At 41.9% G+C, this 135495-nt stretch overlaps 2 protein-coding genes across 2 annotated transcripts; both read left to right on the forward strand.

Moving 5' to 3' along the window:
• The first annotated feature begins 5540 nt into the window (after positions 1–5540).
• On the forward strand, positions 5541–37776 carry LOC142088940 (protocadherin alpha-C1-like). The gene is made up of 3 exons (XM_075164815.1): positions 5541–8686; positions 37325–37453; positions 37555–37776. Exons 1-3 carry the CDS (start codon positions 6272–6274, stop codon positions 37774–37776), a joined length of 2766 nt encoding a protein of 921 aa, XP_075020916.1. The 5' UTR covers positions 5541–6271.
• Positions 37777–37866: 90 nt separating this feature from the next.
• Positions 37867–87737, forward strand: PCDHAC2 (protocadherin alpha subfamily C, 2). Its single transcript, XM_075163856.1, has 4 exons — positions 37867–40383; positions 48798–48867; positions 51126–51220; positions 85812–87737. The coding sequence occupies exons 1-4, from the start codon at positions 37867–37869 to the stop codon at positions 86112–86114; spliced, it is 2985 nt and encodes a 994-aa protein (XP_075019957.1). The 3' UTR covers positions 86115–87737.
• Positions 87738–135495: the final 47758 nt, after the last annotated feature.

Below are 135495 nucleotides of genomic sequence, written 5' to 3' on the forward strand. Positions count from 1 at the left end.
TTTAGATAACTACCATGGTTTTGTGGCAAAGTGATATCTGTAACGCGGTATATTTCTTTTAAGAACGTACATTTTGTTGTGTTTTGTACTAAGAGAAGTGTTTTACACGAAGGACGGGGCCTAAAAAAATAAGACCCGGATCGTTGGTTCCAAATTGACAAGAATGGTGCTTATAGGGGTACCGGAATCCAGTAAAGAACGTTGAAAACTTCATGTCGGTCTTGAAAAAAATCGTAGGAGTGGGTTATCTCCCGCCGATCCGTAGAGAATGTCCCACGAATTTATCTTTCCTTCCTGCATCTATTTTAGATCCATTAGTAAGGGTTTTACGTTTGAGTTCTTCGTGTAATTGCTGGGGATTGTGTTTCTAGTCTCCTTTGATCATGTCCGAGAGCTGATGTGCTTAAGGGGAGTGGGTCATCACCTCTTAAGTGTGCGTGAACTACCGTCGTTTGTGAGTGGCAAGGCTTAACCCAGAGCTGTCGAGCTATCACTTTCTTTCTTTAATTCACATGGGTGTGACAGAAGGCAGGAACAGCAAACCGCGATCTCCTGAAGGAGAATCTTCTGGTTAAGATTATAAGAAGGTTTAACGAATGCCGTAGAAGAGGAGGGGAAAACGCAGCACTTGCGTACAGGTGTGGGAAGCAACTCGTTTCCTTGGGCTATGATTAAGGGCGATGTGGAGTCTCTTAATCCGATCGTTCGGGACAGGGGAGGCTTTGGCTTCCGTAGGGTTTCTCTTGGTTTCTCTGACTGCAGTAATGAATTGAAGATGTGAACGTATTGAATTGCAGTAATGAATTGAAGATGTGAACGTACACTGTCAGGAAATATTTCAGTATTTCTTTTAGAAACATAAAGCAGTCTTAACTTCAGAAACAGAGCTCGTGGATGCTTTCACTTCGTACCACAGTCCGGGCAGGTGTCGGTAACAGAAGGCGCTAGAATATCCAGAATAAAAGACAACGATTTCGTGCAGGGCTGTCAGTCGCTGCAATCGCAGGCTCTCATTCCCGCCTCATATTGTTTCGGGGAATGTTGCTGATTAACAGCGATGTTATCAGGCACAATGCAATCGTGGCAGCTGAGGCAAGGCTCGCAGCCGGGTGCGCTGTCGAGCGCTTCCGCGGGCGGCTCTGGGAGCGGGAGGGGCGGCGGAGCCGCGGCTGCAGCGCCGTGGCGGCCGGAGGCTGTTTTGCAGCCTCAGAACTGGAGATTTTGCAGGCCGGGAAATACCCGGCACGGCTGCCGGAGGAGTTGCGAGAGACGCCGGGTGCTCGGCTCGGAGCCGCTCTGCCGCACGAGCGGCACCGGTCCCCGGTACCCGCTGTCGCTGTTGTCCCCCCGGCATCTTCCGACAAGCCCGGTGGTCTCTAACTGGGGGAAAATAGATCAGTTTCCGCCCTCGCGTTCAAGAGGCGAGTTCTTGCCGACGATATAGCAAATAGCACGTTGCGAGCTCGTATTTCTGTGGCTTAATGTGGGTAATGAGGATTTTCGTAAGGTTCGCCGAAATCCAGAGATCCTCTGCTTACGAGATTGTTCTCCCGGGCTCCTTTTAGTCATCTCCGCTCCCGCTGTCCCCACGTAGCAGCTGCGAGCTCCCGTGGCTTGTTGAAGGGCAATCCTGACACCGCTGCCCGCTCTGCCAGCAGGCACAGCCTGCCTCCGCGGAGAGGAGATCGGAGCTGTGGGAACAACCGCGGATCAGCCCGGCGCTGCGGCCAACAGCAGAGCTGCTCTGCCCGCTCCTTTCGCCGGGGGAGGAGTGGGCTGAGAGTGAGCCCGCGGCGAGGGGGGCGGCTCCCGCGGGGAACAGCTCCCACGGAGGACAGCGCGGGCTGCCTGCCACGCTGGGTCCCGAGCGGGAGGAGCCCGGTGTTTCGGGTTGCTGGGGGTATCGCCGTCCTTGCGCTCATCTCTGCCCGGAGGAGCCCACAGGCTCTAGCGAGGTCCCTGCGCCTCCGTCGGCGGCTCCGGGCTGGCGATTTGGGCTCGGTCCGAGGAGGAGCTCCTGCTTCTGGCTCCGGTCTTCCTCCGTGCGCAGGCAGACCCTATTTACTGTCGGGCTCCCGTCAGTGTACGAGCTTTTCACACGCTCCTTTCCGGGTGGAGATGAGGGCCGGGGCTGGCGGTCGGTCCGGGGACAGCTTCCGGCGCAGAGAGCTCATCGGTTCCCCTCGGAGGAGCAGCCGCGGGGCTGTGGCTCCTTCTGCTCCCCCGAACGGATTCAGCCCTTCTGCTGTCTCCCGCTGAAGCGCCGTGTCCTAATTTAGCACCAGTGGGGCCCCTCGTTTCTGGTGGGCACCCCTGGGATTTTCCCCAGCCTCAATACCGAGCGGGACGTGTCCTGCAAACCGCCGAAGGCACCGCTCCGCGTCTGCACTGCCTCTGATGCGTTGCCCGCGGAAACGGCGCCTTAAAATCATCTCTGACGTAGATGATGATGTTCAAACACGAGTGGCCCTTCGTGTGGTGCAGCCGTGAGCTCCGCAGCCCCGAGGTAACCCAGTTTTACTCTTCACCTTTATTTTTTTGCCTTTGCTTGCTTCACAGTTTCTTCTGGCCGCTACCATTGTTCCGATCACAACGTGCAGGCTGGACTAATGACGTCTTATTGCCGGAAAAGGGGATGATTGGTTGAAAATATAAGACGGGGCGGGAGAAAGAGTACGTAAGGGATGCTCGGGGCTCTGAGGCGGTGTAAATGCAGCACTGCGGGGGAGGGACGTGGAGGAAGTGCTCTGTGAGCACGTCGGGGAGCGGGACATGATGAGAGGGGTTGTGTAGCTGTGAGACCGCAGAGGTCCCGGACCATGTCCTCGGGATCGCAAAAAGTTGCATTTCTCGGCGACTCGGGTCAAACCGACTGTAAGAATGGGTCAAGCCGAGGGAAGGGAATAGGGAACGGTTCGGAGACGGCAAACCGAAGGCAAACGTGAGATCAAAGACGAGGGGTTTTAAACAGTGGTTACATTATCCTCTGTGATACCAAGGCAAGTGTCTACATTAAAAGTGTTTAATACAACTGATGTTGTAATAACGTAATTAGGGTAAGCGACTTGACATGGAGAGGAGACCTTTGAGATTGGAGACCCTGAAAAGAGGGGTTAGGTGGAAGAGCGGCCAAATAAGAGTGAGAGTGGAGAAACTGAGTGTAAAGGCACCCTTGAGACCCCCGGGGCAGGTGGATGTGGGACCTAGAGCACGAACAGGTAGGGAGGAACGGGCCTGGGACTCTGCCGAGCAGAGCAGTGGCTTCGCACAAAGGGCAAGGCTGGATTCTGCCCCGATGGCACAACGGTGTTACTCCCTTCACGGCAGGAGTGGCTGTGGTGTAGCTGGCCCTGGATATTTAATATTACTAAGCACTGGATTTTGGCCGTGACCCAGAGCTGTCTGCCTGAGCAGTGTGTGGATCAGGCGCTCATCCAGGCTGGGCTGGGAAGGCAGAGCGGTAGGAGCTGGGTGTTGAGATGGTGCCGGCTACACGCGTGTTCGGGTGAGTGAAGCTGCCTGACTGCTGGGGACGTCACTGTCCACAGCAGAGTGTGGAAAGGGACGATAGGATAAGGTATGCCAAAGTACTGAAGCAGGGTTGTAAGATTTAAAAATATTGTTGAAAGAAAGAGAATGGAAGGCAGGTTCGCTTAGAGCCCTGTAAACAAGCATTAGGCAACGCTACAAAATTAAAGAGATGTAGCAGAAAGCTGAAGAAATTATTTCGATGGTAAATGAGTAGTAAATGTGTGAATTAAAGTCAAAATCGGTGTAGGCTGCCAGATACTTCTCAAAAGGTGAGTACATCTTGGAAAGAGGCAAATGTACAATTACTTTGACTGATTTTTGGCGATTATTCGTTAATCAGTTTCTGCTAGCACTGCTGATATTTCAGGCGCTGGTGTGCATAACCACAGCTTGTTATTCCAATATTAACATTTAAAGGAAATCTGCCTTTGAGTGGGTTTATCTGTACAACAGAAGGATCTTGGGCCCAAAATTCTTGGGCTTCTTCGTTGCAAACCCAGTCACAGAAGGGTAAGTAGAGTCTGTGTGTTTTACGTGTGAATGCACCTGGGACACCAACACCCATCTGCCCTAGCCTTCCCAGACGGATGGATTTATTTTTGCCGCAGACCAATGTTAAGGGAAATTTATCAGTCTCTCCTGTGACTTTTAATAGGTGTTATTGCATTAGTTCAGGGTGTTTATAATGACTGTGCATCACTACAGAGCAGTAAAACTAGCAACTTTTTAATGTATTGTAGATGACTTCATATCTTAGCAGAAGACGAGTCTAGGGCAAATTTGGGGCGGGGGGAATCTGGATAACAATTTTATGGTGACTAGGTGCGAATTGGGGATTTTGGCAGTTAGCAATCAAAAAAAAAAAACAAAACCAAAAAACCAAGGTAAACAGCGTACTGTAAATACTTACATTGTATATTGTGTGCAATGGTCCGTTGAACGGATTTACGTAGAGTGTGACTTAAGGTGGCTGCACACCAGCTCCGCAGCTCCTGCACTCAGCCCCCGCCCCCCGCAGCTTCTAACGGGTGCTGTAGCGTCAACGCAGTAGAAGTAAAATGCAACCTTGAGGTACTGCCAGGCGCGCCTGGAGTTAAAAAATCATAATACCGGCAGATACTTGTGCTGGGGCTGACCAAGGTTTGCTCCGGTGCAGGCGGGGTAGGGACCTCACTGGGAGGTTTTGCTGAGTTGTGAGGATGCAAAGAGATATATCGATTTTTTTATTTAATGTACAACTTTTGGCTGTGCTCCCGATTTTCTCCTATTTTGAAAGGCCCTGATACTATGTATAATTGAAATGTTCTTCTGCAGTTGCCCGGAAATTCTCAGCTGCATAAAGAAACACAATGAACGCAAGAAGGGTTAAGATCTGTCCTTGTCGCACATTTATAACCTCTTGCTTTTGATCGATCAGGATCTCATGATAATAAGCTCTCACAGAAGGATGCTGGAAACGGAGGAGACCGCAGGGGTTGTCAGGGCTTGAGACCCGTCTGTGTAAATTGCTGCCGAAGGTCATTCCAGGAAGGTTTGCCAGAAGGGTGTTTTGAAACGCTTTCTGCCCTCTCCCACCTGCTTAGGAGGTAGCTGCTAACTGTGCTCTCGGTGCAGAAAGTCGGGGGAGCAGAGAGCTTTGATTTTTTTTTTTTTCCACTCGTGATCTGCTATCTCTGTGTGGTATCAGCTCGTTTCTCCCCACAGTTCCTGGGCATGCCCTAAATGCAAGACCTCTCTGGCGCCGATATTTACTTCTCTACAAGTAATTCGAGTGCTGCAGCCTCCCACTTTCCCCTGCCCACCCGAGCCATCCCCATCCTGCTTTGGCGGGCTGGATGGGAGCTCGTCTGTGGCTGCGGGTGATCCGACTGGGGACTGTCAGAGGAGAGATCCTTCTCTCCAATAATCAGTGTTAATTTACCTTGTCCAGAAGGCGAAGCAGGAAAGAGGCTTTATCTTTTTCTTTTTTCCGACTCCCCTTCCTTTTTTTTTTTTTTTTTTTTAAGTTTAACAGGCTTAGAGTCGGCTGCTTTCTTTAATTGTGCTCTTAAAACGCCTCTGGGAAATGTTGTGCTCTGCCTGAACTGTGCTGACCCAGGTTTGGCTGATGCCTGTCACTTCTCATACGCGTTTCTCTTCCACCGCGGTACTCTGACAGCGTGCGACAGCGCATCCTCTCGCTGCCTCTCCTGCAAGGAGCGGAGGGAGGGAGGGAGGGGGGGTCTGCTCTGCATCTCTCCTTCAGGGAAACGCATCAATGCCGCGGACTCGGGGGCCCGGAGCCCGCCCGGATCTCCGTCGGGCGTTAAAAAAAAAAAAAAAAAAGACGAGGAGGGGGGTTGTTGGTGGAAGAAGCCGCCGGCCGGCGAGGTGGCAGCGGCGGGGGCAGCGCAGCCCCCTCCCCCGCCCGCGCAGGTGTCACCGCGGCCTCTGGGTGGCGCTGCCGCCGCCGCGCGCGGGTAAGAGACGCGCGGGGTCCCGCCGCGCCGGTCACAGCGAGCGGCGGCGGGCGCAGCGCAGCGCAGCGGAGCTGCCGCCTCTCCCCGCACGGCAGCCGGCGGCCCGGGGCGGGGGGGAGAGCCGCCGCGGAGCCGGGGCGCCTCCCGCGCACTTCTCGCCTTGCCGCCGGTGCGCCCTGGCGCCCGTTCACTTCGCGCTGGGAACTTCAGGGGGTTTGCTGAAATTCTGGATTATGTTCCTGCTGAGCCGGTCTGCGGGGAGCTGACCCAGGGGAAGAAGAATGCGGGTCTATTTGATGGTCTTCTGCCTTATTTGCTGCACCGCGAACGGGCAAGTAGTGTACTCCATTGCCGAGGAAACGGAGCGTGGAGCATCTGTTGGGAACATAGCGAAGGATTTAGGAATAGATGCAGCTACACTTTCAGCTCGGAAATTTCGCATGATCACCGGTTCAAGTAAGCAATATTTTAATATAAATGCAAGCACGGGGGCTTTGTCTGTTAACGAGCCCATAGACAGAGAGCAGCTCTGTGAATTAAAGTCTGCCTGTCTTCTGAATTATGAACTCGTGTTAGAAAACCCTCTAGAGCTTTATAGGATGGAATTTAAAGTCTTGGACATAAATGACAATTCCCCCAGCTTTCCCTTAAGTGAATATCACATAAACGTGCCTGAGTTCCTGTCACCTGGGGCACGGTTTACACTCCCCAATGCCCAAGATCTTGATGAAGGTACCAACAGTGTCCAGAATTATACTCTGAACTCTGATGAACATTTCCATTTGGAAATGCAGACACGTGGGGATGGGAGTAAATATCCTGAATTGGTGCTGAAGAAAGCCTTAGACAGGGAGCAGCAAGCCACTCACAGACTTGTCCTTACAGCCAAAGATGGTGGGGATCCTCCAAAGTCCGGTGATGTCCCGGTCATTGTGACTGTGCTGGATACCAATGACAATGCACCACAATTTGAGCACTCAGTCTACAGGGCGAGTATCTTGGAAAATTCCCCCAGTGGCACTTTGGTGGTGCAAGTACATGCCACGGACTTGGATGAAGGTCCAAATGGAGAGGTCAGGTATTCATTTAGCAATACTACTTCTGCTGATCTACAGCGAATGTTCTTAATTCATCCGCACACTGGGGAGGTGACAGTCAATGGCGTTTTAGCTGTTCAGAGACCTCTCCTCGAGATGCTTATTGAGGCAAGGGATAACGGGGCATTTGGCCTGTCCAGCACAGCTAAGCTGCTGGTGGAAATCACTGATGTGAACAATCATGGCCCAGAGATAACAATTACATCCCTTTCCAGTCCCATTCCTGAGGATGCTGCTCCTGGCACAGTGATAGCTCTGCTGAGTATTATGGATAAGGACCCTGGGGAGAACGGGAAAGTAACCTGTCAGATCCCTGACAATCTTCCTTTCCAGTTAAAGCCTTCCCTTGAAAGCTACTATAGCCTGGTCACCAATGGGCTTCTGGACCGAGAGCTGATCAGTGGGTACAACATCACCGTTACTGCCACAGACTTGGGCTCTCCACCTATCACCACTCAGAAGACCCTCTGGGTGCAGATTTCTGATGTGAATGATAACCCCCCTGTCTTCAGTGCTGACACATTTGATGTGTTTGTGGAGGAGAACAATCCACTTGGTGCTTTTCTCTACCAGGTCTCAGCATCTGACCCTGATATGGGGGAGAACGGACGGGTCTCTTATGTGCTCAGGAATGCCACAGTTGCAGGCAGTGCCCTGGCCAGTCTTTTGTCTGTGAGCTTGGCCAACGGGAGCATCTATGCAAAACGTGCCTTTGACTTTGAGCAGCTTAGGAGCTTCTATTTCCAAGTGGAAGCCAAGGACAATGGGTCACCAGCCTTGAGTGCTGCCATAACTGTGAATGTTTACATCTCAGACCAGAATGACAATGCCCCAGCCATCCTGTACCCCACCAGCCAGAATGGCTCAGTAGCTGTGGAAGTTGTGCCCCGCCTGGCTGATGAGGACTACCTGGTGACCAAAGTAGTGGCGGATGATGAGGACAATGCGCAGAATGCCTGGCTCTCCTATCACCTTGCCCATTCCTCTGACTCCACCCTGTTCCACTTGGCACCGCACTCCGGCGAGCTGCGCACCACGCGCTCCATGCGCTCCACTGACTTCCTCAAGCACAAGGTGGTTGTGGTGGTGCGGGACCACGGGGATCCGCCGCTCTCCTCTACTGTGACAGTGGGCATCCTGCTGGCTGACACCCTGCCTCAGGCACTGCCAGACTTTGATGACAGTGGGGAGCCACCACCCCTGCTCAACGCTACAAACATCTACTTGATCATTTCCCTTGCCTGTGTCTCCTGCATCTTTGCGGCATTCCTCCTCTTTCTTGCCATTGTGCGGCTGTGCCGCTGCCGGACTTGTTGCTGCAGCAGCTGCTGCTGCCCAGCTGATGAATATGAAAAGTATTGCTATAGCGTGCACATGCTTCCCAGCTCCCACCTCCCACCGGACATGCTGGAGGTCACTGGTGTGGGTAAACTGACTCATACCTACTTGTATAGGGCATCTGTAGGTCTTGGGCATAGTAACAGCAGCATCCCGAACAGCGATCCTGGGAACATTCCCAGCGGCTCAAGGTTAAAAGTGCCAGGACCCTGCATCCAAGTGCAGCAGGTCCAAAGTGATCGGTTGAGTGCTGTCCTCGTGGTAAGTACTACTTCCTTTCACTTTTTTTCTCCCAGGCACATGGCTTTGCGTCTACACTGGGTTGCTGTCAGTGCAAAAGAAGGTACTGAGGGTGTTTGCAGGAGAGCAGGCATTTTTCATGGCTCCTGGAGGAAACTTCAGTTCCTTTTATATCTTTCCTAAACCCAAGATCTCTTTTGGTGAAATATGGTCATGGGATGATAGAAGAGATTTTTTTCCCACAAACATTTAGGACCTTCAGATGTAACTGAAGGTAAAGAAGATGTGAGAACTAAATACCTTGCCAGCTGAGCCATTGTCTTCAGATAACTAAGTAGGGGCATGATAAGAGTCCATGCAAGTTTCTAATCCATGGGTAATTCTTATCTATATTGTATGGAGCCTGTGATTTTTTTTTTTAATTATTTTTTATTTCCCCCTCCCCCAGTTCCTGAGATTTTTTCATTGAGGGGTGAGAAGTTTGCTGAGCCAAGATGCTGGTTCGCCCAGGGTAAGCCTATGGTGGAGTAGCAGGAATTCAATATCCAGCTCCTCTTTAGGAAATGTAATTTGTAGTGCGCATCTCTCTTTCCAAGCAATCCAGAGGTTTTGTGAATCTAAAATAATTCTCTTCTGAGCCTCTGACCAAGCTGGTTTCTTCTCAGTAGTGTGATGGGTGACTTTGCAGGAGAAAATATCTTACTTTGATCACAGTTTAGGGCTACAAGGTAGGATATGTCTGCAGATCCGATCTGCTGGGTGTTGCTGTGTCACTTGTCCAAGATTCAGTTTTCTTATATGCAAAATAACACTGGTTGTATTTTTAATAGGTGCTGTGAGTCATCTTCACATTTTTGTGAAGTTTTGAGATGTTTTGCCTGCAGACTGTCAAATTTCCTTAGTGTGCGTAAAGGTAACTAACCACTGTTGGCTCTGTCCAGGCCAGTACTCTGTGGTAAGAGCTATTCCAGATGTTTCTAAGGCAAATGTAAGAACCCGTGTTAGACAGACATGGTATAATCTGCTTCCTGCAATTGTCTTTATCCTAATTTACAGTTATTAGAGGTTGTCCTAAGTCTGTAACCGTTATGTTTATTTACATTTTTGAAATCATTATTGTACCTTTAAATACATGTAAATGGCCAGCCCCTTTTTGAACCTTGATGTAAGGGTAGCTTCGGCAACTTCTTTGGATAATCAAATACATATTCAGCTATATAGCACTTCCTTTTATAACTCTTGAATTTTCAAGTAGTGATTTTTAGTAAGTTTTCCCTTGTTCTAGAAAAGATTCCTGATTTGCTCTTAACTATGCAATTAGTTTATCATGCCTTCTCTTATCTATCTGTTGGCAAGGTGAAGTTGGTTTGTGGGTTGTGGGTTTTTTTCCCCTCTCACTCTTTTCTGAACGTCTTTTCCACATAAATCTTACTGGCAAGGAAAGATCTTATCTCAAATATTTGTTATTTATTTGATTTACTCATGATGGTTTACCTAGTATTTAATCAAAGTCATAATCACTTTTAAGTTCTGTTCTCTGTAGTGGCAGAGGGTTGCACATGTCATGGGTCTGTCACTATGCAAAGGGGGGGTTGGAATAAATCTTGCAAAAGCAGAAGTGTCAGTGTCTTTCAGTAAGAAACTGTAGTGTCCAGGAAAATAGCAGTGGCAGTATGTAAAGAAGAATTTGTACCTAATGCACTGGTGTACTTTGGGAATATCATTGATTATTTTGAGGATCTGGAAAAAAAGGCTGAGTTAGAATCTTTGTAATAGGGAGTTAAAAACCTTTTTGGCAAGCTCTTAACTTGGAAAGTGTCTGCAAGAACCATGATAGTGTCTTGGGGGCGTATCCTTGGCTGGAGAGTAGTTCATAATTGCAAAACTTCTGTAACAAAGGTGATATAAAAAAACCCGGCACAACTAATTTCTGTGTTCCTATTGAGCAAGATCTTGAAACTCAGGTTATCAATGCATTAACGGACTGAATAATAGTCAAAATGCAAAAGTATCCCTGATCTCTCTAATGAGAAGAAACAAAATGTGTCTCATTACATCTCACTGTATTTCAGTCATTTACATGAATTTTAAAATTTGAAATATGAGACACCTTTTTAGCAGCTTTTGATAGTGGGCAAAATAAATCCGAGATGTCACCTTTGGTGATTTTATTTTCTTAGCTCCTAATACGCAGAAATGGGTAACCGTAGATTTGACCTATGTGGAAAATCCAAAGACTATGCATTAATTGAGCTGAGTAGGGGAGCAGAGGCAGAGATTGTGAAAACTTATCAACCTTAGAAACAAAGGGATGTCAGTTGTTAATGAATTAGTGCTGATGATTCCAGTGGCTAGTATACTGGAGAATCAACTACATATATATACACACATATATATGTAGATGTACAATTTATATATTTCTTGCAAAATTTGCAAGTTATTTAAATGGCATTCATATTCAAATAATCAGGAGTGGGCAGAAGTTGCAGTTTCTGTACTTTTCTTTTCTGTACATGCTTTAGATTCACTGAGATTTAAGATGAAGTATAATTATGTCAAAGAGATGGTTGGAAAATAGTTTCCAGTCATCTGAGGTGGGAAAGAGAACTGCCAGTCATTCTTGAAAACTATTCCTTAGTCCAAATCCCTGTGGACTTGAATATAATTTCTATGCAGAAAGATCACAGTCACCTTACTAGTGAGGAATATTTTTACTTCTTTTATATTAAAATGAGAGGATTGTAATCTTTCAGTGTTTACCAATAGAAATTTCAGTAAAAAATAAAATTTAAGTTTGGAGTTGTCTTTAAGTGCTTTCAGACTGACCCATTTGGAGTTAAAAATATAAACATATATGACCCTTTGAACTTCTGAGGAGGGATCATTGTATTGCTCCCTAAGAATATGAATGTGACAGAAAGAAAACTTCAGATATTTAAAAGGTACTGGGAGCATACTTATAATTCAATGCACTGGAAACGACTCCAAAATTGTAGTTTTAGCAGAACTTAAATGTCCTTGATTTTTTTTTTTTTAATTGGGTGTGTGTGTGTGTACCGTTTTTAGTATGTGGAAGATAGAAAAAAAGGCTACATATATGAAAATTTAATTGAAATTCCAGAAGTTAAATGTATTTGCAAAATTTAGGTTAACTTCTTTATTCTTAGTCTTGATATGCTTGATAGGCTTGAATAATTTTTACATATGCAGACGCACAAGACCCTTTTGTGCTTTTACATCTTCTGTTTAGGTTAGAGCTAAAAATGGAACTATGTATGGCCACAGTAGCAGCATAGCAAACTGTAATTGTTGTATTTTGCTGTGTCTTTCTGCAATGTTGCATAAGTGACAGCTAAGTGAAAAGAATGTTACACTGCTGTGCTACTGTGCTGTGTTAGAGACAAAGGCACTAGTGGGATTACTAAAGCAAGCAGTAGTTCACTGAGTATTTCGGGGATCATGATGTGACCGTGGATTGTTACAGTTCTTTGCTTGTGTTGTCCATTCTGCTACACAAAAGGCCTGCAAGATATTTCTACATTCTGAATGCAGTGACCTCTCTGTGATTTGACATTCAATATTTAGGTTACATCCAAAAATAGACACAAACCTAACAATGGAGACTATTTCTTGCTAAACTGTCATAGGAGTGGAATCATTTTACGCAACATGGCATGCATTTCCAGTGACAAAAATGGGTGCACTTATATTGAGACAGTGGCATGCAATCTAGGCTGAACTGCTGCAGGCTAAGCATCAGCGGCTTACGCGCACAAGTAAAGACGAGCCATGTGAGCAAGCCCTTCCTGCATCTTGTTCTGATGGGAGCATCCCCCGTAACATAGCCAAACGTAACTGTGAAGCACCTTTCCAATTTTTTCTGTCTGTGCTAACAACCTGCCCAGAACCAGCAGCCTTATGCCCTAATCATAAGAATTCAGTTATGTAGGCAGATTTCTTGGCTACAGAAATTACTCTTGGGGTCAGGCCAAGAAAATCCTAGAAAGAGTAATGATCAAAGAAAATTCAGTGAGGAAAACTGATGCAGATTTCCCTCTTTCTGACCACTCCAACTACCTTTTGCAAAGAAGGATGTAGCTCCAATGTTCAACAAAAGAACACTGTGTCCAGGAAAGGCTACAAAAGCCTAGGCTGAAACTTTGCTTGTCTGATGTCTGCCTTGGAGTATTATTTTTAAAGGTAGTGAAAGGGAGAGTGACAGAAGGAGTAGCTTGAGACAAAGGGCTTGAGGGGATGGGGAGAGTAATGTGACTGTATTTGGAGATGCATAAGGCAAGGATGGGCGGGGAAGGATGAGACTGAATGGTGACCTGGAGGGAGGGTAGATGTGAGTAGTAATTCTTGTATGAAAGCATAGAACAAGAAAACACAATTTGGATCAAGGCCAGTCCTTTCCTGTATCAGCCACCATTTAATCTTAAATCTTCAAATCCAAAGATCTAAATTTTAATTGTAAAAATACTAATTTTAATTGCAAAATTCACTATGTTGTGCCCATTATTCCTATTGGAAAGTTATTCCTCTAAGGCTTTAAAACCCTTTTTTGATATCCTGTCAACAGTTACTTGCTGTGAATTTGTAGACATTTGTTCTTGTGCCAGCAATGTCCTTTTAGTATAAGTAGTTCTTTTCCCTCTTGCTTTCTTCATAGTTTAGAGAGCAACCACATCTTTTCTTAGGCTTTGTTTGACTAAGCTAAACAAATCAACCTCTTTCAGTCTTTTTTCTGAGGTCACCTCTGCACTTGTCTGATCATGCTAATATCCATTCTCTCCATCTCTTCTTCCTTTGTGGATATATATTTATTGCAAATATGTGACCAGAATTATATATAATATTTCAGACAAAGGGCTTCCTACACAGTGATAGGAATACTTCCCTGTCCAGGGAATAGGGAATACATCACCTGATACATCTTGGGATGTCAGTTACCTTCTCCATAGTTGTAATATGTTGATTGATCAGTCATGTAAGTATTATCGCAGAACTTCTTTGGGGTAGAGGTGAATGGGGGAAGGTTGGTTCCCAAGATGGTGGTTCTTCTGCCTAACTTCATCTATCTAAATGCTTGATGTTTGAACCTTAGATGTTAAAAAGTCATAGCCACCTGCTGAGAGCAACTCATCCTGTTTCTTAAAAATAAGTTTAGACATAGTCTAGACATAGTGCTGAGACTAGATGCACAACTTTTAAATGATTGAAACTAGTTGATATAAGTAGTACCTTATGGGAGTCTGCACTTTGGGTTATTAGATGTCATCCCTTTCTGTGACAGGTGTCAAGTTGTTCCTGCAGTGAATGATGCCATATCGTTGTCTTCCTCAATTGTTGTTAGAATAGCCCAGCTTCTTGTGCCATTGTTAAACTTTTCAGTGAAGCGCTGTATTGAATGTTTTACTGAAATCAGAATAGATGAGATGAATTTAATTTTCTGTTTTCATTCAAGAGAATTGAAGACCAGTCTAGCAAATAGTTGTGTTTGATAAATCTATGAGAATTTTCCTTCCTTTTCAGTGTACCTTCATTTGTCGTTCATTCCTTCCTCCCAGATTTTATCCAAACAGGCAGTCCAGTGGGGTTGTGGTCACACAAATTACTGGCACTGCAGTTGCTTTTCTCCAATCTGATCATTCTACTACAGACTTGACAGGTTTCTCTTCCAAAAACCCCAAACCAAAACAAACCCTTCTCAATCCTACACTTTTATTTGTCAGTTCTTTTAGAAATCTGTGATGGAAATCAGATAGTGGGGATTTGAGGATGCTGAAGGATGCTGCATTTTAATTCTGCCTTGGTGATAGCAATTTCCATTCCTTCAGAGTAATTTGTCACATAGTCAACATCACACTCAAGCTATTAAAAATAGAGGAAAATATAGATTTAATATCATAAGATGGGATGGTGTCTTAAGTGGATGATTGGTCCACACATGGCATGGTTTTGTTCTATTGGCCTGCGCATCGTCTGTATCCTGTTGGAGAGAGGCTGCTGGGCTTTTAGTGTGGCCCAATATAACAGTACTCGTGCTATGTATTTTTGGGATTACAGTTAGCTTGTTTCAATGTAACGGAAGGAATTCTGCTAAGAGTATGACTTGTGGAGGACTGTTTGAAGTCATAATTAATCAAAAGAATAGCAACAAAATCCAACACCAGAACTGAAACGGGAGGCAAGCAGGCACATGGGAGTTAAGATATTTAGTTGAGATTTATAAGGCAAAGAAAAGGGCAGGGCAATAGCTCAAAGATTTGATGCTATCAGAGGCGTTTGGAGAGTAAAAGGAAATTTGACAAATATGGCAAGTGGAAATTAAATATCGGAGAAAGAAGGTACATTAAGAAATAAAGAAAAGGTTTCTACTTTCTAGTTTTTGAGCCTCTCTAAGGAAAACGAACACATTTTTGTTCTTTGGATTCTTTCTTCTCCAAAGGAATGATTTTATATTTTGATCTGTTATTTCTTCCATCTCCCCCTAGGCTTGTCACAGCCTGATGGGTCTTTCCTCCTTGACCCCACATTTAGTGGCTTTTAATTTCTTTCTTGTTCTGCAAAAGCTGCCTTCTCAAAGTCAAACAACTTTGCACAATTGGTCTGCAAAATCAAAGCTTATGATGTTCATTCATGAAATCTGAGGCTGTTGGTTCCAAAAAGTTCTGTGCTGTTCCTCATCCTTTTCCAATTCCTTTGTAGGGTGCAGAAGCCGAGCAAGGAAGTTTTACAGCTGAATGGGCTCTTCATCTTTTGAACTACATAGCTGTTTCCTACGTGTCTTGGGAATGTATTTTAGATAGCTATTAGGCTCTGGTTTCTAGCCAATAGTTATATGGAGATTGGCGCAATATCTTTATGGTTAAAGCAGTTTTCATTGCATGGTATTAAATTCACAGGGTTGTGATCAGACCTATAGTATTAAGACATGAAGACATTTTGATATAAGCCTGATTTCAGTCTTCTAACTTTGTAAGACTCCACAAGTGTCTCCAGTGCAAGAGAGATATGGAGCTACTGGAGAGAGTCCAGTGAAAGATAACTAAGGGACTGGAGCACCTCTCATATGAGGAAAGGCTGAGAGAGTTGGGACTCTTTAGCCCAGAGAAGAAGCGGCTTCGGGGGGGGGATCTCATTAATGTATGTAAATATCTGAAGGGAGAGTGTAAAGAAGACAGAGCCAGGCTCCTTTCAGTGTGCCTAGTGAGAGGAAAAGAGGCAAGGGGCGCAGAGTAACACAGGAGGTTCTGTCTAAGCATAAGGATATATTTTTTAATATTTTTTTTTTTTTTTTACCATGAGGATGCTGAGCACTGGCACAGATTGCCCTGTTGTGACAGGGAGGTTGTGGAGTCTCCGTCCTTGGAGATATTCAAAAGCCATCTGGACATGGTCCCAGACAACCTGCTTTATTTGGCCCTGCTTGAGCAGTGGGATTGGATAAGATGACCTCCAGATGTCCCTTCCAACCTCAAACAGTCTGTGATTCTGTGTTGTCCTTAATGGAGGAGTGTGCTGGGTGTTCCCCACCTTACAGAGCTGTGTGATGACGATGGAGAAAAGGTGCGACTTCTGGGATGCGAAGTATATCCTCTAGTAGGTTTCCATCGGATAAAATACTTTTGGGCAGCTCCTGGGGGAGAGGGTGGTGCTGAGCTACAAATGTGAGATAGATGTTGCTAAAGTGTGAGTAAATGCTTGAGGATTGCACAGAGAAATTGCACAGATTTTTTTTTTTTTAGACTTAACCAGTTTAAGCCTTTGGTTTATCATAATTGAGTTACGGGATTTAGCAAAACTGTTGGGTTTCATGTTTGTGCCTACAATATGGACCAAGTGTGCTGGTCTATAAAAGGCAGTGTTCCTGGACATTTATTGCTCAGTCAAAAGGAGTGCAGTGGAGATTGGGGGAGGGAAGGGGAATGGGTTAATGTAGCAGAAGTTTTTAGCAACTGGGTACTCTTACAGAGTATCCATAGGATCTCTGGTGCCAACGAATTTCTGTCTGAAACATCACACTCCCTAGACTTTGGTAAGAGTCAATTTTTGTTTGTATGTACTTTGGGGAATCTTTTTTGGACAGAAAAGCAAAAAAACCTGCAAATCCTTAATTACGTGTTTGCTCAGGGATACCTTTTCTGTGTTTTTCATTTTCACTTGTCTTAAGATACCAAAGATACCAAGAACTAAAAACATCTGGCACTTGGTTAGGCCCAAAAGAACTGCAGAATTTGAGGAGTTTTGTTTAGTAGAAAATGGGAAATTTACGAATACTGATAAACGCCAATAAAAGCACTACTCAGGGTAACTGATGAGTTGAATGTTCAGTGACCAAATGTTGTGGAAGACCATGGATCTTCCAAAGAGCACAAGAATGCTAAACGTGCTGAAACAGGACTGACTTAATATTTTATATTGTAAACCCAATGACCCCTGCAACAGTGCAGGCTGAGGTGTTTTGGTGTTTTTTTTTTTTCTTTTAAGGTTTTCAGATTTGTAGCCAGAATCCCATTTGCTTGCATTACCCATTCTTCCCGTACACCCTCAGCCCCCCGAAAAGGAAAAAGAAAGTCTAGGCAAATTTATTCAAATAATCCTAATTCCGCTCTATATGTCAGCCTGCTGTTTATCTCCAATAGGTTTACATCGTAAGAAAATTTGTAATATTTCAGGAATCATTAAAATGTGATGTTGTAAACATATTTCCTTCTGTTGACTCAGTTTTCTTTGTAGAATCCTAGTCTCATGGAGCATGGCCTATATCAATTCTGTTGTCTGTATATATTCTTTGAAGTGAATCCTTCACTTGTTTGGCTTTTTTGTTGTTGTTGTGGGTTTTTTTTGTTGGGGTTTTTTTTTTTTTGGTTGGGCAATCATGAATACCCTAAAGATAATAGAACTCTAAAGCTATTTGTTTTCAATACAGTATTGGCAAGAGGGAAATCTGTTGGAAAAAGTGATCTCTTCCTTCCAGTCAGAGGAAATACAACGGCCACCTTCTCTCACCTTTTTTGGGCTGGTGAAGTAAAATCACTCTAGTAAATGACTTGTCTAATCTGAGTTGCCAGCTGGAATACCTTCAAAGGATTTTGGGTTGTTGGTTTAGGACTGCTATTTGCACTTTCATCTTTGTTTTAATTTTATTATATATTTGTCTAGGGATTAGAATTAGCGAGTTCCTGTCTTCTCTTTTACAACATCACGTTTCTCTACAAGGCATTCAATCTCTTTAATGCATCTCACCTTATTTGAAAAACTACAAGAAAAATTAACCTGAACTAATGCAGAACATGGAAAGATGCCAGTTTGATCACGGTCAGAACATAGCTGTAGAATACAAATCCGCACTGAAGAATATTATGGAGCTCTTAATCTGGTGAGGCCCTTTACTGTTACAATGTTATGTCTCATGAAAAAACTTTTCTTCACTCAAGCTGCTTAAAGGGGACCCAGATGTTTTTGGATAAAATCTGAATTGAACTATTGAGCCCTGGAACTGTAAGTCCCCATTGTATGAATTAATAGTTCATCACCAAGTGGTTCTCTTTTGTATTATTTGTATTATCATCTAGGATATGGGGCCAGTGTTCTTTAATGGAGGTAATTTAGGTTGTTGGAAAACTTGGAAAACAGCCAATATTGGAGTTAAACTTGATTGGGGAGAAAAAAAACCCAACAAACAAAAAGTAACACACACACCCACTGCCACAAAAAACACACACACACACACACAAACCAACAAAAAAACCCCACCAAAAACATAAGGCGGGAATTGACAGTAGTTTTCCACTACCTAATGGGCATTGCAGTGATGGAAAGGGAGGAAATGGTTACAGATTGCAGCAAGGGAAAATCTTGCTGGACATGAGGGAGGAAGAAATTCGTCCTTGTGAGAGTGTTGCAACCCAGGGATAGGACCCAGAGAGGTGTTGGAATCTCCATCCTTGGAAATACTCAAAGCTTGACTGGACAAAGGTCCCGAGCAACCTAATCTACCTGTCAGGTTAGACCTCCTCCCTTTGAGTAGCAGGTTGAAGTAGAGACCTCCTGAGGTCCTTTCCAACCTAAATTTTTTCTGTGATTCTTTGAAATGTGGCAAAATGTAAACATTTAAAAGTTGTTATTGCCTTTCAAAAAATGATGCTTTATTCCATTTTCAAAAGCTGTGCTGGGGTGTTTACAGGGGGTCTGAAATTACTGTACATTTCCCAATAGATGCTCTCAAATCCCACTATGAAAGATACGAAAATCGTGCCAAAACATCTGAATTCCTTCCCTGTCAGATGCACAGCTGGTGGCATCCCCTGTCGTGGATCCTAACGCTGGGTTATACCCGGCTGTCTCCAGCTGCACCTACAGTGATGATTGTACTCAAGTAACACAAGTTTAGGACTCTCTGCTTTGCCACAGAAGCATGACATCAAAACCACACATACCAAGCTTTGGGGAAAGTTTTGGTATCTAAACCAGTCAAAATTACTTTTGACTGCAATCTTGAGTTCTCTTCTGAAAGAATCTTCTTCTGCAATAGAATAACTATTTTCCTTTTCTAGAAAGCATTTATGCTAATAATTCAGCTCCCACAGGAAGCTTAGATCTTACCTTTATCCTCAGCTTTATATAACTGAGATATAATTGAGAAGATTTTAATTTTCTTCTTTCTCTCTCCCCTTATAAAATAAGAGTTCCTTAGGTAAAAGAACACTATATAAATGATGAGCCTGGTGACAGAGTTGAAACTGCTGTTGGTCATGTGCACACAGGTTCTAGGGTAACTGTAAACAGGGGAGAGGAGGGATGCTCCATGGTATAGTATCCTGAGTCAGTGGGAGGCTGTGGAAATGGCTTTACTGCAGCTATTAGTTTGTGGTGTACTATATAAGACTCTGTAGCTCAAATCCAACTCTACCTTTCAAATTTCTGCTCTTTCTGATGCGAAATTCACAGGTTCCGTTACTCTGTCTTGAACCTATCGGTAACTCCAGCACCCAACTAAAGTTGATAGAAGGCGATTATACACCATCATTGTTGTCTGGTTCACTGTTTAATGAAAGCAATGATGAATGTCATCACGAAGTTGATTAAAGGAAATGTCATTTTTCGTACATGATACACACTGAATAATTTAATCTACATGTGGCCTGATTTGAAAGGATACGGTGTGTTAATGTTTTTTGCTTCTCTTGGATGACATTTGTGAACTGTTGAAAGCAGTGCTAAAGAGGCAGACAAATTAATGGGGTGGAGATACCTGCCAGATTAGAAATACCAGTAAGATAAAAGAACAAAAGAGAAGCGGGTTTTTTTTCCTAGTGCACTTAGATTAAGTATCATTCTGATTTCATGTCAAATTCAGTTTATTGGCAATCATTGTTAATATTTCAACATGAACCTGTACTTACCTAGACCTATGCCTGCATGGTATCAGTGTGAGAGCTAACTATCTGTGGTGGTGGCAACTGCACCAATCCTTCCAAACTGAAGTCCTATAAGGAGTTTTTAATTCCTTTTCCCTTCTGCCAGATAGCAAGGGGGTTTTTGGAATAATTCATAAATCTGTCTTTTAAAATACGAAATTATAATGCCATCCATAAATTTCCTTTGTAATGCCCTTTTGAATGCTTACTTACCTACTTGCAATCAAGATTCTAATTAATTTTATCAGAATTTATTCATTTATTGTACTACTGACCACAAGATTGTTAAAAGCACGAAGTATACATGGGGGAAAGAAAGAAACATTTGAGCACCTGCAAGCATATTTCACCTCACTTCACAGCCTTATTATCCCCCCCTCACAGAGGATTCTTATCTGAGATTACACTATTGTAAGACTCATGGAGAAGTTTAACTTTTGCACTGGATCTAGTATTCAAGATTAGACAGCTTGCAGATTTTTCAGGACTACCCTTGATGCTATTCTGCCATTGGAGAAGGGAGGTGGTCATTTGTTTAATGAGACAGCACTTACTTCTGGACTTGGAGGACTTTGGGGAGTCTTGGATTCCATCTCATAGCAGTCCAAAATATTGAAAAAGCCAAAGATACGTTTAAATGTCCCTATTCCCTCCTAACTGATCTGTAGAATAGTAGTCATGTTAGAACAGAAGTAGCAGAAGAATGGAGTTACAATAGCTATGGTTTTGTTGTGGTTTTTTTTTCCCTGAAAACATTGCCATATTTTTTCTCATTTGTAAAAAAAATACATTGGCTCTAAATAAATCATAGTCTTGGCATAAGCGTTTTTCATGTGCGTTCTGGAAAACCGCCATAACTTGTGGCCATTTAAAACACATTAAAAATCCCAAACAAATGTATATTACATTATCTCATAATATATTTCATCTCTCTATACCAAGGGCTTCCAGCCACCTCCACAGAGGTAGCAGAATTATCCTTTTTATCAGCCACGATGCTGTACAATTTGACTGTTCCAAGTATGTGTTTGGCGGCTGCTAATGCTCAAGCCTGGTTTGCTTCCAATAAAACTGGGAGAATTTTATATATAAAAGTGTTCTGCCTGAATGACACTTTTTAGTTACTATTATAAACAGTGTTGAGTCACTTAATATAGTGCATTTTTAATGTAATATTAATTCTTCCAGAATAAATGTTTTTCAAAATACTTTCACACAGAGAAACTGGACAGTAGTAATTACTGTATATAGCAGCATCTTGTGTTCAAACTGAATTTGCTTCTAGTAGCAAACCTATACTGTTTATATGGGGGATATTTTGCTTAAACCAAAGGCTAGGTTAATGTGCCATCTGAAGAGAACTCTGTCACCTCAGTAACAGATGGAAGGAAATTCAGCAGTGTGAGCAACTTTCAAATTACTCTTTTTTGTTTAATGAAAGCAATTGCAATTGGTTATCTTGGAGCTATGGACTTCTATATTTCCAGTTCTGTCCACTATTGAATGAAGACCTTTCAGTGTTTCAGGCTGTGTTCATAGCACTGCTTACTATAAAACTGGTCTGATGCTATTCATTATAAAACCCTCTAGTCTTTCAGTGTGGTGATATGTGTGAACTGGGGATTCCCTGTTAGACAAGTTCGACTGAACGATTTGGTCATTCCTCAGGCTGAGGGTAGGGAAAAATATTCTTTTTGCCTATAATAAAAATGCATCTGATCTTTCCTTTAAAAGTCTTGCTGAAGTATATTTTTGGAAAAAGGACTTGATATTTGTTATGAAGTGGTCTTTGTGTCATGTTTGATAGCCATTAAGATCTGCTAAGGTTGGCTGAGTTACAAGCTTTTGAGAAATTCTTGTTCACTGTACTTGGTAGATATTTGCAAGAGCTGGAAAGCTCAGCTCCCTCTGAGTCCTGCCAGCATAGAGCCCTGCTTCAGCCAAGAGCTAGCAGGACCTTCCTATAATTGCAGTTGTGTGATTGTGGCCCAGACCAAAGTTGGGGCTGGGGCTGGATCTGAGAACAGGAAGACTGGGAGCAAAAAAACCAACAATGCCCAGTCCAGGACCAGGGTGCAGGGAAGGTTAGGGTCCCTCATTTCAGTGCAGAAGTTGTAGAAATGCATTGCACAGGAGGAGACCAAGTGATCCCATGAGCAGAGCCCTGAACTGGGTTGTGGGAGACAGATGGGATCTGTTCTTGGTTCTCCTGCATGGTCTTGACATGTCCTTCTACCATTGTTAATCATTTTCCCATTGTAAATTTATGTCAGTCATGCGGACTGCTCCTTTGTGAAGTACTTTGAGATGTTCCAAAGTGAAGTACCAAATATAAGCTAAGTGTTGGTGAATATTATGCGTTTCAGGGAAGTTGGATGAGAACTGACAGGAGAAAGAGAGAAAGCTGGGAGGTGACTTGGAGATGGTAACAAAGAAACTGCTGAAGGGGGGAAAGAAAGATGTGGAACAGGTGACCAAAAAAAAAAATTTACACATGTGAATCCAAATCCAATAGCAAGTTATGCTAAGAGTTTCATCAAATCAAGAGTAGTATGTGCATTTGGAGAGCTGTTATATATATTGTCTTCTTATGGAGTGGAAGAAAGGAGACTTTATGAAGATTTCATTGTCTGACTGCAGTGGTGTGAGTGGTGTGTAAAACTTTAGAAGAAGGGCCATTTATTTGGACATCAGTGAAGAACATAACGTGTCAAGTGTCACATGGGAAACTATTAGAGAAGCTAGAGATGATGACAATGAACAGAGAAATAAGGAACTGACTTTAAGTTCCAGAGACTTGTACTGGAGTGGAAACTATCCAGAAGGATTTTTCTAAAGTAGATCCTTATGAAAGTTCACAACAGAAAAAGTAAAAGTATGGTTTGTTCAATATAAAAGAAATATAAAAGACGCAGTTGCTATAGAGGAAGGCTGGCATGTCATACGGGAAGGAGTACACAGTCTGGAAGATTCAAGTGAAATGTGGAAGGGTATATGGAAGGAGAGTGTCTGCTTCTTTAAAGGTATCTGGTCAAAGGAACCATGAACAAGAACATACAGAGACAAACCTGATGGACAAATGATAAGGGAGATAGTGATAAGAACAAATCTGGTCAGTCACTCTAATTGGTAAGGATATGTGGAGTGCTTGAATTTTAGATCAATTGCTAACCAAAAATCCAATCCTTAGGAATATACAAAGGGAGGACGGTGGTGTAATGAATACTTAATTAGATTAACTGAATATTTACTACACCATTGTCCTCTATTTGTGTCTACTAATGATTGGACATGTGTTTTGGCTGGACAAGGACAGTTGTTTTTTTTTAATCTATCTTAGGAAGAAATTTGGCTCAAAGCTTTAGAGGCTTGTAAGTCTTGAGGGTCAGTTACCACATAGTGGAAATTCATCAGTAGAAAATGTGACATTACTTCTTGAACAAATAGGCTGTATGAAGCTTCATGTGGGGGACTAGTTTCACAGTATCACTAAAAACATATTAAAGGAGTGTAAGAAACTAAGAATAGAGAAGTGAACAAAGCAGAAGTATCAAAGATGAGAATAAATAAACAGAGCTTAGCTAAGTCATTGCATGATGCAACAGTATAGTAATTAAACAGAAGTATCACAATGGAAGATAATAGATAAAATGTTTGCTAGCTCAGAAATCTAATAGCTTCTTTCTTTTCATACTTTTACGTGGAGTGAGGATGCTTTGTTTTAGAGAGATTCTAGCAAGACTGAAAAGTGTAAAGGCTGTTGTGTTGCAGCAGTATAAAAACCAGAAAATAACTCAGCAATATTAACATCTGGCAGAGTTCCCATTGTGGGTGGTTTTATGTGCCAGAATTCTTGAACAAAGGACTAAAAAAGAACTGAAATTCTTTAGTGAAAACAGAATGTCAAGGTTGCTTCAGTGTATATGCAACAAGAAGATAACTACGGTGTTCATGGTTGCAGGACTAAATACCCAAAGGATAGGAATACTGATTGGGTTGTGCCTCCCTGTCTTTCCAAACCTCTTTTTGGCTCTTTCTGCTTTCATTTTGTCCTCCCCAGTGCTTGTCCCTCTTTCCTCACCTTCTCCTGAGATCCGACGCCCAGAAATGTTTTCAGATTGTACTCTGATTTAAAATATATAAAACCTGGAGAGAGGGACCAGACCCAGTCTCCTGTTCCAGGACGCAGAACCAGGCTGACTTTTTTGATCTCACAAACCTTGATTTTGTTGGCTGGAGACTGGCTCTGTTTCCACAGAAATGCCATTACTGTGGTAATGGTTTAGGGACATACGGCCGCCTTCTCAGTGGACTGGACTTGAAGGCCTCTAAACTTTGTGCCTTCAACCACTGTTCAGGTGATAAAGAAACCCAGGAGGAACACCTGTGCTGCTGCTGGATATTATTTTAGTTTTTTCCTAACCATGTGGCCAGTAATAGTTTGCATTCCAAATGCTCAATCTTGAAATCTGTCTCCAAACATGGCAGTTTAAAAAGAATATTAAATGAGAAGAATCACACTGAGACATTGCAGGTCTACCTGGTTGTGGAGGACAATGTTTTGATTAGTACAAGGAGGGGGGATTGATTTCAGTGGGTACATTTGATATCATCATCACTGCTTATCAGTCAGAGTCTCACATGTCCTGCTGTGGTTTCTCTGTTCAAGGATGGAAGAAATACACTGAGCTCAGCAGAGTCGTTAAAAGCTAGAACTCTAGTGTCATTTGAAGTATACCAGGTTGGCAGATATGACCTGTGGGAGATCGGTGCCCTTCTGGAAGAGCAGCTGAGGACCAGGCAGGATACCCTACCGTCTGCATCACAGAACCATTACCTGCCATTGCAGGAACCAGTACTACAATGTGGGTTTCCCTCAGTACCAAAGAATGAGTTTGCCATGTGTATGATCCATGCAAAATGCATAAGGTAAAGCTGCATTAATACTATAGTACTAACTAGCACTAAACACTGGAAATAATCTAGCTTTTAAAAGAATATTGTGTTAGGTCAACCACTCTGACCTATTCAGTAAGAACTCTTGTGCTCAAGGAAAGAAATATTGAACTCTTACTAAATTCGAAACATAAATATTTCGTGTCACTGAGGTTTTAAGAATTCTGAAGAGAAGTTTCAAAACAGAGTTGCTTAATGTATACTTAAAAAAAGCAAAACAGTTCTCTCCCTTCAGCGCCCATTACAAATAATAAATTATACATATGTGTATGTACCTTCTTCCTTGAGAATATATAAGTATCCTTTATAGTAAGTAGTGCTTTAAACCTTGCGGTGGCCATTTGAGCCCAGATATTGCTGACGTCTTAGGAACCAATTAAGATACTTGACAAAAATCGTGAAGCCCTTGATGTAACAGTGAACAGAACCCAGTTCTCCTGACTTCCTGCTTTTATGGCATGATCAACTGCTTCTGTCACCATCTCGCTTTTGTCTTGTCCTATTTTCAAAAGCCCTAACTTAGCTCCAGGGTACTTTTTTCTCCTTCTTGTTACTGCATGAGAGCCGTTGCTTCTCAGTCTGGACTTCTGGTCATAATCTGCCCCACCACATACATTATATCTCCCCTTTTCTTTGCTTCCCCTTCCAAGTACTCTCAGATGCTTTTATGGGCTGTAAATCAGAGGTAAACTTGAAGGATGCAGGAGCTGGTGCTGATGTCTGTATGTAGGTGGGGAAGCGGACCTGGAGCAGAGTGTTAATACGGCTGTGCCCTCAACCCTTTCTTAAAGTCTCTCTAGGTTGCAAAAGTTATTGTTGCTTGTTCTTCTCTGGGCCCTACACATAGTGTTGCCTGGTTTTGTTTTTTCTTGGTTCCTCACAGCATCTTCTGGCTATTCTATGTCTCATCCTTTCTGACTGAACCCTTACCCTCTCAGGATCTGACCTTGTGTACAAATACTGTCTCACACAGAAGAATCTGGAATTGGTATGTAGGAAATTAGTATAACAGAACCGAATGCAAGACCTTGTGGAAGGGAAAAGTTATTTTCTTCTGCAAAATCTCTAAAGATTCCCACTCTCACTCATTCTCTTATAGATTTTTCTCACCCATACCCACATACTCACAAGCATCAGCTCATGTGCCTGATGGTCACTGGTGACCATCACTTGTGTGCAATGCAGAAGACAAGGGACACTGGTTATCATGGCTTATAGGTTCTCATTCATCGGTGACAATAGACTGATCTGGGACTTGCCATTGATTCCCTTTAGGAATGGGTGCTGTTTGGGATCTTTCACGTCATTATTTTGTCTCACCCCTTTATAAGTCTCAGGTAAAATTCTTTAATTTCACAGTTCTCTTGTATTCCTCAGCTGTGCATTTTAAGGCTCCAGTTCTCCATCTTCTTGACACTTTATTTTAGGTCATTTTGTTCCTCTTCATTCATTTGGATTAACTCCTCATATAGGGTGCTCTGTAGCCATTAATGCATACTTTTCCTGTTAATCATTACTTTGTATTTTCTTTGTGTGCTTTCACATGTGCACACACTTATATCCATAATTCTTTCATACTAATCTAAGTATTTTTTTTTTGCAGATCTCTACATGTAGAAGGAAAGATAATAAATGGGAACAAGTAAAACACCATAGATTACAGAAAGGAAAAACTCGGATTAGTTATGGGTAATGAATCAAGCTATTGATAAAGTATTCACAAGAAGTAAGAAAGCAAAATTGTTGCTTTTTTTTTTGCATAGAGTTATTGGCAGACAATCTTTTGGCACATTATCAGGCACTACTTGTAAGTGCACGGTTAGAATCCAATTCTCTTTGCTGTTCTGATAACCTTATTAAAGGGAAAATACGACTGAGATTGTAGAAGTACAGTAAAGGGCATAAAATGGCTGGAACATAGATTACAAGTCAAGAGAGAAAAAAGAACAAGCTTTTGCACCTCTATGTAGGAGAGAGTTGGGGGGCACAAGGAGGGGGGCAAGGAGGGAGTGGGATCCCACTGTGTACCAGGACCCTGAAGAGAAACAACTGTTCCCCTGAAGAGAAACAAAACAAAATCATTGGCAGAGCATGTAAGTCAGGGTCAAATGCTGTTCCTGGTTCTGCTGGGTAAGAAAATCAATGGGACTTCTTCTGAGGTCAGATAATATCAGCAGAATCTGCAGTATTAACATTTTGCCCATCATATATGTGGTTATAGGTTAAAAATAGTCCAAGCACAGCACAGTTTGGCTAGATGGATTTTTTTTTTAATAGGATTTGAGGTAAAAAATCTTCTAAGCTCAGAAATGCCTGCTGAGAATTAGCAGACAAACAAAATATTTTCCTGCCCTACTTTCCCTGCTCAGCCATTCCTGTGCAGACACATGAAATATAGAAAGCTATGGAGCAGCATACTGGTCTCATAAAAAAAACCACAAACTTAGTATGTTTTATGGGGCTTGTGCTCTAATCCACTCCTGCCTCTTTATGGCTCTCAGCTGCTCTTTAAAATAGTTGAAGGGTTTTCATTTTCTGTCTGTGTACTTGAGGTCATGGTACGTGTATCAGAACTGTAGGCAAAGACCTGCAGCTGAAAGCGCAACCGCAAGGGTGGTAAGAGCAGAGGGTTGTTAGGTATTTGGCCATGCTGCTGAGCAAAGTCTTTCCCATTTGTGCTAAAAGGTGGGTAGTTTCTGTGATGGAGATTTTCCTCAATCATTTGTTCTTGGGGTGAGGTTTCTTCCTTCCCACCATATAAAGAATCGCAAGTCTAAACAATGACTAACCCTGAGAACGCTGTGAAAGGCTGGAACCAGATGTGCAGAGGTTCACTCCACACCATATCTGGCTCTTCTGTCATGGCAGGTGTGCTGAATACAACCTGTACCCAACCTGTGTTTGTTGTGGTGAACTCTGGAAGCCCAGAGCAACACCTTCGTTGTTCCTTTGGTTGCTCATCCATTCTGCAGCAAGGAACTTCCATGATATCTGGACAGTTCTGCCTACTCTGGCTTGGAGACAGTACCATAGCGGTGGCTGAGCCTCTGGCTGCAGAAAGCATGGGAATTGTGTCTGAGTGCGACAGACGGAGGTAGAGGTGATGATTTGCCTCACTTCTATGTTTTAAAAAGCATAGTTCTAATTATTTAATTTCCTGGCAAATTCGACATTGACTTTTTCCAACATAGAAAAAAGCAATTAAGCAGTTAATCCCAAAATATAACCTTGAAAAGGAAAGTAATCTCTACACTTTTAACTCTGATTAAGTATAATTTGTTCTATTAATTCAAGAAATTGCTGAAATTTAGGGCAGCTCTGTACAACTCCATACAGTGGCATTTTGGGTCTGATTTTAGATTGAGAAAATGTGTCCATCATTTCTGTGCTGCTTTACATATTTAACTTCAGGAGCAAGTTGTAGCTTGCTGCTGTGTAAGAATATCATGGTGGTTTGGAACAGACACTTGTATCTCAGTGCTAACCTCCCATATAGCTTCGGAGTGGAGATGTGCCAGGGAGGAAGAAAGGACAGAACTGTGACTCTCAGCTGCTGCAAGAAATTTAGAGCAACCCAAAGACTGCTTAGTTGTAACCATTGGATGATCCATCCATCTTCACATTGTGCATCTTAGACTTCTACTTGTGCCTTGGGCTGTCTGGAGTGGCTGCAGGCAGTATGTTGAATGTATATTGGAATGCATTCCTGTATAGGGAATAAACACAAAACACTTCAGTCACATTTAAGATGTCACATGGGACTGAAGGTGCACGTAGGTCTGCCTTGCTGAGAAAATGCACTTGGTATTAGCAGCCTAGTGTGATAGATTAATGCACGCTTCAGCTGATAGTGTAAGTTTTTTGAAAATAGCAGGAAGCAGAGTGGCAGCAGGTGTGAGACAGGTGAGTCTGGTTTTTCTTTTTTTTTTTTTTAATTTTTAATTTTTATTTAGTCAGCGGAAGGTCTGTAACATTTTAGGTAACTTGAAGATGTGTTAAGAATGGATTAGGCAGGCTTGTAAAAGAAAGTTGCAGTGAAAGAATCTTTGAATAACAAAAGCATGAGTTAACCATTCAGTAATCCTGTTAGTACATTAGCAGGGCGGCTCTGCTGAGGAAAAGAGATCTTCACAGTGTCTTTTTGTGCAGTTTTGTGGCTCTGAATTGGCTATGATTGCCCAGATACGGGGCTCAATAAATTAAGCATTCAAATGAAAGCTTAAGATATGCTTTTATGTCTTGAATTTATTATTTTCTAACTTGATGTACTTTCACGGATTAAGAGAATTCATGGAGACAACTATGCAACAAACCTGGAAAAGTCATTAGGTGAGCAGTAGAGCAAGAAAGAAAAGTGCAAATGGAGGAGGAGAAAGCACTGACCTTCCAAAAAGCAAAATCTGATCTAGCACAAGATGTACAGGTCATAGTTAGGGCATTGACAGTCAATACTTCTAACATGCTGAAAGGCAAACTTAGGTCATCATTAAACCAGCGTGATAACAAACCTGCGTGATTGCCGGGTCCTTTTCAGATCCAAACTAGGCAGTTTCAGATTTAGGTGGTTAACTTCTAAAAGGCACTTAGGAGTAAGCAGGAAGCAGAAATAAAGTTAACAGATGTAACCCAGTGTATGTTTTCAAGAGAGTGAATACACAGTACTTGGGTCTTTGTGTAGTCTTTTATAATGCAAACCTGACCTCTTTTGCCTGTTAAAGAGAGGCTCTGACAGGCTCTAAAGAAAATGCTCTCAGTCTTTCTCAGCAGTGAAGAAGGTGACTGTTCCTCATATTACTCCTTGCCTGTACTTTTGATTCTCGCTGTCTATTTTTATACCTAGGACTCTGTTTCCATTGGTTCTGTGCCACTGTATGGTGCTTAGCTTCCTACTTTACCTGAGTTGTGTAGACAAAAATGAAGGGAAAGGGAAACATCAGCATCCCTTATCAGCATCATTTTGGAACACAGTAAATTTCTTGTATACCCAGAAGGACAAACACAAGAGCTCTAGGACATTGAGGGGAAATAAATATAGGAAATCAACATAAAGAGAGGAAGTGAGTGGATGACCCACAAAAAAGGAAGGAGGTAGGAGGACTGATGGAAAATGGAGTAGAAAATAAATGAATAAACTAGAGGTAGAAGATGGAAAGGAAAGAGGAGACTATTCAATGGAAAGAGACAAGATGGAGAAAGGAATAGAAACCAAAATGAAAAAAGGGGAGGGTAGTATAAATAAAAGATGGAAAGTTGAAGTTAAGCTGTGGCTAGTAATAGGAAAAGAAAAAAGAACCACACATGGAACAAATATTTAAGAGGAAGAATAGATAGACAAGAAAAGAAAAAAAAGGATGGGTTTAAGAGCCAGACTGTGAACAGGAAGACAACATTGGCAGATTTAGAGCTGTCAGTCCAACTTGGATGTCCAGTTAGGAGAGCTCAGGAGTCATCAGCAGAGACTTGGACTGATAGGACCATCCAAGTCTAGTAGAAAATCTTGTTTAATAGGATAAAGCAATGTTTGAAGTCACTTTGTGCCAGAACGTATCTGTTCCTCAGAATTACGGCTTACTGGCAGGTATATGCATGATGTTGGACAAGTCAGAAAATCTTCCGGGAGAACTGGCTTTCAAGAGAAAAAGATGGAAAATAGACCCTTCAGATTTGAGATCTTCTCATGGGAGGTGTAAAGTTAACAAAATAGTAATATGCCTGAACATGAGAATAATAAGTATGAAGTGCTTCATGTACAGGTATAAATGGGGCTCCCCAAAAGATAGGTCAAGGACTATATGACTAATAATTAAATTATGTGGATAGGGTAGGAAAAAGGCGACATAAGTAAAATGAAACTAAAACCATAGAGCTCAACATTTATGTATTAATAAAAAGATAAAGAACATAGCTATTGCAGATGTAATGATGCTAGTTATGCATTGTCTATGACACTGTGTCATCAGGATCTGGTACTACGAGCATGAAATGGGAGTACTCATGCTGTGAAAGTAGTTTATTGTCACTAACAAACACAGATGCGTGTGTAAGAAGTAACACAAAAGTTATAAAACATTACAACTAGTTCTACTGTGAATTATATCCCAAGGTGGGTTAGTACAAAGTTAATAAAACTTCTTGGAGCAAAAACGGGTTTCTACCATCATCTCCTCCTTTCCAAGTGAGTACCTCAGGTATCCTAATACAGGGTGATTCTTCTTATATTGCTGTTTTCTTTGACCTAGAATGGCATAAGTTTTTGCCTTGTTTCAGTAAGGAGGTAGAGGACATCCTGTGGCTTATGATGAAGGCACTTTCTAGGGAGATGAGGATAGAAGACTGAACTCCTTAAAGCAGAAAATGAAATTGAGTCTTCAGTTTCTGGGCAACTGCTCTGACACATTCATACACAGTTTCAAGAGGGGGACAGCTACCTTGTAACTTTATTCCAGTTCTCAAACTCTAAAGAGGGGCATGCAACACAGGTGAAGAGAAGCATGGGGTGAGGCAGTAGCCAGAGCTAGGGAAACAAATGAAGTTATAATCATCTGGAAGAGATTTGTTTGACTAGAGTGTGTCTCGCAACCAGTTCACTGAGCTGAAATTTAGTAGTGATGGCTTGAGCTGAAGAATTACAGCCTGCATAGAAGAGTGACAAAGACTGTGGCTCTGAAGAGAGACAATGGTGATAAAGGGAAACACACTAACCAAAACCTTTAAGAAAACATTTGGCAGTAGAAGTAGCACTTACAGGCTTTGTGGTGACTTTAGAAAGGTGAAAGTTATTTTGTCAATGTCCAAGTTATTAATGTCCTTCCATTTAGAATGGCACAGTATGTGACATCATGGTCAATAAATTACTGAAAGGATTTTGAAGTCATCAGAAAAATATAGCAGAAGACAAACAGAATGAGTCAGAGACATATCCATCCTTAAATTTTAGACTAGAAGGGAGAAATAATTGAATGTACACTGGCGACCAGGAGAAGCAAAGAAAATTATTTTCTATGTATCTTTCCTACATGTGGTTTGTCTGAATTCAGGTTTACAACACAGATCCCTCTCCATACCCCGACCCACCACCTCTCTTTCTTTACATGCTATTTTCTAGAATAACAGCAAGTACACTACTGCAAAGAAATTGTGACCTAAATACAAACAGGATTTTTTCTGGCTGTTTAGCAGCCTTGGTTCCCATAACAGCAATGTTTTAAATAGTCTGGCTTCAGATGTTTATGATAAAAAATAAAATTCTCACCAATTAGATTGATACCAATGTGAAAAATGGTTTTAGAGAAAGATAGAAAAGAACAGAGCCAACCCAACTGAGCAATTTGGCACCATACCTATCTATTTCAAACAAGGGAGAGGCAAGTTGCATGTGAAAAGATGACTTGTCAACAAGTAATTCAAGTGTGGAAGATGACTTGAACATAGGAGCAAAGAATTTGGGTGTAGAAACAAGAACTTTACATTACCTCAGGGAGGCATTTTGCAGTATTTTTAAGAAGAGGGAGAATCCCATGTCCCCAGAAAATCCCATACTGAAAATGCAGACCATACACTGAAAGAGATCTGGTTCAGCTGCAGGGCTCTGTTTAAGGGGTTGCTCAGTGGCTCTGTTCTGACTGCAAAACCTACTCTCATATTTTGGGACCTCTGAGCTCAGATTGTTAAATTGAGACTGACGGAGGCTTGTCAGGCAGGGAGCCACTGTGGGGTATGAATCCCTTTCACTCCTGCCTTTAGGTTGCCTTATCATCTCTAGGTAGTAACTTCCTGATCAGATAGTACTTGAGAGAAACGGGAAGTCACGAGAAACAATCCTGTACATAAGCTCCTTCAGAGAAGAGGGGGGAGGCAGGGCATGACTGAAGTAAGTAGGGTGCAGAAGAATGCAGGAATCCCAAGAGAGCGAAGCTGAAAGATGGGCTTGGACTGAAGAAGTAGTGTGAGCATCCCCTGAAATTATCAAGATGTTTTTTCCATAGATGTCATGAGTACCCATGGGCTAGAAGACGGTGCTACAGTCCACCCTCTCACTGGAAAAAACCTGTATATAGGAAACTCCACAAATTTGAGTCATTCCCTTACAGTTTACGGGTATTATTTTCCACTGTGGTTGATGTAATCTGGCCTATGACTGACGGATATTTCTTTCCTCTGGACTTGATTTAATTCTAAGTAAGGCAGACAAATAGTAGGCACAACATGCAAGCAGACACTTAGAGAAAATCTAGTTTTTTCTAGAGAATGACACAGCTTACCTGCTTGTTAATGACTAAACTATATGGATTCTCTAGACTTGTCTCCGTATTTTTTTGCACACCGTTTTATCAGTAGGCAGAAATTGTGTGTGCATCTATATGGTATGCAAGTCATCTCATTGTTGCTAAAAAAGCTACATGCTGACAAGACTACATGCAAAAATCTAGAACCCGATCCTCGGAGCTGGTGACTTCGCAGCAGTTGAGACAGGAGCTTCATCATGATATTGAGTCGTTGTATATCATGTTTAAGGGATGTGATTTACTGAAGGTGAAATGATTTACACAGAAGCAAAACGTCTTTTCAGATGTCAAAATACCTTGGAGTTCTTCAGTTAACATGTTGTACTTTCACACCTTCCTGTTTTCTGATACGTCTTTCTCTCTCCTTTTGCTGTGTGAGACTCAGAAATAGCCAGAGGAAGGGCTCTGCATGGTGTTCTGCAATGAAGCAAACTGAACAGAGATTTATTGCTGCTCAAGCAAATTTAGGTGATTCTAGTTACAATGTTATATAAAAACATTCTTTGTACAGATGTGACTTGAAATGGATGAACTGTCAAGGCCCTAAATACCTACAGAACTATATCTGTGTATAGTTGTATCACTCCCAAGAGGAATATCTGCACAAAAATATTTCTGTGGCACTGCATTACATTGCTACTAATTCAGGCATATCTATATGTAGAACTGTTTCAAGGAAGGCTTGCATAGGAATGTGATGACTTTTCATACTAAAGTAGTTATATTACAACAACCTCTAGCATAGATATGTGTCAATGTATTCCTATCCTGATATATACTTAATTTTCTTCTGCAGGACTTGATAAAATCAGTGTATTCTTTGCTACACCCGTATGTTTGTACTCACATTAAAGGACTCGTACCATTTAATTTAACCCAGTTGATTAAAGTGGTCTAATTTTTGTATGTCAGCAAAGCCCAATAGGCCTGTGTATATAGATACTACATACAGGCAGTATCCAATCACTTCGGGGGTTATCAGGTTTATCAGCAAATGGATATTTGGGCCTGGTATATTTTAGCAGCTGTTTTTGCTGCAGGGATGGATTCTGATGCTCTTGCTCATATGGATTGATCTGAACCCACTGGGTACATTTTTATTTAGTGAGCTTTGAAGGTTTTCAAAATTTGATGCTTAGATGAAATTTCAAGAAATTACTGGAAAACAAAACTCTGGGAAAAAGAAAACTAGAAAGCCCCTAAGCCTCAATTCAATTGAAACTGAAATTATGTTTTTGTGTGTTTCAATTTTTGCCTTTCACTAGAAAAATCAGTATTACTACAGACCAGATCCTGAAGTGTTTTCTCAATGGAAGTTTTTCTTGAATTAAAGATTGAGGCCTGCAGGATTCGCTCAGTGTTACCACTGAAGCTAAGGGAAATAACTAAAATTATTGTGGCCATCAATGAATTTTATACAGATTTAAAGGGACTAGGGGAACATTTAATCAGAAGAGAGCAAGTTTCAGAATATCATAAACTGTGTAGTCAGCATAGACTGTATAAAGCTAACATTTTGAGAAAGACTGTTACATTTGTACAGTGCTGCTGTACATAAGCCAAGCTACAGTATTAATTTGTAAAATGAAAATCAGAGTACCTATTTTATTGGTGCTGTAAAACTTACAAAAAAAGCAAGGAGCCAGACAATCCTAGGACTTACAATTCTGAGATTAGGAGATTTCTAAGAACCTGAGGTTTAGAAACATGTTTGATGGGAATGAAAATATTATGGAATATGTTCTAGAATGGCTCAGTTAAGTGTGTGTGCGTGTTGTCTCTGTTCAGTTTTACATTCTGTGGTGTTTTGCAAAACTTTGGACATGCGCAGTCTTAGCTGTCCACACAGAGACAGGGCACGAGGGAAGATGAACCTAGGTAGCATGTAAATAGTGAGGTGGGCCAGGATTTGAACATTCGTCAGCCCTTCCTTGCTGGGAGACCCAGCTGGAATGCACTAGAGCAGAGCCTGAATGTGTATCACAAGTAACTCATCGGGGTCTAGGAACAGTGTGAAAGATTCCTCGCTGGTATTAAAAACCCCTGGATGTGTGATTGGTGTGTTTCATTCACACACTGTAAGTACAATCAACTTGTGGCTAGAAAGGCATGGCCTACAGAGATGAGTTTTGTTTTCGCACCACCTCTTACCATGGGCATTGTCCGTTTCCAGGAGAGTCTGTGCCAATATGTTCCTTAAGGTAGGGCCTTAGATGATGCCAACTTTGCTGTGGCTCTTGGCCTTTTATTGGTGTGCTGTATTGTTAGAGGATGTTGTGGCTGTACACATGGGAGGTGTGGGGCAGAGATGACCTGTGGACTGTCTGGATGAAACCACTCTTTGATTGTCTGGAAAACTGAGGGTGTGTCCCTTCAGGCTTCTGTTTTATATCATGACTGCAAGTTATTTTGATACATGGCTGCATCATCTGTGCATATTAGTGCTGCTATAGCTTTTTTAATAGCTTTTAGCAGGGTCTTGTTTTTTGGGTTTGGGATTTTTTTTTGCAAGGCTGTCAGGGCATTTTGTTCTGAATCTGTGAATATTGTGATCTTGAAGGTAGGTAGCTAGCCAAAAATTTGAAGCTGATTTTTTTCTAAGTGTTTGGCTCCTGTTTAGACAACTGGATGAAATGGGCACATTTCCACATGTTCTAGGCACTTGGCATCTCTATCTGCCCTTCTTGGTCTGCACAGACCTACATTTATCGTACTTAAAAAGATAAGCAGGGTTGGGTGGTTCCACAGCAGGATTTGCAGACAGTGGGGTACTGGGCACATTAGAATAAATATGAGGGCAATTATTTGGGCCACAAAAATGGACTAAGAATTAAATGAACCCATCAGCCAAAAGATAAATGGGGTAATCCTGCTCTTAATGTTGTCTCTTCTGGTAATGGTGGCCACTGACAAAAGCCAATAGACCGGTAATCGGTCTTAGCAGTGCTGAGTCAGAATTAGGACAATTGTTCTCCAGGGTTTGTGCATCAGGTACATTATAGTAAAAACTTTTGGGATTTATAGTGTAAGGTTATGCTCTCAAAAGTCATCCCACATGGTGAAGGGTGCCCAGACCCAGAAAGGGCAATGAGAGAGGTTTTAGCTGAATGTTGGGGTCACGCCCTCCTCTTGATAGACCAGCCCAATCCAGAGAGGATTCATTGGATATTCCAAAAGACTTTGTGGGGTAAGCAAGAAAAAAAACAACAGCGAGAGAAATAGTAGCAGAGAAGCAGTTTCTGCGCTGGGTAGTAGGTACAACATAGTTGCACTCCTGGAGGACTGTGTCCTGTGGTTTGTCTCATTGAATATGTCAGCTTAGTGACTTAGGTGTTGTATGAATGAATGCTTAAGTTTACTGTCTTTGCTGGGATTTGTGGCATTGGGGTAAAACTCATTGCAGCTGCAGCACCCTCACGCGCGCTGCTGAGGTTGTTCCATTTCATGGCCCTCTTTTTTGTCAGTCCTCCATCACAAGGGTAGAGGAGGAAAAAAATGTAACTGGAAAATAGATTGCGTTGCATTTCTCTCCAGCTGCACTTGATCACTTTGAGCCTGTCTCTGGCATCGGATGAGAAAATGAAGCCCACCTTAAATGCTCATAACTCATGGATGTGACTTGCAGAATTCTACCAGCCGAGCTGCTGTCGGGGCACGGCGGCTGCAGCAAGGGCGAGAGGGAGCTGAGCGGGAGGAGGGTGGAAGCGGGCCAGGGGGGCCCTCAGGGCTTGGGCAGAGGGACGGTGCTGCAGCAAGGATGAATCTCCGAGGGAGCAGAGGGGCAGGTCTCCAAGAAAGAGGTCGTCAAACATACTGCAGCAACACACAGACGGCACCAGACCTGGCTGGAGGCCCATTTTTTTTCGGAGCCCTGCGCTGATTTAACCCTCCCAAGCGGATGTACTTTAGCACTGCAGCAGCAGGTCCAGAAGTGCAGGCGGTTTGCGGCCCTTCCCCGCCTCCCCCCCCTCCTCCTCCCCGCGCCCCCGAAGCTTCAGCAGCGAAGCCGGGGCGGAGACGAGGGGAGGCGGCGGCGCGGGAGCCGCACCCCTCCCGGCTCGGCGGCGAGAGTCCGCGGCCAGCGGGAGCGAGGGCCCCGGCTCACCGAGGGGCCGCAACACGTGGGTGAGGACGGCGCGGCGGGGCCGGCAGCGCGGGGTCCCGCCGGCAGCGGGGCGCGGGGGCGGCTCCCGCCGGCTCCGTGTCGCTGTTCCCTGCCCAGGTGCTGAACCGGAGCCAGCCGCGGCTTAAAGCGTCCTCCCCCGCCTCCTCCTGCGCAGCAGCTGGAGCAGGAGAAAGCGGATCCGGCCAGTCCCGGTCCCTCCTCCTTCCTCCTCCTCCTCCTCCTCCTCCCCGGAGCCGCCGTCTCGGGCAGCCGGCGAGCATGGACCGGGCGGCGGCGGGGCCGGAGGCGGCCAGCGGCTGCTGCTCGCCGCTTGCATGAGGCGACCGGGCGGCGGCGGCGGGGAGTGAGGCCGGGCCAGGGCCGGGCGAGACGGCTCCGGGCCCCGGCAGCTCCCCACCCCCGCCGGCCATGGCGGCGGCTGCTCGGCGGAGCCGCGGCGGGGCGGTGGTGCTGGGCCTGCTGCTGCTGCTGGGGCTGTGCGCCGGGCGGGCGGCGGGCGGGCCGCTCCGCTACTCGGTGCTGGAGGAGCTGCCGCACGGCGCCTTCGTGGGCAGCGTGGCGAGCGACCTGGGCGTGGATCCGCGGCGACTGGCGGCGAGGGGAGCGCGGCTTACCTCGGGCAGCGGCCGGCAGTACCTGGAGCTGGAGCTGGGCCGCGGGGCGCTGCTGGTGCGGGAGCGCATGGACCGCGAGGCCCTCTGCGAGCTGAGCCCCGCCTGCTTCCTCAGCCTGGAGTTGGTCATCGAGCAGCCCATCGAGGTGCACAACGTGGAGGTGGAGGTGCTGGACATCAACGACAATGCACCGCGCTTCCCCCGCCAGGATTACCGACTGGAGATCAGTGAGTCTGCCGTGCCCGGGGCCCGCTTCCACATCGAGAGTGCCCAGGACCCTGATGTGGGCACCAACTCTGTGCAGAGCTACCAGCTCAGCCCCAACCGCCACTTTGCCCTGGACCTTAAAGGCTTTCAAAGCGGCAGCAAGCTCCTGGAGCTGGTGCTGCAGCAGCCGTTGGACCGGGAGCAGAGTGCCCTGCAGCAGCTGGTGCTCACTGCTGTGGATGGTGGGGACCCCCCCAAGTCTGGTACAGCCCAGATCTCTGTGCGAGTTGTGGATACCAATGACAACCCACCTGCCTTTGACCGCTCCACCTACACCGTGAGCCTTCTGGAGAATGCGCCACCTGGCACGCTAGTGGTCAAACTCAATGCCTCAGACCCCGATGAGGGCTCCAATGGGGATGTGATCTACTCCTTTGGCAGCTACACCCCACAGAAGGTGAGGCAGCTCTTTAGTGTGGACCCGCACTCGGGGGAGGTGCGGGTTAATGGTACCTTGGACTATGAGGAGGCATCCTCCTATGAGATCTATGTGCAGGCCACTGATCAGGGCCCTGTCTCCATGGCTGGGCACTGCAAGGTGCTGGTCAACATTGTGGATGCCAATGATAACGTTCCTGAGGTGGTCCTGACCTCCTTGTACAGCCCAGTGCCAGAGGATGCAAAGGCAGGAACTGTGGTGGCCCTGATGAGTGTCACTGACCAGGACTCAGGGCTGAACAAGCAGGTGAGTCTGCGTATTCCCCCCGGCCTCCCCTTCACACTCAACTCTTTCAAGAACTCCTACACCTTGATCACCCAGGGCAAACTGGACCATGAGAAAGCAGCAGCCTACAACATCACAGTTACAGCTACTGACTCTGGCAGCCCCCCTCTCTCATCCCAGAAGGTGATCTATGTGGAGATCTCCGACATCAATGACAATCCTCCACACTTCGAGGAACCTGTGTACTCAGTTTACATCCCTGAGAACAACCCTCTTGGAGCCTTGCTGTGCACTATCAAAGCCACTGACCCAGATGTCGCTGAAAATGCCTATGTATCCTATTCTCTACTAGATGGGGAGATTGAAGGGCTACCTGTCGCCTCCTATGTCTCCATTAAATCCGATAGTGGCAACATGTATGCCGTCAGGTCCTTTGACTATGAGACACTAAGAGAGTTCCAGGTGGTTGTCCAGGCTCAGGATGCCGGGATCCCACCACTGAGCAGCACTGTCACTGTCCACATCTATGTGGTGGACGAGAATGACCATGCTCCACAGATTCTGTATCCTACCTCAACCAACACTTCAGCAGCCCTGGAGATGATCCCACGCTCGGCATACGCTGGGTATTTGGTAACCAAAATTATAGCCATTGATGGGGACTCAGGACAAAATGCCTGGTTGTTCTTCCACCTGGTGCAAACCTCAGATCCAGGTTTGTTCAGGGTGGAGCTCCATACTGGGGAGATTAGGACTACTCGCAAACTGGGGGAGGACAGCACACCTACTTTCAACCTGACGGTGGAGGTGAGAGACAATGGAGAGCCACCGATGTCCTCATCAGTAGCCATCACTGTTGCTGTGGTGGACAGAGTTTCCAAAATCATCCCTGATAGAAGACGGCACATTAAAAGTCCAAGCAATTACTCAGAGATCACTCTTTATCTCATTATCGCTTTGAGCGCTATCTCCTTCGTTTTCCTTTTCACAATCATTGGGCTTACTGTTATCAAGTGCTACAGATACAGCCTGTATGGGGACTCCTGCTGTGCAGGGTTCTGTGGGGTCAGAGAACAGTGCCCTGCTGAATTGTACAAGCAGGCCAACAACAACATCGATGCTAGGTTGCCCCACGGTTTAAAAGTACAACCCCATTTCATTGAAGTGAGGGGCAACGGGTCTCTCACTAAGACCTACTGCTATAAGGCATGCCTAACTGCAGGATCAGGAAGTGACACTTTTATGTTTTACAATACCTGTGGCCCAACAGGAACTGCTGGTCCCTCTGCAGTGATGACTGAGAGGCATCTGACAGGACAGAGTGGGCAGAGTGCTCAAAACCTGATCATACTTAAAAATGACTCCATTACTCCTAATGAGGTGAGACTACGTTGATAAATGGTCAGCACAGTGCTCTGAGCAAATCTATACTTAAGCAGAGGTTCAAACTGGAAAACATGCCCTTTTGGGCTCACGGACACACAGCTATGAAACACGGTTCTAATGAATTCTAATCTGTGCAATGCATTTTGTTTCTAGGTAAATACTGGGACTTTCAGGGTCCATTTGGTAAGTTCAGTATATGCATCTGTTTGAGATTCACTTCATTTTTGCAGCGTATGCTGTATAGAGTATTGCCTCCTTCCTTTTTCTCTTACAGATCTAAAATTGCCTGCTGCCACAGGGTGCTAGGGAATGACACACATGGTCTTAAATTTTTAATGCTAAAACTAATATTGCAGGAAAAAATAATAAAAAAAAAGTTATTAGCTTGGAAATCAATAGATTACTTTATGGCGGTTATAGATGTTTGCTACTTCATTGATTTCATACCTAGGCAAAGCTGTTGAATTTAGATCATTGCAATAATACGCTTTGCTTACTAATGTGGGCGTGTTTTAGTTGTCTGAAAACTGCAATCCCTCCTTTGATAATGTTTCTTCTACCCAATGCTGCATGTCATGCTTCCTGGACAGTGACAATCCAGTGACAGCTTTGTAGAGAATTACAGCAAGTTACCGTCGTTATGTTACAGTGTGACAACTTCTAACCTGCTGGGTTGCTATTGAAAATTGTTTAATACCTATGGTTTGACCAGCAGTGTATTAACCTTTTCAATATTTTTCTACAGTGAAGAATTAATGGTTGCTTTGTGCTAGCATACAGGCAGTCTGCAGTTAGCGTGTGGTTTGCATGCTCTGTACAGTTTCCTTTCTACACATCTTGGGACTAAGCCAAGAAAAACTCACAAAATTCTGGTTCACTAAAGGAAAATTTTGCAATTACTGTGTGTTGATTGTACCTTACAATTGTGGCAGACATAAGATCAGTTCGTGCATTAATGTGTGCTATGCTTCCAGACGTGGGAAAGCTAGGGGAGTAACTGTGGTGGGATAGGAGCCTGACTTGTGTATTCTTGCCACAGAAATATAACTTATTTCTTTATACTTCTTCACATATGAAGGTGTTAGCATCTTTTGCAACTGTTGTTTAGTTACACAAAGATGCACAAATCTTAAGGACTAGCAAGTCTTCCATAAAAATGCTTTTAGACAGTAAAGATCATCCATTCAAAACTAATCCATTTAAAATTAATGCAGTGTTTTTCTATAAATCACAGTGGCAGGGTATGGGGGAGGTATTTTTTCTTTTTCTGTACAGTTTTTGTACCTTAAAATCTTTGAGTATAATAAAATGCCTGGAATCTGTTTGATATAGGAGGTAATATGAGACATACTCTATAAGCATGTATGCTGACGAATCAGAGAGTGAAATACACACCTTAAATCTGATTTTCTGGGGAAAAAAAGAGGAGCAATAATTGAAAATGCTTCACTTTGGATGCAAGACCAGTAGGAAATCAGTTTAACAGAGAGATTCCAATCACATTTTCGGGATCATTCCATTGAATGCAATGAATTAGCAAATTTTGAACACCAGTGCAGATCAGGCAGTGGCAGCAAAGCCAGCCCAAACTTGGAGTACAAAAGTAGAGAGATGTATAGAATAAACTAATAAATGCCAGCCTGTGTGGAGTTATGAACCAAAAGAGGAATCAATTATTCAAATAGTTCTGTATGATATAAACAGAGGTGAAATTCTGACAAGTTCTACTAATCACAAATTCTTTTCTTAGGTCTCTGCTTCTTAAACTGTCCTGTGGTAGTACATACTATGAAGATGTATGAATGCCAAGTGTACATGGGAAAACAGGTGAATGTAATGGCATTCACTAATTACTGGTTCCTAGCTAATTACATACTATAAAATCCTGTCTTTCCCTTGTTTCAAGCTCAGCATATGCACTAAAGATGCCATCCATTGCTTAGCAACACCGAATTCTACTTTTTAAGGATAATGATCTTTGTATTACTAGATCTTCAGAGAACTGTGTTTCTCTTTTTAGTTAAAGTGAACTTTTAATCAGTCTTTAAAAGCCCATGCCTTCACGTGGGAAGCATAGCAACAGGTATTGTTGCCCTTGCGTTGATTTAGAAAGTTTATCTCTGACATGTATGTTACTTTTGGATTATGTGAACAGGTCTTCTTTTTTTTTTTACAGTTTTTGGAAATTGATCTTCTATTAATTGTTCAGTGATGGGGATGGGACCGGGTGAATGGGCTTTCTATGCATGCGTATCGTACATAGGGTTTCATGGAGGCTAATATTTTGCAAATGTTTATACGGTGAGAGGAAAAATATGTCAAAGTTATTTGGATTAATCTCAGTAACACTGGATGCAATAAGGTCTTAGTCCTTCTCATATTTATTAGTAAGGTCAAAGATGCTAATAATTACTTTACACTAAGTTGTGACTGACTTCATTGGGTCATTGGAAGGATGCAGTGGAAGGGAAAACCCAGTGCATTAAGGCTAGGCAGGGAATTCTTTGTGTCTGTTAAAACACTGATTCCTGTGTGACTATTCTGACTTGTACTGCTAGTGTTGTGGTGGTGGAATGGGAGCTTGTTTCTGCAGGACAGCCTGTGCTTTTGCATTCACCCTGCTTGCCTGAATGGTCCTTTAGAGGTTTATAAGAACACCTCAAACCAAGTGTGTTTTGTAAAAGGAGAAACGTACTAACACAGCTGTACTGAAAACCTTAGAAACAGTTATTGCTGGCAGGAGTCAGGTGATAAGGTTCAGAATGCGGGGTTAATGGGTATCGCTCTCTCATCAGCTAAATAACTACTGCAGAGTGACCAGGCAGGCAGTGTAGGCAAAATATAGAGACAGCAAAATACTGTGGCTTCATTGCTGGCACTGTGCGAGGTTATGCGCAGCCTGGAGTCCTGCCTTTCGAAAGGGAAGTGCACGCAGATGTGAAGGGGGTGCGTGAAGATGTGATTTTTTTACTGGGCACTGCTGCAGTGATGATCCATCATTTTCAGGAAAGGTTTCAGTGCTTTAATCTGGAGTCCCTTTCCTCACACGCCTGTGAAGGTGTCAAGTGATGTCCGAGTGGTGCCTGGTCCTTGGTTTGTCTTTTCATCTCTCCCGTCTTGTTCTTACCGTTCTGTGCAGTTAAGTTCGTTCATTATGTCTTGCGTCTTATGACAACCTTTTCCCTTCAATGCAGGGAATAACTAACACACGTTTTAACTGGAGTTTTTTGCCCCAGAAGGCAGCCTGGCACATTCCTAATGATGAGTGGGCAGTCTGGATACTTGATAGAACTAGATATCATCTCTTCTGATTATACATTTCTTTTTTGTGTGGTGACACATGTGGCTGACAAAATATGATGTTTCATGCGATGTTCAGAAATAAATTTGCATGGTGCTCTATGTACACTTTCCAGAAAGAACAAAAGCTGCACATTAATGATGGTAAGACCCAGGGATTCATTGGAGTTTTACGGCTGTTTGCTGTGCTTCTGGCTCTTCCTCTGTATTTTGCACTTCAAAAACAGCTTGCTAAACACACGGAAAAAAAACAAACAACACTTGAGTTGCACACATCTTGATACTGCTTTAAAACACAAGCACGTTTTGAAGTGTCTAAATCTAGTAAACCCACAGCATTGTCTGGAGCAGTCTCTCCAAGAGATTTCTCACAGAGGCTTTAAAGGTATTAATGGTGGAATATCTTACAATCTCAGTTCAAGAACTTAAGCCTTTAAGAAATTCTCCAGCCCCACTGACATTGTAAAGGTTAACTATAAAAGTTTGTTCTTTTGTTTAGTGGCAGTATCTGAACCTCTTCTGCTAAGCAGGGACAGTGCTCTGTGCTTTAGGGCAGTCAGACTCTTGGTTTGATGCTTACTGCTGTGCCAGCAGAAATTTGCATCCAATATTAAGCAGAGGAGTTTTCCTTCTCTTGAACTCATTAAATACACTTTACAGATGCATTTGCTTGTTCCCTTCACCTTAGTTTTCTCAGAGTTAGGAATGCAAATGAACACTGCCAGGAAGAAAATCTTGGAGCTCCTGAATTACACCCTTTTCCAGTTTCCATTCTGATTTCTTGTATGATAAACATATGTTCAGTCTATAAATAGTTTGTTTTCCACATCAAATCAATTCTAAACATTTACAGAATGAAATCAGGAATAGAAGCCTCTGTTTCCCCACATCTGTCAGCATCGTCTCACTGGAAAATAAGCAGAGCTGTATGCGGTCAGGGGTTCTAAAAGGCCTTTTATTATCACTTCAAAGAGGATATATTTATTAAATATGTCATTCTGTCATGCGTTCTGTGGAAATAGGAATGGAGTGGGATGCTTTTAGCAGTCTCTTCATCTGGTAACTGTTTGTAAATGTTTGAGTCACACTTTTCCACCTCAGGCAGGCCCTGTTCTAACACCCACTGAAGTCAGTGGGAGGCTTTGCCTTGATTTTCATGAATACGGGATCAGGATGTTAAAAAATTTTGGAAATCCCTTCTATCCCAGGGACAAATCCTTACTGTGTTAAAGTATTAGCTGAAAAATAGGACTGAGCAAAATGTTTGTAACAATGTATTTTCAATTAAATTTATTCTCCAGGAACCAATGAAATTATTCTTAAATTAACCCATGCTATGCAATTTGAAAACAACTGTGTGAAATTTTGCATGAGCATTTGCACTACTAAGGTGGCTCCATTTTCTATTATACATGCGCTTTGTTTGTCAGACTTTCAGTAGGGTTGGTTGTCTGTGACTAGTGACATTAATGCTTGTGGGTATGTGGCTGGCAGAATGTAACCCTGGTGCCTGGAAGATCCAGCAGGAACAAACTGTTGGCGTGAGGTGTTCACCTAGAGCAGTGACAACCACTTCTATAGGCACCCGGACAGATTGTGACTCATCTCACAACTATGATGACGTGTGCTGTTACTAAATCAGAAAAAGCAGGTGATGGGAGAAACGGGGAATGGTTGATTACTTCTGTGCTGGATCGTGTGAATCCCTCACCTCCACTGATGAGGGGTAAGGACAGGACCATTGGACTTGATACATGGACTCCAAAAATCTGAGGGAAGTGGCAAGCTAAGATTACCTTAAAGTTAGTAGAATGGGCTGGCATGTGATGAACAGGGTCTTGTAATGAGTTGGGAGCTGGGGAGGTAAAAGGAACAATAATATCTTCATCAGCATTGTGTGACAGCGAGAGTATGGGGATATACAACTGGGAAGCATCTGGACCACTTCAGAGTCTGTATTCCTCTTCGTGCTTCCTCTCTGTACTCACGCTTCCTGGCCAGCTGTACCTTGTCCTGGTGGGGTTGATTGATGACACAGCTACACTTCTCACAACAAACTCTGTGACAGGGCTTTGCAGAGGCGCCCATTGACAGCTGCTGTGCAGACTCCTGTCCCGTGGGACTGTGCTAAAGACACTGCTCTACTTTGAGATGGGCCATATCATGTCATGACACAGGGACTGTGTGCTGCGTGACAGCACGTGTCAGTGTGGCAGGTTTCAGTGGGTGGTCTCGTAAAGGTGGGCTGTTCGTAACTAGAGATATAAGCCAGTCCAAGCATGCAGACTGTGAATGCCTGATGGATGTATAAGAAGCAACACTGCTGCATCTGAACCGGGGAAAGATATTACTGAACAGGTTTGCTTCTTCTACTATCCTGTCACTTCTATTGTTGTCATGCTTTTTTGCTTTTTTTGCTCCTAATTGCCCAATCTCATTTAAAGGTGTATTGGAACAACTTTTGTCTTATGACCAGAGGATCTTAAAGAATTACAGTCTGTAGCAGAACAAAAAGAGAAGCCAGTTACACTGACAAAATTGGAATTTCACCAGTTTTGCCAGTTGCAGGACATAGGCCTGTGATAACACAAGTGTGGGACAAACTTGGTCTCTTGCTGAGGTCTGAAAGTTCCCCGTCAAGCAGTGCACACACGGTAAAACTGGATGAGAATAGGTTTAGACAAAGGCAGACTGCTGCCCAACTGCCGCCTCCTCCTGTTCTTCCTGTGAAGACTTCAAAAAGTGGAGAAGTCCCAGACATGGATTTTTTCACAGCTAAAAAAAAAAAAAAACCAGCCCCTGAAAGTGTCTAAAAGTCAACTATGGCAATAGATCTTTCCACCTCCAGAGTATATTTTTCCAATCCTGTCCCCTCCTTCCTTCCTTCTTCTGCTCCTGTGGGAGCAGCACTACAGCCCTGCCTAAAGAGTAATAGCAAACAGAGAATAGTTTGGGAGTAGCCACAAGATGCCACAGCCTCCGGATAGTAACCTTTGAAAATACCATGATTACCTAATTGCTGCTGTTTCTGTAATATTGACGTGGTGATTGTTGGTCCATGCATGTGGAGTGAATGAATGATGAATTTCTAACTGATGAGTTTCTCCTGCCATCATCATCCATTTATGATCTGGTTTCTGAAAGTTCCCACTGCAACAAAACATAGGTTTTTGTCTTCTAGCCAAGAGCTGGAAAGCTCTCAGCTGAAAAACAAAAATCTATACACTGTGAGTGAGTGGCCGTTTTCTTTTTTTCTCACTCCTACCCAACTCATGTCAGATTTTTCCAGTTCTTTGCTGTAATCTCACTTCGTCTCTGTTTTGCCTGGGACTGTGGTAAGATTCCTCCTCCTCACACTGCCTATAATCCTGTGCAAATTAGTAACCTGCACCTCTCCCATTGCGATAAAGAGCAAAGGGGCTTTCCCCTCACCCCCAGCCCGGCAGTTCCCCTGCTGTAAGAAAATCCCCAGCAGAGGAAAAGCCAAATCTTCTGGTGTCAGCACTCTTCATACATCAAGAAAGGCAAAGTCAGGAGAGGGTCTGATCAGGGTGTGTTATTTTCTATCCTCTTTCATTGACTATTACTACATGGTTGACTTTGCTTTGACATCCCTGGGACCGTGGCCAAAATGGAATGAATCAGAAGATACTGGAACCATGCATAATGGGCTCCTCGTCAAGCTACTTTCTGCTAAACTCAGCAGAACCTGAGCATGTTAGAGAACTGGGGACTAAATGGGAAGGAAATTGCTAGCACAGATGTTTAATGTGTGGTTGCAAATAGCAGCCTCCTCCCTTTTGTGTAACTCAGACCATAAAGAACACTAGGATGCGCATCATCCAAGAGCATCTCACTCTTGAGTGATGCTGGACCCAGGAAATATGGTGATAGAGCTATAGCGTAAGTTGTAATTGCTCCATTTTTATTTGAATAAAACCTATTGATCCAGGGAAAAGCATACACCAAACCTCAAGAGGAAAGACAGAGTTGGCTTTAAATAATTCAGAGCATCCAACACTTTCTTTTTCTCTTTCAAGTAATGGGACAAAATTCATTTCTGATCTGTCTCCAATAGCTTGAAGAGAATTAAACCATTACTGTCATATATTATTTGTGTGTTTGGCACTGTACAGGACACACCAGGAATGAGTGTAGTCCATTATGTTTCTGGATATAAGTTCTCTCTTTGAATTCAAGTGCCTGAAGTTAAGCACTGGCTGCGATATCACCTACAGAATAACGTCTTGAGAATCCTGAGAAATAACCTTGTTATGTGCTTAGGTCTTCATTTTAAAGGACCTGAGCTTGCATTCATTGGCTGTGATGAAAATTATTGTGATGGTCCCCTGACAATGCAAAAGAGATTTTCTGGAGCAATTTTTAATCAACAGAGGATTTCTTAATTATCTCCTTATTTAGCAAGCCATTCTGCAGCAGATCAGCATATGCTGAGGTTTGTTGGTCAAAGGGTGTTGCTGGCTGTTTTCCCCTTCTATCTCTTATACCCTCTCATGAATATGGAGAATGTAGTGGTTCTTGATATTATGAAAGAACACGTCTGCCTTTGATAAAAGACTTGCTGCAGTCTGCAAATCTGATACAATCTCGTGCAGTCCTCTGCAGTACACTAAATGTCAGCAGAAACCTCACAGCAGACAGACTGCCCCGCGTGTCCCCTTCACCGGGGCTGTATTTCACACATCGCCAGGCAGATGCTATTCAGTGCAGGAGCTCAAGTTTCCTCGGCTTAGCAGGTAAACAAACAACGTGTATTATGGATTTATGATATTTTTTTGCCTCTGTCCAGAATGTTGATGAATGTACGAAATAACTGTCCACCAATTTCCAGCATTAAATGTCGTTCCACAGAGATCATCTTTAGCCAAAGGCCTTGGCGTGCAAACAAGTTTGTTTGTAACAGAGACAATCTCTGTGCCTCCATTTGAAAGTTTCTTTAGATTTGTAGAAGGATTTGGCAGTTCTGAATGTTCACAAAAATTGAGTAGCTCCATATAGACTCTTCTGACAAAATTAGCCAGATGCATATGATTTTCAGCACGTTTAACATACATTAACAACGTTATTCTGGGCTTTTGTTTCTACAGCCAAAACACCCCAATCCTGACTGGCGCTACTCTGCATCCCTAAGGGCAGGAATGCAAAGGTATGTATGGTGTTTCCCCATAAGAAGGGGAATTCTGTCTTTGTCCTCTGTGAAAAGGGCAAAGCTGTCTGGCTCCTCTGATGCCCGAGACTGACGATATTTGTACTCTGAGATGGAAAAGCCCCCGAGTTCGGCTGCTGTCACTTCCAATCTCCAAGTGTTACAGATTCGGTCTGACTGCATCTTACGCTATTATTATACTACCATAGATCTGTGCTTTTTTTATGTTTACCTCCTGCCTTTTTATACATTGACTGTCAAGGCATAATTGCTCCAATTATTGAATTATTTAACTGTGATTATACACTTTTTGTTTACTTTAAAGCTCCCTGTAATCATCTATGCTGATATGTTTCAATACACTGCAGCATCGATGCGTTTTCCATCTTGTTGTCTCTCGTTACCATAAAAGTATGCTGCTCCTGCAGTCGGTTTATTAACCACGTGGTGCAGTCAAGATGATTGACACAGTTTAAAGGACATTTTGAAGATATGAGATGGATTTTCAAAGAAGGAAGAGTGAGGCTGTGTCCAAATCTCATTAGACGTCTTTGAAAGTCCTCTGCCTAACATCGCAAGCAGTCTTTGCTATAATTTGCTACTCAGTACACCCGGAAAAAAAGAATTATAATACAGTTGGTTTTGTAGAGCCTAAAAAAATAATATCTTTGCTCTCCCTTCCTGAGCAAATTAGAAAGCTGGTTATATATTCAGGTGTAATCTGTCATGATTAATAAGACTACCTTACAGGTTTAGATGTAATTATAAGGCTGCGGTAGTTCCTGGTGGCACTACAAAGTGCGGGATGGTATGCTTTCCCAAAATTGTTGGTGCAATGGGACTGTAGTCGTCACCTTTCATCCATTATCCACAGGGCTGAAGAGCCTTCATAAGGTTGAAGTCCAAAACTCAGATTCAGACTGTCCATCCCTGAGACTGTGCTTCATGTGGGGGAGGGCACAGCGTACCTCCCCAGCTGACTTTGGGCTGCTGTCTAAAAAGGAACCTAAACCTCAGGGACCAGAAGGAAAGGAAGAAAGAGCAAGCTTGATTCTGTGGCCTGTTGGGCAAACTGGTTTCTTTCTCTTGTGTTCCTGCTGTTATTTTTGGTTTTTTAATCCCTGACTGCTTACTGCAAAATGAATAAATCTGGGGAGCAGGATCCTGGAGCAGGAATTCTCCTGCCTACCTAAGCATCTTATCTACCGGTCCTCAGAGTCAGGCGTGCTCTTGTGTATTCCCAATGTGATCCTGTGGATCCACATTCGTTTCTATACAGAGTTCAAGATCTGGCCTGAGGTTACTTCAACAATTAATGAAAAGTCAGAGCTCATTTAAAGCAATTCATCCCACAAGCAGGAGAGCTAATGAAGCCTTTCTGGGAAATTGTATGTGTTCCTCTGTTCCCACACATCGGCAGCCCCCGGCCTTACCTGAAATCTCAGGTTCTGAGCCTGCGTGATCTGCCCAGCTGATGATTTTCATAAAATGCTAATTTTTAATAAAACTTGTAGAAATTTGGTATCCATAGGACCTTTGACATCTGTCACATTTGGTTGAAACTGCCCATTAAGTTCAACTGGGAGCGTGGAAGGGAGCTGAAAGCAGATGAACAGAGAGCAGGGACACAATCACAGAATCCTGTTTCTCTAAGGAACTGCACACAAATACGTGCCTAGTTTTGCATTAAAAGTAGCAGGTTTTTTCTTTTCCTTCCATTTGAGGTGCTGGATAATAGCAAAATTGGTGCTTTCAGGATCAAGTGCTCACAATGTGACACTGTAAAATTCACTGTATTAGTTTCTCCGTTGGAGAAAATGTATTTCTCTTTCTGAATTGCTCACGAGAAGCATGCAGTAACCCAGGAAAGTGGGATCTGTTAAAGTAGCAGAATGACAGAAGCTCAAAACTAACTCTGCCAACTTTTTACCATTTGCTTTAATGCTAATACATCATAACAGCAAAGGAGGTGTGTAACTTCCTTGTTAGCGACTTCCAGTCAATGAAAGGAAAGTGTCCTGCAGGTATGTTTGTTTTATAAATTATGCTACAACTGTGTTTTAGTAAATAATCAAAGATAACTTCTGCAAGTCAAAGTAACTAGTTCTCCAATGCTCCAGCAGAATTTGTTAGCATCATGCAATACTATAGTAGTAGTTGCACACCGACAAACAGTTATGACCTTTGAAGAGTAGCAAGAAAGGGAAATGTTATAAAGCCCAGGGCAGAGGCGAACTGTATAATCTAACTATGGTATATGCTTATTCAGTGCTGTGCATATGGAGGAGGCAGGAGTCCTACGTGGAGGACCAGGAGGGCCTGATCAGCAGTGGCCAACAGTCTCCAGTGCTACTGCAGGTAAGGGTGTGAAAATCCAGAATATATGTGAGGAACTAATGTTAACTGAAGCAGACTTCCTAATGCTTCCGTCTTAGTTTTTCTTCTGTTTTGTGTCCCTGAGTGAAGTTCTTGTAAATTAATCTGTGGAATCTAAATCAAGTGGAATAATAAAGCATAAAATACATCTTTTTCTTTACTCAGTCTCAGATGAGCACTGCAGATAAGAGTCCTTGATCCCTGCCTTTAGATGTTTTTGGTTTGTGTAATGGAAGAGCTTCAGTTCTCATGTGCGTATTCAGATTCAAAATGCTTGGGTCTAGAGCTGATTTGCCCTCCATTTCAAAAGAACAGTTAAACTGGGGTCCGAGCTTATCCATTCTCCCTTTTGTTATTTTTACAAAACCAGTATGTCTCTTTGAATGTCTCTTCTCATTTTCTGTGGTGAAATCAGACCTGGTTTTTTTGCTAGCTATTTTCATTCACTAGTACACGATGATGGAAACTAAACTATTCTTTGCTTGTCAAAATAAATGACCAAAAATACATTTTAGAATGTAGCTTCATTTACTCAGTCACTGTCTGATGACTTCACAGCAGTCGATAAGAATTGGCAAAAGGTCCTCACTGAGTTAAGAAAAGAAAAACACCTTTTGCAGTGCAGGCAATAAAATATTCTCACTTTCTATGTTGGAGCAGGAATAATATAGAGAGGTGGTGGAACAGCCAGTTACTGGTGTGATCAGCAGTTTCAGTCATGTCCAAACTAAGCTGCCAACTTAGTGGATGCCCTGTGTGGGGTTGTGAGCCCTGTATGACAGCTCTGCAGGCTGTGAGTCCTCCAGAAATTCAGATGAGGAGTGACGCTCGTATCACAGAGGCAGGTCAAAGGCTGAGAAATGGGGTCTCCAGCAGAAAAGATGTGAGAGCTGCTTTATTTAATACTTTTTGGTGCAAAACTTTACCTTGACTTAAAGGGGAATTTTACCTGGATAAAGGGCTGAGGAGCAACTTCAGGATTTGCGATCACAGTTACAACATATCCATGAATTAATGGTGCCCAGCAAAACCTGCACTAGTGTTGCAGAAGAGTTGTCTGCAGAAACAAATTTGGAAATTAATATAATATATAATGGGCCCCTACGCTATAATTACCTTGTTTTTGTGTGCTCTTCCTTCTGTTGCAGGCTTTGCAAGAAGACACAGCTTGTGCATGTTATGAAGGGCATGTAACTGTTGAGCTTGCATTTGAAAATGTCACCACAAGTACACTCTAACCTTTACAAGGGGTTCCCTCAGGCTTTTCAGCTGCGCTAATCATCCTCGACTGAGCGCTTAGTGTATTACCTTATACCAAGTTCAGTATGGATGAAAATATTCATCCAGATGTTGCTTGCTGGTCATGCAGATCTCTAAGTACCTGAATGTAAATGCAAAGGTAGGATGGTCCTGTCTTCTGAGGAGGTCCATTGGTATTTGGGTCCCAGAGCCCTGTTCTACTACCTGGACTGCTCCCTGCTATACTTTTTTGGGTCTTATCATTTTAGACTCACTTTGGGAACCTGAACATCTCTTTGTTTGAGGAGCAGCAGTAACCCTTGGCTCTCATTGCTTTTTCCCTCCGTGACCATGCAATGAGGCACTTGTGCAATGAATGCATCCCTGTCACGCACACCGCTCTCTGTGTTGGTGGCTATGTACGGTGGAGAAAACCGTAAGGCATAGTGAGAGAACCTGGCAGGAGGCCCCAGCTGCGCAGCTGGAGAGGTGACAGTCCACGTGTCAAGGCTGTTACCCTGGCCCTTGGACTGAGCATTGTAGATCATTGTTTCTCTGTGGTTTTTACTTCTAGGTAATGTATTCAACCAGGTTTCAAGAAATATTTTCAGCAACAGGAATTTTTTCTGCCATACAGGAAAATGTGACGAATTAAAATTGCGTTATGGAATATCCACACTAGTTACAGCTGCCTTTAAATCCAATTTTTGTGAATCAGGTTCCTCGTAAATGAACATTTTTTCCTGCACAATGAAGACTCATTTGTTTTGTCTTTGCCTACTCCCAAGGGATTAGTAACCCTGACATAGCATTAATTAGCCCCTTTTTTTAGTGGGTTTCAGGTAATATTCTTCTCTTGTAAGCAAAAGCTACAGACATCCCTGGTCCTTAATAGCAAAAGGCGATTCATAGGGAAATCTCAGGATTAATGATTGTGTTAATTCTCATAGCTTAAGTACATCATCATGCATCACATTTTCAGCAAGATACTATGACTGTTTTAGACTTCTACCTGCAGTTTCCCACAAATACCTCTTTCAATACTTCTTTCTTTTTCTGGCTTAGGTTCAAGACCTGTAATATTTTTCATCAGGTTAACATACACAACTGACGCTTTTCAGAAGAGATTCAACTCATTATGGTCAATTGCAGTCAATTGAGTCAACAAATGCATTTGCTCCTGACATATCATTTGCATATGAATGGATTGCACCTGTGACCAGATAAACTCCTAGATAAGCTATTTGTTATCTCTGTTATCATCAGCATACTGTGGCAGCTGCAGGTCTCGACTTCTGATTGCTAGAAACCACTTCCAAGCCTGTTCTGTGCACACATTCTCCATGCAGTCGTTTTAGTCAATTGATAAATCCCAATTCAGTTTGTCACTAAACCATTCATTTAATTTAAAAATCCACAAAAGCCACGGATAAGATGCCTCACAGAGAGAGATTCAGAGAGTTAATCAATGAGAGCATTCACAGATGATGTCATAGGAACACTTTAAGAAGGATGAACAAGTCAAGTGTTAAATCAGTAAATCCTTAATTCCTAATGCATAGCTGTACTCAAACATCACATGATGGTTCAGCAAACAGGTGTTGCCCAAGCAAAACCTGGTCCTCATTTGACTGACGACAGTCCTATTGACTTTATTGCATATTTCACCCATGCAGGGGAAATCTCAATCTGGCATTTTTTGATTGTCTTTGCATTTTCTTATGGACCAGTCCAACAGTTTGTAGGTTTGTAGTCAGGATACTTCCAAGGGAAGTGGGACAAGAAGGCTCAAACTCCCTCTGGGTAGAGGATAGCATCGGGTTTAGCTCTCTGGGGCATCTTATTTGTCCCTCCCATGCTACATAGCGAGTCCAGGAAATGCGGACAGATTTCTGGTTTCTGCTCTATGTCCTTCGACAGATTTGGCAATTATATCAGACTTTCTATAGGTGACCCCTCATCTGAATGAACTTTATTTTTTGGATGCCTAACTCGGAGTAGCTGGAGCTTGATTTGCAGAGATGGTGGGAGCTCATAATAGAAACTAAGATGAACAGAAACTTTGCTCTAAACATACAGCACTGAAGATTTCTGAATAAATCAGACCTATGCATAATTCAGAGCTTAGAATTAGTGGTCATTAGACAAATCTGTGTGTACTTCTCTGTGCTCCAGGTTCCAATCTACAAAACAAAACTGGTAATGCAAGTGCTTCACAAAACACTCTAAAGACGCATTCATAGCACATATAAGACTCAGGAGAACGATAAGGTTTTGTGATGAAAAACAGCCATGAGGAATTTTAAATCCTCTATTCAATGTAGGTTTTACATGCGTGCAGTAAATAAGGCACTGGGCCACACACCACGTATATAGAGGAAAAAAAAATACTTCCATTCAGACAAATCTGTAAACAAAAGAGGAAAGGACCTCATGAAAAAATCTGCATCTGAAATTTGGAAACATGTCAGTGAAGACCATGGGTGAAATACTGGCATCTCTGAAGTTCATGGCAAATAGCCCACTGACTTCAAGGAAGCTAGGATTTCGGTGTCTAGCCTTACAAATATGCAAAGGGACGGAATTAAGATTACATAGGCAAATGCAATCCTAGAATATGCTAATTTTGTGCTTTTGATTTTGCAGTGCTAACATTCTTCTAAGTATATCTGTTATTTTTGTTTCCTTTTCCCAGGTAATTAGCTGGGGAAGAGAGGTGGTAGCCTTGTTTTTTAAAGCACTCTGATGAAGAAAGCAATTCTATTGTGTGAGATTCTACTGACCTCAACATGGGCAGTCCTCCATGCTTGACATTCATGGTGCATATGTTTATCCCTTGAACTGGCCAAGTAAACAGCAGTAGTAATATTGGCTGCTATTCCTTAAGAGAAATAAGCAGGAGAGAGGTTAGCTGTGGGTTTCATAGCTACTTGAAAAGGCAGGAGAATATTATAACCAAAATTATAACCAAGAAACCCAGCAATCAACTCTAGGTCTGTAGAGGACATATGTGCTATATATGCATGTACATATATATAAAATATATATATATGTTTGCATATATATAAAATCTTTATAGAAAGATGTATATAGCTCCTTGTTTCCTATCACCCCAAGCCTGACTCTTTCAATGTTTGCCCTCTGGAGTTTGTGTCTATCACAGCTTTCCTCTCTTATTCAGTTTTTTCTTCTGTTCCTTACCTCCTGCCTAACTGTGACCTTTTTACACATGCCATGCTAGCTAGGGATATTCCATGTCCATATACTCTCAGACTGTCCTGAAAGATTATAGAGACTCTTAGGTTTTATGCTGGGAACTACAGTTGCTCTGGAATAGATTTATGTTGCTCTAGGAGGATGGTTCCTGCTCCAATCAGCTGGAATGCAGAAGAGGTCCATCCGTGGGGCATGGGCTGTAGAATAAGTGATGAATACTGCAAATTAAATGAGAAGCAACTATAAATATGGCAAATAAGCAAAATGATCTGAAAGTCAGTCTTCCTAGTAAGTTTTGTAGTGCTGGTTTGGGGTAGAATGTTGCGAACGGAATGACTGTGGGAAAGCTGTGAAGAAAGGGAAAGGGGATGCTTGCATGGATTTTAATAAAAACGTCCAAGAATGCCTTGATAGGAGAAGAAATTATTATAATTCTTTAGTGTAAGTTGCGGTATACACAATTCTGTGTTTCACAGACTAATTTGTATGTCAAGCCAGTAAATCCTACTTGAATGAGAACGTTCCGTCAGAAAGAGACACTTTCTTCCAACGGAGCAGTGTGAGAAGGGCCCAGATGAGAGGCGGGGCATTAGTGTAAGCAGGAGAGATCTGAGCAGAGAAATCTAAGGACATGAGGGGGGACACCAGTAAAAATCTTGGAATAGGAAGGTGAGCACAGAGGATCTGGTAGAGGGAAACAATTGGAAGAGGATGCTAGAAGGTCTACAGGAGGCAGATAGCATTGGGAATGGCACAGTGCAGAGAGCACAGAGTCTTAAGTGACTACTGAGCATAGGTCACTGAAAGAAGATTGGCACACTGAGATTGGGTAATAGATTGTGATGAGTGGGATAGAAAGCCACACAGAAGTTAGTTGTTCTTTTCATGGAATAATCATTTGATCTCTCTGTGTCTTTGAGTCCATTTAACATCAGCACACAGAGGGGAATGAATGATTTTTTTTTTAAAGTTTGACTCTCTCACTGTTGCAACAGACACTGTTCTTGAAATTCAGCAGGCATAACACTCCAGTAAAAACTCACAGGGGAGCACAATACTGTAACAAGACTCTTGGCTTCTGAAGTATTTTTCTAAAAATTCAGTTTAAACAGAAAGAGCCTAAGAAAATAACTGAGTGCTATAAGACCTCGGGTACAACGTATTTCATATGATATAGCTTTACATTGTGGTTGTAAATGGAGAACAATTTCTTCTTAAATGTCAGTCAGTTTCTATTCACCTTCTTCAAATGACCTTCCTTATCTACAGAAAAAGGGGCTAATTAAGACTCAAGCAGTCACTGCGAAGAACGTGGCAGGGGCCAAAAGAGCTGCTGCTTTGAGACTGTAAAAGGTTAATTGACAAATAATGGCACAGAACACTGATCTGGCTTGGCTTTAGCAGTTCATTGATTAAAGCTGTAAAAGATAATAACTAATTAGCAACCCAGAATACAAAGCTGGCATCTTGGTTTGTTGTAGAACGTTGCAGCTGTTTAAAATGGAAGGAGCTGGAAAATGCAGCTGTGCACATCGGTATCCTCTATACTTATTTTAATTAATAACCAATTTTCTATGAAATTTCGCAATTCCAACTTTCAAAACCAGAAATACCTACATATCAAAATACCAGCTCTAAGAACCATACTAAGTGGTCTAAGAACCACTGTGATCATATGTGTAATATTTTTAAAGGAAAAAATAGGGGAAATACAGAACAGCCAAGTTATTCATGTTTGTCATGAAAATTAGTCTTCAAATCAGTGATATAATAAATCTCCAAAATGAAGGTCATAAGCAGTTTGACTAGTTCCTAAGCCTACATAGTAAAGTATCACAGAGATTTGGTTCACAGCCTCTTGTAATCATAGAAAAAATCATCTCCATAAAGCATACTAAAATCATTATTTAAAGCTGCAGTATCTCTACCAGCTCAGTAGCGTCTGGGGAAGGAAATCATGCCAGCGTTCTCCGGTAGATGCAGAGTGATGACTCTATACTGAAATAGAAATAATCTGCTAGGACCATATAAGGCTAAATCCCTTTCTTTTATCTCATGTTTTGACCTTTGTCATTGAAATCTCAAGTTAATTCCACCTAGTTGCTGAGACCTTCAACGTGATGCACAGTCCTCAGTTTTGCCCCTACTCCCAGTACTCTTTATTCCCAGGATATTCCCTGCATACTTCCTGCTCTTTGGCTTTTCACTTCCGTTTTCTCCATTTTCACCTCTTTCCTTTACCTACCTGTTTTGCCAAGTATGCACCTCTCCCCCATTTCTCTTCAAAACTTGTTTATTCCTTTCATCTAACTACTCTGGTCTCTTCCTGCTCATCTGTCCACGGTGTCTCTCCTCTGTGTTGTTATTCCAGGAATGCTGAAATGTAGATCACTGGCTTGGCCACACATCACCTTTTCAGTATTGCACACGGAACTAAGACTTTTCTGTGATAAATGCTTCTCATTTCTGACAGCCTGATGGAAGCTGGAGAGGGCTGAGAATTTCAGATGCTGCTTGGGCTGAAGAAAAGCATTTTGAAATCAGAATGATTTTTCAAAAGAACATGTCAAAAAATATAAATATTTTTATGACAGATGCAGCTTGACATACTGATAATTTTTTTTTAAAAGCTGATGACTGTTCTGACCAGGAACTCGTCTGACTTCACCACATGCAAACTATAGTTGAACCAGCAGTTTGGGCTTTCAGTATTTGCAGCCAGGACTAGGTAAATGAATAGGTTAGTTTAGATTTCTGTTCATCTGAGTGCGCAAAGAAAGGAGGGGAAGATAGATTATATTATACAGAAACTGCAGTCATGATTTGGCTACTGTTAAATTTGCTTTCTGTTATTTTGTTATTTTCCTCTTAGCTCCAAAAAAACCCTGACTGACCTGAAGTAGCATTTGTGATCTGCATCACGGGGTGCATTATTTTTCAGTGGAGTGTACCAAGTAAATTAGATGAGATGGATGAGAGATTTAACAATGTGTGATACCTTAGTCCTTGAAGACTCAGTGTAAGGGAGAAAAAAGGACTCATCAGAATTTGAAAAACGCTAATGCTGGAAACTTCAAAGATGTGTAATCTGTTGGTCTTGATATATTTGACCAAGACTTTGTTTTCATTTTGACTATGTCTTAATATACTGTGGGGAATTCTTGATTCCACCTGCTGCAAAGATTTGTGAGAGGAATTAACCTTTCTCATTAGCCCCAGGCAATGCAGAATACATTTGTACATCTTGTCATTTAGTCAAGTCCCTGTGCACGTGCAGCCCTTCCGTTTAGTTTAGGGCCACATTTGTCCCTGACTGGAGCCAGTTGTTGAATTTGCCAAAGTGGAGATGACCATGTCCAACTTCTGCTCTCCACATGGGGTGATTGTTCCAATGCAGATTTCTTGAAGGTTCGTGTAAGACTGATAGCTCCAGCTGAGATACTAATAACATAGGAAACCTGCAAAATTTCTAAAACCTGGAATAAAATAAGAATAACGGGAGCAAAAGGCTGGTGGTTTTCTGTGACTGAGTAATATGAAGCAGGTGTTCCCAAACAAAAGCTGCTGCAGCTCAAGACTTTGTCATTCTAAGGAGTGATAAAGTAAGAGATTTTACACAAGCAGTTTAGGTGCCTAGCTGGCTATAATTTCTGTATTTAGGTGCTAGGAGGAAGTTTAATGACAATAACTCCTTGTCTGCTTAATTCATCTTTTCCTCTTTGCTTCCTCAAAATGGAAGTTACAGTTGCACCTAAAAAATGTTTCTCATTCGATAGCTGTTACTAACTCTACTTTGTTTTAAGAACAAAGTAACATCTCTTGAAAAGTACCTGATTTTGATTGTGGTTAACTTTATGACGTCTGTAATGGCCAACAGTTTGTTAACTCTTTTGAACCAAACACCAAAACCTCAGTTTGCCACCCTGATTAACCTACCATCTGGACGTTAGTCATACCCCAAATGATGCTGTCCTGAGCAAAAAGGGGTGAGGGGGGACAAACAACTTCTTACAAAAAAATAGATTTGCCAGATGATGTGATTGATTCCTAGACTTCTGGTAGGAAATTATTTTGTAAATAAAATAAATAAGTCCGATTTTCAAATCTAAGCAACTTTTTCACTTGTCCATTGCTCTAGGCATGTGCTTCTTTGTGATCTTGGTAACAATACCAGGAAGTGTGTCCTGCCTGCCTACTGGTAAAATTCTGTAGCTACAGAGAAGACAGGGATTTTGATTCCCATCTCTATTATTTTTTCAGAGGCTTCAATAAATACATAGAAAAATCACTTGTTTGCAGCTGTACTACCTTGGGTTGTGATCTTGTCAGACTTATAAGCTAAACAAGTGTTTATCTGGTCAGTACTTTGGGGAATTGATGGTAATCAAATTGTTTCCACATGAGCTTACAGCTGCTTTATTTTCTCCCTGTTGTGCCTCCCTTTTATGTGTGTTTTGTTGTGTTTTTTTTTCTCCTTCTCTACTGCTGTGGGCTTAATTTTATTCTTTTTAGATTCTTCTTGAAAGAAAATATACTCAAGTAAATGTTAAAACAACCTATCATATTCATGATCCCAGGGGAATTTCAACCCTGTTATCTCTTGCAATATATAATTCACTATCTAATAGAAAATAGGTGGATAAAATAAGGAAGGTTCTAAGCAATTTTAAGAAATTTTGAACTGGAATGTATTTCTATTGCAGGCGATGGAAGGAGAAAAGAGGTTGAGGGAGTACAGACCGCTCTGTGTTATTACATCTTCCCTAATGGATGTCTGCCTGTGTGCAGCACTTTGCTGTACACAAGGGTCATGAATGTATTTTCCATGTGTTTATTTTTGTAACTGGGCATTGCTTCAGCGTCTGTTATTAATGCTGTAGTGTGGCAGTGCCTCTCAGGTCAGACGGCACTACACAAAGCCCGTACAAATAGCAAACGACAAGCCTTGCCTTAAGGAACTTACCACTTACATGAGCAGGGCAGACAAGGTCTGGGAACACACGGGAAAGGGAATGCTCGTTATCGTGTCTTAAAAAGGAAAAACACAAGATGCAGAAAAATTAAAATTATTCTTATCACAGAGTGCTCTATAGCGATGCTGAGGACTGGATCAGCATCCACCTGGCCCCAAATGCTCTCACTGCAGCAGGGGTGAGCAAAGAATAACAGAGCTGTGAGGCTCTTTCGGGGCGTCCTTCCCTGCTCCTCTCCAGCCTGCTGAGCCATAGAGAGCCCGTGAGGTCAGGGCTTCCTGAACACTTTGTGATTATTCTTTCAGCTTTCATGTTTCACTGCTGTGCTTACAGGCCCTTTGCCTGCGATGCCAGACCTTTAGCAGCTCACCAGCCCTGCTTTTAAAGAGGCAGGCAGAGGCTGCTTCACATTCCTCCTGTCCATTATGTTTCTCTCTTTTGCACCCCGCTGAGCTCTTTGCTGTATCCTTGCTTTGGTGGGACTGCCAGAATAGAACTGGGCTGCACAAAGCAGAGAAAGCAATGCTGCAATACTGTATTTTTCCAGCACCCATGCTGGACTATTTATGTAACATTGACCTAGAGATGCTGAATTTACTTTGAGAGCTGAACTCTGAACACATTTGGTCATTACTTCTGTGCACTCAGAGGGTGTAATGAGAGATGTAAAATAGTAATAGCAGCATGCAAAGGCATCCCCTTCATTATGGGGATTTAATTCTCAGAAAACCAAGGCTCTGGCTCTGGAGGGAATGAATCTGTGTGCAGCTTATCTGCTCTTGTCTTGTATAATTACAGTCACCCATCCCTAAAAGCATGCACTCTTAGCACGCACATACAGCTAGCAAAATAAATGGGTTGATTAGGAAGAAAAAAAACCCACAAACCCTTTGTGGTCTTGTGGAAATTGTTTCTATGTGTTTATGCTGAGAAAAATAGTGTGCAGCTTCTGCTTGTACAGGTACACAGGACGGATTCAGAGAAGGCAGGGGAGATTTGGTGCAGCCTGTGGGACCTTGTGCGGAGCCTGCACGCCCCAGGTCAGCACGCAGTGCCAGGATCAGGTACCAAAAGGCAACCAAAGCAAAACGGTTAACAGCAGCAGTTCATCCCACCACAAATGCTATCAAGGAGGCTGGAGCTAGAATAGAATTCATTGGTAGTGGTTTGAACATGATGAAATTAAATTGGTTATATTTTGATGGAGTTTGTTACTAGGAACAGAGCAAGTGCTTCATTTGCATTTGTTAGTGGCCCAGTTCTGTCTTGTGCCTGCCTCCCATGACTTGTTTTTTGACTGTTAAGAAAAGGAGTTATTGAAGAAGCAAGTAGGATTTGCGGACTGGCAAGCAAATCCTGTGCCGATGGATTCACAGGCTCCCTTGGGATGTGTGTGCTATGCTGTTGCATAGAGTGGGGTGGGATTTGAGGGGCTGCAAAGGGATTTCAATCTCCATGTAAAGGTCAGACCTCAGTCATATAATACTGAAGCACACACAAGACAGGCTGCTGCCCAGGCTGGGAGTGGCACTGATTAAATACCTAATTGTGCAGCTAATCTCCTTAGGCTCACTTAGACAATTAATGGCAAGAGAGGTCTTCTGCCCTTCCCTCTCTGCATTTGTCCCTGTGGTTACTGGAGCTGGCCGAGGGATTTTGCCTTAGGTTATACCTTCTTATCCTGTAATCACACCTCCTTGGCCTAGTGCCTGGTCCTGTGGATTGCTTATTCTAGCTAGGTTATTCAAACCTTGGAAAAGAATACCTAGATATTTCCAAGAAGCAAGCTCTGGTCTTCAAGTAATTTCAGCAGGTTTTTCACATTCAAATTTTTAATACATTGCAAGGCACTTGGAAATCAAGAAACCATAGACTGAGCTCAGAAACAAGGAAGTATTGAATCTTCTTTAGTTCTCTTGATTCAATTTTCTGGTGTTTTTGTTGCACATAATCACTTGAATATGGTAACTAAGCTTAAAGGAAGAACAGAATGTTGTAAGACTCAGAATAAGATCAGAGGGGTTTTGAACAAAGGCAGTGAGTGAAAAATGGCAAAACTTGTATTAAAAATATTATCATAATACTGAAAAATGCAGAATGAACAATTCCGCCCCCAGGTTTCTTTCAAATACTGCCTGCAGACCTCACAACATTGCTTTTAATACACAAAATCCAAACTGGATTTTTCATGACCAAGGAATATTACACACCTTACACACCTCAGGATCTGCAGTTGCAAGTTACATTCTCCTCCCTCCTGCTCTCAGTTTTTCACTATCTCATGCTGTATTACTTTTCCATGATCCTGTATGCTCCCAGGAGCAATTTTAGTGGTAAATCAACTTGCACGCCTGTAGTGGTGTTTAAGTGGTCATAATTAATACGTACAGTAACTGAATACTTTGCCTGCAGTGTTCACCATACCATTTCAAACTGCTCCCGTTGTCATCTCAGACACTATAAGCAGGCAGACTGTAAGGGTAAGCAGTGTCCTTTCCAAATGCCTGGAGTCAAATGTATTCAGTCACAAACAGAGGATAAGCCGGCCCAAAGAAGTAACCTGCAACTGCAGCATGCGTAGACTATCAGCAGGAGGAGTGTGCTAGCACCACACTACTCATTAGGTTTCCAAGGGATTTGTTCTCTAGTTATCATGCATAATGTCATCTCTTCACGGCAAAAATTACTTGTTCTGGGTAGATTATTATCTTGCTGCAAATTTATGCTAAGTAGGTAGCAGAGTCTCCCACATGTGTAGCTGGAAAGAGAAGAATTAAAATAAATGAATAACATAAGTGTCAGATTATCTGCCTCAGTTATTCCCAGACTTCACTGCAGCTGGGAGAAATAAAGCACCGTGATCAACATCACCTTTTGCTTTCAATTGGGCTTATTTCCTGTGGGGGGAGAAAGGTCAGAGAGTTTCACAAGGACCACACACGCTGTGGATCCCTGTCTTTACCCCTCTGAAGAGTGCAGGAGCAGTTACATAGTAAAACTGTTTTCAGTAGTGAAGTTTCGAGACAGAGCAAAGCACATTTCTGTTGTTCCACGCTGTAAATCAGTATATCCATCTCAGTGTACAGACTTTCAAACTGCAGCTAAACTTGTCTAGAAGACCCATTAACGGGAAAGAGAACTACTTACTTCTGGGCTGACAGGCAAAATCATTTGGTGATCCTAATCCAGTTCCCCACTGGCAATTTGCCACATCGCAGAAAACATTGTCACAACCAAAACTAATTGGCAGCGCTAGCGGGGAGGCCAGTGGGTCATGCAGACTAAATCCCTGCAGGTCAACTTCTGATCTTTTCTGAGGCCTGTTGGCTAGACAGCACGATGGGATGCTCGGAGCATTTCTGCCAGCTTTGTAGCTGTTCTCAGTGGAAAATATATTCCCAGCTGCGAATACTGATGCTATGATTGTTTATTTCTTGATGCATTGTTATGACTCTTCAAATTACATGTCAAATACAATTTTAAAAGCTTAATCCTCATCAAGGTTTACAATTAACCTCCTTATTCTTGCCTGGTATTTTGCTTTTTGCCATTCCCAGATGGCAAGTGTTTGTAACAGACATTGTAGAAACTGCATCTGGGTCCTTCATAGCTATGGTGCCCTGGCTGGAGATCTTTGATAATAACTTCACTCTAATCTGCAGATTCTCCTTTCCGTTTGTTCATTTCCCCTGATTAATTTGAATTAAATACTAGTTTAGGAACTCTTCATTGTTCCTTCATGTGGAGTAAAAAATCATCAGAGGGTGGAATGCAGGTAAAAGTAAAATGTAGGTGTTTCTTCCTGCTTCATACTAATCTTCCAGGCAGCCTTAGAGTGCGCTCCACTTGTGCATTAAAGGAGAGAAAGAGGCAATTAAAGAGTCTGAAGTATCTCTTTGAGAAGAGCTGCAACAACCTTATGTTAACTAGAGCTCAGTACAAAATCATTGCCAAGTTGGCCTGCAAAGTTGCTAGGAAACCAAAATAAAAATAGCAGACTTTTGTTGTTATTCGTCTTTTTTTTTTTCTTCTTTTTTTTTGTGATGGTTAAGCAAGGTTATGGAGGATGGAGGGAGGAGAGAGGCTGCACAGACCAGAGTTTGGAGGAAGCAGTAGGAAGCTGATCTCTGTCCTGATGTCTGTAGTCCTACCTGTGTAGGACCAGGCTTACTGCAAGTAATTTTAATTAAAAAAGGATTTCGTTTTCAACTTTAGGACAATGTGATACTTCCCTGCTCTTACTCAGCTTCTGTTCCAAGAAACATGGAGGCAGCTGGCAGGGAAGATAGTGAGGCTTGTAGCAGGGAAGAGCTTGCCTGCATTTCAAGGAGGCTATGTGGACTAAATAGGTGGGCTTTGTGTAGTTGCAGCCTAAGTGTGGGATTTTTGGGTTTACTTTTTCTTTCAGTTCTTGCCATACATTTCAGTCCTCCCAGCATTGTTTCTCCTCTGACTATAGAGTTAGCTGGTTCAGGGAGCTGATTTGCCTGAAAAGGCTTGTGTAGGCTTAATTTTCAACTCAATTAGCTGCTGATGAGAACTAATACTGGCACAAAAAGGGGTGGGGATACCACAGACTGCATGGTGGAACTGCATCTTCAGAAGAAAGGACTCTTGCGCTTGTAGAGAATCAACCTTGTGAAAACATAGTGGCAGAAAGAGGAAACAAAAACCGATCTTTTTGTAGAGTTGATCATAACAGATAATGAAGAGAAAAGGAAGATAAGGACTTTCATTATCTGAGTAAGAAGCACACAAACAATGAAAGAGACAGTATGTCCAAGAATAATGAAGCATTTGATAAAAGGTTTGAGAAGTCTAGCAATCCCCTGACAGAATTAATTCTTCTAAAATATGTTATTTTTGAAGTGTATTTATGAAGTAGAATATTGAATAGATATCTGCATGAAGAACATAGAACTCCAGCACTGGAGACACTGATTTCTGAAATGAAAGATGAGATACAGACGGGTTACAGCTACGCTGTAACAACAACTTAGGCTATGTTCAGCATGCATGGCTCCTCCATATTGCAGTGAACTTGCAAAAGTACTGAACATTTCTCCCATTTGTGCTCCCTGGTCTGCTTATGCAGAACCTCGGGTGTGGATAAGCATTGTAACAGTCAGTGAACCTGGCTTTGGGGCCACTCAAAAAAAAAAAAAGTCAGAAAAAAACCCAGGTACAACATCAGAGAAATGCTCAGATCTTTAGGGGATGGATCAACATTTGACTGCTATGAACACAAGACAAGTGTACCAGGTCAACATGTAAGAAACTCAGAATTAGGAAAAAAACAGATGGTGGGTTTTTGGTTTAACTTTCGTGTAAATGATGGCATCCCAGTTGGTCACACAGACTTGTGAACTCAAGCAAATTCTGGTGGAGAGAAATGACATGTTACATTTAGTTTGTCACTTCCTAGAGCAGGTAACTAAATCAGATCAGCTGAATTATGTTCACCAAGTTCCTCTTTCACTATTATTCGAGTAGCCTATCATGACTACTGGAAATGCTGACATCTGTGTTGTAGACGGAGGCCAAAACACGCAGAGCCATAACTTCGGTGTGCTTAGTTAAGACTATAACCTTCGCCCTGTGCTGGGAGAGACAAGCAGTGACACTGTGTGTGGAAACAGATTCACTCGAAGGCTGGATACTGTAGCCATCCAGCCTGAGGAAAGCGAGGTACAAGAACGCACCTGGTGATGTGGAAACGTACAACGAAGGTGAGACCTGTGGTGTGATTTTAGCAGACCCAGGCATTCTCAGTAGACACGCCAGTCAGAAAGAGCTGCCAGGCATTCAGCTGCCGTATGTGCAGCCGGTCTGTTTGATCAATGTCCAATTCCATTTCAGCTGGATTGTGCTGCCATCTGCAATATCATCAGCAATACTGATAAGCAGCAATATTGGATTGGAGAACGTGACCAAATACTTGTGTTGCATTAACAGAACTATTTGATGGCTGGTGGGCAATTGCAGGCTGTTGAGAAGAAACCCACTATCCATGAGACACTATTGCTTGGAATTCATCGTAGCAGGCAGAGTAAGCCTTGCTCGTGGTTGCAGAGTTGCATGAGCATATTCACAAGAAGAGAGGAGAGAGAACTCGTCACGGGTTCTTCCTGCCCTTCTCATGCCCTCTAAGGATATGTTTTTAAGAGGAAGCTGAAGTCAAAACAGAATCCACTGTGAAGTCCATGAAACTACTGAAATGCAGATGGCCCTCAGATGTAGTTATACCACTGCAGAAAGAACAGAGTCCGTGAAGAAAAGAAATTGTTATACCCACTAAAATTAGAAAGATGGATCCACAGCCAAATAATTATTTAAAACCTTACAGATAAATTGAGAATCAGCATTGACAACTCATTGAAAAAAAATCAGCTATTTCCACCATCCAAGGACAAACTGATCTGCCCAAGGCAGTCTTTCCTGACTATGGTGCAAGGACTGTGTTCCGCCAGACAGAACAAGAGGACTCATCAGACTAGCTGACTGCCTTTGTTTCAGCTTTTGGTAGGCATTTCTGGGAATAAATGCTTAAGGGCATTAGGGCTTGAAAGATTTTTTATTATTGATATACGCTGACAATAGAGGAACTCCAAGATGTCTGAATGGCACCCATGTAGAGATTACCATTTTAGTGAAAATGGTAAGAAAAGAAAGAAAGCCTGGAGAAAAAAACCCAGATCATACCCTAGAAATGCCTCTTTCCACTGAGTGTAGGAAGGTTGTAGCCAACTACGTCCCTTTCATTGCAGACTGAGCTTTACAGTGTATCTAAGTGAGATGAAACCTGCCCCAAGACAGGAAAATTTGGCCGGGCAGAGAAGCTGAGGATGAATAAGGCAGAAGAAATCTGAATAATGCTAACTTCTGAAAACTCCAGGAGTCCACAGGAGACTGAGAGTCTGAATGGACAAGCCCAGACCAAAGGATAGGAAGGGAGTTAGCTGTTTATAGTGTCACCAATTGCCTTTCCAAATTCTCTACTTTCCTATCAGTATCTAGGAAGCCCTTCAGATTGTTGACTTGCAATAATGCAACAAGACCAGATTCTTGAAAGAGTAAAAAAAACCATCATTCAGAGTTCCTGCCTGTATTCACTCTCCTTCCTACACTATTAACCCTTTTAGCTATAGGTTTTCTGACGATTTCTCAGTGTAGAGGAGATCCTTGTGCATTGATCATTCACTTCTAATGAATTCTCCATAATGGCCATAAAATTTTTTCCGTAATCCACATATGTGTAATACCTTGCTCTAGTTTTCTCTCTCTTTCCTTCACCCCGTTGAAGTGACAGTGCTGTTTTCATGCATTTGTATCTCACTTCCAGGTGATCAGCGTTATTTTCATGCACTGAGCTATTGCTTTTAGCATCCTTACCGTTTACTTGAAAGAGGGGACAGAAGATCTGAGTGGGGAGCGGAAAACATGATATTTATGTTTTGTTCTCTTTGAACCACAGCTTGTGCTCCTTGTCCTCCCCAAGCCATAGTTGCCTTGTTGCCCTTGGGGATTCCTTTCCAAGGACAGGGACTTTCATTCCCCCTGGAGAGATGAATAGCTATGCTCATGGCTAGGAGTCTCAGCGTTGCATTGGCATGCCCTTCTTCATGGCATCTTTGAACAATTGTGATTCATGCAATGCGTAGACTAGCACTGCATCTCATGCTCCTGGACCAAGACCAGTGAGACCTGGACTTCTGTGAAATCTCATTGTTTTCTGTTTCTACTGAAATGAACGGGTTATCCAGTTACTGTGGTGGGAGAGCCCCAGGTTTTCTTCTGAATCCTGAAAATGAATGAAAAGCTTACACGCATGTTTAGCCCGTGCTTTCTATGGAAAGTGAGGCTCTGTACTACTCAAGCAAGTGGCTGTTCTCTCCTTACATGGGCTGACCAGTCATCTTTTGCTCCTGTTGAAGAACTAAAATGCTGAGGTTGTGGTGAGGGTTGTTTGGAGACTCCTAATTACCTGTATATTTTTTAGTTTTACTTTTAGCTCATTTATGGAATGTAGATTTCCCAGTCTAGCTGATGTCTTCCTTAATGTTACATGGTGCCTGGAAGGCCAAACTATTTTTTTTCCAAACATTTCAACAGTCTTTGATACTACTGCCCGGGGTTTGGGTAATATGCTGATGGATTCTGGCAAAAGTGGACAAGATTGCATTGGACTGGTCATACATCTACTTTTGAGATACAGGCTGGGGATTAGAGAAAATAGTAATTAAAGATTTGCTCTACCGTTTCGGCTTCACAGCAATAACCTTTCCTTTGAGCTGTGCAGAACATTATACTTGAGAAGTTATTTGAAAGCGAATTATTACCACTCCGATGGACAGAGCTCAGTAGTCAAACATCCAAAGACCATCTGATTTAAAAAAATTAAACTTCTTGTTTGTTTTTTCTACATCATCAGAGTTATGACCCTTTTTTCTTTCTTCTCCCCCCCCCCACCCCGTCCTCTTCTAAAGCCATAGGGATTATAGATTTGATTTTGTTACATTCTGAGATTATATAGTGCTGGAGCAGCATTTGAGCCTTCAAAAAGTCTAGCAGCCATTGTGTTGCACAGCACAACACAACACAGCACAGCACAGCGTGCAGCAGCACGTACAAAATGAGAGAACTGGCCATTTTGCAATTCAGAGTAATTACTGGTACAAGGTAGAGCTGTGTTAATTCCATGGTATTAGTTTTTGTGAACATATAAATCAATTTTCTACAATAGCTTTGGCATGCTAGTCAAGCCAATGTTCAACATCCGGTGCTGCTGCTGAACTGTGAATTTTTAGATATCCTTGGTCCTGGCTTTTGGATGCACAACTGCTCACTTCCTATGTTGGGTTAATAGTTAAGGTCAGCTCTGATGCTGAGAGTGTTACTGTTTGAACTGGTGAATAGGTATTCCTGTAGAGCAGAGCTTGCTTTCTGCTCTGCCAGATACTGAGTTTGTGGCCTTCTGGGCTGTGTACAAATTCCTTCTACTTTCACAGAGGAACTGAAGAGACAAGAGAGGATTGTTTGTGTTTTGAATGGCCTTTATTCACTCTGAAAAGAGGCAACTGTTGCAGGTTTTTTTAATACAGAACACGTTGTCTGAAACTGTGCAATTCTGATGGTAAATATGAAAAATATATAACATGGATTAAGGTAAGAGGAATATTTCGTTGCTGAGATAAATTTAGTATTTGTGACAGGGGCAAATTGTTGCACCTGGCAGTGAGGTCGCCTGTTTATTGCAGAGGAGAGGTGCTGGGCAGAAATTTCTACCTCCTTTGCAGACCTGCTTGTGTTTCATTTTTGACCTGGAAGAATCAAGGCTAGTAGCCACTGGCTATTTCTTATTTATGCATTAATCATTCTTTTATTTCTCTGCTAAGGTTGGCAGTTAGTGAAAAAGATGTTATAATTGTTATTTGCGGTGTGGAGATTTGTCCCTCCCACCACTTGACAGAGACCCATCACTTCATAACACACATAGGCTGGGAGGTGTAAGTTGTGGCAGATGCTGGAATCTGGAGGTGAAAGCTTCCAAATCGTACCAATCACTAAAGTTTCTGAGATACAGACAGTCCATCCTAGCCAACATTCAGCTGGGTTTTCAGAATAACTCGGGTACACCTTTATGCTGAGACAACAGTTTGAATGTACAAACAGAGTTTCCAGATGAGAATGTCACTGCCTAATTGGGAGAAACATATTCAGGTCAAGTGCCAGACACAGTTATGCAGAACAACAGTGTTGGTCTGCACAGCCTTTAGGGAAGCAGCATAATACTGGGATACTGAAAAAGAATCCTGCAAACAGGCACAGCTTTGACGGAAGCCATCAGAAGTTGTTTTTCTGTCTTGCAGACCATGATTATTGATTACCCAGTCCTGTGAGTCTCAGACATGAGCTTTTTATTGACTGGAATTAGATTTATGAAGGCAGTTACTTTGCAGCAGTAGCACACGCGTGGCATGTTCTGTTTGTCACAGATGCCTGGGTAAGTGAGAGCACCTGTTATTAAATGCATGATGGTGTAGGCAATAGGATGGATAAACAGACCATGAAATTGTATTGGGTCAGTCCTATGCTGCCAATCCGGAACACTCAAAACTTAATCCTCAAGTAGAGATTGTTTTAAAAAGTATGATTTTTTTCTAAAACAAAGAATGACTTCCTTTTATTTGCTTTCTGGTGCATTAGCAGGCAAAAGTAACTTTTTTTTTTTCCTTTTGAAATCTGAGATTCTCACACAATCACAAAGCTACTGATGTTTAAGTAAAGTGACAAATATTCTGAAAATTGGCAGGATGAGTGGGCGTGACATGATCCCACAGTGCAAAGACTAGAGACACAAAAATCCCACATGGGTAGAAACAGCTACATGAGAAAATTCAGGCTGCAGTTTATGCTCTTTCATTATTTAATTGTAATTAAAATACACCAGCCACAAACTTGATTCCATTCTGTGTGTGTTAGACTATGGCAGTGCCACCTGCTCAGCATTTTTCTTTCTTAATGCAGCTTTTGTACTGAGCCCAAAGCAGAATTACCTGGGGGAGCAGCAGAAAACCTGCGGATAGGCTTGTGATAGCTGAGGATTAGAAGGCAGGAAACTTTGGCTTCTGAAGACAAGCAATAAAACAAAGCTGGAGGCAGGAGTGGGAAGGATATTTGGTCAAAGTATGAACTGATTCCTAAGTTATTTGTAGAGGGAAAAATAGTGGGGTTTGCCTTAAGAAAGCTCTGCAGGTTTGGGTGCATTTGCAGACATAGTTGTCCAAACAGGTGACTTTTGGATCCCTTGGATCAATGAGTTTATCTCAGCTTCTTCAGTAGGGGGAAAATTATCCTACCTGGCCCCCCTTGGTATACTTTGATGAATGACTGAGGCCCTGAAGAGAGCAGCTGGGCAATTCTCAGATGATTTTCGGTATTTATTAACAGTTGTTTTGTTGGCATTTTGTTGGCTTCTCCTCTCACCTTTTTTTTTTTTAAATTGTGTCTGTATTGCTAAAAAATATTTATGTGCCAAAGGGAAAGCTCTGGCCCCTGCAAAAAAAAGGATCACAATTCATTTCTGCTATTTGTTTGTCTCAGATACTATAGGCAAGGCTATACAGCTCATGTCAGTATTTGCTATTGAGCCTAAATATTTGTCCTCCCTCCAGGTATTGTCCCCTCCTGAAGCCTGACACATCAGCTTTAAGCCACTGGCAGATTTGCTCATCCACAGAGATACAAATCTGTTTGCCTGTTCACTGAGTTGTTTCACTAGAGATGCAAATTGGATAATTGCTGATGCAAAAATTGTCGATAGCTGCTTGTCGAAGATCTGCATGCATGATTATACTGTTTTTACAGGGAGAGGTATTAAATATTAGTGCTAGTTTCAGTAAATATGCACACACGTTTTTGAATATAAAATTCAGAATCGTGTGCCTCTCTGGCGAGTAGAATGAACTAGATCAAGCACAGCATTTTAAAGCGTCCTTTTGCTGTCTTTTCTCCTCGGTACATATATATGTGCTTTGACTGCACTTCCTCCAGTCTCTAAGCCTCTGCAGAAATTCCAGCCACTGAGCAGCTGCGTGTGTGCTTGAATGAAGTGTGTGCTATTCCGTGTTTCAGCAGGAAGAGATAAAAATAGAGCTTTTTCCTCCTTGTTGTCATGAACTATGTTTCTGCTGGCTACCCCACGCCATTTCTTCTTCAAGTCTGGTGTAAAGGCAATATGTTTAAGTTAGGTTCAGCGCTGCAGTTGAGGATCATAGGGAGACTATGAAGCGGGGTGAGGATTACAGCCATTTACACCTAGCACTTAGTGGAACAAGGCATATCAAGATTAATGAATGGCTGCTTTTGCTGCTGTCCAGGCAACTGGCCTTTTGCTGCAGAAGTTGCCTTTTTTTTTTCCCTTTCCAGTGAGGGAATATATTGAAATAGCTGACAAAAATCCCCCTTTACGAAGGGGGGGATGAAGCTCTTTTGGCTTTGTGCGCCCCTGCTGACACGTGCTGGTCTCACACCATTGCAATGAAGAATTGCTACTGTTGCCAGCTCATACACCTAATGCAGTCAGCGGAGAGGTCTGGAGAGCTGGGGGGTGAGTTGGTGCCTGACACCTGGCATCCCCAAGTAGGAGAACAGTGTTCCCTGGTATAGCAGGAATATGCATTTGTCATCATCTGATCTGACATATGTGAGCGGCACCACACATCGGGACTCTGTGAACCTGAGTGGTCTGCGTGGACTAAAATGGACCAGGACATAATACCCATTAAGGTACTATTGTGGATACAGAGTTGATAATGTTACAAGCCCTTTCCTCCATGACCTGACCTGGTAGCTGTGTGACTGAGGAAAGATGCTGGGAAAGTAGACTCTGAAATGAGGTGTCCTTTGAGGTGGGAGAGGGCTTGGCCCATCCTAGGAAGCACAAAGGCTGGTTCAGGAGGCCCTGGTTGCACACGGCTTTGATGGAATTGCAAATAATGTGGTCTTGCCTCACATTTCCAACTCAAATCAATCTTTAAAGTGTTCCTGAGGTGTAAGCATGTGTTTTGGCCTACAGTTTCTGAAAGAAACATTGTCTTTACATTACGTGTGTCCACCCCTGTGCAAAGACTACTGTGGGTATTAGCAGACCACAATTTACGCAAAGAATGTCTCAATGCACGCACCTCCGTCACCGGTTTCCTTTCTGCTAAAGAAGTGCCTTGCACAGCTCCCCATCTGCTGCGGTTCAGAGAAGTGTCCAGGTTATGGATTGGCGTACATGAGACTGACACTTCACGGCGGTCCCTGTTGCTGTCAGGAGTTGCTCTCCGCATCGTTCTGAGTGTACTTACATATAAAGCGTATATGTAATAATTAAGAAGCCAGTCACCTCCTCAACGATCACAGAAATTCAAAAGAAATGAACCGATTGTATATTAACATGTATGTCTATACACACAATTACAACGGGAAAACAAATTTAAAGTTTAATTCAGTGTTAAAATATTTTTAAAATAAGCTACATGTAGATCCCACCAGATGGTAAGTTAAAATTCCTTTTGAAGTGAAGGATTCAAGAAGCAATAACATCACCTTTTAGCCTTTATAAACACTAAGATCTTTTAAATGTCTCTATTCTTTGACAGCTTGTCCTAGTTACCTGGGCATATGACACATTTCTTGGAAGGAAAATAACTATGCTATCAATCCAGATAGTCTGTCCTTGATTTTCTCCCTGCTTTTTCATGTCAAGGAATCACAGCTATAAGAAATGTGAATTTTCTAAAATTTAATCAGGATAGGATTTTTTTCTAAGTCAGCCTCTATTAAGAAATAATGTAGAAGTGAAGTTAATTTTCCTTACTTTGCTCTCAGACATCCATTTTACATCCATTACACTTTATGTGTAATAATTAATTTCCCAGATTTGATCTTCCTGTTCATTTCAAGCCAGTTCTTCCATTTTTAATATTTCCTTCAGAGAAGTGAAATGGCAGGCATATTATATAAATAACTTTCTGATATGTTACTACAACTGTTTGAGCAATGCCTTTCTTGAAAGAGAGTTCATTAGCAAATGAGCAGTTCCTGACTATAATGTAAAGCATCATTTCATGTGGAAGGACAAGCCTGAGCCGTTTCTCCAATTGTTCCATTGAGGGAACAGTTCTTGGCTTAAAGCATGACTGGGGCTATAAAATTAAAATCAAAATAATTGAAATATAAAGTAGATCTCTTACTAACTCTCAAACTGGGATTACGAGGGCTCTATTCTGAAAAGGTTACAGTGATCAAAAATGAACAGAGATGGCTCTACCCACTTTTTTGTATAAGTGTTAAGTCTCCAAGACTTAATACTTACCATCTGATGAACATTTAAGAAACTGTAGTCCTAGAGACAAGGCACAAAAAGCATCTGCAGCTTTGTTAAAAGGGCTGTTGCAATGTGGTGCCATCCATTTCAAGCAACTGCCAACTTTGATCTCATCTTTACTTAGATAACCATACCTTAATATTCCATAATTGTGTATTATCCCCCCTCAAGTAATGTCTTTGTTAAATTTATTTTGTTTCAGCATTGTACGGCTTTTACAGCACATCACCTAGCAGTGATTTCAATTTATGTGACCAAGTAGAATAAAGCACTGAACAAGTTAGGAGGTTCATAAACACTTTTCAATTGGCTTTTAACAGCCAGCCAGAGCAGAACTGCATGCAGATCTATTAAATTCAGCAGAATTACACAGATACGCATCTGTTGAAAACCTAATGCAAACTTCATCCTATGCTTCAAGCAGGTACTGTCCTCTAAATTAAGAGAGGAAACCTTTAGCTGCAGGGAAGGACAAAGAGGTAGAAGGCTTCAAGCCATGATACAGTAGGTCCAGACTTCCAGGGCATTCAGTCTGGTTCATCTCATCAGGACCAAAATAATCTACTTTAAAGGGTTAAACACCTGGATGACTCTAAATGATCATAATATCTGGATTTACCTACAGCCTAAGAAAAAGTCCTCCAAGTGTGGACCTCACAACCACTTGAAAGAGCACGGGTATTTCTGCAGTAGAAGAATGGATGTGGGGAGTCTTCAGAAGGTCACCTCTATTTTCTCCTCGGAGAATGTTTAAAAGATTCTGAAAAACAGAGAAGTTGTGTAGCGTGCTTATCCAGGGGGCTTATTATATTGTATTAGCAGTTACTCATCACATTTAATTAAGATTCCTTTTTAGCTGATGTGAAACATTATTAGCTCCATTCATCCCGTATCAGTAAAAAGGAATAATAATGAATGTGATCCTAACAGGAGATGATAGGAAGCTGCTAATGTGACATACATATTGTGGAAGGGAAAGAGGGCTGTGACTGCCAGAGTCTGTTTTGAGGCCTGCGATGTCTTCAGTTTTACAGCCCCTTCCTGTGGAAGGTATTAAGGTAACACACCTTTTTTAGGGCAGGTTGTTGGCTAACAGCCGTACCGGTGAGAATAAAAATAGACATTGGTTAGTATTTAGTTAATTAGCTTTTGCAGAAGTTTGCAGAGGTTCAGTGATAAAATAGTCAGAGTAGGTCAGCTAAAGGATTTTGTAGGTCTAAATTAATTTTATTTACCTGTATGGTGTAGTTTACTTTTAAAATGAAGAAATCCCTTGAGGATAACAAAACCAAATTAAACTAGACAGTAATAGTACCCTTTCTTCCCCTTTATGGTCCAGATAGAGAAAAGGCCAGTTTCAGCTTTCATCCATAAAATACCAGTAAAATTATCCCTTTATTTGTGATCAGAGCCAGAGGGAGCCAGGGAACAGGTTCCAGCTCTGAAGTTCAGAGCACGAGGCCACCTTCAAACTCCGAGAGACAAGGCACTGCATTTTCCACTCTCTGAAGCTTTGTGTGTCTTTTGAGAGGAAGATCCAAGCAGAAAGCTTCACACTAGGCATCTGGCCTGGAGATTACAATGGTTTGGGCTGCTGGGGTGGGAGCCATATACAAGAGGAATGGTTGAAGCCTGTCAGCTAAACATAGATGATGGAGAAAGAAAAAAAAGTTATCTTTTAAGACCATTTCTTAGGTGTCCATGATCCTTTACTATGCTATCCTTTCTAAGTGGTGAAGCTCACACATTCATTCATGTTTAAAATAGATACCTCTGAAAGTACTGAAATAAATGTGTCCCTTTTTCTTTCACTACCACTTCAAGCATCCAATTAGTTGGTTAAAATTAGGTTCTGCTTCGAAGGACTAAAATTGATGCTTCAAGTTTCCATGGTTACTGTCTTTCTATTAATTGTGCTCAGTTAAAAAGTGGGGATTCTCTTTTGCCTACCAGCACTGGCTTTTGGCAGCCATGCTGGGCTCTTTCCTCTTTATGTACCAGCAGTAATATGGACTGTGCTAAGCTAAGCTTACCTGCAGAAGGTTTTCACAGCTGTAGAGACTGGTACTTGTTAACAGTTTTGTTGAGGGTAAGCAGAAGGGACTGAATTCAACTGAATTCTCTTAGGAGTGTTCAGTCTCCAAGGTGGGCACAAATGAAAAACAAGCTAGTCCTGTCCAGGAGATCCAAGGCTAGGAGAACATCTAATCCTGCCTTCTGTCTTCTCTTCAGGTAACCTGAAATCCCTGATCTGAAATGTTCCTTCTTTGGGGAATCAAGCACAGCCAGCCATTGAGATGGGGGCTGAGGCAGAAGGTGGCTGTAGTGGCTGTAGACAGGAGTCCAGGCTGCTCACCCCATAGAAGCCGAGTGGCCTCCAGTGGCAGGAGGCAACCGGATGGATAGCGCATCTGTGCTCTTGGCCTCGATTCAATAGCTCATCTGGCAGAGAGCAAGGGGAGGGGGGGTTGGCTGTCTGCAGAATACTGTTAGGGGCTGCAGCAGCAGCCAGGAAATGCTTCCCTCTTTTCACCTTCACAGCAGGATTTATGATGGTCTGTGAGCCTGTAGTCTTTCACATAAAAGTGCTTATATGTAAGAATTAAATTATTTTTTATTTAAATCTGACAGAACGCAGTAACCAGGATTGGCTTTCCATAAGACAGACTAAGCAATGCACAGATCTCTTCCTGTCCTCCTGACATTTGGAGCTTTCTCTTCTGCAATGACTTTTGCTCTCTCTGCAATATTTCATGTCTTTATATAACAGAGGCAGTACCCACACACAGCCAGTCAGCCGAAAGCGGTTAGAATGCCAGCTCCCTCCTGATCACATCCAGAGGAAGATTTGAGCCACAAATCAGGCATCCCAGTTTTTAAAGATTTGTGCCAAAGTCCACATTTATGGGATGTGTCACCTAGCAGTCCTAAAATCAGCCCTCAGCAGGGGCCTGGGTAGCAGTTTGCCGCTCCAGTCGATTCAGTTTAGGACATTTAATGAGGCCACATAGCACCTGGTTTGACCTGAAGGCAAAGAAAAGCCTTTTCTTTGGTGGAGGTGGGGCAGGTGGCAGCGAGGCCAACCCACCGCAGGTCCTCGGGGGAACACTGTTGCCAGCCGCTGCCCACACCACCTCTCCCATCCCAGGTACTGAGGGGCACAGCAGTCCCCCCAACACCAAGTCCAGTTTTCCTGCACTATTCTCTGCCCTTTGCCTTACTGTTTGCATTAAAACAAGGGCAGAATGGCTGATACTGTAGCTCCCCACACTGTATTTACAATGCATTTATAGGATTAAAATCATCTGGGGCTTTTTTTTGGGGGGGCTGTTTTCAACTCTGAACTCTTAAAAATGGTCACTGTGGGCCTGCAGACATGGTGAAATTCCCTAATAAAAATCTATCTACCTTATATTGCAGGAGTAGTCTCTCCCTAACAACCTCTGCATGCAACACAAACATTCATACGCTGCATCCCCCAGAGTCCTGTATCCAATTAGAGCTGGAAAGATGATTATGGAGCATCCTGGATGTGTGCGCATGGTGTCTCAGTGATGCAGCAGATTAGTCCTCAGTTTGGTGAGGAAAAGGTTAAAGCTTGTGCTGAGCAAGTACCAATAAGTGCTTTCCAAGACAAATTCTACCGGTGGGAGCAGGACTGGGCACAAGTACAGCACTAGAAGAATATTACCTGAGAAGGTTGATGTTTTTGGGGGAGGAAGAGCTTCTTTTAGTGAAAAGAGAGTTAGAGGAGCTTGGTGCCGCAGACACTGAGCTCTGTTTGCTTCTTCAGCAGCTGCAAGGAGCCATTTACCCTGCGTTGTGCTCCGGCTGCAGCAGGCTGTGGTAGCAAGCAAATCAATTTTTGCTTTCACATATCTCAGAATATGCTGGCAGAGCTATTTGGTAGCTGAGACAATTGCTTTAATACACAGCCATGTGAGGTTGTTTCTTATAATGAGATAGATGATCTCTATTTAAACTCAATTTCTGTGTCAGCATGGACAGTAACCTGAGACTGAGCTGGAAGTGACCTCCGTGCCCACCCCCTGCTTTGTATCTGGATGTTGGAGCAGTGGGGGGTTAGGGATCTCCCACAACATATGTGCTATAATTACCCCGTTTAATGTTACTGAATTTAAATCCAAGCAATGGATTAAAGCTACAGGCTCCTTGGTGGGGAGAAGTTTTCATTTTGTTCATTCCTCCTGTCTGTGAATCATTAGTGCAGAACCGGTCAATCAGACGGAAGGGCAGAGAGTGAGAATGATTTTTTTTTTTTTCTTTAAGACTCCAAATTGACATAGTCCTTAAAGATGGTTGGAATTGTTTGGCAAACTGATAGTTAAAATGGTTCAACTTTGTTCTGACTGAATCATTTCTCCGTCTTTCAGATCAGTATCTGTCATTTTATCATGCTGATGATGGGTTTTTATTTGCTTTCTTTGTCGTGTTGTTGGTTGTGGTTTTGGGGTTTTTTTGTTTGTTTTTCAAAAAAAAAGATTAAATGGGCATTTTAATCCCAAAAAGGCTTAGGGATGATCAGTGAAGCCAGAATGTCCGCAGAGATCCTCCAAATGACAGAGAGAGGGTTTTTCAGTGCACACTGTTTGCATTTGATGTGCTGTTTTGGAATCAGTGCAGAATGTCAGACTCTTTATAACAGTGAATATTCATTAAGCTTGCCGGAGGCAGAAGCTGCAGTCAGTACAGCATCGGTGGAGGAGGCAGGGAAGAGAGAAATCAGGTTAATGATTAGCTTTCTCTGCAATTTGCTTCCTGCTTATTGCCTGATCTCAGTTTTAAATAAATTCATTTCATTAATATGTTTTGCTACTCTGATCTGTGGACAGAAGGGTCTGTGATTAACGATGGGATATTCCTAGGCTCATGGTGGCTTTAGTCGGCATGTTCTGGTGTCTAGAAAAAAAACCATTGAAAAAGATTTCCTTTAAACTTAATAATAATAGCTGGTTTGATTGAAAGCTTTTATCTAAATGAACTCCTGAATCCATGAGCCACCAAATTTTTAAGGACAGGGACAAAGTGGTGAGTGGGGAGGGGTGGAACACAGTGAAAGCAAGCTGCTGTCTTGGCTGAGCATGTCACAGTCAAAAATGTCTCTGTAGGGCGACAGAGCTGCACAGAAATGCTTTCCTCTTCTCCCCCGTGAGCGGGGGCACATCTGTTCCAACACGAGTTAGCCGCCTTCTGACAAGGGTTCTTGAAGGAAGCAGCAGAGGCATAGGAGGTAGAGACGATATACATGACACTTGGAATATATGGCCAGCTCGCATTATGGGAAGTGAGCACCACCTGTTCCTAGTAAACACCAGATTGGAGCTGTGGGGCTTATACAGAGACAGGAAAAAAAACACGTGGCCTCCCCAAAGGAGAGAAAAATGTCAGTGAGAGAGAAACTGCAGTCTTAGCCCAGACCTGATGGGATATCAGTTTGTGGGCTGAGTGATGACATGTTCTGTGTGCAGACATTTTGCCCCAAATTTAGAAGACATCTCAATTTCAGACTGTTTTTAGCCGTCACTCAGCATTTCAACTTTGTTCCACTCACATATCAGCTTGGATGGTTTTACATGTTGATGAAAGCCAACCCTTCAATTCACAAATGCAGCCTCTGAAAAGACAGCACTGTAAATCTCAGTGACAGACCTGTACTTTGCAGCTTTGCAGCAGAGTATCACTCAAGACCTAAACTGTACTGGTGTTATTACTGTCATAACTAAAATGTGGCCTTTTGAGGGGTGGAAATGGTGCAACCTTAACATGGCTGAGCTTTCTCAGCATTTCTGAGCAGAAGACGCCAATGCCTGCCTAAATGAAAATTCCACGAAGGGATTAGGGCTGAGAAAGTGGCCTCATCTTGCAAATAGTTGTACAGGATTTTTGTGGCTGTCACTATTAAAGAGATTAGTTTCAAACTTCTTTTTTTTTAAGTACTCTGGCACGGTGATTAGTACAACATCCCCCAAGCCATGATGCTGTTTATTTTGCTCCTGAGGGTGGAATTCAGCTCCTTTTGCACTAGCCACCCAAAAGTTAGCTGTCTAGTTTAAATTGGCTCTCTGGGCTTTTCCTGTAGTCAAAGAAGCAAAGCTGATACAGCTCCAGCAGAGAGAGGAGAGGAACAGAGAAAATTCAGTGCCTCTAAAAACAAGCGTTTAATCTAGGTGGGTTGAACTGCCTTCTGAGGTGTCTGTCTCTCGTTATAGACTGTAGCAAGAACTAAATCAGACAGTTTAGATTGGATGCCTACTTTTTTGGTGGCTGAATTTAGAAAAGGGATACCTTACTCTGTGGATGACATCTAAGGAAAAAAATTTAGGTGCCTACAGTTACTACAAGCTAAATTTTAGGGACCCTGTTCCTTGCAGTAGATGCCTGGGCTCCCTGCGCAGAGCACAGGGAGAGTTAGGTACCTCTGAAAAACCTGTGCGCCGAGATCAGGATTGCCCGGAGCACGCGCGCGAGAAGCTCTGTGCTCAGCGAGGTGACACAGCTCACCTGCAACCTGCTCCCTTTCTGGAATCTTGGAGCCTGTGACATCCACATGACACTTTCTATTTGACAACGTGTAGGAAATCAGGTGGTTTCAGAGCAATTGGGACTTGTTGAACTAGTGCCTGTTGACTGGGATTTGTACGTTTTTCAAGTCCTGTGGGAGGTAGAGGGCTACAGCATACGACCCTTAAACGCCTCTGGAAAAGAAAAAAGTAGCTAGGCACCGTACCCTACTGCTTCAAGCTTTCAGATAGGTGATTTTAGGATGTGGGATTTTTTTGTATGTAAATCTGCCTGTGCATTTCAGACAACAGTCACTGGATAGAAAAAGAAGTATTTTGAAAGACAACCCAGAAGTCCTTTCTTCCCAACTAAATAGATGATCTTCTCGACTGCAGAGTCTCTGTTGCTCAAGGTTCCATTTAAAGTCTACTGAGACACTTGTATTTTGGTGAGCGTACGAGGAAATGGAAGGGGTGAAAAGTTCATCTCCCATTTTAGCATGCAGACACACAGGCGAAGAAGCATCAGGAGCCGCGGGTGCAGCCTAGATTTTGGGTTCTGCTGCATGCATGCATTTTAAAAATAAATCATTTGGTCATTGAACATGAAGACTGCTGTATTCCTTGAGAATAAAGCGAAGGGGCAGTCTCCAAAGTAATCCCTTGAGTTACACCAGGAAATGGCCAGACTCTCTGCTTTTATGTAGAAACTCTGGCAAAACCCCCGTGTAGCTGTAGGAAGAAGAGAAGTGTAATGTTTTAAATTAAGTGTTACAAATACAGCTGGCAGATTTGCTTTATTTAGATTTTCCTCTAAGTTTAATAAACAACTTTAAAGCATTCAGTAAGACCCAGAAAATATACAAGAGAAGTACAGCTAATCCTGTTAAATGTAAAATAGCATCTAAGTGGAAAGTTTTTATTGTTAAATTCCTGCTGATAAGAAACAGAAGAGATGTTTAAGGAAGCTTTGAAAACTAGGTGGTAAGTGACATTTATCCTTGGTCTGAAATGCCTAAACATGGAACATTGTTAATACAGCTGAACTGTCACCTTCCAGCCTGCCAATAGGGATAAACACGCATGTTATCGGGTAAATCTCACACAAGGGAAATTTCCTGAGGAGACTGTGGAAGCCCCACTCATGGGAAGTGGTGGCTATTAACTCATTAAGTTCTGCCTGTCTCTGGCTTTTTGTATGTGAGCTCTCCACACAGCTGCAAAGATAATTAGTTTCCTTTGGCTTAGTGAGTATTAAGGAGTATTAAAATGCGTAGTCTGTACGGACAACAAACATATTCAGGGGCTGGGAAAAAAACACACAGAAATGCAAGCAAACCCCCTTTGTCTTTAGCTTGACAGAATCCTGATCCCAGGGTAGATATGATGTTGTGGTTGGACACATTATGTCAGATGGCTTTGTGATAAATGTTACTGACTTCATCTGGTGAGTGGATTTGTCTAGGCAGAACCAGATTAAAGGGTCAGTATCCTGTTCTGAATTAGATTTCAATAATGCAGACGTGTATGTGCACCCTGTTAGACTGGCAAGAGTTTTCACGCAAGGAAAAAGCGATGCTGTACCTTAAGGATAGCCTCTGTTCTTGCACGGTACTGTATTTGTGTGGTAAAATGGATAATACAAAGTCACTGTCATTGTCTCATGTCCTGTCTTCAGTCTGATATGGTCACGTCAGAATGGCACGACCACACACCATGTTATTTCAGATGTGCTGTGGTGGCACTGCGATCCATAGAGTGTTGTAACCCTGTACGCTTCCAAAGCAGTTTTGGGACTATTGACTACCACAGGGCTCTCCCCAGCCAGAGCAAGGATGGTTCAAAAATGATTTGAGGTCACCTTTAAGCTGTTTTTTTCCTGCCAGGAACAAGAAAAGAGCATTGGGTCCCAGCCAATGTTGTTTGGAATTAATGTTGCATGGGCTTGTTGGGAAGGAGAAAGGATTTATTTGTCAAACAGGGCTTAATTTACTATGTACAATATGAAAGCTCACATTTTTGTATTGCTGGAGAAAGAGAATTGATTAATAATTTGGAAAAAGGCCAACAGACACAACATTCACCTTTGTAATTTATCATCTCAAAGAAACAAAAGCGATATGAAACGTACCTGACCAAAATATTTTATTAAGCAGAAATGAAATCTGGGTCATATTAATGCATTTTGTATGAAAGGGCTTGCTAGGACATTGCTATTACCAACAACAAACATGTAAAAAATCTGAAGCTGACAGTTAAGACCGTAGGAAATTTACAGAAAAGCTACAACTGATGAAATAGAGGAACTTCCACATTAATTATAACTTAAAAAAAGATATTTGAGACTAGGGAGGTTAAGGTCGCTAAAACAACTTCAGCAGTTCCTGGAAAGAACATAAACTCAAAGTCAAAACTTCTTCATCATTAAATACAGTCTTAGGGGAAAAAGAAGTGCACAGGCTCTTCTAATTCTTGGTTAAACATCACATTGTAAAAGCAGTCATATCATCTCCTTTACCAAGATTCCACGTGCCGAACCTATTACACAGATGGTCTCAGAGACAGTTCGGATGTGTCATGTATGCACATTTCTTTGGCTCTGTAACATGGACGTACTGCATCAGTATGGAAAAGCTTAAAAGGAGTCATGCTTTCCAGTGGTGGTTGGTTTGCTGCCAGGCAAGAGAAAGCTTGTCAAGCAGCAAAATGTGTTCTTTAGCTTTTGAACCAGGAAAGCCTTATGTCTGCATGCATGACATACATTTTATTTCATAAAATAGAAAATTGTACGAACAACATTACAGAAGATGAAGAATCATAAAAGAATAAGAAGTACAGGAGATGCTGTTCATTTCAGGAGATGGCTGCTAAGCAAATAAAATATTCTTCATTACTACTACAGGGGTACAGAGCAGTCAGTAGCTGAGGTTTACTGAACAGCATCTTCTGGTCTGGCAAAACATTGGAGATCTTCCTCTAGATTGTCTGCTTTGTTTCCTCTTTTTACCCTCTTTCACCAACGGGACACCTAGGATTTTTGTTTCTTCTCCTCCTTTCTGTGCCCTTGCCTCCTCTTCCAAGGGATATGGAGTCTCTGTCAGCTGGTTTTCCCACCCTTCCTTGTAGCAATGCAGATCCCACCTCCTTCTTTCCCTGAACATCTTCACCTGTTCAGCTCTGATGCAGAATACAATGATGTTGAGACTTAATCAGATCAGTGGTATTGGCGTTGCAAGAATTTGTATGTGGCTAGGAGTGTTACAAGTGTGACAGGTCCTATGTTTGTGATACTGCACTTCTAGAGTGTGGGTAAGAATGTTTTCATCAGATTTGAGAGCTTTAGCATCAATGCATAAGCGTTGAGCTTTCCCCTGATCACAATCCCTTAAACACTTAAAATGATACACTAAAATGAATATGCTCTTCCTATTAAAAATTGGGAGTTATGTAAATTACAAAGAATTTTCAAAGTTTAAGAAAAAAGAAAACAGCCAGGTTTTAAGACTTTCTCTCATAGAAGAACCTGATTTGTGTTGCATCTCATTATGCTAGAAAATTGTCCTTGTCAGGACAACATACATAAACATTTCAATCTGATTAGCTCAATCTTGGTAAAATCATGGAAATAAAATTAAAAACTTGCTTCATACTGCAAGCCTGAAGCTGGGAACAGAACTTCACTTTATATTTGCCTATATGAAATATTGTGATCTACCATTCTACCATATCAATTCAAAGAACCAAGAGTTAGTCACCAGTCTGCTGTTTTTCATCCTTTATGTTGTGATCTTACGATAGGAAAAAAGAAACATAATAGTGAGGACTTTCCCGGTTTGAGAACTCACTGCAGTATTATTTACTTGTGAACCATTCTTCACAGCTTACCACAAATTTGGCACCAGCCCTTTCCAATTTCCCATTTTGCTTAGAAGTTCATAGTTTAGAAAAACTTTACAAGAGTTCTCTTACAAAAGTCACCCTGTTTCCTGGCAAAAGGGAACAGGTTGTTAGAGCCTCACTTGGAAGACGACTATGACTATTTCTGAGGTCAGATTCTGCACCCTGATTGAAGGAGTCCTGTGGTATCTCTACCCAGGCAATTCAGTTCACTCCTGGTTTTGCTCTAGGGCTGTGCCTGCTGATCAGCCACGATGCATGCATACATACATATATACATACATACATACTTAAATGCTAGTTGGCTCTCAGATTCCTCTCTGGGATGCATCAACTCATTCCCTCCATGACAAATCCTGGACACAGCTGACAGGATGGTTTGCTAAGATATTCAGCATGGATGTGCATACTGCCAAGGCTGACTCCCCCTGCCCTGGACACTCCTCTAACCCTATCCCAAAAGACTTGGCACCCTCAAACATACCCTTGTGCCATGCAATACACGTGCTTGTGTTATATGCTATAAAACACTACAGTGGGCTGCATCACAGTGATCTCTTATTCCAAGCACTTCAAATTCCAAAGAAACATAGAGAACAATTGTATTTCAAGGCACAACATGGGATCCAGAGCATGTTGGGCCCAGCAGTACGTGGAGTGACTCAGTGCATACTAGCATTGAGCAGCCCGGATGAGAACCAGTCGATAACACCCAGAGGAGCAGCCAGGCAACCAAGAGTCAGTGGAGAGCCAGGCTAAAGCTATAGCTTTCAAATAGGAAGTTGATATTCACTGAGTGCTTGTATTTAATGATGCTTTAAGCTTTTCTTGCTGTTTTGACTTTTTCAGAACCTGAGGCGGGAGAGGTGTCCCCCCCAGTGGGAGCTGGTGTGAACAGCAACAGCTGGACCTTTAAATTTGGACCGGGCAATTCCAAACAAGGTGGTCCTGGTGAGTTGCCAGACAAATTCATTATCCCAGGATCTCCTGCAATCATCTCCATCCGGCAGGAGCCACCAAACAGCCAAATTGACAAAAGTGACTTCATAACCTTTGGCAAGAAGGAAGAGACGAAGAAAAAGAAGAAAAAGAAGAAGGGAAACAAGACTCAGGAGAAAAAAGAAAAGGGCAACAGCACCACTGAGAACAGTGACCAGTGAGGGGTTTATACTGAAAGAACCCACTTAGCCAGTTTTTGTAATAATGGCAGATTTCTCCTATGTAGCAACTCCCAACTTCTTCCTACTGTTAACAAATTTCCTGTATGTACAGACTTGAGAAAATCAGCAGGAAATTCACAGTGTCTGTCTAAATTGCTTAACAGGTTTTGTCTTAAAAGCTTTATTAAGTCTGGTGTTAACTCTTTTTCTCCACTCTGGCTTGTTTTCAGAATCTAAAAAGCAGACACAAGTTTCCTTTCTCCTACGCCGAAAAGGAGAATCTTCACAGTACAGCCAGTGAGAGGTTGGACTCTCTGCACTGTGGTTCCTGTGCTCCTGTCTTGATGACACTTACAGGACAGGTTTAAAAGTTTTAATGTTGTGCACCCTCTATCTGATTGGAAATATTTGTGTGCAGATGTCAGCTAGGTGATATGAGATCAGATTATAAAATGCAAGAAGAGCTGGTAAATATGCAACAGAGGAAACACCTAATGAACACAAATGTTCAAAGATGTTCAGGCTGGGGAGGAAATGTCTGAAAGGAGATGACCAGACTTTTCAAATCTTGATAAGTCACTGTGTGGGAATACTGAGTCCTATACATGACGTATTCTACACACTCCTGCAAATAAAACCTCACATTTACAGCTCTTTAAGATACCATAAATTTTATCTCTTACCAAGCAAGCCATTGGGAAAATTGTCCCTTAAAGCCCTGGATTACCCTGGCCAGGCTAGCCCTCAGAGTGCCAGAAGGGCTGGGCTGACATCCCAGGAATGTAACGGACTGTGATGCTCTGTGTCCCTATTTCCACTCTAACATTATTTTGCACATTATGTCTCTGAAAAGGTCAGAGTTTTTCCACGACACTTATGCAAAAGAGAGAAAAAAGAAACGTTAACTATGCTATTTGTTATTTGAGATATTTATTTATAAAGAAATATAGCTGTAAATGTTAAAGAAATATGATGCCCTTTAACCCAAACAGAAGTCAATCTAGAGCCATTATAAATTACAATTGCTGCTATTAAAGTGCTTTAGAAAAATTGCCTGAAACATCTGTATTATATCGGCCACTTGCCAATAACAGCTTTATTCTGTCGGGTGACTTGGGGGCTGCCTCTTGCATGTATTAATAAATACAAGAATATCTTTTCTTTTTTTTTTGCATTAATCTGCACTTTGAATACACCTTTGCAAAGAAACTGTCCTAATGTGAAAAAGCAGAAGCAAACTCCTCACACAAATGGATTTACTGACCTGCTAGCTCTGTGCAGTACCTTGGTGTTACCTCCCACACAACCTTTTCTGATTTTAGTTTTACTTTTCTATGAGATTATGAATTTCTGACCCTACTAACACTCCTTATGTAAAATTCAAGTACTGTATGTATGCTGTATGCTCTTATAAGAATCCTGAAATATTTATTCTGTGCTTGTGTATGTGAATGTCAATGCAACTATTATTAGAGTGGACTTTAAGCTTTACTGTTGAATGTAAATCCATTATTTCTTTTTTGTACACTTGTGAAAAAGTGAAGTAGTGTTAATTTTTTAAGCCACTGTTGATTATCAGTTTTTTGTGTATGAAACACAAGTAAAATATCTTTCTTAAATCAAGCTATGCATGCATTTTGGGATTTATTGGTAAGAATCTGTGAAGCTAAAGCTCTGTGAATTACTAAACCTAAGGGTATAAGTGGAGCACTGAATGTGGTTGGGGATGTTGCTATAAAACCAATACATGTATTTTTAAATAGAATATAGCTGATGAGGGAATTCCAAGGAGCTTTCTACATTATTGTACATTCACAGAGTAAAGCTCAAGTGTCATATTAATTGGAACTGTGTAAGAAACTACATAGCTTTAAAATTTCTAACAGGCCCTTTAATCTAGGATCAAAGAGAACAACTGGATTTCTTGAGACATGTCTTGGATGTTTTAAGTTTCCAAACTGCTGACGGTTCAGAATAGGACAATTCCTATTCATTTTTAAGAACCCGCAGCAAATCTTAAAACATCACAGAAGGTAAAGCTCTAATAAAAGAATTCATATCTCAAAGGATGAACCACCAATGGCCTCGTGCTCTATTTAGAGTTTTCTTTTGCTACCAGTCTTTTTTACTGGCAATGGAAAAGATGCTACTTGAGAAAGAGAATCCTTTAAAGGCTACCCAAGAGAAAAAAAACTTAAGATTTGGGGAGGGAGCTGTTCTTTTATGCAACTGTGCTATGCAAGTACACTTAGACTTATTTTTTTATTTGATGACTCATCCAACAGTTCCCAAAATGTTCATAAACCGGAGTTGCAGTGGTAACTTAAACACACAGAAGGATACTGTTGTTTTGCACTCATCATAAAGTAGTTCTCCTCAATGCCTCTGGCAAAAATCCAGCATAAAGTTTTAATTCTTACAGGAATCTTTAACATTTGATTATTTTTAGATTTTAATTGAATATTTTTTTTTTCTTTTGACTGCTTGCATTTTCCTCTATACAGGCCAATTTGATTTATTCATTTTTCATCAGTGGTCATACACAGCTGGTTTTCCAAGGCTTGCTTCTATCACAATGAACCAAGAGCTGCAGTATGTCTCTGATTTGCCTGTTTTAACACAAAATTACATTTGCCAATGCTGGCTTTGTTGCAGGTGCTTACTGCAGGAGGACTGTACACTTGCATGATGTGGTAGACAAAACAGAATATCTGAAGATAAGCATTCCAGGGTGGAGGTCTGATAGAACAGAGACAAAACTCTCAGAGGAGAGGAGATGCTCTTGCTGGAATTGTTTAAAAAGAGGCTGGATTGCACCAGTGGAATATACATTACACAGATTCACTGTGTTTTCAGAAGACTGAATCGGGCACCTCACCAGATTTTTAAAATATTTTTCCATATTTGAACCCTCTAGTACAACTGGAATGCTGAGATGTCTTAAGTGAAATTTGGCCATTTCAATACTAGTATACAAATTATACCATTGACATCCTTGATTTTGAATGTCCTGAAGGAGAAGAAACCCTTGGCATGAAGAATTTTTGGAGAACCGGGGTGGGGTGGGGTGGGGTGGGGTGGGGCGGGGGGAGAATTTGCACATTCTGCCGCAGTTTTGAGAGTTACTATTTAAATACCAGACAATAATGGGAATTGAGGATCAGAGGTGGTGGCCAAGACAAACAAGAATCAAGAATCAAAAGTTTCTTTTGCTGACAAAAAAGTTTTTTTTGCTGACAATGAAGTGAGCCAGACAAAATACATTGCAGAATTTGTTAACAAGGAAATTACAGTTTTGTAATTACAGGGGCTTTTTAGCACTTGAATAATTTATTCCTCTCAGAATCCATATATTTTCTGTGAGCATATTGTCTTTGGAAGTCTGGTTTTTATGCATACAAGATCAGTGGCCAAAACCGTTGGGCTTTTATAACAATTAAGCCTGAGTTATGTTGTATGTTAATTACATCCTGTCATTAAAAAGATATCTCATTTTACGTTAGGCTTCTAAGACTTAGCGTTGTGCAGTTTCTTTCTGCTCAGTATTTGGGTCATTGCACACCACAGGGGGGGATCCAATTAAAGTTTTCCAATGATCTTATGTAAGGGGAAGAACATAGAATCCAAAATGCATTTCCCAAATTTCATATATGAAAATTCATTATGGAATTAATTGCAGCCAGCTTTGGTATCTTTTAGGATCATCTTTCATTTCCCCTTCTTCTTCACTCATTTGATGTGTTTCAAGAACCGCTTCCATTTTTGGAAAAAGCCATTACACTGTTAATTGACTTTATCCCCAGGAGAAATGTGAGTAAGTCACCTTTATAGGACAGTGCTTATTAGTACATGATACAGTGACTACAATTTCTTTAGGATACATAATTCATGTTGGCTGGTCAAAAACTTAGACCTGCCCATTCTGGGGCTTAACAGTCTCAAGGTTCCAATAAATACCATTTTGTCCAGGAAACTTCATTTTGTTAGCTCCCTATCTATATGTAACGTATTTAGGTACAAAATGAGTCCATAATTCTTCCTGCTTCATGCCACCAAACACTTCAGTTGGAGCTTTCTGTGTTTCTAAAAACACCTGTTCTCAAACTGTAATTACAGTCTTAAAATGTAAAGTCAATTACTGCCTTTCTTTTACACAATTGGCCTCACTTATTTTAATCCAGGTTATAGCCAAGTTTGTGTCAACAGCTGGCTAAAATAAACAGTTTACAATCTTCTTTCCTTATCCTATTCTCCACCAGCAGCAGTTTTGTGGATCTCTTGTAAGACAAGTATTAAGGAAGGCGCTGAGCTGTTATCCTCATTTGAGTCTTAAAGAATGAGTAGGTTTTGCTGTTATTTTACTATTTGGAAACTACGGGCTGTTCCTTGACACAGACCCTTTTTTAAAACAGTGCCAAGAGTCCCATGTTCTGTTAAGGCTCCTGTAAATATGCAGAAATATCACTTTAATCAAAAGTTTGGCTTTGGTGAGTAAATGTACACTGAAGACCTTTGGTTTCTTCCTTCACATGTCTCTGAAGGAGAAATGAATGAACAGCTGAACACTGTTTTGATATCATCACGCATAGTTTAATCTGCATGAAGCAAAAGTATGCCCTGGAAAGTATAGGAGAGGCTGAGCACTCCAAGCAATGCAATAATAACTTGTGTTTATGAAGGGCTTGATATGGTGGCTGGTATATATTAGGCCCTGCATGGTGCTCACGCATGCCTGAGTTGGTGGCTTTGCACGGTACTCACACAATTGGACATACCAAGAGTGCATAGAAAAGCTGTAATGAAATAAATGCTTTGTCACGTTTTAGTGACCTTGTACAGCTTAAATCAGCATACTACAAAATCAATATTGCTAGCATATAAATTAATTTTCCATTAGCTCTTGGTATGGGCATGCTGTACTCTCTACTCTCCTGAGTTCTTTCTCCTCTCTACAGCCTCCATCCCTCACTGGAGGATCCAGTGTATGGAGTGTGTGTGTGCATGTGTATATGTATTTGCAAGCATTTATATAGACACGTATAAAAATCCGGGACCTGATTATGTTGTTATACAGAACACTGCAAAGCCTACCGCCAGTGATTATACAGAATACTGCAACACCTATTGGCAGTAAGCCTAGATAAACACCTACCTAGGCTTAGGTAAAGCCTATTATGCAAATCTCTCTGATTTTTCAAGGTGATGCTATTATAGTGACATTATGCACCTACTTCTGGAATGTGTTGTTCAGGTGCCTTTGGCTGGCTTAGAGAACTAATGAAAGGAATTCTTCAGCATGAAGTACCACAGAATTACTTCTGCCACACAATGAGAAGAGCGTATCGTACACTGCACTGCCGATTCCCTTTCATATCCCAGGACTGCCTCCATGCAATTACTCTGACACAGGTTTTAACATCAAAAGATGACAGAGATGTAGTGAAGTAAACATCTCTCATAAGCCACACAGCTTGGCAAATATTAAAAATGTTTGCCTGCCAGTGGCGCCCAGAGCTATGTAACTGAACAGAGACAGCAAGTAACTCACCCACGTTTAAGAACTGATATCTGGAGCATATTACAAAACAAACATGCTAGGCTTGAAAACCAGATTTCAAAACCAGGACCCTGACAAAGGGTCGGAGGTATTACACTGGCCTTCATACCAAGGAGAGCAGCCATAAGTCTGTTGTCACTCCAACCACTCAACTCACTTGTCCCTCAACATAATGAGCTCCATTATGGGGGGGGGGAGTGGGGCATGCCATGAAGAGATAAACCCATGTATGCTGTCAGGTGGGAAATGAAACGCTACAGGCATACCATTTTGGTAAGGCACATAGATTGGGTGTTGGGCACTCCTGTGGGGCTTTGTGTTAGGTAAAGGGCAAAAGCCCATATTACCAGTGCGCCATTCCAGCAGGAATAATATCTGAATGTCCTACCAAATATGAGACCCTGAAGGGCTGCCCTATGGACTCAGCAGTCGGTATTGCATCAGTGCTGGGGCATCACGTCTGATTTCAGGCTTCAGCACTGAGATGGGATAACATTAGAGCTGGCCCTGGCAGCCCTGTTCCAGCTCCTTCGGTGATATTTTATGGAAGGTTCAAGTGTCTTGGCAACCCTTGAGCAGCACTGAGGAAAATTAGAAAGTCCTTGCCCATTAATTACAGGAATGGTGCCACACAAGAAGCCTGACAAGACATAATAGTTATTATAACACAGCCACCCTAGACTTTTAATCCTGCAGAAGTATTCCTGTTAGATAAATCCTTCAGCTTTTCTAGGACTCAGATTCCACTCAGTGCAGCCTCAGTGGGAAAAATATGTATAATTCTGAGAAAAATGTTTGTAGGTGTAATCCTATGTCCTAACTTAGCCCCCAGTGTATCATAGCCCTCCTCTAGGAAGCCGTGAGTCATTTTCTACCTTGAAGAACTTCCTTCCATCAGTGTTCAAGTGTACCCGAAGTCTATCTACTTGTGAAATAGTGTGCTAAGCAGTTACGAATCAAATCAATTCCATAAACTAGGGCTTGTGGCTTTTCACACATCACCACTCCCCACCCCAGATTATGTACACTGTCAAAGCTGATACTGACTGGTGTCTACCTTCCTCTTCATCACCTATGGTGCAAACAGCCTTAGGCTCAAGAGGCTCAAGACCTTATTCCCACGGGCTGACACGGCAGGCTCAGGCCCTGCCTAGAGCAGTTATGCCAACCTGGCCTTTCCCAGACGCTGTGAACCCCAGCTGTGGGCAGCTTCAGCTGGCACCAGGGCTGCATGGTGACAGGATGAAGAGGCTTAACTTTGCTGAATTTGCTCTCAACCCCCTACCTTGCAGTGTGGAAATTTCCTGTGGTGCAGGCTTTACCGCATGTTAGGTGAGGGACAAGCCTAAAACCATGAAATCCTGCTTGTCTTCTTAGATGCCTAAAAGGGGATTATGCAACATTTTGGTATTGACATTTAGGAAAGTGATCCACAAAGCTCCTTATGGGTGTTTACCTGATAAAGAGGAGCTGCCTAACCCGAAGGATGTGTAAATTGTGTTAGACCAGCTACCTGTAGACTCAGAAAATTCTTTGTAGGACTGAATTTAAGGTGCCACCAAGTGTCACAAAAGCAACCTTGATCTTCCCAAAGCCACATGTAACAATCTTTTGCTAATCTACTTCAGTGTAGTTGCAATATAAATGCAATCCTGAAGATAAGCTGCATCTTACCCTGAAGGGTGACTGCACTGAGATCTGGCAAGCGCAAGTACCTCCCTCAGTTCTCACGGAGTAAATGGCATGAAAAGGTGAAACCAGTTTTATTTTATCCTCAAGTTCCCTTCACACACACAAGGGGAGGTCTCAGCTAGCCAGATAAGGTCAGATTCTGGCCAACAGCACAAGCAAGGAGCCAGAAAGTAGTTGGAAGTGTTACATGGGTGAATTTTTCCACAACATTAGAAGATACCAGAGATTCAAAGTGTGACAGGTCAACCCAGGGCACTAAATGCACTTACTTCCAGTCAGAGGGAGGGACTATTCCACCTATAGATCTTGCTAATGGCCCCCTGGGTCAAGCAAGCTTTCACAAATGGGCAGCTCATATCATCTGCGAAGCTGTCAAATGTGCTGTTTGGCTGATGGCAGGAACGACTGACCTAAGAGTTATATCGCTCCAGTTGTTTGTACCTAAGAAAAAATTAATATTCCTGTCAAGTATCTTTGCTTAGGCCCTTACTGTGCACTGCTGGGCTCCCCTGTGAACTTGCCACGCCAAGTTATGTAGGTGCTGGCATTCATTAGTATGCACACAGGCTAATGCGAAGCAACCTGGAAGTAATAGGATATTGCAGTGTTATAAGGCCAAAGCCTCCACAACCAGATCAATGTTGATGGTGCAGTTAGTTCTGCATTGATTAACTTACAAAGTGAAACCCCTGCAGCCAGTGAGTTTTGTGGTGAAGCGCTCACTGCCACAGTGCCTACCAGAATCGTGCGGCTGTATAAAATAATAAACAGGTCACAGGCAAACTGCAGGTGTAGGCATGTGCAGCCCAAACTGTACACTGTGCAATGAACACTTACAGGACGGCTGCACACCCCACAGGGTAGACTCTGGAAAAATTTTATGTTATGCTAAGCCTTGTCCCTCCCCAACATAGAGGTATGTACTAAAAACTCTTAACCCCAGAGGCTCTTGTCCACGCTCCCTGACCTCACTCTGCAAGGTCATGTGTATGCTCCACCATACATATCTATATTGTTGACTGTAGGTGCCAGTGGGCTTCAGGCTGCTGGTACCTGCTCTGTGTAAGGCATAGGGCTGGCTACAAAATCCATACATGCTGTCAATCAATGGTGGGATTATGGTGGCAAATGGGACAGATGCCCTGATGCTCACCCACCCACATGGCAAATAGTGATTTGCTTGAGCCCATCTTGAAAGCTCCCAAGGTCTCGTTGTGTCTGTGCAGCTGGGTGAGGTCAGGGCTGTTGTTCCTCTCCTCTCATAAGTTAGGTCAACCACAAGTCCTATGTCCTCTTTTAAATGCATGGGGGAGATTACAACTTTCTGTATTTTCTATACACTGTCAAAACAAATAAAAGAATTTGGTGGTGAAAACCATGCACTACCTCCTCCTGCCCTAGTCCAGCTCCCCTAGCCTCCTCTAAAATCTTGTTTTAAAATGCAGAACTGGGCAAGTTCGGCAAGACTGGATTTGTGCCCATGTCCACGCACACCTTCAAAATGAAGAGACTGTCCAAAAGCTTCCTGTCTAAGCCTATCATGTTGGCTTCTATTCTGCTCTCCTACCCACCCACTTACCCCAAGCTCTGTTTCAGAAAATGGTTTAAAATGTTTTGAAAAGCCATGTACCTTCCTTCCTGGCAACTGATGGCTCACAGGTTTTTAGCCATTTGTAAAGTTGAGTGGCCAAGAGCTGACACAGGCCAAGAAGGCAAACATCCCCAAACTCCATTGACTAGTGCCGCAATCCTTCCCTGGCACGCGTGGGCAACACTTATACATCCAGGAACAATCCTAGCTGACATATTGAACGTAAGCTCCCAATGGAACTCGTTCGCTGATTAGTCCAAAGCCCTATTCAATACATGGCTGTTATGGATATGATTCCTCTAGTCAGACGCGTGACCTACCTTCTTGATCATATAAGATAATGCCTTTGGATGTGGTAAAGTGTATGTGTCTCAGTTGCTCTCCACCTTCCAAACCAGTTCAGGTTAGTCTGTATAACTAACCTAAGAAGTGTCTCATTTTCTATTCTAATAGTATGTGCCATCTGCATGTTTTTCCTTAAATAATTTTATATCTTCTTCTACGTTATTAATTTAGCAGCATTTGGAGAAGAAGAAATCTTCTCCAAATGAGAAGGCACAGAAGATCCCAGATAAAGATTTACACTTGCTTGCTGCATTCTATCTGTTGTAAGATATTTAGTAGCCAGTTTACAGCTTTATTATATATGATCACTGTTGTGTAAAACTAAGGCACACAAATTGATCAGGTTTTTTGTTAGCACAGTTTTCTCTATAAATCAGGCCAATGATCCATTAAAAAATTGTATTGCATTTATTTGACAAGACCCATTTTTCCTAAAACCATAGTTTTATTCTTTACTGTTTGCATACCGTACCAGTCTTTCCTTAATTTTTCTTGGCACAAATTTCAGGCCCTTTGCCCTATAATTTTTTAGCTCTTGCCATTTGATCTCTTTCACTGGGCTCTCTCCAGGGTTCCAAGAGGTGTTAAAATAATCAGTCACTGATTGTTCTTGAATGAGGATATCTACCTCATCTGCCATCAGCTCCAGGTTCACCTACACATGCAAAAATGTAAATGCATGTAAACAGATGCTCACTTGTTGCACTTTGTAATATTTTATCTGTTTTGACTGTCATCTTATCACAGCAGAGGTTTATTTTATACTTAACATAGCAGAACAACCACTTCAGGTGAAGTTTCTTGGCCAATACTTTGATAAAACAACAATCGCTAGTGAAAATCCATGCACATTAGAAACCTGTCTAGAAATGTTCTCATTTCTTACAATCCTCTTGGCAGATACTTATCTAGCAATTTCTCACCCCCTTCAAGGCTCTGTAGAATGAAGCTCTCACAGTTTCTCAGGGCTTGTTTCTTATCTCATAAACAGTTACCCTTCTATTGAGAGTGTACTGAAGCTAGGATTCTAATGAAATGTTTTACTCGAGTCACAGTGAAGTGTGATATTCAATATAATGCCTCTGCCAAATGCAGTTTATTGGAGGTAGGGAAATGTCACAAATCTAATTGTCAAGGCCATGTACGTGCTGCTGCAAACTGAGTCCTAAATCCTACTTTCAAGTATCTCATTCCCCAGTCCCTGGTGCAAAAGACTAGAAATTTTGCAGTGGTTTCATTTTCAATTGCTCACATAATCAGTGCAGTTCTTCTGAACTGTTTGCTTTAATATGAAATTACATACATGACACACTTTTCCTGTTTTCTCAAGAGCCCTGATTGTCCTATTCTCAGAAAATAGTCTCATAGAAAGTGTCAAAAATTATTAGAGAAGAACTGGAGCTTTTGACACATGAAAAGATGTGGGAGAGAGTTGTAGATAAGGGAGCTTTTCTGTAAATGTGAAGAGAAATGAAAAAGTTAAAAGATACTGATTTTTGAACTATGAATGTTTCATTTCACCATTTTCAGCTCTTTGAGATGTGGCAGTTCACATTTCTCTGGCTGACTGGCGACTTAGGACACGCCCTTCAAAATGTAGACATGCTGTCAAGATCGTCTTCTGTGTGACAAGGACAAGCATGAAATAACAGAAATAAAATAGGAATTTGATCATGCAGTGGGCAAATGGCACAAGGTCTTTCATCAGCCTCTAGCTTTTAACAGTAATGAAACCATAAAAGCTGGGGGCAAGTATGCCTTCACTGGCATGTTTTGAAAACAGTGCATTATTCCGTACACTGCTTTCCTCAGTCAGTACAAGACATTTTCTGCTACAATCGCATAGAGGGGTTTCTTCCTCAAATATGTCCAGCAAGGTCACTGTGATCATATCACTGCTATTTTTTTCTGCTAATATAAGATCGTCGTGACTCGCTATGAATATGGCTAAGAAAAGGCACACAGAGACTCGAGGCATGAACAGGCACTATTTCTTTTCCACCTGAGCAGCGTTAATAACAAAGCTTCTGTTCTTTGTACGTTTCTGCTGGGGGCAGTGACCACACCAGATCCTACAAAGAAATGAGTGCATGAGCGGCTGCACAGGCATACTGCTGTTAGAGAAATGGTCCAGAACTGGCAATTTAATGTAGTTGCCTGCTTAAGAAGTCCAGCACTATTGGAAAACGTCTGGTAGTCCCACTGCCAGGGGGGAGCAAGCTGGAAGCGTATCTCCACTTTTGCTCTTGCTTTTTGGCAAGTAGCAGCTCTTGATTGCAACCAGGAAGAAGTATTTTTGCATTTGAAGTCTGTATTTTGTCTAAGGGAAAAAAAGACAGAATTTAAAAGAAGAAATTTCTGGGCTGGGAAGGTAACTGCAAAGACAGTGGGATAAACAGCTGAGCAACGTGTGCTTTGTGTGGCAGATTCCACCATGACCAATGAAACACAATTTTATATACATTTAATGTTTTGGTTTTTTTTTTGTCCAAAGCAGCTGATCTGGAAATCGAATACCATTGGGATCAAAAGAATTGCTCAGCTGGGTTTATTGTTTTGATTCAGGTTAGAAATCTTATGTATTTTACTAACCTAGTTTCTTCATTTTGTGACTTTAACATTTGATCCTTTAATGCTTTATCTAATGCACTTCTCACTCATGTAATTTTTTAAAAGATAATACATTATTTTACAAAAGATTTTGGCATTTAATGGGCAGCTGAGCTTCTTTTAATGCGCAGCTTAACATATTTCAGAGTAGGAAAGAAGGTTATTCCATGTCAAAACCCTGAGGATAGAGGAAGTAGAAAAAATGCTTTTAACAAAAATATAAAAGAATAATTTGGTCACAATAAAGAGAGAAGAAAACACCTACTGAATAGTGTTTGGAGGTTTCTTGTCTTAAGTACCTGATAGCTCAAATTTTATTATTTCTGTGTGGGATAGCAATATTTTTGACTCTGAATTTGAAGCTCCTTTGTTAGATTTTTGAATCCTGGGAGAATGATTTTTCAAGCTTGTGAAGATCTACTTCTAACACTTAAAAACTGAAAGATGAGTGAACAGGTAAGACATCCTTTAATGAGAAAGACTGTCTTGGGCCACAAAATACCTATTTGTAGTTCTACTAGTGGGAGGTTGAACTTCAAACATTGATATCCTCCAAAATAGGCAAGGATAGCAAAGATTTGCTCACAGTGCTTTCACCTCTGTCATGTGAACTTCCTGATAAAGGCAATTCTCAAGCCGTTCCCTTATACCCCTGCAGTCTGTCTTTCAGCCCCGCAGTCTCCACCAGGCTCTAGGACAGCACTTTCACCTCTGCATCCAAAGCCCTCTAACCCTCAGGGCCTTGCACTATCGCACCGTAAATACCTGTTAGGTCTGATACGTTGGGTTTGTGGTGGGACACTAATGGGTTCATTGGCTTTCCTTCTCCACCTCCTGCTTTGTAGCTTTCATCCAAAACTACTAGGGACCACATTGCTCAGTAGATAACAACAGGAGGCAGCGGTCATTTAAACAACTAATAAACATTACCCAATGATGGGCAGCATAAAGCCTAATGGGCAATTAGCGCAGCAATACCTGCACCTCATCAAAGCCTGCTCCAATCGACCCTATTAGCCTGAACAGCGGCAATGGGGAGGCTGGGTAGGGCCTGATGAAACCATATTGTTACAGTTGGAAAAGTATTTGGGGTTTTCTTGTTGCATTGGAGGAGATGCTCTTTCAGTTGCTAGGAGAGCTTTCCTTTTCTGTTCTTTCTGCCTTTTTTTAATTCACATTTGCCCAGCGATGACTTTTTCTGTTAGAGTCGATGTGTGCTGCCAGCTGTGGATCCTTTGAGTAAATCTTTGTGCACGTAAGCCTGCCTCCTTATTTGCTGTGCTACAAGGCTAAATCCTAATTTATTGTTAAGGGTTGGGGTGGGGGGCGTTGCTGTAGAATTAAGTATTAGGAAGATGCTTAAATATCTTCCTTCTTCTTCCCCCGTTTTTCCGGTAAATAAATGAGTCACATGAATTTGCTCCTCTTATAAGACACAAGCGCTTGTAATCATTTAGGTTCTGAAATCACTGTTTGGAAGAGAGAGAAGGAAGAAAATAAAATTTATCCTGTGATATTCAACTCCCTAGTTATCATTCCGGACTAGCCGTGTCAGAGGACATGATTTCAGGAAGGGTTCGGACTGAGTTGGTCTCTAGAGCATCAGACCTTACCTTGCGGTCTCAGTCCTAAACAGGCTGTGCTTTTCATGCTGTGAGACAATGAGCGAGCTGGAGGTGTGTCTCCACTTTTGCTCTTGCTTTTTGGCAAGTAGCAGCTCTTGACTGCAACCAGGAAGAAGTATTTTTGCATTTGAAGTCTGTATTTTGCCTAAGGGAAAAAAAAGACAGAATTTAAAAGAAGAAATTTCTGGGCTGGGAAGGTAACTGCAAAGACAGTGGGATAAACAGCTGAGCAACGTGTGCTTTGAATTGACACCAATTAGTTAAAATGTTTCAGTTAGGCTAAGAAACATCCGGTTTGATTCAGCCTATAAAAGATACAGAATGGCTTGTTCCCTTCCCGAAGTGGCATAACAGAGTCTGAGGTGAAAGAGGAAATGAGAGAAACTTCAGTTTTAAGAATAATAAAGCCACCAAGCTGTCTGTAGTTTTCACAGGTAATGGCTCTTTAAAAAAAGAGGGGAGAATTTTGTTTCTGTATAATCTCAAACTGATTGTTGCTTCAAAATCTGATAGTACTTCTGCCTCAGAAGGAGACTTCGTATTAGGTAGGTATGGTAAGCAGTTAAAAACAATCTGGTAGTTCCTATAATTAAAAATAAGTGTAGAAGAACGACTTCGTGAAAGCCTGGATTTCTTCTTTTCAATTGTAGACATTTTAAAGTGGAATAGTTATTCAAGGCTGCTTTTTTGTTTACTCAGTGCCACAAGTTTATTCAAAGCCACTTGACCGGTCTGCCTCTACAGTCAACAAAGAAGAAGAGTATTCCTGGAAGGCAACTCTTCTGAGTGCTTTTGAAGTGAATTATCACTTGCAGATGCTCATTCTTCTCTTTCAAAGGATCAAAGTCCCTTTTCTTTTCTCCTTTTCAGAAGGGAGGTGCTGTGGTTTAACCTGGCAGGCAGCCAAACACCACAGAGCCGCTTGCTCACTCACTCCCCGCCCCCAGTGAGATGGGGGAGAGAGTCGGGGGAGAAAAAAAGAAGTAAAATTCGTGGATTGAGAAAAACACAGTTTAATAGAACAAAAAAAGGAAGGGAAAATAATAATAATGATAGAATATATAAAATGAATGATGCACAATGCAATTGCTCTCCACATGCCCACTGACGCTCAGCCAGTCCCCGAGCAGTGATTGCTGCTCCCCAGCCACCTCCCCCTAGCTTATATACTGAGCATGATGTCATATGGTATGGGATACCCCATTGGCCAGTTGGGGCAGCTGTCCTGGCTGTGTTCCCTTCCAGCTTCTTGTGCACTTGGCAGAGCATGGGAAGCTGAAAAGTCCTTGACTAGCGTAAGCACTACTTAGCAACAACCAAAAAATCAGTGTGCTATCAACATTATTCTCATACTAAATCCAAAACACAGCACCGTACCAGCTACTAGGAAGAAAATTAACTCCATCCCAGCTGAAACCAGTACAGGAGGCTGTGTGTACACTACAGATCAAGTAACCAACTACTTAACTGGCTAAAGTTATGCAATAAATGCCTCAAGAAATTGCTAAAATTCTGACTGAGATTCGTTGGTTACAAATAAGGCAGTGCTGATCACCGATGCTCCGACAAATTTACTGAAGATACCAAAAAGGGAAGAGAGACACAGGACAAGGCTTTTCCAGACAGCTTTTAATGTTTTAAAAAATGGTACTCAGTTCCAAGACGGTAATAATAAGTTCTGAATTTAAGAAAATATATTTTAAAAGACCACATCAGAGAAGTGCTGAGGAATTATGTGAAGTCACAAGATGAATCAGATAATTCAGTGTTGCATTAGAATCAGGAAATGGTTACCAACAGAGCACCAGCTCTGTACTGCAGAAAAAAGTTTCAAGTAGTATTTAGTATTGGTTATGGTCCTCATTATGCAGAAGTTATTTCATTCAAGAAATCAGTTGTTTTCTCTCACCATGAAAAATTTTAGGAGGGCTTTTCTAAGTTAGGACCTTATATAGCTGGACATTGGTCTAGAGTCTGAACACTGCCTTTTGAGCTCTTTTTTCTGACCAGCACCAGGCAAGAAATCTTGGCTATTTCTGAGTACTCATTCCAAAAGAAAATCCCTTTTTTTCAAATATGTGAAATATTATGCCTGCTTACTTAATCCCCAGTGTTGCAAATTGTTCTAAAAAACTGTACTCTAAATCATAGGTATGAAACTATGCTGTTGAAGACTGCCATATTCACAGTTAGCTGTTCTCAGACTTTCCAAATTAGTCTCTTTCTTCTTTTCTGTAATAGTTCTTTAAATCACCGCTTAAGTTTTTAAGCCCATAAAAAAAGCAAATATAGAAGTCTCACTGAAAAACAAAGAGAGTAAACCACTAATTCAAACAGGGCAGCTTGAAGGATGAAGTCCTGTAAATTGTAAATACTACTGTTTCTTCATTAGTGTAGTGAGTACGTGTATTTTTGGTCAAGGCACCTGAGATCGATAGCTCTTTCTAGAGAAGATGAAGCTTTCAAAAATTCTGGGGCTTGAAGGCAGCTGTAGCCAAATCAGAGGCCTGTTGCACCCTTGGAAGTAGGGCCTCCATAAGCAGGATTTAATTACCATCAGCTTCTTTTGAATTCAAACATGAGCACACTCATATTTGCATAACTATCAAACAGTGTATAAGCATTTTTGTACCTGGTGTCCTAGTAAAAGTAATATCGCCGTTGCTAGGAACAGGTCTCAGGCTTTATACTACCCATGCCAGACTCCAGTCCCTGCCTGTTGGGTTTGTTAGCAGGTTGTTAAAAGAGCTTCATGTGTGAACTCAAGCTTGAGCTAGTGTCTTTAGCTATATACACAATTTAAACATAGGATAGCAGCAACTGGCACATTTTGAAACAGAGCCCTCAGAACTATGAGTCTGCAATGAGTTGATCATTGGTGATTAGCTTCTGGTGATTAAAAAGGCACACCCTGCAAAGCTGGGAAAAGACTGTTTTTGCTGTAAGGTGGGGGAGAGGGGGCAGCAACAGCAGCAGGTTATCAAGAGATTAAAAAAAGAAAAGAATACACACAAAAAAATCCCAGCACAGAACAAAAACCAAACAACAGGCCAAAACACATGTAGCAGCCTGGGAAAGTAACACCCCCAGCACGCTGAGTGCACAAGTGAATGGCTAAGAACTGTCTAGAAAGTGAAACACTTATAAAAAGAGAAAACATTGAATTTAGGCTTTGTAAAGAAAGAATTTTCTGCTTTGATGCCAGCTTCCCCTTTCTCAAAACTGATCACCTTCACCTTGTGAACTCAGATCATCAAGGACAGAAGCCCTTGCCCCTGGCTATATGGCACCCTCTCAACAGTATTGTACACTTACAGCTAATTTAGAATAAGATTGTTAAAATAACTTATTTGAATATGTGGTGATGGTTATTAATAATAAAAATACAAACTATAGCTATGTGTATTGCTAATATCAGGCAAGTCAGGCGGGACTGATTTTAGAGTTTAAAGCTGCCCTTGTTTATCTGTCTTCTAAATGCTCCCATCACAGCAGTCTCCATTTCCTTCATTAGTACAGTTGTACTCAGTTGCAACATGGTAAGAGGTCTACTAAGGAATTTTATTCTCAGTAGTGAAGGAATCAAATATCTAATATTTAATACTATATCTAGTATTTATATATTTCATGTTACATAGGACAGATGGAAAATGCGTGTGCAAGATTTAGAAAACCTAGTGGGACTCATCTCACCTAATCTGAGAAGTCTGCAGCATAGATATCTGCATCTGATCTAATCTTTGAGTCTCCTTTCATATTCAGTGGAGGGAAATAAACTCTTCTAGTCATTCCTCCTACCTTCGAGAGAGATGAGGTGACCCTTGAAAGGCCTATTTCTGTCTCTTTGTAAAGAGAGCCCAGACAATGAGCTCCAAGGTGACAGTCTGCACCGAACATCTCCATTTGGACAGGGGAATCTCACCCTCTGGCTATGAGAGATGTCTGCTCCTGGAAGCTCGTCTCGCCAGAAGTTCCTCTTCTGTCTCTTCACAGGGGAAGCTACTAAAATCTTGTTTAGACAGCGTAAGAAAGCCCAGCAAGATTATTCTCGTTTGCTATTCTTAATCTTCTCCAAGCAATCCAGTTTTTGGGTTCAGGTAGATATTGATTAGTTATGAATAAGTCCAGAGCAAATGTGTTATGCAATTTTTTTCTCTTTTTTTTCTGCTTAAATTGGTGTTCCCAGTCTCTCCCCTCCTTAAGCCTTCTCCCCTCTCCCTCCCACCCCCCAGTTTGGATCCCATCAGAGTGTTGTTTGAGTGTAGGACGAATGCAGTTTTCTATGTTGATGAAAAGGTTAATAGGTTATTATTCTGGGGAGCAAGGTATGATGGCAATGCGATTTATACTGGGTAAAGAAAGAGGATGACTAATGGAATGAAATTCAGGCTCTTCAAGAGCTCACTAGCACATAATATAGGACAAAGAGGCACAGAAAGAGACAGTGCTGGAGAAGTGGTTGTAGGGTTAATTATCTGCACCGTAAGGGGAGGCAGGAAATGACAACGCATTCAGGGAGCAATGAGAAAGCCAGAAATGAGGCAGTGTGACTCAGTCTAAGACATTTCCTTTTCTCATGATTGAAAAGCAATTGCTGACCGAACAAGCTGGCGCTCAAGAGATGCAGACATGAAAGACCGCGGGAGACCTGTAATAGGTCTGATCCCTAGCACAGTCCTTGTGCTACTCCTTCCCCAGGATCTTTTGGCTGCTGTGAGCCCAGTACCACCTTAAACTCTACTAAGCTGCTGTGGCCAATGCTTTATGCCATAGGGGATGATTTGGGAAGCAGTGGGGAAAAGGAACACTGTAACAGGCCACAGATTAACAAAAAATACATTAAAAGGAAAAATATTTGCCACCAGTTTCTAGCCTGTTGAAAGAAGATAATACACGTATGTAGGAGTGTACCTGTCATGCTGGCTGCTCTTAGGAGCCTTGCTCAGAGTACGTGTGCTTGCATTTGCACTAAAAAAGCTTCCAGACAAGGGAAGAAATAAATTTAAAGTGACAGCTGCTAGAATTCAAGGACTAGGAAAGTCTCTAGGGATGTATTCTTCTACAGATTGCAGACAGATTAAAGGCATTGAGTAAACACAGGTGGTTTACACCAGCTCTGCGTTGCTGACTCAATGAAAAAATAGTTACACTCCTTTTGCATATATTCCAGCTCCATCATCATCTCCCTGACTTTGGAACATGATGTAATATGTCTTCTTTGGCTTAAAATCTAAATTATGGTAAACATCACATGAAGGTACAGCTAATGAAAGGCTACAGATACTGTGAGAACATTTTTCTGCCCCTTTCTCTTTCCCTCCCTGTCACCAGGTGAGCAGTGTGCCTTTGGGTTCTCTGAACAATTCCGCTCCTGAAGCCTAGCGTCCCAGTCTGCACTTCCCAAGACTCATGAGTAGATCCATTGTGGCCCATGCAGACCTTCGTGTGTAGTTCTGGTCCTATCATAAAAATACAATGGAACTCAGTCCTATTATTATGGAAGAGAGTAAAAAGTGCACACCCCAGCCTGCCCAATTGTTATTCCTGAGCTGCTGCTGTTTTTTCTCTGAATGAATAATACTAGGTTAAAGTTGAAAACTTTTGGATCGGAACAAAGTGGTTGTAATAAAGGGACTGGCAGTCAGTTAACTGGCTAGTCCAGCATTTAAAAGGAATCCTTTCCTATCTAAACCTAGAGCAAAGCACTAAAAGTGTTTAAAACCAGCTTGTACTTGCTGGTGGTCTTTGTGCTACCAGGGGTTTTTTGTTACAGTGGTAGGGAAAAAGCATTTTGATTTGCTTTGCTCCTACTAGGTGTCTGAGGTCTTTGAAAGCACCTAATGGGATAGACTTCTTTTCACAGGCTTAAAACAATGGAGTGCAATATATAAACTTCTGAGCTCCTCAGTCATTAATTACTGCAGCAAATGAGCTGGCTTATGTTTGGGCCAGCCAGTTGTTCTGGGATGTGTTATGGACCTTCTGTTCAGACTGCTTCGCTTTGTAATTCTTGGGATTTTGGGGCTTTTTTCTTGACAGATCTGTCTTATGATAAGTAGCTATCTAATTAAGTCTGCATGAACAATCTTTTCTTGCATCTCTATCCTGTTGTAATAATATTTGGCAGACACCATCTCTTGCCCATTATCTCCCAACTTTTGTCTTGTGGTTGCAAGATCATGTGTTAGTTGGAAGTACAGTTCTCTCACCTTGCTGTGTGCATCACTGCTTGTTGTTGAAAGAAGGGACCTGCAATGCACAAAAGTGAGAACTGAGGTTTTGAAATAAGCTGTTGAAGCAGTTATTAATCCTTGGGAAAGAAAGCATGTAATATATTTTTAAAATTCTAACAACTCTGCTTGCTACTGGCATTACACAATAGAAGTCCCACAAATGGGCAAGTGAAAGATTATGAAAATTAAAGATGACAAAGTCATTATCACAGCTCATTATAAGCAGATTATTTATCTGTTTATTTAAATTTAATTTATTCAACACGCTTGTATTGGACCACGAGAAACTTTTATAAATTTTTAAAAACATAAAAATACAGCAAACTTAGTGTCCTTAAAAATCTACAAAATTCCTTATTCCTCTACAAAGTTTAAAGCTCCTAAGCTCAGTGTAATAAAACCCACTAACCTCATTACTAACATTGTGTCTTGTCGTATCTAGGAAGGAGGTGAATTCAACGTGCAGGTCACCAAAAGAGAATATCAGGCTAACGTTTTCCTCCCATTTGAAAAGGTTATTATGTGTCAAAGCTGCTCAGTAACTAAGAATTCACTTAGTGTCATGTGGGGAGAAAGAGGATTTCCAAAGTAAACAAGACACAGACAACTGAGCTTTATAGATAAAAATCAATAGGTTGAAATTCACAAATGTAAAAACATTGCACTTCAAAATGCAGGTACGATGTACTCTCTGTGGGTATTATTTGACACACAAGAATTTTGGAAATTAGAGAAGTCCAGTGTCAAAAATACTGTAGCAACCTGTTGACAAAGTCATAAACTGCTCTAGCAGGATCTGCCCTGTAATAATTTACTTTCATGTTCTTTTCTGGTTCATAATGAAACACTGTCATCAAATAGTGCTGTTAATGATCCTTGTCAGCGTGTGTAAATAGCCAATTATATCAAAGATGGCTGGAAGATACTCAATTATATCATTTACCAAACACTTTAGCAAGCCTCTCACAAGTATTCCTGTTAACTCTGCAATCAAGATGCTCATCAGTGTGAGATCAGATGCACAGCCTGGTCTAATATCACTACATATAGAATATGTGTAGATGCAGTGGTAAAATTACATCAAAGATGCAAGCGATGATCAAATCATCTTCTACCTCACTTGAAACATTGAATACATGCAGCTCCTATCCCCGACACATCATCCAAAATTGTTCTTAAAACTTCTTATTGAAGGGATCCTACTACCTCTCCAGATAGCCTGTTCCAGAGCTTAACTATCCTTATAGTAGCAAGTTTTTTCTAGTCTGTAACCGAAATCCTCTTTGCTGCAAATTAAGCAGATTACTTCTTGCCCTCGTCCAGAGGACTCTGAGAACAATTGGTCACTGTCTTTGTTGTAATAACCTTTGGTAAACTGGAAGACTCTTCTCCTCTTCCCTCAACCTCCTTTTTTATCATCTAAACAATTCTTCTTTAAAAATCATGTTTTTTGAAAAACCTTGGTTTTCTCGCTCTCTGTTGGATAGTCTCTATGTCCATGCTTCTTTAAATGATGTGCCCAAAGCAGGAACCAAGCTCTTACTAGTACCAAGTAGAGCAGAATAATTACCTCCATTGTCTTGCATACAACACTTCTGATAATATACCCCAGAATGAGATTTTCCATTTTTTGAAAGTGGCATCTCATAGTCTGTGAACCATTATAACCCCAGATATTTTCTGCTGTACTGCTCACTCATTTATTTCCCCATTTTGCTCTGTTATATTTGCTCTGACCTTCCTGACTGTACCTTTTTGAATGTGTCATTATGAAAGTTTGTCTCATTCCAGACTCTCCCTCCCAAATTGTCAAGGTTCTTTTGAATTCCAAAAAGCTTCCCTTTTTCCCTGTCCAGGTTTGGCCTCAGCTAAGATTTTGTGTGCATTACAGTAGCATACAAGGTGCTAGTAAAACAGTTTTGTAGAGTTGGATGCATGACAAACTCCTGTAGAAGCAGACATGAAATGTCATCACAGATTGACAGTAAACCATAGCTTAAACGCTGAATTTCTTCAGTTAGTTACTTATGAACCTTATGGTGATTTACTCTAAACCCTTTCTAGGGTGCAACCAGGTTGCTTTTTGAAGTTTATGTGCTTGAGTTTGCAGATAAAAATTAAGTGTCAGATTGAAAGTTGAGGGGGGAAATGGAAGAGGTCAGATTTGGAGTAATGGGTCATCAAAAGGTTACTGTTGATCTACATGGTGTCAGGAAAAGAAAGCATACTGGAGAAAAAGAAGATGAGGCCAGGCACAAAGATTCACAAAGGTTTTCTGGAGGAAGAGGAACAGAGGAATATTAGCAGACAGTTAGCCAAGACATACTGTACGTTGGGAAGTAAGTGTGAAAAGAGATGAAGTCTTCTTTAGTCAGAAATGGACCCAATTTGAAGGACAAAATTAATTTGGAAAGTAGAAAGGTCATGTTACTTCTTGCAGAATTGCTAAACATCATTGAGCAAAAGCAGTAGAATTGTTTGGGAAATAGAACCCAACCCTTGCTTATGGAAACAACTCCCTTTTGGATGAAAGGGCAAAACATCTAAGGGGAACAGAGAAAACAGGCCAGAAACAACAATGTTATGACAGAGGGAATTGTAATTGGGGATTGAAAGTGTGGGTGACAGATGAACAACCAGAGGAAGGGAAGGAGCAGTAGGAGGTAATAGGTCCCTGTTTATTTTCTCCAAAAAAGATGTCACTCACCATAGCAAACATGGAAATTGAGATGGACTATGCACAGTGCAAGCTTAAACTCGCATAGACATTTTCAAAGCTGGCTTGCTAAACCAGAAACATTTTAAGAAGTTTAACCCTTAAGAAACTGTATTAGATTTCCCATTTTTGTCTACTAACTGTCACTGTCAAGAGCCCAGTCAGGATCATTGCCAGCAGAAGGTGTATTAGGAGTTGAACTTCTATGCAAAGGACAGAAAACTTACCGGGTAACCACTTTTTGTGATGCAACTCCCTCCTTTATGTGCCATCTTTCTGTGTCAGAGCAGTCTGGGATTTCCCTATACATTTACTGTCATTTAAGATCCCTGTAATCGAGGGTGACAGTGCAGTGGGGTAAGCCAAGTCCACTGGTGCCCATGTAATTGGATGCTTCTGTGCACAATAAGCACCTTTTACTGCACGGTTCAGAATGTCGTTCATGCGTGATTCATTCTGTTCTGGTCATGATTCCTTCACTCTGCATTGTTTTGTTGCTCAAGGGCATTTGTTCTTACTTAAAGAAGCCTACGTCTTCCTTCCTTTTTAAGCTTCACTGTAGTTTATTTATGTTTAAGAGCTGAAAAATTTGAATCTTAATTTCAACTCACTGAAGCCTACCTTTAGGTTGTCCTTATCTGCTTTCTGGGGCACCAGTCAGCACAAACTCAGTCTCCATGTATAAGTGACTAGCTGTAAGAAAGGTCAATGCTCTTCAGTCATATACAGGAAGACACACAGGCTTCTTTAAGTAAAGGAAAATAGGGAGGTGGCTTTATAAATGTTCTAGGTGCCCAACCAAGACATCAAGATGTTTTGGACAAGTGGAAAGTTTTTCCTGCCATTATTCTGGGCACAGGCTGCAGTAGAGATCAGTATGAGGGGTATCAGGTAGATGAGATCTGAGGAAAAAGAGGAGCTATTCAAGGAAAGATGATGTGGTCAGAGACCAAAATGTGGTTTTTCACATCTGCATTTTGACTCCATGACGTATGTCACAATACAGATGTCATGAAGAATGGGGAGGACCCAGAAAAGGTGAGGTTCTGAGAAGCTGTATACTTCTGAGTAGAGAACGAATGGTACAACTTTGGGATGGGGCAGTGCTGACTCATTTGACACGCCTGAAGATAAGCCTGACGTAGGTCGCCAGGGGAGCCCTGGCCTGGCTTGGAAAAACTATTCCAGAGCTAACTGGGCTGAGTCCATGCTCCAGGAAGTTCTGAGAACAACATATGCTACAGTGAGGGACTGCGTGGGGCAGATTTGCAGAGTTTTTGCAGTGCTCAAAGATGCTTATATACCAGCAGAACCGAAAGGTACTACAATATCCAGATACGAGATGAAGATTTCTTTAGGTATTAGGCCTGGGGAAAAAAAATCTAGTTGCCTTATACTCACAGCCTATGTCCAGTATATCCCCTTCACAATCCCCAGTTCCTTTCAGAGCTCAGGACTCAGGTTTGGTGAGCCAGTGCAACTAGAAAGCTGTGACTGACTGGTTCCCCAGATGAGTTGAGTAATATGGTCCATGGTAGTCCTAAAGAAAAACATGTCCAGTTTGCTATCTTCAGCACCCATCAGTTGTGGGATTTGCTTTTTGACCTTCACTCAGTACTGCACAATCCCCTCTTCAGGTCTGTTGAGCAATAGCTATACTTCCATACACATAAATAGCCACGGACTAATCATCAGCTGGAGGTATTTGTGGTATAGAAGTGCACCACAACTCTGTGGCATGGAAGCATTCCTCCTCTGGCTTCCTCCCTCCATTCACAAATCGCTCCAGAAAGGGGGTTTATGCATCTTCTTCCCTGAGGAGGAATACTGGCACAGGTTATATGATGCAGCTATGTGATGCAATGCAGCTTTCACACCTGTACCCTACAAAGTATATAATTAAATGCCACACTAGCATGTGGGGTTTAAAATGTATTACAGTGTATTTGAAAGTACAGGACTAAACTTTCCAAGCATTACTTAACGTATGTACATTGTTATTACATTTTCTTAGTAAGGAACCCACTATCTTCCTTTTTGTCTATGAAACAACCACAATATCTGTCTGACAGAGATGAATGTGCTGTTTTCTTGCTGCCAAACTGAGAGCTCAGAGTCTGCAAACTGAAGTCAGAATGTTATTACAGAGAATCAATATGTGTGGCCCTGGCTCTGATCTTTAGAACAGATAATTGTCAAAGCCTGCATTTAATTTCCTTCCAAATATTAGGCTATTTTAAAATTATCTTTGTTACAGATTACATTGCTGTAAACATTACTGTTGGTAAAATAAATGAGTAATTCTTTAACTTTAACATTCTTTGTTATTTGGTTGATATTATCTAGAGTGACCACCTTCAATCTTAACAAACTTTTATCTAGAAACATTTTGGACTTACACAAATAACTTCAGTGTTAACTAAAGTACAGTTTTGGGGCCAAAGTCACCAGACATTTTTTCTCTTAAGTCAAGTAGGACATGAGTTTTAGAGCTGAGGAGCATTCACTGAAGAAGTTTTTCAACAAGCAATGACCTGGAGTTCCTCTAGAACTACTCACTGGGTAGTACAACAGCCTCAGCTGATATAATCCACCAGAGGGTTTATGAGAAAATTACCCTTCTTTTAGATTATAATTAAGTCCTTACATTCAGCTGAACATAGGGTGTGCTCCCTCCTGTTAAGTCCTGGCATATTAACCGTCCTAAAAAATAAATGGAAGCTGCTGACTAATTTCCTCTCTGTGCCACACAGCAGCACTGTAAAGATAAAGCAGTAGAAAGACTTTTTGTTGGCTGGGGGTTTACTGAAGCAATAGTGCCTACTTGATTATCTACTAGTGTGTTCTCAGTGTAGTTATGCACCATTGTACGTCCTTTCCCCCCAGCTGGGACAGTTACCACACTTGACTACAGCATGAGGAACAATGGCCAGTAAAATCACACAGATTTTTCAGAGTCTTTATCCACTCAGATATTTGCTGAAAGGGCAACAGAGTGAGACACAGGAGCTTTCTGGATTGCATTGATGATAACTCCCTGATAGAGGTGACTGAGGAATCAAGGACAAGAAGTTCTTTGCTGGACCTCATACTTACCAACAAGGAAGAACTGGTCTGGGGTGTGAAGGTTGGGGCAGCCTTGGTTTTGGGGACCACGCAATGGTGGAGTTAAGGATTCTGGGAGGAGGGAATTGGGTAGATAGCAGCCTCTCAACCCTAGGTTTCAGCAGAGTAGGCTTTGGCCTGTTCAGGGACCTGTTAGTAAGAATCCCACAGAAGATGATCCTGGAGAGAAGAGGAGTTCAGGAGATTTCAAAGTTTTACCTTCTCCAAGCTCCAGAATGGTCCACCTCAATATGTAGAAAATCAAATGAGGGTGGCAGAATGCCTGCATGGATGATCAAGGAGCTCCTGGCACAACTCAAAAATAAAAAGGAAGCATATAAAAGGTGAAAGAAGGGACAAGTGACCCCACAAAAATATAGAGACACTGTCCAAGATGCATGCAAGGATGAAATAGGAAAGCCAAAGCCCATCTGGAGTTGAATGTGGTGAGGGATGGGAAAGGCAATAGGCTTTTACAGGTATATCAGCAGCAAAAGGAGGACTATTAAAATGTGGGCCTGCTGCTGAATGACACAAGGGAGATGGTGACAAAGAATAAGGAGTTACTCGATGCCTTCTTTGCCTTGGTCTTTATGAGTAAGATTTGTATTCAGGAATCCCAGGTATCTGACAGCAGCTGGAAAGTGTGGAGCAATAAAGACTTACCCTTAGTGAAGGAGGACCAGGCTAGAGAACATTTAAGTAAACTGGATATACATAAGTCCATGGCACCTGATGGGATACATCCATGAGTGCTGAGTGACCTGGCTGATGTCACTGCAAGGCCGCTCAATCTTTGAAAAGTCATGGTGTTTGAGAGAGGTTCCTGAGAACTGAAAGAAGGCAAATATCACTAGTATCTTCAAGACTGGCAAGAAGGAGGATCTACAGAATTACAGCCCGTCAGATTCACCTCAATCCCTGGGAAGATGGTGACCAAAGAATCCTGGAAACCATTTTGAAACATATGAAGGACAAGAAGGTGATTGGGAGTAGTAAATATGAATTTATGAAGGGGAAATCATGTTTGATCAACCTGATGTCTTTCTACAATGAGACACCTAGATCACTGGATGAGGGAAGAGCAGTGGATGCTGTTTACCTTGACTTTAATAAGGCTTTCAGTGTTCTCTCCTGTAACATCCCACAGACAATAAAGTATGGCCTAGATAAGTGGACCCTGAAGTGGACTGAAAACTGGTTAAACCGCCAGGCTCAAAGGATTGTGACTAGAGGTAGGAAGTTCAACTGGAGACCAGTTAGCATTGTGAGGAGATGCTCAGAATACTGGTAGAGCTCACCCTACAGAAGAGAAGGATCAGGGGGATTTTATTAATCAAATATCTGATCGGAGGGAGTAAAGCAGACTGTCTGACAGGACAACAGGCAATGGGCAGGAATGGAAATACATGAAATTCAGTTCTAAACATAAGGAAAAAACTTTCATACTCTAATGGTAGTTGACCACTGGCACAGCTTGCCCAGAGACGTTGCGGAGTCTCCATTCCTGAAGGTATTCAAAACCCAACTGGCTGAGAGCCTGAGCAACCTTCTTTAGCTTACCCAGCTTTGGGAGGGGGTTGAACTAGATGATCTCCAGAGGGTACATTCTAACCTCAACTGTTCTGTGGCTCTGTGGATGATAGGAAATCCTGTTCCTGATAAAGCAGCTTGATAGTGAGCTCCTAAGAAGAAAAGACAAGACCAGAATCAAAGAAGAATTGGTCACATTTAGATAATGTACAATTTATGCACTTTTAGGTAGAAGATGGGAATTCGTGTTTTCCTGAAAGTGTTATGCCTCTACAGTTAGTTGACCAAAAGATATGAGGAGTAGGCAGATATGTTTAATTTGATGAAGCTGAGTAAATTATAATTTGGTCTACACTTTATCTTTTGATTTCATATATTTCATTTCAAAGCCAGATTTCTTCCTTTTGCAAGCTTTTCATGCTGTATATACCCTAATCATAAACTCTCTAACAATATGCAGTACAGTGTCAAATCATTTTTATGTCCACAGTTTCCCTCTGTGATATTTGTTACCACTGAAAAAAAAATCTGTCAGATTTAATAGGAATAATCTCCCATGTGTGAATCCCACTGAGTCAAACTCTCCTTAATTAAATCATAACAGTCCAGCTGGCTTGCTCCATCTCAGCTTAACTGTGTCCCCTGTTACCCTTCCTACATTTTTTTTATTCTTGTATTTTCCTTAGTATAAAAGACAGGTGATACACTTGAATCTTTCTAAACATCTCCTCGCTTCCAGAAGCATACTGAATACATATGCTAATATTGGCCCAGTTCTTTTGGTACTTGCCTCAGGATTCTGTGAAGGAGGATTTCTCATTTTGCACAGTTGCTGAATCTTCAAATGTTCTAATTTTTTCTTTTTTTTCTCTTTTTTTTCTTTCTTCTTTTTTAAAGTACCAGATCTGGCAAAATTCCAGTTTCCTTCAGTGGGTTTTATTTTCTAAAATAATAACATCTGTTCCTGGGAAAAGTGGCTTGCTTTAATGATTGTATGGTTTTTAGTAATTCCCATGGGTGTTCTTGTTTCTCATGTGGCTGAAATACTGTTGTCAGTTATGCTGATATCGTGGTTACTGCTGAACAGTCAGGCCATGGGCTCTTAGTCAAAAATGTATGCAGTCTGGTCAAAACCAAACTTGTTCAAAAATATTATATACTTGCTGGTGATAAAAATAAGGTGGTAGCACAAACTTCTCTTGCATTATGAGGACCATTTAACAAGTGATACATATAATACAAGGTGTAACTATAAAGCAGAGATGAAACATCATAATTTTTACTCATACCTTTCCTTATCTTTGTACAGCTGGATAAATTTAAAGCTGAGGTTAAACCTGGAATTTTGATACTAGGAATGCTAATTTGTTTCAGTAACTACAGCACTTCCTCTTAAATTTTAGGTACTTCCCTGCAAACTTAATATTTTTCTAATATTTTTCTAATTTGCAGTTGGAGAAAAGGTATTAGAAGGCAAATGATCAAGTAGGTCAAGAAGATTAATTGTTCTCTTTCATGGTCTCTATGTCTCAGTTTTACTCCAGAACATTCACAAAAAATCTGCTATAATCAATTTTAGAATGTGCTTTTATATGGAGATTATGTTTGGACTTGCAGGGATCTATACGTAAATAAACCCTAACAGTTCCTTAGCATTCAGTTCACATCTTCCCCTAAGTCATTTTGTGCACATGCTTAGTTTTGTACCCTTGTGCCTCTGCTACTTCTCACTTCATTGTTGACACACTTTTGATTTTTGTAGACTTATATCTCACCTCCTCATCTATTTCTCCCTAAGCTATACCTTTTTAACTCTCTTTCCTCACATTTAATTTCCTTGCAAGACTTTTATCAGTTGATAATATGTCTTTGGATTGGCCAAGTTTATGAACATGTTGCATTTGAGCTATCCTGTGTGATGTGGCCATCCGTTTATTATAAAATGGATATTATAGAAACAGAGAGAATATAAATCAGTCAGAATTACAGATGGACCTAGGAACTGCAGTTAATTAAAAATATTACAAAAGCTTCATGTCTGCTGTTTAGAAAATAGGAAGCTTACCAGAAGATCATTGTACTAATCTGAGTACAGAGATGCAGGGGTGTATTTGAACTTCTTGTCTTTTGAATTTATAGCGGATGGTATAAAGAAATATATGAACAAAGCAGCAAGTAATGATGTAGGAAATTGCCAAAATATACAGTTGACTTGCAGGGTACATTGCCTTTTACCTTAGATTACACCAGCTAAAACCAAGGTAACAGCCCAGATGACACACTACTTTTCAGGATATTTCAGAAGTGCTTCACACAATCAACATTTACAGAGCTGGCAGGATAAATAAGGGTGTTGCCTAAACTAGAAATAACATTTATATGAGTTTTATATTACAATGAAAAATGGTTTATGAATTTGCATTTCCTTTGAACTGGACAAACCAGTAATTATTAGCAGAAGTAGCTAATAATTTATGGTAGAAGAATTTACTCAGAAAGCCTATTCTGGGCCTAAAGCCATGTAGACCTAGGTAGGTACAAACACAAATAAAATATGACCATTTGGCCAAACAGCCGAAATTCCAAGTAGTAACTAACAACATTTGAAGTTTGTCTATCTTTAGTGATATGTTTCCCCCCATTTGTGTGTTAACACATCTCAAAGTGTCTTTTACACAATTAATGTGACTTCAAAAACTTTAGGCCAGGAAGTATCTCCTGAGGGATGCCAGTTTTGCCTCACATCTTCCTTGTGAACCACTCTGTGGATTTCTCAAACAGGGTTTCTGCCTGAGACATTCTCTTTTCTAGGTACATGTCCAAAGGTCTGCTACCTTCATTGTCTGCTCTTTCACTTCTTCTGGAACTTTTCATCTTCAAATAGCATGAATTTACCTTATTAGATTCCGTCAGGCCATACTGGAACTGTGACACAGTCACTGTCTTAAACTCTTGAATTTTTAGAAACAGAAGAACTTGCACTGTCTAGAATTTGGAAGATGGCTGCTTTGGAGGGGTTTTCTTCTAGACTGCCAAGTGTTACTGACAACACCTGGGACTGCTATGTGATACCTCCTGGTGTAAGCAAGCTATGCACGGTATCTTGGAGCGTGAAGGGTCCCCCAATATTAGAACAAAGCTCACTAGGAAATCAGATTTGGGCAAAAGAGCTGTCTTCTTGCAGATCCTGTCTACTCCTTTTATCAGTTCCTGGTGATTTTCATGATCTGTCCAGAAACCCTCGCTGGGGACCTTCCATATTCTTGCATGAGGAGAGAGAGAGAACATAGAAGTAGATTAAGTATAGAGTAACCACATGAAGTCCATAGCTCGCTCTACTCCCCACTGCCATTCAGCGCAGTACCCATCAGCTACATCCTGTTCAGGCTTGCAGGAGAACGTAACGAGTAAGGAACCCTGAGGAATCTTTGGAGTGTAGAGAGGTCATTGGGTTTGGTATGAACATACTTGATGAGTGGCTAGTATCTGGAGACAGTAGGTTCCGCCTGGGGGAACAGACCAAGTATTGTTAGAAGGGGGAAAAATTACATTATAATAAAGGCAGAAAACCTCTGTGGACATTCCTTTGATAGAGTCATCAAAACTCTAACAAGTATTCATGGGTTGTTGTTGCTCAGTTTCTCCTCAAGTGAAAAATGGAGCTCCGCCTCTCCTGCCCAGGTGTCCAAACAGTTCAATATTATCTTGTGGTCAGTGGTATCAGTGACAGATGATACACATAAAAAACCCTAAGAACATTCTTTCTTTGTCAGTACTCAGAACATCATCAACAAGTGAAGATCATTTGACAAGTGAAAGATTCTAGTATGAGATTACCTACAAACAAATCTGGCCCAGAGTTTGAAGGAGACACTGAGAAAGTGCCTGCTTTACTGATCTGTGGTGAGCAAAGAGGAATCACTGCCATGGGGAAATCTCTGCAAAGTGTAAGGCTGATTTAAGCTTCCAGTTACCACTAGTAGGGAATACTAAAAGTAAAAGTTGGATACTCCTGCACTCTGCCAATCCCAAACTTATACTCAGGTCCCTTAAAAACTTGTACCAGCCGGCAGAAAACAGAAGATCTTTGAAACATTTCTGATTTGTCCTAGAAAGTGAACTTGGTCTTCTCAGTGCTGGGGAAGGAGATGAGTTATTATATCCCTGTCCTTTATCACTACATTGCAACTACAGAAGGGAATATATACAGCCTCGTCCTCAGGCTTGACCCTCAAAATTTTCCTGGTGGCATGTTTTTCCTCATCGCTTTTAGGTTTCTTCATTCCTTAGAACTTTCCATCTGAAATACTCAAAATACACCTGACTGCCTCTGGGAGTTTATTCCATATTTTGCAGAAAATCACTGTCTCATGCAAGTTGCTTCTTGCACCTTATCTGCAATTGTTCTTCATCACATTCTTCTATTATTATGGGATGGTCTATTACTTCACTTACAAAAGTAGTTGTCTTCCATAAGGGGTAGCTCAGTGAGTGAATCTTGAACTCTAAGGAGCATAGGGAAAACCAGAACTACAACTGGTGGTTTTTTTAAAGTTGATTATCAAGTTCTTTGCCGTTGGAATAGATTTGTTATTGCAAAAGATATGCCAAGGGTTCAGTTTTATGCAGAGACATAAAGCATCACAAGAAAACACCTAGTGCTTTCAGATATGAGCTGCAGATTTGTCTTGTGTTTGGAAGGGATTGGCAAGCTTATGTTGCTTGACTTCAAATGCACTTCATTATTCTGAATGTGATGGTGTGATCTGAATTTATCATGGTGAGCTGGTGTCCCATTTAGGAAGGAATGTTAGAAAAGGAGAACAGAGAGAAAAAATGGATGCAAGCAAAGAAAATAAAGAAAATATGGAGAACCCTGGAAGAGTGAAGGTCTAAAAAATAATGCACAAGGAAACAGAAGTCAGTATGAAAAAACTTATATGGTATTTATTTCATATATGAAGTTCCCCCTTTATGTAAGCTGTGCTCCCTGCTAGCCTCTCTTCCTTTAATGCTGCATGCAGTTTGCTGCAGTCTGCTGGTTAAAATGCATGGTTTTTATATAAAAGGCATGAAAAGGCACGCAATCAAATTACAAGGAAAAGTTTCATATGCCAGAACAAGTTGTAGGATGCCAAAACCAAAACGGAGCATTTGAAGCATCCTCACTTTGATTAATCCAAACTATGGGGAGGTTTCCCTCTGCTTCTGTCATAGCTGATCCTAAAGGAGGTGTAACAGTATCATTAAACAGCAAGAGCTCCTTTTTCCATTTGCTCATGGCCTCTCCCTACATTTTTGGGCAAGGGTTTTTTTGCTCTGGTGGTGTGCAGAGGTTTTCTGCCTTTGCCTGCTCTCCTTCATCTGCTCCTTTAGATCTTTCTGTATGTAAAATAAAGATGTATGTTGTTCAGGTTAATCACTCCTACAGAGCTACATTGAAATAAATGCCAGAGTTACGAGCTGGGGTACCTGGTATTTTGATAAGTAAGAGACTGAGTACGAGAAGGAAAGAGAAGGCCAAAAGCTGGTATGTTATAGTTCTGCTGGTATGTTATAGTTCTTCTGGCAACTTAAGTGAACAAAGTGCCTAGCTGATAAGTAATCAGGAGATATCAAACGTCAAAATAGTTTTTGATTAGTAACTCATTAAAGCCAATATCAACAGTTTTGGCTTGAAGAGTTCTGTCTGGAAAAGTTTGGGGGTTTTTTTAGTAGAGATTACTTATTCGTTTGCATCAGTCTCATTTGCATCTTAGTACTTTGCTATGAAATATCTTTCAGCACTTTCCTCAAACTTGGCTATCATTAAGACAAAAGACAGAAGAGGTGAGAGTCAAATATCGGAACATGGGAAATAACAGTGTCGGAAACAAACAATGCTATGATCTTTTGGGGAAATAAGTTAATGCAGTCATTAGCAAAGGACACAATGAGTAATATTTGGTGACTGAAGATGTCTTATTTGCTTCTAAATGGACCTTTGTGCTTTAACTTAGAGAACAGGAATAAAACAGGAATACAGATGGTGATGTTATAAGTAGAATAATCCTTTCTGGCTGGTTTGTAGGAGTTAGAGTTGTAAACACTGTCCTTGAGGAAACCCAGGTAATGAAATATTTCAGCTTGCATGGGTAACATACTAAATCCTCTGTCCTCTTTCCTTTTGATAATATTCATGCATTTGTGATTGTATAGCCCTTCAAAGGAGCAAACGTTTATCTGTTTCACTACCACTCTACATCCCAGCCTGTTCTACCCACATTCTGATCACATTCTCTAGAAACTTCTGCCCAACTTACTACTGCAGTGAAGGGCAAAGGACCCAGGACAGACCATTGGTTTTCAAGGACAACCTCCTCAAAACACAAGAAGGTGCCATTCCAACACATGGGAAGTCAAGCAGGCATGGCAGAAACCAACATGAATAGGCAACAAACTCCTGGCTGAGCTCAAACGCAAAAAGGAGTTACACAGCGAAAGTGGGGACAGACTGCTCAAAAGGAATAGAGAGACCTGACTTGACTGGGCTGAGGTCAAGTTAGTGCAGCTGAAGCTGAGCCGGAGTGGGAACCAGTGAGTGATATCAGGGCAACAAGAAGGCTTCTAGAAGTACATTAAGAGCAAAAGAAGGCTAAGCAAAATGGGGGGCCACTGCTCAGTGGGGCAGGCAGTGTAGTGACAAAGAGTCATGGTTTAGCCCTAGCCAGCAACTAAACACCACGCAGCCGCTTGCTCACCCTCCACCCTCCCCCCCCGGTAGGATGGGGGGGAGAATCGGGAGGGCACAAGTAGGAAAACTCAAGGCTTGAGATAAAACCAGTTTAATAATGGAAATAAAACAAAGTAGAACAGTAATAATAACAATGATAACAACAGCAATAATAGAATATACAAAGCAGGCGATGCACAATGCAACTGCTCATCACCCACCGACCAATGCCCAGCCCGTCCCGAGACGTGAGAGCCCCCGCTTCCCGGACCACGCCTCCTAAATATATACTGAGCATGAAGTCACATGGTATGGAATACCCCATTGGCCAGCTGGGTCAGCTGCTCCAGCTATGCTCCACCCCGGACCAGCTTCCCATGCATCTGGCAGACTATGGGAAAACGAAAAGTGCCCAGTGCAAGCACCACTCAGCAACAACCAAAACATCAATGGTCCATCAACGTTCCTCTCATACCAAACCCAAAACACAGCACCCCCCAGCTACTGGGAAGAAAGTTAACTCTGTCCCAGCTGGAACCAGGACACAAAGGGCATATCAGAAGCTTTTCTACTCCATTTAAGGCAGATTAAACTCATATTTCGCTTTAAAAAGCAATGATGGAAATGCAGGATTTAAGAATCCCATGTTTACAGATCAAACATGTTCCTAATAAAAGCAGGAATTGCCAGGAAACACTGTTTCTGATCAAAGTCAGACTGTTTGCACTGTCTGGTAGATAGGTGCAATAGGAAAGATAATATATAACATATCACGTTGATATTTATCTTCTGAAAGATCATTTCAAAATATACAATGGTAGACAGGGAAGTAGCTGGGTGCAGCCGTTTCTAAGACCAGCATCTGGCCCTTCAAATGCATCTTCATTAACACTTCATTGATATTTGCAACACCGAACAGAGCAGAGCTGGCTCTGCAGATCTCAAAGGAGAAAAAAATAGCAGAATCAAATATAGCTAGGGAATCAGCAGGATATCTACTGTTCAGAAGACAATTGGAATTGAGAAGCAGTATTTCCAAAATGACAAAATAAAAAAAAAAACCCCACACCAAATTATTCTACTTAATACACATGTATGCAGTCCCTGGGGGGATAGCACAGAGGTGAGTCTGTCATTTGAAAGAATCCTGTGGGAAATGGACTCACAGGAAGCAACATCTGATGCTCACATATGTCTCGACCAGAAGGAAAAAAGACTTGGATTTCTTTCCAAAAGTATGAAGTTTGAGCTTTGTTTTATCTTTGTTATTTCAGTAACTTCTGTAAAAATTTCTAGTTCTCTTTATCTCTACTAGGGGCACAAAACAGAATAAAAGCTGAATTTGGTTCATTATATTGTTTTAAAATGTAATTCCTGGGGAATCTGTGTGTTAATTAAAAGATCAGATGATTTTGAAAGCTAGTAGTTACGTGGTATTTGGGAATCAAATGTGGAGAAGCTAAATACAGAAGACATGATATATGACCTGGAGCATGTTAGATACCAATGGATATATTTCAGAGATGCAAGATGAATTTTGTGCTCATCTAATCTGCTCTGTCATGGCATACACCGCATATTCGTATCCACTGCTCCCTGAAACAAGACCACTGACCTATGACAGAATTACAAACTATCTTTAGAAAGACCTCACCTGTTAACTTGAAGGTATCAAAGGAGAGGTAACACACCATATGCATCGGCCACATCCTCTTGGTGTTTTAAATTGTGCTTTATTCCCTGTTTTCATTTCTTTAAACTTCTGGATCATAACAGGAACATGTCAGATGTTCTTGCTAGGTTAAAGAGCCATCTAATAGATACCTGTTCATCAGAGTCTGATCAAACCACCTATGGTAAGTTGGAGACTGGAGTTCTTTCAGTCTCTGTGTCCTGTTCTCTAGACCAGTTATCACTGTCACTGTTCCTCTGTGAACTATCAACAGTTTTGAAGTGCACACATGAAGGTTGTGTTACAATGGTTCTATCAAAGAAATGCTGTGTTTCTATTCAGTGTTCTTCTGTAATAATCCATGTTAGCCTTCCCAGTGGTGTTCAAGAGATTGCCTATAGGAATTTTCAGTCTGTCCGGAGCCAATTGTTTCTGGAGCACTGTCCAGAGACAGGTCTCTGCATATGATTCTTTGTTTCTGCAGGAATTACATTGTGGTTTATTGTATTAAAAAGTACCTTGGTGTGCCATACCAAGCATTCCACAGCTCTGTGAACTGCTCATTGCCTCTCTCGTTTATCACCATCCCAATATTTATATAATCTGAAAACTTTCCAAGAACAAATGTATGTTTACACTACAATTATATCTCTATATCATTGCAGAAGAAGTTTATAACTATATAAGAGCACAAGAGAAAGTCTTTATAGGACATTACTAGTCTAATTGCAATTATTTGATGCATCCACATTAATTGCAATTAGACTATCAACTTGACAAATTTGATTCCATTCAGTATGTGCCATTATGATTTTCCATGGTGCTCTTGTTTTTACTTTTTTATCTGAACGTTAGAGGCATAAAGTCAGAAGTCTTACAAAAGTCTGATTATATTATATCAGCAGTACAGTCTTCGTTATCATTCATATTTGTAATCTTGTCAGAGAAAGATATCAAATCTCTTTAACATAATCTTTTTTCCGTTAAGTTATACTCTCCTCATTAGACTTGTGATGAGAATTTAAGCTGGTGCCACACAATAAGAGGAGTATCTAGAAGAAAGTAGTAAATAAGATATGATACAGTAGGAATTGGCGGACTTTTTTGCTGCTTCTGCTTCCGCTTCCTGATGGCTGAAAGCAATTCTTCCCTCTTGCTTGTGACTTCTGCCACATGTTTACCCTTCTGTCCAAGTCCAATAATTATGTGTTAGAAACAACAGGTCAGACTCCTTTACCTGCTGGTTGGTAGCCAGTACCATATACAACAGTACCTGGGATATCCACAGAGAACTGGAAGATGTAACACAGGCTCTATTGGAGACCCATGTCCTTCTGGCACTGAAGACAAGGCCTGGCATCCTATATGCTGTGTATATATATACACTAGGTACATCGTGCTGTATTTCACCTTGAATGGCACTAGGCACCTCTGTTTAAGCACTGAATGTCTCTCAGTGTGCTCACTCTGTCCTGTAATTGTGCCCCAGCAGTACCTTCAAGACCCAGATCACTGTCTTGGCGTGCCTAAGCTGGCATGTTGGAGGTGCCATTTGAGAGGTGACTTGACTTCGGAGCTTCTACCAAGTGGTGTCCTCCTGCCCTTCCGATGACCTGGCAGCATCCACATGGAACGGACACTGATATGGGACCCTCTAGGAAGGGTGGTAAGGACCACACCAGCTGAGCCTCCTGACATGCTTTTTATGCAGGATCCCCTTTAGAAATCTGATTCTGATGATGTAATCCTGTAATACTTGTAATGGAGGACCTCCCAGCACTGGAAGAAAGGCAGGAGAAGAACAACAGTAAATTTGTTGCTGGATCTCTGAGTAGGGATTATGGGGATCCATGACAAGAGCCAAGAAATCTCTAAGGCACTGGCAGGACAAGAGCAGTAGAGGCAAGGTCAAGGTGGTCCTCAGCATTGACACAGCCACCACCTAAATATTTAAAAATTATAGGTGAGTATTTCATGGAGCAGCGAGTGAAGGAACCCACCATATGTGGTACTTTTGTTGTGAAATATGCAATCTCTGCCAGCATGGCTATCTTATCACTTTCCAAAGAATGATGATCATTTTTGGCCTAACCACCAAAATACCAAGTTTAAACTGACATATACTTCTACAACAATTTTTAAAATAATGGATCACATGGTTATGGTTGTTGAATGTCTGTAAAATTTGGCCTTTGGCAACGTTCAAAAGTTACAAAGCTAAGAGCCAAATTGTAGTCTATTACCTGTTTTGGTTAAATGTTTGGTTAAATGTCTTCCCCTCAACAGCCATTGTAACTGTTGTGAAGAATGGGAGACTCACAGTGGGATCATCTGTCCTTGCAGAGGAATACCTTTAGAGGCCTTGTTCGGAATAGCGCTCACTCAAACAAAATCTGTGAATTTCTATCTTACTTTTTTCCTGGCAAAGGGATATCTATAGGTAAGGTGTAATGAGTGACATGGAAATGTACAGTAGTTTTCCTTAATTTTCTTCCAGAGGTTTTCCTGTGTTCTGTCTTAACTTCTCCATTCATTCAGATAACAGAAGTAACAAGAAACAAACAAACAAACAAACAAAAAATAGATAAATTAAGTCCTAAGAAGCTAAAGGGTCCTAAGAATTTAGGAAAATACTACCTCATTTAAAAATGCCATTTCCAGTTTCCCTGTAAAAGTACATAAGAAAAGTCTTATGAATACATTTTCTGCTCTGGTTATGGCATATGTAGATCAATACATTTAGGGAAGTTTTCAATGTTAATTCAGAAAGCTTCAGAATAGTCTTAGGGTTTTGTTCCCAGCGGCCAAGAAACCAGTACCTGCAGTCCTCTGAAATGTCCTCAGTGTCTTTCATTGTTTCATTAACTGACAGAAGAATCATTTTCCAAGCTTGATCTTATTATTAACTGTGTATAATCTCACACATTTCTATTTCAGAGGCAAGTGCAAATGTCTGTCCAATAGGAAGGGTTTCTCCCCCCCCCCCAATTTGATATGCATGAAGAGCTTTTGTTAGAACAGTACTTTGACTTTTTAAATAAATTAATTTGACCTTTCATATCAAGTTTTTTTAATTTGAATATTCGAGTGAATTGGTAGTTATACCAGCCTGTTTTTTTTTTTTGTTTGGGGGGAAAAAGGTTTTCTGATTTCAGCATTTGCTGTCAGCTTACAACAGTTTATTCCCAGGGGAAGCTTTAAGGTTTTGATTGATTCAGCTATGATAACACAGTTCTGACTATGTCTTACATTTCCTTCTTAGTTTTCTTGAGGACCCATTGCTTGTTATCTGCCTGGCATTTGTAAGTGTCTTCTCTTTGCTGGACATACTTCATTATACCTCTTCAAATAATATTTCATTATACCTCTTAATCATCACCTTAGCACAAAGCAAAGTTCTCTTTAAAGCTTTAGAAGCTTTAGAAATATCCTACAACACATGCAGAAGGATGCATTACGTGACGCATCATCCATTCAGGGATTCTTTAAATAGACTGTACTTACTGGTATTGACCTTTGTGATGGGGTTGTGATAGCTCATGTATCTCTGACTAAAATTTATGTCCATATCATGCTAACTGCTCCCATATACTATATGCTGTATGTGCATTGTGGTAATGTTACAGCTAGATTTCAAACTATTGACAAACTTGACAACAGACGGATGGTTTCTATGTAACAGCAGAAAGCAGTAGCATGTTTCAGAATCTGATAACTTTTTCCTAAAATAATTATCTGTCCTTAAAGACAGTGTGAGTCAGAAGTTGCCTAACAGAGGCTGCCAGTATTAATAGATCTGTATGATTACTTTGTGTCCCTCAGAATTTCTTACTTTTCCCCTCAACTACAAACACCGTCTTGGGTTTTTTTTTTTTTGTTTTGAAAGATAATAAATTAATTTCCCAATCTTATCACATAGCTGCTGCTCTAATCCACCTTTTATTGTTGGTACTAGGCCTCACTGTTTTTCTCCTTTGCAACACCTTGGAACACATTGGATATTTCCTTGTGGAAGCTGTATTTTCAACCAGCGGTGTCTCACTATTCTGAAGTTGGAGAGCATTTAAGCCATCAATGAGGTAAGAAGGAGAGCGAGCAAGTTAAAAATCTCAGATTCTCGGAGGCAACATCAACTAGCTTGTCAGAATGCTATGTAAATTTAAAAGCTATTATCTTTTTGTTGTTGTAGTTCACCTTTAGGCAACACTGCCTTGAAGAAAATTTTTGCTGTATCCTAGTGATGCTGGAACTCAATTATTTATGCTGTTCAACATCTATCTTGATTTTTCTGAATTTTTGCTTGTGAGGCACGTGAAGGTTATGTACAAAGCAAGATTCACTACACGGATTTATTCTGTTCAGCTTAAATGTTTTGCCAAATAGTTTTTCTGATGTCTTTTTGCTATGTGCATTTAGTGGGAAGTGTTAATAAACAAAGAGACTAGATAGCTAGGAGTCTTTTGGTTTAGCATTTTTATATAAAAGAAACTCACACTCCATCTGCTGAACAACAATGTAATGAACATTTAACTGTTCCTGCCACTGTATCCAATACCCTGGTTTTACCCTCAGAATGGCAGATGCTTGTGAATTGGGCACAGAGCTGTTTTTTCCATATGTTCAGAAGGATACACATTTAAACTTGGGTTTGGGATTAAAAAGTGCAAGTTAAGGGACATGCTTCTTATTCAGGCAGCCCGTATTAATTCTTAACCTCTCTCAGAGTCACCCATGACTTTGTGTCGGGTTCTGGGGTTGGGTTTTTTTAAGCATTCGTTTCTTTAGCTGCCTTGATTAATGTATCAAGAAACAGAGTGAAGTACATGGAAGGAATAAAATGGGGAAGCAAAGGGATACAGATTTAGTTGTTAACTACCACCTGCTAATGAATATAATGTATGTTTTGAGAGGAAGGGTAAGAATTACTCCTGTTCCATGCCGAAGTTCCTATCATCCAATAGCCAGAGCTGAGTTTGAACACTTTTAGGCAGAGTTTAACTTTGAAACCTTATACATAGGATGGTATTAGAGAAAAAGGGGGTCATACAATATTCTTCTCCATTTTAGAATTTTAAAAGAAAGCACTGCACTTTGCATAGCAGCACTGCATTTTGCATAGGCTCTGCACAAAGTCTGCCCTTTAAATGCCAAGTGAACCCAATCCCTTCTGGAAGACAGACATGGGATCACAAACTTCTGGACACCAGCTGGGCACTCAAAGGAAAAAACAAGTTGCTTAGTAATGTCAGGACACATCTGCACATGCAGAAGCAGAATTTTGTGGGCTTACAGAACTCCACAGTTAAAGAGCTAATGCTGTTCGGCAGTGTATCTCCAAGTTCAGGAGACACAGAGCAGGGCTTTCAGGATTACACTTTAAGAAATCTGTCCTTAATTTCTAGTTAAAACATATTTAAAGTAGTCTTTCATCATCTGGGCCTTCAGGGCTAGTCCTAACTACACACAATGATTGGTGAAGTTGAGTAAGACACACATTTTCTATACATGTAATTTTCTTCAACAGTGGAAATATTGTGTACCTGCCTAATTTGAAGTATATAAATTCGTTTTCCTCTAACACAATACAGAACTCACCGTGCATTTACATTTAAATATCTTTGCCTAACTAGACTTACATTTGCAAGACTAGAGGACTAAACTGGACAGCCCAAGGCCTAGAGGACTAAAACTGTACAGCCAAAATGAAACAATAAACTGATCTTCAGCAGAAATTAAATAGTACTGTGTATTGCAGGCTTTCTCTATTTATTTATTTTGCACAAAACACTTTTAAAAGAAGAAAAAAAGGAGACAAAAACTATTTGGCTTGTACCTTAAGGATCTAAATGGGAGATTTACAGTAGTGCATTATATGCTTGCTTCTTGAAAATCACATTGCATACTGTGCCTTGGCTGAAACTTCTTCATCTCAAATGCCTCCACATCACTAATGTTATTTAAAAATTTTGGCTTAAACTTTTTAAGGTGTATTTTCTTTAAGTATTTTAAATTAATAAATCAGTCATGGACAAACCTGTGAATTTCACTTTAAATTGGCATGTGTGATTAGGAATAATACATGAATTCCTGACAATTGTCTCTCTCTCTAAATAGGTGTCTGTATCCCCTTTCTTTGTCTTCTGTAAATATTAAAAAGGTGACAAGCATGTAGTAATGAATGTGAACACAATTCTTTAAGCATATTTAAAATTATATAAATATTTTCTGCATTAGACACACTCTGGCCTGACAGGGAAGGAAATTAAGAGATTATTCAGCCCTGGTGTCTCCTACAACAATCCCTGATTCCCAGGGTTTAAGCTGGTTGCTGTCCTCACTTGCCCTGTAGTCCCAGTGCTGGGGGGAACCAGCACACTGCTCAATACTACTGCAATTTCGTTTTTTACCTGCAGCAAGGGCAGAAAGCCAGCGTTAGGGACCCCAAGGGATAAAATGATCCCCATGGTTGCTCCATGACCTATATCCCTTCCCAAACCCAGTTCAGTCCAGAGTGCCAGGTCCCCATCACAATCTCATCACATCACTAATGACCTCGTAATTCCCCTTTCTCGCCAGCCTCCTGCTTTGAGTCTAAAACTCTCTCGATCTGAGTTCGTTTCCCTGGATCTGAGTGTGCGCTCCTTTCCCCGGTGCACCGAGCAGCACAACAGGAGCCAGCTCCTGCGGACGAGGATGCAGATAGATAAATAGATAATAGGTGGACGGATGGGTAGGTAGGTAGATGGATAGACAGATGGATAGCTAGACAGATAAATTGATAGACATGGATGGATGATGGGGGGAGAGAGAGAGAAAGAGATAGTAAAGAGACCTGCCTCTCTCCGGGGGACTCTGTCCTTGCCCTAGCCGAACCCGGGTTGCTGCCGAGACCGGTTGTTTTCAAGCCCGTTTCTGCCGCTCCTTTCCGTGACTTGCAAATTCGCCACTCGGTTTTTTCCCTGGTGGCGGCTGCCCTCCGCCGGCGCGGAGCGGGGATTGCAGCAGCAGATCCCCCGCCTGCCGAGCCAGGGACGGGGCAGCCGGATCTGACCCCGCTGCCTCTGCTCCTCCCTGGGCAGAGCTCCGGGCAGGGGCTCACTTGCTGGTGGACAAAAAAACTGCATTTAAGTGATCCCAAGTTGTGCCCAAGTCTCATCACCTTTTTGGGTGGGCTTGAGCAGATAATATTTTTATATGTGACAGTGCTCATCAACTACAGGTTGTTTTCTATTAGCCCTCCCCATCATTGATGGAATACAATATCTTTAATATAAAAATAGATTACCTTCTTTTCTTCTTCTTCTTTTTTTTTTTTTCTTTCAGATTTATGAACCAGCAGTAGAAGAATTTTGATATCGGAAGTGTGCTACACCTGTCCAGGTATAAACTCTTTGGAAAGTAAATTAGCTGTGATGCACCTTCAGCAGTACCTGCTAAATGCATTGCTTTCATAACTGTATGCTTTTTAATTATTCACTAGGAATTTTGTGTGTGTGTATGTATCTTTAAGTTGCTGTTCAGTTTTTCATTGCCAGTGTGTCCACTCTATTAGTTAATGTGATATCGGTGTGAATATGTGTCTCTCACCTAAACTGTGAATAAACCCTTTCTGGATTTCTCCCCATAGGATGGATGTTTTCTGCTCTGGAAGTCTCCTTTCTTTCAGAGTATCTACATGTCGTCAGTCAGCAGTGCAGACCACGTCAAAACATCATCCGACAGAAAGATGGCTTTTCACAGCTCAGCATTGACAAGATGCAACAGGTATAAAACAAAATAGTCAAGATACAAGGGTATGTTAGGATACTGAGAGCCTAAATCTCACCACTTTGTGTAAAAATGTCCCAGGAAATTTGCCTTGTATTTCTGAGAACGTATTTCTGGGAATGCGTCAGAGACACAAGGGTCATCCTGTGATCCTGCAGGGTGCTTGGTCTGCAGTTGCTGCTGGAACCATAATGTGAGAGGAAGGGACCTGCAGGTGAGGGCGGAGGATGTTAAACAGAGGACATAAAAAGCCTTTGTTTTCCCAGGTATCCTCCCAAAACAGGAAGTCTCTGCTGCTTCTGTAAAGCATAGGCCAGATTTCTCTTATGCTGAGGTTATACAGCCCTTATCATTTAGCTGCATTTGGTTTACAAACAGTGCTGGCCACTTAGTTAACCACTGGACTGGTCACTGTATCTTCAGAAGCACTAGACACGAAGTGGGGCGTGATCCCATCTCTCTGTACACCTGTGACATGAGTAAACATGACAACTCCCTTGATCTCTCTGTCTCCTTTGAAAGCCTCTGTTCAGAAGCTCTGTTTTCCTTCCAGGCAGTGACCATGCTGCCCATGAAGTTGGTTGAAGTTGAATCGCTTCTCCATTGATCTCTCTTTTAGGTGGCACTAGGTCAGGTTTTTCCACCTTCTCAATATGTTCCTGCAATCCAAGAGTTACAGGATTGGGGACTTGGCTTGAAGGTGGGCCAAGCCTGGCATCAGGAGACAGAAAGTTGGGCACTGATGCTTGCTTTCTCTGCGCACTTCATTTGTTAAGCTGGCTGAGATACTAGGGTTCCCTTTGGTTTGCAGATACCTTCTGATAATTTTCTTGCTCCCCAAGTAGGAAGAGAGATGCTCTGAGGGAGAAAGATGGAAAAAAGGATATCTAGGTCCTAAGCCAGACAGAGAATGGGGGAAAGACAAATACAAACCTAACGGACTCTATCTCAGCTTTTCTTCCTCCTACCTTCCTCTCCTGCCTAACTGTCTTGTTTCTTCCTTCTTTATGTCCATTTTCACTCCTTTCTGATCCATGCAACTGCTTTGCCTTCAAACTGCATCTACTGCCCTTCCTGCTTTTCTCCAGAATTCCCCATACCCTTTTCACTCTGGCTGGTTGGACCCCACTTTCCCTTTACTAATGCCATTCTGATTCTTTTCTTACAGGTGTTACACCAACAAGCTCCTCCTAAGTTGCCTTCAGGATGGATCCTACCTGTATTTTCTGTCCCTACCCTCCTTGATCAGCCTTGTCAACCAAACAGGTTTATGCTTGTCCTCTCTTGGCCCCTCTTGCATAGAAACTTTCCCTCCTCTAACCATTGCTATCTCCCCTCCTGTTCTCCCTTTCTCTCCTTCACTTCCAAATCTGCTTCTCAGCTGAATCCCTGTTTCTCTCCTCCAATGACCAGCTAGAATTTCAAAATTAGCCTGTCCAAGGCCAACCTCTCCCCATATCCTTTCCTTCCTGGCCTGTCCATTAAAGAGAAAATGTGCTATTTCTGTGCCCAGAACAGCATACAGTCTGGCTATTTCTTACTTTCTTATTATATTGCTCGACTGTTTTCCTTCAATCACTTCTAGCCACTATCTTCAGGTAGCCAATTGTAGAAACATTTCTTCACAAGCTGGAAGTTTCTTGCCCTTGTCCATGAAATGCCTGTGTGGCACTTGTGTCCCTGAATTCTCTTTTTCAAGGCTATCTAAATCTCACCAAGAAAATCATCTTATTCTCCTCTGTTGCCTCATGAAAAGCACACAGAAACCCAAGATTATTCACACAGTGGACTTGAATTCCCTGATAACCTTGTGCTGCTTGACTGTTCATCATGTGACTTTCCCTGTGTATCTCCTCCTAGTCAACCAAAACAGACTCTGCAGGAAACAGTGGAAGGAGTTATACAGAAATTGGACACAAGAACGTGACAAAAAAATCAATAGATTACATTTTCCCCCACAAAATACAAACTTAGAGCAAACTTAAATCAACTTAGAGCTAGAAATTAAAATATTATTTGTGGGCCATTTGAGACCTCAGGACGCAAGAAAACACATGGTTCTAGGGATTTATGAAGAAAATTGTCTGCTGCATATTTGACCTAGAAGTGAGGTTGAGGATGGAAAAACTGGATCCCACTGAGCACAAAGTTTACGAAGATAAGAATAATTACTTAGGTGGCTTCAGAGGTATTCGTAGTAGCAAAGTGTTGAAGCTGCAAAGGATTTAATTTCAAATAAGAAGTACTGACATTGTCATGGCTAGAGAGAGGGAGTAAGAATTCCTCGTCTTCAAAGATGTAGGATGGAAAAGGTCTGGGTAGACATCTGGCAGGTGTCTTCTGTCCAACATTATCTTTGGAGACTGGAGAGTGCAGAACATTTCTGAGAAGGTTGTGAACTCAGACTTTTGAATCAGGGCATTTCTCTTTATTCCTGGAAGTTGGAAGGTATGCAGGGGAGATTTTAGAGCAGATAACCTCACAGTGATGTTAGTAGAAAGGAAGTACTGCTACCTAGGAGGAAATGTGGTCCACATCTCCTTGTGTCCAAGGAGAACGAGCAACATTTCCACCTCAATCAAAACACCGGAGTCCTGATGGCAAAGGAGTTGCTGGACTGAGAGGAGATCTGTCCACAGAGCAATACCTGCACACTCTTCTTTAAGATATTCTTTGAAAATCCATTGCAGCTGATCCGAGGGGAGGTGGAGGTTTGTGCTGCTATTAATACTGAATTAGTTCTTAACTTCAGATTACTCTGGGAGAGGACATAAAATAGTTGGACAACTCCTTGTGATATAGAAATCTGCCTGTGCTTGAAAACGCCTCGATTGTCCCTCTGACTTCCGGAAGATGTTGTTCACAACACATGAGCAACGCTTGCTACATTTGCCCATAGTTTCCATCTTTGTTAAGCACATTTAACAGAAGGTTTGTATAAGATGCCTTATAGATTCCATACTGGTCTGGATTATTAGTACCAAAACAAATGTCCCAATCAGTTCTAAGAAAGTAAGTTTATTTGCCAAAGACTTCAGGGGGGAAATGTGTTTCATAATTTGCTCTAGCAATAGCTGGAACCTAAGGGAGAAGATGCGCGCTGAGACTGGGGGGTAGGCGCCCGTGTGCAGTTCCTGCGTTGGACGCCCAGTGCCGCTGTTGGCCAACACTGTGTGCGTATTGCTGCTGCTGGGCGGGGAGCTCCCAAGCAGGGAGAGACCAGTAAGCACCAGTCAGATGCTGCACGGCTGACATGAGCTGAGAGCTCAGCCGAAATGTCCCGGTTGCACTGGCATAGGCCCTAGTTCAAAGCCTTTCCAAGGGATGTGCTGGGAATTGCCGCATCGAGAACCTCTGGGAACGCGAAGAGCACGAGGCAGAGCCGGGGATGTGAAGGGGGGAGACGGTGTCCCAGACTGTCCCAGCCCGCTGATGTCACACTCCATCCCTGGGGGATATGAGAAGATTTCGCCGCAGGTCTGGGGTGACTCAGGCAGAGTCCGTTGGTTGGTAAGCACCGAGTTAATACCGCGAGAAAGAAATGTTTCAATTTAACAGAGTGCTGGGGAAAGCATTAACTGGACTGAATGCAGACAGAGAGAGGAGGCCGGTTTATCTCTTAGAAAATGAACCATGAATAGGATATGTACCAGTGGTATTTACAGCATAATGGAAAGCCAGAAGGTTGGGAACAATTATCCCGGCTTGTCCCTCACGTTTGCATCCAGCAGACAGCTCAGGGCAGCAGTCCCGCAGGAGAGCTGGGAATTCAGGCGCTGTCCGAATGCCAGAGGCGAAAGAAGAAATCCGTCCTGGGAGGTGGCTGGGAAGGAGAGGACAGGAGCATTGCTCCCTCTTTGCGCTCAGGCATGGAAACCACAGTGACTCAGGGAAGTAACTGTGCTCTTGATCTGCAGGCAACTGCTCCTGCCAAGCCACACTGTCCTCAGGGTGTGCTGGAGATGGACAGGCAGTGGCTCCAGGAATAGGGAAGAAGCCTTTATCGAGGGGGGAACAACACCCGGCATGGGGCCTCTGAGGTTTCACTCAGCAGATCTGAATTCCCAGCTGCAAGACCAAGAAGGGGATTTTGGAATCTGGAACAGCTCAGACTGCAGAAGTGCCAGGAGAATCCTCTTTTAGGAACACTGTGTTCTGAAATACAGTGACACACCAGGAGCTGAGCACGATATGTTGCTGTCGCTCTTTTCTAGCGTAAATCTGAGAGTAAAGAGGAAACCTGGTTTCCTAAGAAGCTGGTTTCCTAAGAAGCTACCTTCTTAGGATACAGACGTCATCGCTAAACCAAACAACGAGGAAGCCTGCAACATCACTGTGTACTCAGGGAGATAAGTGATTTCTCGGACACATTTATGCAAATTACCTTCTTATTATGGCTATGGTTCCTTAGTCTGTCCCAAAACACAGCGTGCCTTCGTCTGGCAGTACACACACTTCTTCTTTTTTCCACCCATACACATCCATGTCATTGTTGTGACCCAACGGAAAACACCAGCATTAGCTATCCAATGGTGAGCTTCCTTTATTTTGCATTTCTCTACAGTCTGAAAGAACATGAGCTTCAGTCTAGGAGCAGCATCTTCTGATGTGCAAAGATACTCTGATAGCCAAGAGCTCCGTTAAGGATCGCTGTTCCCCTTACAGCCTTCTACACCTGAAGCTGAAGGACACCATTTGCCTTCTGAAATGAGGGGAGCAACAATTACCGGGTTACTGCAGTCAGGGTGGGAAGTGTCCGTGGCAGCTCTTCTCAGCTTGTGTCTGTTCCCTGCTGCGTAGTGGTGCCAAGGATTAGGTTTCAGAGAAGCAAATACACCTCCCTGTCCCTGAGGTGCCGAGAGCTGAGCAGGAGCACTGGCAAGGGCACAAAGCAAATGGATTGCAGGTGTCACTGTTATTTTTGCATGGCACGAATGAGGAGAGAAGCCACATTGCCAACGCATCTGCTGCTGTACTTGGCCTATGGTTGGTTTTACATCAAGTTTCTGTGTTGGTGATAATGACAGAAACTGGAGAGATGGACACGTCCCTGGAAGGGAAGGAAGGAAGAAAGCGCTGACCTGGCCATTGATGTAAGTTAGCCTTTTACATCCTATCACGCTTCCAAGTCAAAGGGCAACAAGAGGAAATCACAAAAAAGTGGCAGCATCCGTGCAAAGTCCTCTAGTGGCTGAAATGCTGGGGAATCCTAAAGTCAACCCTGGATGTTACTTTCTCCTACGGAAACAGTCACGAATTTTTATTTAAACAAAAATGAAGGCATCAGCGAACTTCTAGGACTTCACCTGGTGAGTATTGTTTGACACTGTCAGCCCTTGTAGTAAACAAATATAAGGGGAAACCATCTAAGAAATCAAAGGAAAGGTGTAAAAACCAAGGAGGGTAGGACACTTTCTATAGAAAAAATGAGCGTGGTTCCTTTAGTAGTAAAAGCTGAATTAAAATTGCTTGAACCAAAAATAAATAGTGCGAGCTCTATTTTGTTTTCTCCTCCATTTTTCATTCTGTAAGAGGAAGACTGGTCTTGGAGGGAGCTGTGCGCATCCCCAGAACGTTGCGTGTGCGTTTGCCGGAGCTCGCCGCTGGGTGCGCAGGAGCAGTCGCGGTACAAGTGGATCCTCAAGGCCGGCGACGAGTGCCTGAGCCGGGCGTTTTTATCGGGTCTCCGGCACGGATCCTGGCTCGCACTACCGGGCCGTGCTCAGGACCCCACGCTCTCCCCTGCCACCTCCGTTTCCCCACGGTTGTTCCTCCCAGGTCCGCTCTTGACCTCTCCCTTTTACCGACTTTGAGCCTGCCTCGAATCCTCCCATAATAAGCTTTGCATATTCCTAGAACCCCCCCCAAACATCTCGTAATCAGTTCGCTCTTTCCTATGAGAATCCATGATAATCTTTTTTTGCCTCCCTTATCGTTTACAAACTTTCTGGTTGAACCTCTTGGAGTTTACACTTGAATGGTTCCTTTAATGGCCCATCGATGAGTGTCGTTAGATCCCTGGTCTCTGCTATTGTCCCCGTTAGCTCCTGCTCGTTAGCGTTTGTGTATCTGGGGGGTTAATTTAGGAGCTGTGCTGTTTGTTTCCTTGCCTTTTGTATTCAATAGCTGTTGGCCGTAGATCCTTACCCCGGTACAGGAGTGAGGTTTGACCTCTGAGCACAGGGACCTTTGCAGTATTTCTAAGCCTGTGTGATGACGGTAG

The sequence above is a fragment of the Calonectris borealis genome, chromosome 15 (assembly GCF_964195595.1).
Source record: "Calonectris borealis chromosome 15, bCalBor7.hap1.2, whole genome shotgun sequence".
NCBI classification, from domain to species: Eukaryota; Metazoa; Chordata; class Aves; order Procellariiformes; family Procellariidae; genus Calonectris; species Calonectris borealis.

What these genes read in the sequence shown, in the direction of transcription:
- LOC142088940 (XM_075164815.1), top strand. Translation starts at nt 6,272, where the DNA reads ATGCGGGTCTATTTGATGGTCTTCTGCCTTATTTGCTGCACCGCGAAC. An exon ending in GGTTGAGTGCTGTCCTCGTG is followed by an intron (nt 8,687 to 37,324) that starts GTAAGTACTACT and finishes GCGCCCCCGAAG; the next exon opens with CTTCAGCAGCGAAGCCGGGG. An exon ending in TCACCGAGGGGCCGCAACAC is followed by an intron (nt 37,454 to 37,554) that starts GTGGGTGAGGAC and finishes TTCCCTGCCCAG; the next exon opens with GTGCTGAACCGGAGCCAGCC.
- PCDHAC2 (XM_075163856.1), top strand. Translation starts at nt 37,867, where the DNA reads ATGGCGGCGGCTGCTCGGCGGAGCCGCGGCGGGGCGGTGGTGCTGGGC. An exon ending in ACTCCATTACTCCTAATGAG is followed by an intron (nt 40,384 to 48,797) that starts GTGAGACTACGT and finishes TTGTTTCTACAG; the next exon opens with CCAAAACACCCCAATCCTGA. An exon ending in CAGTGCTACTGCAGGTAAGG is followed by an intron (nt 51,221 to 85,811) that starts GTGTGAAAATCC and finishes TCAGAACCTGAG; the next exon opens with GCGGGAGAGGTGTCCCCCCC.